This window comes from Manis javanica, chromosome 6 (assembly GCF_040802235.1).
Source record: "Manis javanica isolate MJ-LG chromosome 6, MJ_LKY, whole genome shotgun sequence".
Taxonomy (NCBI): Eukaryota; Metazoa; Chordata; class Mammalia; order Pholidota; family Manidae; genus Manis; species Manis javanica.
This window is the reverse complement of record NC_133161.1, coordinates 127,561,179-127,705,357: the sequence shown is the minus strand read 5'-3', so window position 1 is coordinate 127,705,357 and position 144,179 is coordinate 127,561,179. Positions and strand designations below refer to the sequence as shown.

General features: G+C 38.2%; 6 protein-coding genes and 2 pseudogenes across 6 annotated transcripts in view; 4 read left to right on the top strand and 4 right to left on the bottom strand.

Annotated features, from left to right (window-relative positions):
- The window catches only part of LOC140850169 (olfactory receptor 4C46-like), a 7,522-nt gene extending 6,682 nt beyond the window's left edge, over positions 1-840 (bottom strand). Inside the window, exon 1 of the mRNA XM_073239941.1 lies at positions 834-840. Coding sequence (XP_073096042.1) covers positions 834-840 — 7 coding nt within the window. The remainder of the gene's footprint in view (positions 1-833) is intronic.
- A 37,375-nt stretch (positions 841-38,215) lies between these two features.
- LOC140850280 (olfactory receptor 4P4) lies at positions 38,216-39,139 on the top strand. The gene has a single exon (XM_073240017.1). The coding sequence runs from the start codon at positions 38,216-38,218 to the stop codon at positions 39,137-39,139; it is 924 nt and encodes a 307-aa protein (XP_073096118.1).
- Positions 39,140-64,959: 25,820 nt separating this feature from the next.
- On the top strand, positions 64,960-65,880 carry LOC140850168 (olfactory receptor 4P4-like). The gene has a single exon (XM_073239940.1). The coding sequence runs from the start codon at positions 65,083-65,085 to the stop codon at positions 65,878-65,880; it is 798 nt and encodes a 265-aa protein (XP_073096041.1). The 5' UTR covers positions 64,960-65,082.
- Positions 65,881-82,303: 16,423 nt separating this feature from the next.
- Positions 82,304-83,222, top strand: LOC140850167 (olfactory receptor 4P4-like). The gene has a single exon (XM_073239939.1). The coding sequence runs from the start codon at positions 82,425-82,427 to the stop codon at positions 83,220-83,222; it is 798 nt and encodes a 265-aa protein (XP_073096040.1). The 5' UTR covers positions 82,304-82,424.
- Positions 83,223-88,347: 5,125 nt separating this feature from the next.
- On the top strand, positions 88,348-89,286 carry LOC140850279 (olfactory receptor 4P4-like). Its single transcript, XM_073240016.1, has one exon. It carries the CDS (start codon positions 88,348-88,350, stop codon positions 89,284-89,286), a length of 939 nt encoding a protein of 312 aa, XP_073096117.1.
- Positions 89,287-94,220: 4,934 nt separating this feature from the next.
- On the bottom strand, positions 94,221-95,181 carry LOC140850166 (olfactory receptor 4P4-like; annotated as a pseudogene).
- Positions 95,182-120,981: 25,800 nt separating this feature from the next.
- Positions 120,982-121,899, bottom strand: LOC140850165 (olfactory receptor 4P4-like). Its single transcript, XM_073239937.1, has one exon. It carries the CDS (start codon positions 121,897-121,899, stop codon positions 120,982-120,984), a length of 918 nt encoding a protein of 305 aa, XP_073096038.1.
- Positions 121,900-135,598: 13,699 nt separating this feature from the next.
- On the bottom strand, positions 135,599-136,509 carry LOC140850164 (olfactory receptor 4P4-like; annotated as a pseudogene).
- Positions 136,510-144,179: the final 7,670 nt, after the last annotated feature.

Sequence of the window (144,179 nt, the reverse complement as noted above, 5' to 3'; positions counted from 1 at the left end):
TTGATGGTGGGGCCTCACACAGGGATCCCCATAGTGGTTGGTGTGGATTCACCTGGGGACTCCCCAGGGGGTATCTGGTCCGGAGTAAAGTGCCTCATGGGCCCTCCCCAAACCTGGGGAGGGGTAAGGACACCAGAGGCAGCAGAGTTGACCCTCCACAACATAGGGGGGCTCAGGGGAACTGAGCGGTCACGGGGCTGCAGGAGTATGTGGAGTGGCTGTTTCTTGTGGCCTTGGAAAGGGTTACCGACCAGAGGGACTCAGCTCAGAACTGACTGGAAGAACAGGAAGACGAGTTGTGGGATGCTCCGAAAAGGGAAGGAAAGGTGCGAAAAACTGATGCTGTGCTGCTGAGACACACACTAGAGGCACAGGAGCAGGTGGCAGACAAACGCGAGCTGCAAAGGAAGGAAAGACTGGTGGCTTCACCCTGGAGACGGTAGAGAGCTGGGGCCGGGGAGTGGGCTGCTGTGAGGCCACCGCCTGAGACAGCAACCCCTCCTGTACTGAAAGCCCACCTGGTCGTAGCTCAGAAAATAAAGACGCAACAACTGTGGTTTTCTCGGTGGGTGGGAGGGAGGAGCCGCCCCCTCCCCAGACTGTAGAGCCTCCGTGTCCCACCCCCACACCCAGGCGAGCTCGTGGATTCCAGCACCTGCTTTTGACAGAAGGATATTGGTATGCTTTGACTTGTGTGGACACAGCTAGTGGACTCTTGGTTGGTTTTCCTGCACATCATGCAGATAACAAACCACCAGGATGGGCCTAGTGCATCTTGTTGCAGTCTATGGGCAGCCGCAGGTGATTGAGAGCAATCAAGTCGCCCACTTTACTGGGCATGTGTTACAAGAATGGGTGCAGCAGTTAGGAATAAATTGTATGTACCATATAGCCCTACTGGCGCAAGCATGATAGAGAGGTACAATGAATGGTTTGTTGAAATCTGGCCTGAAGTCAGACACTGACAGCCCATGTGGCCAGTTAGTTCACTAACCAACAGTGCTATGGCATTTGAATGAGAAACCCTGAAAAGGAGCCTTGAGCCCTGTGGACATGCTAACACACATTGCTGCCTCTCCTATACAACTATATATGCAAACCAAAGAGGAGTTATTGAAGCCAGGATGTGGCATCAGAGCAACTGCGCTGAAGCTGGAGACTCTGTCAAGTGGACTTGGCCCTGGACATTTCAACACATGGACCAGCATTGGCTGGTCCTTAGTGAAAAGGCCTGGAAGCTGGCTTCCTATTTGTTTCTGTAGTAACAGCAGAGTGGACCCTAAAGATCACAGGAGTGCACCCAAAACATCCAGGAAGTAAGAGCATCTTACAGAGAAGTTTTAGTTTAACTTTATGGCCAGTGCATGTACCTCCTGTAGCCCTATATATTGACCCATCTGTAACTTCCACAAGGAGGGGGGTGAAAGTCATGTACTAGACTGGGATGAGATCCCATTCCTGCCACTGTTCTATCACAGGACCTTTCTCTTGTGTGCATCCTACCTGATGGGCAAGATTTGCCTCTGCTGGTGTCATTAAAACATGTATGTCATCGCCCTTAAGGTTATTTTCTTCTACAGTCCCTGTGACCTGGATCTGTCCCCCGGCTGCCACTGCTGCATGATGATTGCTCTGAACCCTTGGCTAGTGACCACCTGTGGAATGGGTGAGCTATGAACAGAATCTGCATCGGACTTTGAACCTAGCTGAATCCTCTGGCTTGAGAATTACCATGATTTTATTGCTGTTGTTATTGTATGTATTAGTCTGGTTACAATGATACAGTTTTCTCACACTGGGACCATTGCGGAAGATGGGGAGTGTGTAGACTGTGAGGTGAGATTTCTGGAGAGGTGGGCTGTGGGTAAAATTGCAACATTTCTGGAATCTCTTGCCTGGTATTAGTGCATCTCCATATCAATACATGTTTCCAAGGGGTGGAGAGAAATAATCCATCTACATACCAATAGGTGATTACAAGAGGGTGTGATGGCATATATGGATGGGAGAGATTGGGTGAGGCCACTTTTTCTGCAATGGGCCATGAAAGACACGGGCAATTAAAAGTGGATGACTGCTTCCAAGCAATAAATGGCTTTCTCCTGTTTTATTTGTCCCTTTTATTTCAGTTTCAGAAGTATTTTGCCCTGGGATTTTCCCCCGCAGAGTTATATTTTCTGAAGTGTGTTTGGACAATTTTTTCAAGTATTGATATGTACTAAGTATATTTCTGTGTGTGTGTGTGTGTGTGTGTGTGTATGTGTGTGTGTGTGTGTGATGATTTTGTCTGTGTGTATGGTATGGTGTACTTTGGATGTTGAATATGGATCTGAGGAAATACTTAGCCCATTAAAAGAATGTTATGAAACAAAACCACCCAAATGCTTATATTATCATGTGTTTTCTCAAGTATCCAAACTACTTTTTTTTTTTTTTTTGAGAGGGCATCTCTCATATTTATTGATCAAATGGTTGTTAACAACAATAAAATTCAGTATAGGGGGGTCAACGCTCAATGTACAATCATTAATCCATCTCAAGCCTAATTCTCGTCAGTCTCCAATCTTCTGAAGCATAACGAACAAGTTCTTACATGGTGAACGAATTCTTACATAGTGAATAAATTCTTACATGGTGAACAGTACAAGGGCATTCAGCACAGAAACTTTCGGTTTTGATCATGCAATATGACCTATAAACAATCAGGTCAAATATGAATATTCGTTTGATTTTTGTACTTGATTTATATGTTGATCCCACATTTCTCCTATTATTATTATTATTTTTATTTTTAATAAAATGCTGAAGTGGTAGGTAGATGCAAGATAAAGGTAGAAAACATAGTTTAGTGCTGTAAGAGGGCAAATGTAGATGATCAGATGATCAGGTGTGTGCCTATGGACTAAGTATTAATCCAGGCTAGACAAGGGCAGCAAAACATACACGGATGCAGAAGATTTCTCTCAAAGCAGGGTGGGTGAGGTTCTGGGCCTCACCTCGGTTGATCCCCAAATTCTCACCTGATGGCCCCCCTGCGACTGTGCCTATCTTAAGTTGTTCCTCCCTTGAGGAATCTTACCCGTCTCTGGCTAACCCGTCATCTTCCGGGGCCATACAGGGAAATGTAAAGTTGGTAAGTGAGAGAGAAGCCATATTGTTTGCAAAGGTTAGCTTTTTACTTCTTTGCAGATTTATGCCCTGTGGCTTCTATGCCCAGCATTTGTCTTGAGGTATCTTTACCACCTGGAGGAATTATGATACTCGGTAAATTCGATATGAGGCACGAATTCTATTTAAGGGTTGTAATTAGAAAGGAAGAAGAAAAGCTATAGATGTAGCATATGAAGGAAACATGGGAGGATTGATTATTTCTTTGACATATCTTCTTGTATAGTACCTTAAGTATGTATAGGTTTTAAACTACTAACTAATTTGCACACACATATTAACGTAATAGGAATACGGTGACATAAACAAAGCAAATCTATAATTACCATCCATTTCCAGTGAAGCCAAGAAAACCATTTAGGCACCCTAGGCATTTGTGAAAATTTATCTATGATATGATGGATATTGTCCAACTGTACTTGAACCATCAGACAAATTAAAGCAGCCCATTTCTGGGATCTGTTCACATCCCATATGTTCTTTTAACCATAGATAGTCTATAGTCATGAGATTTTGGAGTGCTACAACTTGCACCCCTCCCAACTCCTGGTTGAGTTCCAACAGTACAGATCCGGTCAAATTCGTTGTCTCACTGTATGCACATGCCAGCCTAGACATCTCCCTCCTCATTCCTATGGCAAGTCCAGGAGACAGTGGGCTGGATGCAGCCCCAACCGCAGCATCGTCCGGATCCCTGTGGAGGCTTTTTGATGATCATCACCCGGCACAAATCCTCCAGAAAGTGCTGATGCCGGAAGCTCCTCCTCATATCGTATCTTAGTTCATTTTCTGGGTATCCAAGCTAGGCCTTGATCTTCTGCATAGAAACAAACAGACCCTTTGCCCACACTTTGACATGCCCTCTATACCACTGTGCAGAACTCATTGGAGGTCAGCACACAGGAACTGCTTTTTTTTTTTTTTAATTAAGAGAAAGAAATATTATCAGAAAAGAGTACCTCCATAGCTTATCATCTGACACCCTTTAAGTGATCATCATTAAGGATATTTAAAGCATGTGTTGATCTTTGATTTACCAATAGTTTTATCCAGTTAAGGAGTAATCCCCCTTTTCTTTCTTTCTCTTTTTTTTTTTTTTAATTTTTAATCTACACTTACATGAAGAACACTATGTTTACTATGCTCTCCCCTATATCAGGTCCCCCCTAACAACCACATTACGGTTACTGTCCATCAGCTTAGCAAAATGTTGTAGAGTCACTACTTGTCCTCTCTGTGTTGTGCAGCCCACCCTCCCCTTTCTCCCTCCCCCCATGCATGCTAATCTTAATACCCCCCTTCTTCTTCCCCCCCTTATCCCTCCCTGCCCACCCATCCTCCCCAGTTCCTTTCCCTTTGGTACCTGTTAGTCCATTTTTGGGTTCTGTAATTCTGCTGCTGTTTTGTTCCTTCAGTTTTTCCTTTGTTCCTATACTCCTCAGATGAGTGAAATCATTTGGTATTTCTCTTTCTCTGCTTGGCTTATTTCACTGAGCATAATACTCTCCAGCTCCATCCATGTTGCTGCAAATGGTTGGATTTTTCCACTTCTTATGGCTGAGTAGTATTCCATTGTGTATATGTACCACATCTTCTTTATCCATTCATCTACCGATGGACATTTAGGTTGCTTCCAATTCTAGGCTATTGTAAATAGTGCTGCGATAAACATAGGAGTGCATCTGTCTTTCTCAAACTTGATTGCTGCGTTCTTAGGGTAAATTCCTAGGAGTGGAATTCCTGGGTCAAATGGTAGGTCTGTTTTGAGCATTTTGATGCACCTCCATACTGCTTTCCACAATGGTTGAACTAATTTACATTCCCACAAGCAATGTACGAGGGTTCCCCTTTCTCCACAGCCTCGCCAACATTTGTTGTTGTTTGTCTTTTGGATGGCAGCTATCCTTACTAGTGTGAGGTGATACCTCATTGTAGTTTTAATTTGCATTTCTCTGATAATTAGTGATGTGGAGCATCTTTTCATGTGTCTCTTGGCCATCTGTATTTCTTTTTTGGAGAACTGTCTGTTCAGTTCCTCTGCCCATTTTTTAATTGGGTTATTTGTTTTTTGTTTGTTGAGGTGTGGGAGCTCTTTATATATTCTGGACGTCAAGCCTTTATCGGATCTGTCATTTTCAAATATATTCTCCCATACTGTAAGGTTCCTTTTTGTTCTATTGATGGTGTCTTTCGCTGTACAGAAACTTTTCAGCTTAATGTAGTCCCACTAGCTCATTTTTGCTGTTGTTTTCCTTGACAGGGGAGATATGTTCAAGAAGAGGTCACTCATGTTTATGTCTAAGAGGTTTTTGCCTATGTTTTTTTCCAAGAGTTTAATGGTTTCATGACTTACATTCAGGTCTTTGATCCATTTTGAGTTTACCTTTGTATATGGGGTTAGACAATGGTCCAGTTTCATTCTCCTACATGTAGCTGTCCAGTTTTGCCAGAACCATCTGTTGAAGAGACTGTCATTTTGCCATTGTATGTCCATGGCTTCTTTATCAAATATTAATTGACCATATATGTTTGGGTTAATTTCTGGGGTCTCTAATCTGTTCCACTGGTCTGTGGCCCTGTTCTTGTGCCAGTACCAAATTGTCTTGATTACTATGGCTTTGTAGTAGAGCTTGAAGTTGGGGAGTGAGATCCCCCATACTTTCGTCTTCTTTTTCAGGATTGCTTTGGCTATTCGGGGTCTTTGGTGTTTCCATATGAATTTTTGAATTATTTGTTCCAATTCATTGAAGAATGTTGCTGGTAATTTGAGAGGGATTGCATCAAATCTGTATATTGCTTTGGGCAGGTTGGCCATTTTGACGATATTAGTTCTTCTTAGCCATGAGCATGGGATGAGTTTCCATTTATTAGTGTCCCCTTTAATTTCTCTTAAGAGTGACTTGTAGTTTTCAGAGTATAAGTCTTTCACTTCTTTGGTTAGGTTTATTTCTAGGTATTTTATTCTTTTTGATGCAATGGTGAATGGAATTGTTTTCCTGATTTCTCTTTCTATTGATTCGTTGTTAGTGTATAGGAAAGCTACAGATTTCTGTGTGTTAATTTTGTATCCTGCAACTTTGCTGTATTCCGATATCAGTTCTAGTAGTTTTGGAGTGGTGTCTTTAGGGTTTTTTATGTACAGTATCATATCATCTGCAAATAGTGACAGTTTCACTTCTTCTTTACCAATCTGGATTTCTTGTATTTCTTTGTTTTGTCTGATTGCCGTGGCTAGGAACTCCAGTACTATGTTAAATAACAGTGGGGAGAGTGGGCATCCCTGTCTGGTTCCCGATCTCAGTGGAAATGCTTTCAGCCTCTCGCTGTTCAGCACAATGCTCGCTGTGGGTTTACAATATATGGCCTCTATTATGTTGAGGTACTTGCCCTCTATTCCCATTTTGCTGAGAGTTTTTATCATGAATGGATGTTGAATTTTGTCAAATGATTTTTCAGCATCTATGGAGATGATCATGTGGTTTTTGTCTTTCTTTTTGTTGATGTGGTGGATGATGTTGATGGATTTTCGAATGTTGTACCATCCTTGCATCCCTGGGATGAACCCCACTTGGTCATGTTGTATGATCCTTTTGATATACTGTTGAATTCTGTTTGCTAATATTTTATTGAGTATTTTTGCATCTACATTCATCAGGAATATTGGTCTGTAATTTTCTTTTTTAGTGGGGTCTTTGCCTGGTTTTGGTATTAGGGTGATGTTGGCCTCATAGAATGAGTTTGGGAGTATTCCCTCTTCTTCTATTTTGTGGAACACTTTAAGGAGAATGGGTATTATGTGTTCTCTGTGTGTCTGATAAAATTCCGAGGTAAATTCGTCCGGCCCCGAGGTTTTGTTCTTGGGTAGTTTTTTGATTACTGTTTCAATTTCTTTGCTTGTAATTGGTTTGTTTAACTTTTGTGTTTCTTCCTTGGTCAATCTTGGGAGGTTGTATTTTTCTAGGAAGTTGTCCATTTCTTCTAGGTTTTCCAGCTTGTTGGCATATATGTTTTCATAGTAGTCTTTAATAATTCTTTGTATTTCTGTGGAGTCTGTCGTGATTTTTCCATTTTCATTTCTGATTATGTTGATTTGTGTTGACTCTCTTTTTCTCTTAATAAGTTGTGCTAGAGGCTTATCTATTTGTTTATTTTCTCAAAGAACCAGCTCTTGGTTTCGTTGATTTTTGCTATTGTTTTATTCTTCTCAATTTTGTTTATTTCTTCTCTGTTCATTATTATGTCCCTCCTTCTGCTGACTTTAGGCCTCCTTTGTTCTTCTTTTTCCAGTTTTAATAATTGTGATGTTAGACTATTCATTTTGGATTGTTCTTCCTTCTTCAAGTGTGCCTGGATTGCTATATACTTTCCTCTTAAGACTGCTTTCGCTGCATCCCACAGAAGTTGGGGCTTAGTGTTGTTGTTGTCATTTGTTTCTATATATTCCTTGATCTCTATTTTGATTTGTTCATTGATCCATTGATTATTTAGTAGCATGTTGTTAAGCCTCCATGTGTTTGTGAGCCTTTTTGTTTTCTTTGTAGAATTTATTTCTACTTTCATACCTTTGTGGTCTGAAAAATTGTTTGGTAGAATTTCAATATTTTGGAATTTACTGAGGCTCTTTTTGTGAGCTAGTATGTGGTCTATTCTGAAGAATGTTCCATGTGTACTTGAGAAGAATGTATATCCTGTTTCTTTTGGATGTAGAGTTCTATAGATGTCTATTAGGTCCATCTGTTCTAGGGTGTTGTTCAGTGCCTGTGTGTCTTTACTTATTTTCTTCCCGGTGGATCTATCCTTTGGGGTGAGTGGTGTGTTGAAGTCTCCTACAATTTATGCATTGCAGTCTATTTCCCTCTTTAGTTCTGTTAGTATTTGCTTCACATATGCTGGTGCACCTGTATTGGGTGCATATATATTTAGAATGGTTATATCCTCTTGTTGGACTGAGCCCTTTATCATTATGTAGTGGCCTTCTTTATCTCTTGTTACTTTCTTTGTTTTGAAGTCTATTTTGTCTGATATTAGTACTGCAACCCCTGCTTCCTTCTCACTGTTGTTTGCCTGAAATATGTTTTTCCATCCCTTGACTTTTAGTCTATGCTTATCTTTGGGTTTAAGGTGAGTTTCTTGTAAGCAGCATTTAGATGGGTCTTGCTTTTTTATCCATTCTATTACTCTATGTCTTTTGATTGGTGCATTAAGTCCATTTACATTTAGGGTGACTATTGAGAGATATGTACTTATTGCCATTTAAGGCTTTAGATTCGTGGTTACCAAAGGTTCAAGGTTAGCTTCTTTAGTATCTTACTGTCTAACTTAGCTCGCTTATTGAGCTGTTATATACACTGTCTGAAGATTCTTTTCTTCTCTCCCTTCTTATTCCTCCTCCTCCATTCTTCATATGTTGTGTGTTTTGTTCTGTGCTCTTTTTAGGGTTGCTCCCATCTAGAGCAGTCCCTGTAGGATTCCCTGTAGAGGTGGTTTGTGGGAAGCAAATTCCCTCAGCTTTTGCTTGTCTAGGAATTGTTTAATCCCACCATCATATTTAAATGATAGTCGTGCTAGATACAGTATCCTTGGTTCAAGGCCCTTCTGTTTCATTGCATTAAGTATATCATGCCATTCTCTTCTGGCCTGTAGGGTTTCTGTTGAGAAGTCTGATGTTAGCCTGATTGGTTTTCCTTTATAGGTGACCTTTTTCTCTCTAGCTTCCTTTAAAACTCTTTCCTTGTCCTTGATCCTTGCCATTTTAATTACTATGTGTCTTGGTGTTGTCCTCCTTGGATCCTTTCTGTTGGGGATTCTGTGTAATTCCATGGTCTGTTCGATTATTTCTTCTCCCAGTTTGGGGAAGTTTTCAGCAATTATTTCTTCAAAGACACTTTCTATCCCTTTTCCTCTTTCTTCCTCTTCTGGTATCCCTATAATACGAATGTTATTCCTTTTGGCTTGGTCACATATTTCTCTTAGTGTTGTTTCATTCCTGGAGATCCTTTTATCTCTCTGTATGTCAGCTTCTATACGTTCCTGTTCTCTGGCTTCTATTCCTTCAATGGCCTCTTGCATCTTATCCATTCTGCTTATAAATCCTTCCAGGGATTGTTTCACTTCTGTGATCTCTTTCCTGACATCTGTGATCTCCTTCCGGACTTCATCCCACTGCTCTTGCATTTTCCTCTGCATCTCATCCCACTGCTCTTGCATTTTTCTCTGCATCTCATCCCATTGCTCTTGCATTTTTCTCTGCATCTCTGTCAGCATGTTCATGATTTTTATTTTGAATTCTTTTTCAGGAGGACTAGTTAGGTCTGTCTCCTTCTCAGGTGTTGTCTCTGTGATCTTTGTCTGCCTGTAGTTTTGCCTTTTCATGGTGATAGAGATAGTTTGCAGAGCTGGTACAAGTGACCGCTGGAAGAGCTTCCCTTCTTGTTGGTTTGTAGCCTTTTCCTGGGAGAATAGCGACCTCTAGTTGCTTGTGCTGGGCAGCTGTGCGCAGACAGGGCTTCTGCTTCCTGCCCAGTTGCTTTGGGGTTTATCTCCGCTGTTGCTGTGGGCTTGGCCTGGCTGGGGCTGTTCCTCTAAAATGGTGGAGCCCCGTTGGAGTGGGAGTGGCTAGGAGGCTATTTATCTCCGTAAGGGGTCTCTGTGCTGCCAAGGGGATTAGAGTGCCCAGAGATCCCTAGATTCCCTGCCTCTGGTATAAGTGACCTGTCCTGCCCCTTTAAGACTTCCAAAAAGCACTCTCCAAACCAAAACAACAACAGCAACAATGAGAGAGGGAACAGAAAGAAAGAAGAAAAAAAAAAAGGAAAAAACAAGCGATTTTTTTTTTCTTTTTTTTGTCCTCATGTGCCGGTCCCAGGCACCCACTCACTGGTCCTGCTGCCCTGTCTCCCTAGCACCAGGGTCCCTGTCCTTTCAAGGCTTCCAAAAAGTACCCACTCACCGGTCCCGCAGGGAAGGAACGCTCGATATTCTTTGTCCTCAGACACTGGTCCCAGGCACCTGCTCACCAGTCCCTCCACCCTGCCTCCCTAGCACCGGGGTCCCTGTCCCTTTTAGGCTTCCAAAAAGCACTCGCAGAAAAGAGAAAAAAAAAAGGGGGAAAAACGCGCAATTTCCTCTGTCCTCAAGTGCCGTTCTCAGGCACCCGCCCACCGGTCCCGCAAGGAAAAACGTGGGATATTCTTCGTCCTCAGGCGCCGGTCCCAGGCACCCGCTCACCAGTCCCGCCACCCTGGCTCCCTAGCACTGGGATCCCTGTCCCTTTAAGGCTTCCAAAAAGCGCTCGCCAAAAAGAGAAAAATAAAAAGGGGAAAACGCGCGATTTCCTCTGTCCTCAGGCACCGGTCTCAGGCACCCACCCGCCGGTCCTGCAGGGAGAAACGCGGGATATTCTTTGTCCTCAGGCGCCAGTCCCAGGCACCTGCTCACCGGTCCCGCCACCCTGCCTCCCTAGCAACGGGGGCCCGTCCCTTTAAGGCTTCCAAAAAGCGCTCGCCAAAAAAAAAAAAACCGCTCCTTTTTCTTTCCACCCGCCGGGAGCCGGGGGGAGGGGCGCTCGGGTCCCGCCGGGCCAGGGCTTGTATCTTACCCCCTTCGCAAGGCGCTGGGTTCTTGCAGGTGTGGATGTGGTCTGGATGTTGTCCTGTGTCCTGTGGTCTCTATTTTAGGAAGATTTTTCTTTGTTATATTTTCATAGCTCTATGTGTTTTTGGGAGGAGATTTCCACTGCTCTACTCACCCCGCCATCCTGGCTCCGCCCTAATTCCAAAATACTTTTTTGGTAAAACATATAAATATATTATACAGTTAGCCCACCAAAAATATATAGAACTTAGATTAGTCACTTACTTATTAGCTATTCTTTAAAGGATTCATATTCCAGACTTTAGCATAATGCCTACTATCCTCAAAAATACTTGTCAAGTAAATGCATAGAACTTGATAAAATGTTTGGTGCACCATGTAAATTGAAACAGAATATTTAGTAAATATTGGTGGTTTAAATATATAAGTTAAGAAATTTTCTCCATTTATATAAGAATTTAATTTATAAATTCATCATTGCTAAATGTTGAAGGAATCCCTTAACTAGGTAATGAGCACTAATATTACAAAATCACACTGTAGGTAGAAAGAATTTTGTTCATGGAGTTAAATCATGAGACAACATTACTAAAATGTGTATTCTCCCTAACATAATCTGTAGATTCAAACTATCCCAAACAAAATATGTACAGGCATGTATTTGGAAGTTTCCAAAGTGATCTAAAACATGTGTGATGGAAAGCATCTCACTTAGTTCCCACCTTTAAGAAAGAACAAAGTTGGAGAACTTATATTATTTGATGTTATGATTTCACAATATGTTATAAAGCTGCTGTGATCACATGTTGTGTTTTTTCCATTAATATAGACAATCAGATCAATGGACCAGACTAGAGAGTTTCAGAAAGAGACCTGCATGTGTTGGTCAACTAATTCTTAACAAAGGTCTGTAGGCAACTCCATGGAGAAAAAGTTTTTGCAAGAAATACCAGTGATGCACATTTGTATGTCCCACCACTACTACCACCACCACCAGCATCTTCATCTATATATCAAAATTGTACAAATTCTATCAAATGTGTCTGAGAACTATATGTGAAATGTAAAGATATAAACGTTTAGAATAAAACATAGGAGATGATCTCTGTGACTCTGGATTAGAAAAAATATTTTCAAATATAGTACCAATAGTGTAGTCATTAAAATAATAATAAAATGCAGTTCATCAAAATTAAAAGTTTTGCAGCAGAGCACGTAATATGACCAGAGAATGTCAATGGAACACCAGCATCTGTCTCTAAGGGGTGCCCTAGTGCGTGTTTGTGCAGGGAGGAGAGTAGAGATATGACCAGCTATCATCTACTGTGGGCTGATACCAGCTAACCTGAGAAAAGTTTGGTCAACACTGGCATAATGCGGAGGTGGACAATCAACAAAACACTGGATTTTTGACATCCTTTTTGCTGAAGTGCAAGGATCCTTCATTACTCAGGGCTACTCAACTGTCAAAGCCTGGAAGCAGCCAATAAACTTACAATACCCATTTTCTTATTTTTGTTGCTTACTGGTCATTTGAGCTTGTAATTTAATCTCTAGACAGTTCTGTGATCTTATCTGTGTAACAGAAGTAATAATACTTCTGTCAAAATAAGCATTCTTATGAGTGAACTTAAGCTACCCAATAATAATGGTATTATTTTGCTAAATCGTTTGCTCTGAATCATATTAGATAGTATAAAACTGGAGCTCCTGACATTTGGAATGCATGAGAAAGCTTTAAAGGTGTGGATTTGTATGCGGTAGAGACAGAGATTAAGTGAACTTCAGTGTGTGCAGATGAGGCTGAGCCTAAGAAAATGTGATGGGAGAAAGCACCAAATAAACAAAATGGAAGCTTTACTAAACTTTGAGTGCCCTGTCCTCTGAGTTTTCCATCTCTTTTTAACTTAATGATGTATCCATTTCTTCCCTGCCAAGCTCATGGGGAGAGACTGTTTATTCCTTTATCTTTCCTTTCCTGTGTACCTGATTCCTCACCATCTCTGCCAGCCTCATTACTCCCTAACCAGTGACCTCATACCAGTTATGATACCGCAGGTCATTGATTTTATTGACCTGCTGTACACCTATGGTCCTGATAATGGTCCATACTTGAACGGTAAATGCTCACTTTCGGTTCTCTATGTCCTGTTTCATCTCAGATCTTCCAGAAAGCTAAGCCTCTATTATTGCAGGCTGTATGAGTTTCCCTCCGAGGCTTCAGAAAGAGTGAAGAGCACAAAGCAATCAGTGTTTCCTGATCTGCTGTGACTACAGCCTTTTTGGGCCTCCCAGCAGATAGTGCCTGAGCCAAGTTAATGCAAAGGTGGAAAGTAAACACCTCGGGGAACTGGCACATTATCATGAACAGTGGCCTGGCAACATTTGGCCAGGGTTTGTTTAGAAGTGCCATTGGGAATATAATATTTACAGCTCTCCAAAACCTATTAATTTCTCTGTTGTCAGTGAAAAGTTTGTACTGTACTTCAAAACCAAATTTTCATCAGGGCTAGGCTTAAAATAGATGATCCCAAGGACCCAAATACTTGTCTTAGATTTGTAGGAAAGTATTTAAAATACCTTTTGTTTATCCTTTAATTTGAACTATTAAATTAAATGGCATTCAACATTTCTAGACTGATTTCCTGAGGAATAAAGATGCACTTCTTGAGAAATAGCATGGCTGATAGTTTCAGTGAAGATTTGTAGTCCATATTTGTAGTCCACTTCTCTTGCAATCCAAAAGAAGGTGTAAGACAGGTTGAAATTTCCAAAATATTTTCAGAGTTTATCTGGTTGTGTCTGAATTACTGGTTTGTAATTCTCCATTTAAAGCAGTTTCTGATACTGGAAATGATTTGGCAGCGGGAGTCTCTGTAGTGGAATTTTTGCTGATGAAGCATAAAACTAACCTGCCTGCCTTTCAGGGCTGATGGTAGAGATTTACCCATGTCACTTTTGCTTGGATAATTATATGCTACTTACATTTATTCTACATAATATCATTCTAAGGGCTGTAACTGTTCTTACACCATCTGATAATTTGGTTACTATAAAAAGTTTAGCATGCTTCATTGTAATTATCCACTACTGATAAGCAGAATTCTGGCTAATAACAAGAGTTAAAGCAATTTCAAGTTACATCAGAATCAACTAAGATAAGTTTATAGCATGTAAGATTCTGATATGCTAAAAGAAAATTAGAATATGCAATGGAAACTTTAATTTAAATATATAGGTTTCTGTACTTATGGTGACAACATAACCTAAAGGTCATACAGAATTTCTATTCAATACTAAGAAACAAATGAAGTAAATTTTTACTGTAGTTTTGTAGTGGAAAAAATTCAGGCTAATAACTAATGTGAAGAAATGCCCAAAGTTAATCATTCTATCATCCAGCCAACTTAGATATTTTCACTAACATATATTTGAAAATGCAGCATACCTGAATACTCTTGTCAAAATCATGTTGTGAAATAATTTTTTCTTTTTTTTTCTATCGACTTGGTTGTATAGGTTGGCATGACAATTTCTTTAGTTGCTAAACTACTCAACATGAAGGAGTGCAAAAGGGAAATAACTCTGTGATAAGAACCACAGGTGTCACTGGGGTATTTCATGTTACCTCAGGAATTACTGGTCAGGAAGGTTCTGAATAATGTAGTGATATCTTAATTGAATGGATGAATAAATGAGTTTTAAAGAGATTAAGCAGTTAGCTCAAGAATCACGCTGCTCTGTTTCTTTAACATTCCTGAACATTTCTACCTCCTTCTCTGCTTCGCCTGTTCTAACCGTTTGCTCACTAGTTGCCTAAGAGTCTTTGTTCAACAACTGTGACCTGCATTTTTACAGAAGTTTTCCTTAATATTTCCAGAATCAAAATGCTGTTTTTAATGGCAACGATTCTCCTCTCCTGACTTTTCCCTTTTCTTTCTGCTAACAGCACTGTTCATATCGCGAGTGCCCTCAGAGTACAGGGTGGCTGTTAAATTACTGTAGATTAAACACCAATGATGGGCCAGAAAACAGGCCAGAATCTTCATTAAGGAATCACATTTTAGTAAGAGTGGAGGAAAATTCTTTCAAAATGATTTAGAATCAGAGCATTCTAGAATACATGTTTATATTCAATACTCCATATGTCTTAATACACCTAAATAAATACTCAGAAAGACAGGCTGGGTATCTGGTAACCCACCATCTTGCATATTCTTTTCTACTCAAATGAGGATTTAAAACAGTCTTTTCATTGCTGTCCTTCAAGACACCCTTCACCATGCCTCTCAGCTCTCACACATGAAATGTAGCCCTGAACTGAGGGAGAATCCCATTTTCTGATACTCATTTCCATTCAATGCAGTCCTCTTTCTCACCAACCAATGTACGATTTCCTCAGCCACTTGTCCTCCATGGACATCTGCTACCCCTCACGTGTGACACCCGAACTGATCAGTGACCTGCTTGTGAGAAGGAAATGCATTTCTTGTGGTGACTGTGCATTACAGGTCTTTTCCTTGCGTTTCGTTGGGAGCAGCGAGGTCTTCACGTCACCGTCATGGCCTTTGACCACTGCGTGGCCGACTGCCGCCCTCTCCACTGCATGCTCATCATGAGCAGGACAAGGTGCAAACCCTTAGTCACGGCTGCCTGGGCTGGTGGGGCTGTCCATTCCTTTCCGGGCTTGAGGAGCACTCACAGTAGAGCCCTTTCCTATCCTAGGGAATGCTGCAAATCAAAACTAGGAAGTCTGTTATCATATGGCATTTTTCCCCAAGTGCCACAAAATTTTATTAGCAGGAAATAGGACTGTGGTATAAATTAAATCCATCTCTGAAATCTATTAAGATTAATCAGGTACTTTCTAATCATTTTATTTTTATTTCTTTTCTATTGATATATTTTATGTATCTATTTTCTAGCCAGTGGTATAATACCCAATAACTACAACAATATCTGTCAAATAAATGTATAATGAATGTTATCAGTTGTTTTGCTCAATGTATGAGTGTATACATAGAATATTTAAGAAATATTGATGATTCTATATGTGTAAATTAAGAACCTTTGCCTATTACCATATGATTTTATTAGAAATTTAAAAGCCCACTGTTACTAAATTTTTATTAAATGAATACCATAAGCTGCTAATAAACACTCCTATTACACAGCCACAATGTTTCAGTGCCATGAATATCAGAAGTCATCAGGCTTGAAGAAGTTCAGAATCTTGGGTGGCGTCCAAAGGGAAGACTGGCTGCTAAAGTCACTGTCACCAGCAGCCACGACACAGCTCTGTGTGGCTCCCTGCTTGGTTGCACCCTCCCCGCTGCTCACCCTGTTGCCATTTCTAGGCACCTATTGAAAATGCTGACTTAGACACTTGCCGGATATTCCAGTGTTCTCTTCAACCTCTGAGAGAAGCCTATGAATATGGCTCCATATTCCAAATATCCTAGGTTTTCAAGCAGTCCTAACTTCAAATTGTTAATCCTTTTCTCTGTACATAAATCGTCAACTTTCCCAGAACATTCTGATTTTTCTAAATAAATATTAGACTAGCTTCTTCATCTGAAAGTGCACATAGTTTATTTTACTTCACATTCTGATATTTTATTATAAAATGAACTATGATCTGAATTGGGTTCATTTCAAGGAAAATTGGCAGCTGTTTACATAAACCCTCTTTTCTCAAAGCCCTGGGACCATATTACAGGGAGAAGCCAGGTTTTCCTTAGGCCTTAGGCTTCCACATTTCAGTCCAGATAGTGTCTTAGAGCCACAGTGATGACAGTTCATTCTCACAGGCACTGATGTTCAGGTGGTCCTGAGGGGATGGAATATGCCGGAGTGTGTTGCAGTGGCCAAGACTTTAAGCTCTGGGGTCAGAAAACCCACTGTGATAGTTCAGCTGTGTGACCTTGATTAATCCACAGAAAGTGCCAGCTCAAGTCTTGACATGAATAAAGTATTGTGTGTTTGGCTGTGTTGTTCCTCTTGGACTAGAGATGCATTTAGGATCCCAGCGAAATTAAATTGTGGTTGCTGGTAAGAATTGGACCAGGCTCCTCATCCTTGACATTCAAGTTTTTAACTATTGTGATTGCATTTTCTCTCCAGACCACCAAAAGCATTTCTACTCCTAAATGTAACTTAGTAGAAAAGTGCAGGTGTTTGGTCCCCTCAGCTCCCATGCCACCTTTTGATGAGGAGAAGGAAATCGGGATTTTTACTCTGGATGCAACTAGTGTAAGCTGGAGATTCCTTCCCAGGAGCAAGGGCATTTTTAGTAGCGTCAAATATATGAAATAATTGGGAATGTATCTCACAAAATAAGTGTATGAAGTATGAATGAAAACCATAGAACTTTGTTGAATGAAATCAAAGAAGACCTTTTTCAAGGACAGCAATTCCATGTTCTTTGATCACATGATAGACTTCATCAAGATTCTGTTCTACTCCCCCATAACTAATTTCAAAGAAATCCTCTGAAAAAATAATAAAAGCCATTCTTTTTCCCAGTTTAAAAGATCATTCTAACTTTTATATTAAACATGAAAGGATATAGATTGGCCCACACAACTTTATGAAAGAACAAACTTGAAGAGCTTACATTACCTGAACTGAAGGTACAGTATAATGCTACACAGTCACCACATTGTGACATTCTCATAAAGGTAGACAAGCAGATTAGCGGAACAGCCTAGAGAATCTATACTTGTACCTTTATGATCAGCTAATTCTCAACAAAGGTCTGGAGGCAACTCAATGAAGGAAAGATACTCTTTCCAACAAACGAACATCTGTTTGTGCATCTTTTTGCAGAAAATGTAAACATCCACTTACATATCTTTTGTAAAATTTAATTCAAAATGGATCCAAATCCAAATGTAAAATAGAAATTATAAAATCTTTACAAGGAAACAAATAAGTAAATCTTCATGATTTTGGACTGGGTGAAGGGTTCTCAGGTAGGATGCCAAAACTGTGAACCTAAAAAAGAAAAAGTGGCAAATTGCACTTGATAAAAATTAAAACTTTTGTTGCAAGAATAAGATTGTTGAAAGGATGAAAAATCAATTTTCACACTAGAGGAAAATATTTAAATGTATATAGTTACTAAACAACTACTATCCAGAACATATAGAAGTATTTCAAAACTCAGAAGAAATTGAACAACAAATAAAAAAAGGGTAAAATTTTTTAACACATGGCTCATCAAAGAATATATGCACATTGCAAATAGTAACACTAAGGGATACTAAACATTATTTATTGTAAGGTAAATATAAAAATCCACCATGATACTGCTACATACCCACTCAAGTGGCTAAAATAGACTGAACTTTTGAGTGTTTGGAAGGATGTGGAGCAATCATGACCCACAAAACCCAGAACTAGGGATGAAAAACGGTATAGTTACACTGGAAAACAATCTGGAAATTTCTTTGAAATATTGAATATACACTTCTTGTCTGATCAGACATTCTACTCCATACTTCTTCAAGAGAAAGAAATCAATTTTCCATAAAAAAGATTTGTCCAATAATTACTGTAGCAGACAATTAGTGAAAGCCAAGATCTGGACACAGTCAAAATGTCTGAAATTGTGGAAATGGGTAAGCAAATTGTGGGATTTTCATACAATGGGATGCCCTCTGACGTAAACAGGAATGTGCTATTGATATTCACAAAGACATGACTGAATCTCAGAATACATAAACTCGGTGAAATAATCCAGATCTTGCCTACAGAAAGCAGCTCACACCATGTGCTTCCATTCTTATAAAATCCTAGAAATTGCAAATGAATCTACTGTTCCAGAAATAGATCCGTGTTTTCATAGACAAGAAAGAGAAGTGGGAAGATAGATGGAGGGGCACAAGGAAACTTTGGGGATTGGTATGTTAATTATATCAATTTCTCTGGTGGTCTTATAGGTATATATGTAGGTCAGGCCCTTTGAATATTAATTATGTATTTGGCATTCCAATTACATTTTTATATAGATTTCAAAAATATAGTTGCTTGGAATTGATCCTGTTACTTCTTCTCTGGCCATCCTGGAACTTCTAGATTTAGAAGGAAATCCAATGACTATTCTCAAGTTATTTGTTCAAAAATACACCTTGTACATACTGTGCAAATTTGCTGCCTTTCATTATTTGGAAAATTGAAGAAAATGTAATTTCATAAATCAGTTCATGTAACTTATAAAACAAACTCTAATAAGGGAATTAGGAAAGGATGAATAGACCAAAATTAACTCTCACCAAAGTAAGGTAAGATGTCCTGAGACAAATTCAGGAATTGGGATTGTATATAAGGCTCTTGCATGTATCTCTGAGGAGTATCCCGATATGTGTGTGTCCAGTGCGTGTGTGGGATAGGCAGAGATATGACCAGCTATCTCCTTCTGTGTAATGACACAAGCTAGCTTAAATAAAGCATTCAGGCATTATGTTGAAATGCTCAATCAATAAAACACTGGGTTGTGATGGTCTTCATGCTGAAATGCTAGAATTTCTCATTTCTTCAAGGTTTCTTAACTTTCGAAACCTGGTAGTCCAGGTACTAAACATGTAAAAACCCATTCCTTTCACTCACAGAAAGCACAGAGTCGTTTTTCTGCAACTTAGTAGCTCTCTGAGCTGGTCTTCTAACCTCTAAAGGTTTGTGTTCTTATTGGCACCATAGAGCTAATATTGCTGATGTCAAAATACACACTATTGTGAAATGGAATTATAAAGAATCTAAACCACAAAATAATCTGTCAGTAAATTGAAATTATTATTATTATATTATACAAGATAACATCCTATAAAAGTTGATATCTGGAAGTTTCACAGGGCTGAAGAAAGTTACTAATATATGGATTTGCACATGATAGAGGGGAATTGGTGAGCTGAACTTCCATGTGTACATTGGCGCTGAGCCTAAATAACCTGCAGATATGAAGTCACACAAGAGAAAAGTGAATGATAAGCAGAATAAAAATTATTTGAGTGCAGATTTCCCATGACATTTTTATTATATTGTATTGCCTTGACAGTATATAAGTCACATGAAATTTCCAAGAAAAGCCCTGAAATATGAACAATTCAAATATCTTTTGGCAACTTCTATCTTCCTTTATTGTTTACTATCACAAACTTAGATTAATTTTAAACAATAATTTTGTCTAGTACCTCAAATGTAAATAGGAGAAATGAATCAATTTGTTGATGATTTTTCACAACTTCAATCAGTTAACATTTTCTCTTTACCTGCAGTGTTCAAGCATTCTTTCCTTTAATGTGCCTGAAACTATATTAGTTTTAAATGTCTGATAAATAGTGTTTGTTCACATGGTAAGGAAGATTATCTTTTAAGCCAGTTAAACATTTCAAGCTGATGTATTTTCAATAAATTTGCATTCTTGAGGATATAATCCCAAATAAAACAGAGTATTTGTTCTGATCAACCTGGAAGGAGAATGCATCTGACTCAATGGATAAACAATGCATTTAAAAAAATCTCAATCATAATATAAGCTGGTCACAGGGATGGAAGTGCAGCATGGAGAATATAAACAAGTGTTCTAGACCATCTTCCTATCTTGGCAAATAGTAACTGCACTAGTTGGGGTGAGGATTTAATCATGTGGGGGACTTTGAACCACTGTGTTTAGAATTAAAACCAAAATAATAACATGTTATCAACTATTCTTCAATATAAAAAAGTGCAAAATAATTGTTTTTTAAGAAACATGAATAAAACTTATCTCAATAACTAATTAACAATAAAATATTTTCTCTAGATCAAACTAATATTTTAATATTCTATAATCACTATGATAATATTGAAAAAGTATTGTTTTCCCCTTTATAGAATTATTTACAATAGATTTCAAGAACAAAAGAAATAAAAAGCATAAATCTATCAAGAATAAATAATATTAAATTAGTTGTGTCAATACAATTTTTGGTAAATTTCACATTATTTTATTATTTTTTGTACAGATTAATGTTTTATTTCTTTTCAGATATTTAATCCATCTGGTTATAATATATGGCAATTTGAAATATATGGAGAGACAGAGGAATATCTCAGAATTCATTCTTTTGGGACTTTCTTATGACCAGAACATACAAATATTTTGCTTTGTGCTCTTCTTATTCTGTTATGCTGCCCTGTTGGCAGGAAAACTTTTGATCCTTTTCTCCATTCAATGCAGCCCTCTTTTTAAACCAGTGATGTACCATTTCCTCAGCCATTTATCCTCCACGGACATCTGCTACACCTCTAGCTTTACACCCAAGTTAATTGCTGACCTTCCGTGGAAAGAAAAACCATCTCCTCCAGTAACTGCATGTTGCAGATCCTTACCATGCACGTCTTTGGAGGCACTGAGATCTTCATCCTTACTGCCATGGCCTTCGATCGCTATGTTGCCATCTGCAAACCTCTCCACTGCATGACCATTATGAACAGGACAGGCACAACTTGCTAATCTTAGCTGCTGGGGCTGCTGGGGCTGTCCATGCCTTTCCTCGGTTGTCCAGGACAACCTGATGCCATTTTGCAGCCTACCGAAATTGGTCACTATTTCTGTGGCATCTTCCCGTTGCTGAGAGTTGCCAGTGCTGACACCGACATAACTGCTGCCCTGGTGGTTGCCTTCTCAGGTATAGTCTCCTTAATCAACTTTGTTATCTTATGCGTTTCTCATAACATTTTATTATTTACTTTACAAAATCACTCAGCTGGGGAGACGCAAACCCCTCTCTGCCTGTGGGCTTCATGTCGCTGTGGCGTGTCATTGCTTGCACCTGTAAGCTTTGCCTGTCTTAGGCCTCCTGTCCTTACCCTTTGGACAAGACATTTGCTCTGTTTTACACCATCAGAGAGGGGTTGCCTCTCTGTTCAACCCCTTCATCTGTACTCTGAGGAATTCAGAGATGCCGAACGCCATGAGGAAAGTTTGGTGTCAAACATCATTTTCAAAGGAAGCACACAGTTAATTGAGAAAGCTTACAGCAAATCAACTTTAAAAGAGTAAGGCCTAGACATGAATGAAAAAGCCAGGAACTATCTCACAGAATTTATATTCCACCAACTATTGTGAGTGGAATGAATGAGATAAATAAGAATTAGAAATTTAAAGTGATAGCTAAACAAATATGAATTCTCACATACCAAAATTAATGGAAACTTTATTTTGTGGAATATTAAAGTTTCTGTAGAAAAAAACAATCTGGGCCAAAGCAAAGAAGGCATTGTTATATTGATCCGTGAATTATAAAAAAGAAATACTTTTTAATGATAATCCTATTAAGAACTCTGGGCTTATACACCAGGCCACATAGTGACACACATTCTGTAGTAGTGGAGAAGTTGAAAGCTAAAATTAAAATAATATCTTTAAATTAATGATAGAATATTGACTTACACATCCTCTAGTAACATTCAGAAATCAGTTGTGAAACAAAAATTCAGTATAGTGGAATCTGTGTTAAACTGGTTCCTGGAGGTCAAATATCTTTATTTCACATTAAAAAAAATCTTCTTAAAACAGAGGAAGAATCAATAATTCAGGTTGCTGGAAACATTATTGTTTCACCGATTGACCAAAATATAAAACATTTTCCATAAAGCATAAAGAACTGAATAATAACATATAAGTGCTGACAAACCCTACCTACCTAAAATTGATAAGTAAATGTCTAGTCATTGAATGCAGAACAAAACAACTTTCCTACTACAAGAAGAATAAAAATACTAGCAAAAGCCAATTAAGGCTCAGTGTAAAGACAAAGCAGAAAGCAAGTACATTTTGGCTGAACATGGATGTTTATAGCTGCTTTATTCATAATAGCCAACCTTGAAAGCAACCAAGATGCCTCCCATAGGTGAATAAATGCAGATGCCCTTGCATAGGTGGTCCATGTGGACAATGGAACATTATCGAGCGCTAAGAGGAATGGGCTATTAAGTCGCAAAGCCATGTGCAGGAAACTTAAATGCATATCACTAAGCAAAAGAAGCCAATCTGAAATGGCTCCATACTATATTATTTAAACTATATGACATTCTAGGAAAGCCAAACAGTGGAGACATCAGAAATGTCAGGTGTTTGCCCAGGGTTTGGGGGAGGAGGGCTTGATAGGAGGGGCAAAGAGGACTTCAGGGCAGTGAAACCCTCCTGCTGCTGCAATTGTGGCTATTTGTCATTATACATGTCAAAACCCGTAGGTCATACAACACCAAGAGTGAACCCTAATGTAAACTGTGAATTTTGGGTGATGATGTGTCCATATAGGTTCCTTTGATTGTAACAAATGTACTGCTCTGTTGCGGAAGGTTGGTGTGTCTGCGAGCAGGAGGCATATGGAAACTCTCTATACTTTCCCTTCAGTTTTTCTGTGAACATAAAACTGCTTTAAAATATTAAGCTTATTATTTAAAAATATACATTGTGGCACAATAAATAAATCACACTATCTTGTAACTGGAAATAAGAGACAACGGAAAAAAGATTTTCTAGAGAAACCAGAAGAAACTTTTATAAAAAGCCTTTTTTGCATATTCAGTACGATTTAAATAAAGATGCCTGAAGAAACACAACAAGTATCATTAGAAGATACCAGATAATAGGGTTTTTTTTAAAGGAAGGTAGTTAAAATACTGGCAATATTTTAGGATATGTAAATACAATGCAAAAATTATAATCATTCTGGAGGCACTGGAAAGAGAAGTATAAAAGCAGGAAAAATGATAGGGGAGGTAAAATAAGTAGAACTGTTAGAGGAATTGGACAAATTACTATCTCAATAGCTTTTTTTTTGTTTTTTTGTTTTTTTATTCAGCATTTTTTTGCTTTTTTCTGTTTTTTGTTTTTTGTTCTTTGTTTTTTGTTTTTTTTTTGAGACGGCATCGCTCATATTTATTGATCAAATGGTTGTTAACAATAAAATTCTGTATAGGGGGGTCAATGCTCAATGCACAATCATTAATCCATCTCAAGCCTAATTCTCGACAGTCTCCAATCTTCTGAAGCATAACGAACAAGTTCTTACATGATGAACGAATTCTTAAATAGTGAATAAATTCTTACATGGTGCACAGTACAAGGGCATTCATCACAGAAACTTTCGGTTTTGATCACGCATTATGACCTATAAACAATCAGGTCAAATATGAATATTCGTTTGATTTTTATACTTGATTTATATGAGCATCCCACATTTCTCCCTTTATTATTATTATTATTTTTATTTTTAATAAAATGCTGAAGTGGTAGGTAGATGCAAGATAAAGGAAGAAAACATAGTTTAGTGCTGTAAAAGGGCAAATGTAGATGATCAGATGATCAGGTGTGTGCCTATGGACTAAGTATTAATCCAGGCTAGACAAGGGCAGCAAAACATCCACGGATGCAGAAGATTTCTCTCAAAGCAGGGTGGGTGAGGTTCTGGGCCTCACCTCTGTTGATCCCCAAATTCTCACCTGATGGCCCCCCTGCGACTGTGCCTATCTTAGGTTGTTCCTCCCTTGAGGAATCTTACCCGTCTCTGGCTAACCCGTCATCTTCCGGGGCCATACAGGGAAATGTAAAGTTGGTAAGTGAGAGAGAAGCCATATTGTTTGAAAAAGTTAGCTTTTTACTTCATTGCAGATTTATGCCCTGTGGCTTCTATGCACACCCAGCACTTGTCTCGAGGTATCTTTACCACTTGGAGGAATTATGATACTCGGTAAATTCGATATGAGGCACAAATTCTATTTAAGGGATGTAATTAGGAAGGAAGAAGAAAAGCTATAGAGGTAGCAGATGGAAGAAAACATGGGAGGATTGATTCTTTCTTTGACATATCTTCTTGTAGAGTACCTTAAGCATGTATAGGTTTTAAACTACTAACTAAATTGCGCTCACATATTAACATAATAGGAATACGGTGACATAAACAAAGCAAATCTATAATTACTATCCATCTCCAGTGAAGCCAAGAAAACCAGTTAGGCACCCTAGGCATTTGTGAAAATTTGTCTATGATATCATGGATATTGTCCAACTGTACTTGAACAGTCTGAGAGAAATCAGACAAATTAAAGCAACCCATTTCTGGGATCTGTTCACATCCCATATGTTCTTTTAACCGTAGATAGTCTATAGTCATAAGATTTTGGAGTGCTACAACTTGCACCCCTCCCAACTCCTGCTTGAGTTCCAACAGTACAGATCCAGCCAAATTCGTTGTCTCACTGTCTACACATGCCAGCCTAGATATCTCCCTCCTCATTCCAATGGCAAGTCCATTGGAAAAGGAGGGGTGGGTGCAGCCACAACCGCAGCATCGTCCGGATCACTGTGGAGGCTTTTTGATGATCATCGCCTGGCACAAGTCCTCCAGAGAGTTCTGATGCCGGAAGCTCCTCCTCATATCGTATCTCAATTCATTTTCTGGGTAGCCAAGCTAGGCCTTGATTTTCTGCATAGAAACAAACAGACCCTTTGCCCACACTTTGACATGCCCTCTATACCACTGTGTAGAACTCATTGGAGGTTAGCCCACAGGATCTGCTTTTTTTTTTTTTATTAAGAGAAAGGAATATTATCAGAAAAGAGTACCTCCATAGCTGATCATCTGACACCCTTTAAGTGATCAACATTAAGGATATTCAAAGCATGCGTTGATCTTTGAATTACCAGTAGTTTTATACTATCAAGGAGTAATCCCCCTTTTCTTTCTTTCCTTCTTTCTTTTTTTTTTTTTACATTCAAAGAATGTTTTACTGCTTGATTACTTTTTTTTTTTTTTGAGAGGGCATCTCTCATATTTATTGATCAAATGGTTGTTAACAACAATAAAATTCAGTATAGGGGGGTCAATGCTCAATGTGCAATCATTAATCCATCTCAAGCCTAATTCTCGTCAGTCTCCAATCTTCTGAAGCATAACGAACAAGTTCTTACATGGTGAACGAATTCTTTCATAGTGAATAAATTCTTACATGGTGAACAGTACAAGGGCATTCAACACAGAAACTTTCGGTTTTGATCACGCATTATGACCCATAAACAATCAGGTCAAATATGAATATTCATTTGATTTTTGTACTTGATTTATATGTTGATCCCACATTTCTCCCTCTATTATTATTATTATTTTTATTTTTAATAAAATGCTGAAGTGGTAGGTAGATGCAAGATAAAGGTAGAAAACATAGTTTAGTGCTGTAAGAGGGCAAATGTAGATGATCAGATGATCAGGTGTGTGCCTATGGACTAAGTATTAATCCAGGCTAGACAAGGGCAGCAAGACATCCACGGATGCAGAAGATTTCTCTCAAAGCAGGGGAGGTGAGGTTCTGAGCCTCACGTCTGTTCATCCCCAAATTCTCACCTGATGGCCCCCATGCGACTGTACCTGTCTTAGGTTGTTTCTCCCTTGAGGAATCTTACCCGTCTCTGGCTAACCAGCCATCTTCCAGGGCCATACAGGGAGATGTAAAGTTGGTAAGTGAGAGAGAAGCCATATTGTTTGAAAAGGTTAGCTTTTTACTTCTTTGCAGATTTATGCCCTGTGGTTTCTATGCCCAGCACTTGTCTCGAGGTATCTTTACCACCTGGAGGAATTATGATACTCGGTAAATTCGATATGAGGCACGAATTCTATTTAAGGGATGTAATTAGGAAGGAAGAAGAAAAGCTATAGAGGTAGCAGATGGAAGAAAACATGGGAGGATTGATTATTTTTTTGACATATTTTCTTGTAGAGTACCTTTAGCATGTATAGGTTTTAAACTACTAACTAACTTGCACTCACATATTAACATAATAGGAATACGGTGACATAAACAAAGCAAATCTATAATTACTATCCATCTCCAGTGAAGCCAAGAAAACCAGTTAGGCACCCTAGGCATTTGTGAAAATTTGTCTATGATATCATGGATATTGTCCAACTGTACTTGAACAACCAGACAAATTAAAGCAGCCCATTTCTGGGATCTGTTCACATCCCATATGTTCTTTTAACCATAGATAGTCTATAGTCATGAGATTTTGGGGTGCTACAACTTGCACCCCTCCCAACTCCTGGTTGAGTTCCAACAGTACAGATCCGGTCAAATTCGTTGTCTCACTGTATGCACATGCCAGCCTAGACATCTCCCTCCTCATTCCTATGGCAAGTCCAGGAGATGGTGGGCTGGATGCAGCCACAACCGCAGCATCGTCCGGATCCCTGTGGAGGCTTTTTGATGATCATCCCCCTGGCACAAGTCCTGCAGAGAGTGCTGATGCCGGAAGTTCCTCCTCATATCGTATCTTAGTTCATTTTCTGGGTATCCAAGCTAGGCCTTGATCTTCTGCGTAGAAACAAACAGACCCTTTGCCTACACTTTGACATGCCCTCTATACCACTGTGCAGAACTCATTGGAGGTCAGCACACAGTAAATGCTTTTTTTTTTTTATTAAGAGAAAGGAATATTATCAGAAAAGAGTACCTCCATAGCTGATCATCTGACACCCTTTAAGTGATCAACATTAAGGATATTTAAAGCATGCGTTGATCTCTGATTTACCAATAGTTTTATCCTATCAAGGAGTAATCCCCCTTTTCTTTCTTTCTTTCTCTCTTTTTTTATTTTTTAATTTTTAATCTACACTTACATGAAGAACACTATGTTTACTATGCTCTCCCCTATATCAGGTCCCCCCTAACAACCACATTACGGTTACTGTCCATTAGCTTAGCAAAATGTTGTAGAGTCACTACTTGTCCTCTCTGTGTTGTGCAGCCCACCCTCCCCTTTCTACCTCCCCCCCCAATGCATGCTAATATTAATACCCACCTTCTTCTTCCCCCCCCTTATCCCTCCCTGCCCACCCATCCTCCCCAGTTCCTTTCCCTTTGGTACCTGTTAGTCCATTTTTGGGTTCTGTAATTCCGCTGCTGTTTTGTTCCTTCAGTTTTTCCTTTGTTCCTATACTCCTCAGATGAGTGAAATCATTTGGTATTTCTCTTTCTCCGCTTGGCTTATTTCACTGAGCATAATACTCTCCAGCTCCATCCATGTTGCTGCAAATGGTTGGATTTTTCCACTTCATATGGCTGAGTAGTATTCTATTGTGTATATGTACCATATCTTGTTTATCCATTCATCTACCGATGGACATTTAGGTTGTTTCCAATTCTTGGCTATTGTAAATAGTGCTGCGATAAACATAGGGGTGCATCTGTCTTTCTCAAACTTGATTGCTGCGTTCTTAGGTTAAATTCCTAGGAGTGGAATTCCTGGGTCAAATGTTAGGCCGGTTTTGAGCATTTTGATGATCCTCCATATTGCTTTCCACAATGGTTGAATTAATTTACATTCCCACCAGCAGTGTAGGAGGGTTCCCCTTTCTCCACAGCCTTGCCAACATTTGTTGTTGTTTGTCTTTTGGATGGCAGCAATCCTTACTGGTGTGAGATGATACCTCATTGTAGTTTTAATTTGCATTTCTCTGATAATTAGCGATGTGGAGCATCTTTTCATGTGTCTGTTGGCCATCTGCATTTCATTTTTGGAGAATTGTCTGTTCAGTGCCTCTGCCCATTTTTTAATTGGGTTATTTGCTTTTTGTTTGCTGAGGTGTGTGAGTTCTTTATATATTCTGGATGTCAAGCCTTTATCGGATCTGTCATTTTCAAATATATTCTCCCATACTGTAGGGTTCCTTTTTTTTCTATTGATGGTGTCTTTTGCTGTACAGAAGCTTTTCAGCTTAATATAGTCCCACTTGCTCATTTTTGCTGTTGTTTTCCTTGCCCGGGGAGATATGTTCAAGAAGAGGTCACTCATGTTTATGTCTAAGAGGTTTTTGCCTATGTTTTTTTCCAAGAGTTTAATGGTTTCATGACTTACATTCAGGTCTTTGATCCATTTTGAGTTTACCTTTGTATATGGGGTTAGACAATGGTCCAGTTTCATTCTCCTACATGTAGCTGTCCAGTTTTGCCAGCACCATCTGTTGAAGAGACTGTCATTTTGCCATTGTATATCCATAGCTCCTTTATCAAATATTAATTGACCATATATGTTTGCGTTAATTTCTGCAGTCTCTAATCTGTTCCACTGGTGTATGGCTCTGTTCTTGTGCCAGTACCAAATTGTCTTGATTACTATGGCTTTGTAGTAGAGCATGAAGTTGGGGAGTGAGATCCCCCCTACTATATTCTTCTTTTTCAGGATTGCTTTGGCTATTCGGGGTCTTTGGTGTTTCCATATGAATTTTTGAATTATTTGTTTCAATTCATTGAAGAATGTTGCTGGTAATTTGAGAGGGATTGCATCAAATCTGTATATTGCTTTGGGCAGGATGGCCATTTTGACCATATTAATTCTTCTAGCCATGAGCATGAGATGAGTTTTCATTTATTAGTGTCCCCATTATTTTCCCTTAAGAGTGACTTGTAGTTTTCAGAGTATAATTCTTTCACTTCTTTGGTTAGGTTTATTTCTAGGTATTTTATTCTTTTTGATGCAATGGTGAATGGAATTGTTTTCCCTGATTTCCCTTTCTATTGGTTCATTGTTAGTGGATAGGAAAGCTACAGATTTCTGTGTGTTAATTTTGTATCCTTCAGCTTTGCTATATTCCGAAATCAGTTCTAGTAGTTTTGGAGTGGAGCCTTTAGGGTTTTTTACGTACAATATGATATCGTCTGCAAATAGTGACAGTTTAACTTCTTCTTTACCAATCTGAATTCCTTGTATTTCTTTCTTTTGTCTAATTGCCATGACCAGGACCTTTAGTGCTATGTTGAATAACAGTGGGGATAGTGGGCATCCCTGTCCTGTTCCCGATAGCAGAGGAAAAGCTTTCAGCTTTTCGCTGTTCAGTATGATGTTGGCTGTGGGTTTGTTATATATGGCCTTTATTATATTGAGGTACTTGCCCTCTATTCACATTTTGCTGAGAGTTTTTATCATGAATGGATGTTGAATTTTGTCAAATGCTTTTTCAGCCTGTATGGAGATTATCATGTTGTTTTTGTCTTTCTTTTTGTTGATGTGGTGGATGATGTTGATGGATTTTCGAATGTTGTACCATCCTTGCATCCCTGGGATGAATCCCACTTGGTCATGGTGTATGACCCTTTTGATATACTATTGAATTCTGTTTGCTAATATTTTATTGAGTATTTTTGCATCTACTTTCATCACGAATATTGGTCTGTAATTTTCTTTTTTGGTGGGGTCTTTGCCTGATTTTGGCATTAGGGTGATGTTGGCTTCATAGAATGAGTTTGGGAGTATTCCCTCCTCTTCTATTTTTTGGAGCACTTTAAGGAGAATGGGTATTATGTCTTCTCTGTGTGTCTGATAAAATTCTGAGGTAAATCCGTCCGGCCCCGGGGTTTTGTTCTTGGGTAGTATTTTGATTACTGTTTCAATTTCTTTGCTCGTAATTGGTTTGTTTAACTTTTGTGTTTCATCCTTGGTCTGTCTTGGGAGGTTGTATTTTTCTAGGAAGTTGTCCATTTCTTCTAGGTTTTCCAGCTTGTTGGCATATAGGTTTTCATAGTAGTCTTTAATAATTCTTTGTATTTCTGTGGAGTCTTTCGTGATTTTTCCTTTGACATTTCTGATTATGTTGATTTGTGTTGATTCTCTTTTTCTCTTAATAAGTTGGGCTAGAGGCTTATCTATTTTGTTTATTTTCTCAAAGAACCAGCTCTTGGTTTCATTGATTTTTGCTATTGTTTTATTCCTCTCAATTTTGTTTATTTCTTCTCTGATCTTTATTATGTCCCTCCTTCTGCTGACTTTAGGCCTCATTTGTTCTTCTTTTTCCAGTTTCATTAATTGTGATGTTATACTATTCATTTGGGATTGTTCTTCCTTCTTCAAGTGTGCCTGGATTGTATATACTTTCCTCTTAAGACTGCTTTCGCTGCGTCCCACAGAAGTTGAGGCTTTGTGTTGTTGTTGTTGTCATTTGTTTCTATAAATTCCTTGATCTCTATTTTGATTTGTTCATTGATCCATTGATTATTTAGTATCATGTTGTTAAGCCTCCATGTGTTTGTGAGTCTTTTTTGTTTTCTTTGTAGAATTTATTTCTAGTTTTATACCTTTAAGGTCTGAAAAGTTGGTTGGTAGAATTTCAATATTTTGTATTTTACTGAGGCTCTTTTTGCGAGGTAGTATGTGGTCTGTTCTGGAGAATGTTCCATGTGCACTTGAGAAGAATGTATATCCTGTTGCTTTTGGATGCAGAGTTCTATAGATGTCTATTAGGTCCATCTGTTCTAGTGTGTTGTTCAGTGCCTGTGTGTCCTTTCTTATTTTCTGCCCGGTGGATCTATCCTTTGGAGTGAGTGGTGTGTTGAAGTCTCCTAAAATGAATGCACTGCAGTCTATTTCCCTCTTCACTTCTGTTAGTATTTGCTTCACATATGCTGGTGCACCTGTATTGGGTGCACATATATTTAGAATGGTTATATCCTCTTGTTGGACTGAGCCCTTTATCATTATGTAGTGTCCTTCTTTACCTCTTGTTACTTTCTTTGTTTTGAAGGCAATTTTGTCTGATATTAGTATTGCAACCCCTGCTTTCTTCTCACTGTTGTTTGCCTGAAATATGTTTTTCCATCTTTTGACTTTTAGTCTGTGCTTGTCTTTGGGTTTGAGGTGAGTTTCTTGTAAGCAGCATATAGATGGGTCTTGCTTTTTTGCCCATTCTACTACTCTGTGTCTTTTGATTGGTGCATTAAGTCCATTTATATTTAGGGTGACTATTGAGAGATATGTACTTACTGCCATTGCAGGCTTTAGATTCGTGGTTACCAAAGGTTCAAGGTTATCTTGTTTAGTATCTTACTTTCTAACTTAGCTCGCTTATTGAGCTGTTATATACACTGTCTGGAGATTCTTTTCTTCTCTCCCTTCTTATTCCTCCTCCTCCATTCTTCATATGTTGTGTGTTTTGTTCTGTGCTCTTTTTAGGGTTGCTCCCATCTAGAGCAGTCCCTGTAGGATGCCCTGTAGAGGTGGTTTGTGGGAAGCAAATTCCCTCAGCTTTTGCTTGTCTGGGAATTGTTTAATCCCACTATCCTATTTAAATAAATGTCATGCTGGATACAGTATCCTTGGTCCAAGGCCCCCCTGTTTCATTACACTAAATATATCACGCCATTCTCTTATGGCCTGCAGGGCGTCTGTCGAGAAGACTGATGTTAGCCTGATGGGTTTTCCTTTATAGGTGACCTTTTCCTCTCTAGCTGCCTTTAAAACTCTTTCTTTGTCCTTGATCCTTGCCATTTTAATTACTATGTGTCTTGGTGTTGTCCTCCTTGTATCCTTTCTGTTGGGGGTTCTGTGTAATTCCGTCGTCTGTTCGATTATTTCCTCCCCCAGTTTCGGGAAGTTTTCAGCAATTATTTCTTCAAAGGGACTTTCTATCCCTTTTCCTCTTTCTTCTTCCTCTGGTACCCCTATAATATGGATATTGTTCCTTTTGAATTGGTCACATAGTTCTTAGTGTTGTTTCATTCCTGGAGATCCTTTTATCTCTCTCTATGTCAGCCTCTATACGTTCCTGTTCTCTGTTTTCTATTCCTTCAATGGCCTCTTGCATCTTATCCATTCTGCTTATAAATCCTTCCAGGGTTTGTTTCACTTCTGTTATATCCTTTCTGACATCTGTGATCTCCCTCCAGACTTCATCCCATTGCTCTTGCATTTTTCTCTGCATCTCATCCCATTGCTCTTGCATTTTTCTCTGAATCTCTGTCAGCATGTTCATGATTTTTATTATGAATTCTCTTTCAGAAGGCCTGGTTATGTCTGTCTCCTTCTCAGGTGTTGTCTCTGTGATCTTTGTCTGCCTGTAGTTTTGCCTTTTCATGGTTGTAGGGAGTGTTTGCAGAGCTGGTACAAGTGACCGCTGGAAGAGCTTCCCTTCTTGTTGGTTTGTGGCCTTCCTCTCCTGGGAGAATAGCGACCTCTAGTGGCTTATGCTTGTCAGCTGTGTACAGACAGGGCTTCTGCTACCTGCCCGTTTGCTATGGAATTTGTCTCCACTGTTGCTGTGGGCGTGGCCTGGGTAGGGCTGCTGCTCCAAAATGGTGGAGCCCCTTTGGAGGGGGAGCGGCCAGGAGGCTATTTATCTCCATAAGGGGCCTCTGTGCTCCCTGTTGCCCAGGGGGTTAGAGTGCCCAGAGATCTCCAGATTCCCTGCCTCTGGTCTAAGTGTCCTATCCTGCCCCTTTAAGACTTCCAAAAAGCACTCTCCAAACCAAAACAACAACAGCAACAATGAAAGTGGAAAAAGAAAGAAAAAAAAAAAAAAGGAGAAAACGCGTGATTTTCTTTGTCCTCAGGCACTCGTCCCAGGCACCCACTCACTGTTCCTGCTGCCCTGCCTCCCTAGCACTGGGGTCCCTGTCCCTTCAAGGCTTCCAAAAAGCTCCTGCCAGGAAAAAAAAAAAAAGGAAAAACACGCGATATTGTTTTTTCCTCAGGCGCCGGTCCCAGGCACCCGCCCACTGGTCCTGCTGCCCTGCCTCCCTAGCACTGGGGTCCCTGTCCCTCCAAGGCCTCCAAAGAACACTCACCAAAAAAAAACGCACCACCCTCTCCGTCCCCAGGCGCCGGTCCCACGCACCTGCTCACCGGCCCTACCGCCGTGCCTCCCTGGCACTGAAGTCCCTGTCCCCCTAAGGCCTCCAAAAAGCACTCACCAAAAAGAAAAAAAAAGGGAGAAATGCGCGATTTTCTTTGTCTTCAGGCACCGGTCTCAGGTACACGCCCATCGGTCTTGCTGCCCTGCCTCCCTGGTATTGGGGTCCCCGTCCCTCCAAGGCTTCCAAAAAGCACTCGCCAAAAATAAAAAGGGAAAAACATGCGATTTTCTTTGTCCTCAGGCGCCGGCCCCAGGCCCCTGCCCACCGGTCCCGCTACCCTGCCTCCCTAGTATTGGGAAAAATGCACGATTTTCTCTGTCCCCAGGCACCGGTCTCAGGCACCCACTCACCAGTCTTGCTGCCCTCTTTCACTGGTATTGGGGTCCCTGTCCCTTTTAGGCTTCCAAAAAGCACTCGCCAAAAAGAAAAAAAAAAGAGGAAAAGCACGCAATTTTCTGTCCTCAGGCGCCGGTCTCAGGGCCCCGCCCACTGGTCCCGCCACCCTGCCTCCCTGGCATCCGGGTTCCAGTCCCTTTAAGGCTTCCAAAAAGCACTCGCCAAATAAAAAACCACTCCGGTTTCTTTCCACCTGCCGGGAGCCGGGGGGAGGGGAGCTTGGGTTCCGCCGGGCCGGGGCTTGTATCTTACCCCCTTCGCAAGGCGCTGGGTTCTTGCAGGTGTGGATGTGGTCTGGATGTTGTCCTGTGTCCTCTGGTCTCTATTTTAGGAAGAGTTTTCTTTGTTATATTTTCGTAGATCTATGTGTTTTTGGGAGGAGATTTCCACTGCTCTACTCATGCTGCCATTTTGGCTCAGCCCTCAATAGTTCTTAATAATGAAAAAATATTTCTTGGGTTAAATTTTTTTGCAGATGTTCTATGATGTTTATTTTCTTATCTGGAGCAAATGAAACTGTCACTAAAAGGGAAATAGAAGTTCAGATAATTAAACAATAGTTTCGTTTTCAAGGACGTAAAAGGCAATTATTGTTTTCATTATCATTTTTTATTAATAGTGAAATTTCTTGCCTAGTATTATTGGTGATTAGAATTTGTATTTGAAAACAATATTGACCTAGTACTAATGGTGTTTTCTCATACAGATATAAGCACAAATTCCATTTTAATGAGACTTTAGCATTCTATAACACCAACAGCATTCACAGAAATGATTTCTTATAGTAGCTGTCATGTCTGAATGGGGGAGATGTAAAAACACTAATGAAATTGAGACTAAGGAAGACAACTGACAGGCAAAGAGAAAAAGGTTGAAAAATGTTTAACTGGATTATGGGAATTAGACTGATCATAAGGAAATCTCCCAGAACCCTTTGGTAATTTGTACTTAGAGGCAAGTGAACTTTCAGTTTATGTTAATTTCAGTACCTTGGGTTATGATCCTTAGTAATTCTTATACCTTTATTATTTTAGCCTTTTAGCTGTTAAAGAGACACCCAAAGAAACATTAACATACAGAATGATGAATAATTATAAAGTAAACTCCCATTAATGCCCACTCAGGGTAGAAAAATAACATCTCTATCCTTTCACAAATACATTCTTTTCTCCCTGTAAATGTAACCTCTATCTGATAAAAATTAATGCTTTGCACTGTAACTTTACATGACCCAGTTTCTTCATCTGTGAAATAGGGTTGATAATACCATCTTCTGCATAGTGTTGTTCTAAAGATAAATAAGATAGTCCCCCATTCATTTAATGTTTGACATGGAGTAAATATTTCCTAGGTATTTGCTATTATTAATAGAGCTTGCAGAGTAAAAGAAGCAAGAACTAGCCCTGAATAGAGATGCAAAGAGGAAGGCTATGGAAAAATGACATAAGACTAGAGCAACATTACAGAATATTCAACGTCACTGTGAACAAATTATTTCGATGAGTGCTTTGTAAATCTAAAAAGACATGAAAGTTCTGTCTGTAATTTTACAGAGTATTTACCTTAAATGGGGCACATTAAATAACACACACATTCTTTCTCCCCAGAGAACATAGTAAAAACACTCCATGGCAATGGATGGAGATCATTTCCCAACAAAAGGACCAGATCTATAGCTTTTTCCCCCAGATTATGGCAAAGGGAAAAGGAAACTCAAATTGCACAAACAGGAGATCTCAGTCATCAAGAACTTTTTAATGAATGGATTCTAACAACATGCTGCAGTTATCTTTTTTGCAGGCTTTTTATAAGCCAGCAGTAGAGTTGTTCTGCTAACCTGGATCTAAAAGGACACTGACTGGTGAACTGATTACTTGGGCATGTAAAATAATGAACTGGAACTGAAGAAGCAACACCTTGGGAGGAAACAAATGTACCTTTAGGATATAAATTTTATCTAAAATTTTACTTAGCATTTGAGCCTTAAAACCCTCAAGAATAATGTGGTGGTTCAAACACAGAATCTATATAAACTTTGATTTGACTGGCTTTGGGAAACAAAATAATATTCTTCCTGCTTTCTAGCTTTTTTCTGTGGAGTGAATTCCCATTATTTTTTGGTTTGAGGGTGTGACAGGTGACAGTAGTTCCTAAAATGGCATGAATTTCATAACTTTTTATGTATAAACTAAAAGAAATTAGAAACTAAAACTCATCTGCAGCATTCACTGTACTGAGAAAAATTTCAAATCAGCAACTTGAAAGGAAATCATGTAAATGGTAACAGAATGCCTGCAGTTCAATGAAGAGAGAACAGAAAAGACTATAAAGGAAAAATAGATTCAAAATAAGTGTAGAGGAACATATGTAAGTCAATCATTTCTTTCTCTTTTATTACTATTATCCTGCCTAGATATGTGATATTTGCAGAAAACTGTATTTAACTACTAGTTCAATAAAACATACTTTTATTTATCTTAATATAATTTTAAGATAGGCTTTACTGGAAGTTGTATAGTCTGACATTTTTTGGATTAAGAGAGCACTAAATTCAAGGAGGACCTGGGTGTCCACTGAGGTGGGATGACATATTCTAGAAAAACAGGATCAAAGTCTTATAATAATATTACCCTATTTTATTGGCTGACTGCACATTAAAAGTAATGAATACACAACTCTAGGGAGAAAGTCAGTAACACACTGATCAAGAAGAAAGTAATTTGAATTCTAATTCTGAGACTTTGACCTAACTTGTAGCTCTGTTTACACATTTTCCATTTAAATTTGAGTGGTTAAAATAGGACAACGATCAGTTGGCTGGTAGATTCAGAATGTGTTTGCAAACTTCAGGGTTGGGGCAGCCATGGTTAATATTAAATTTATCTTATCACTTTGGTATTAGCCTTTTGAAAGAAAGTACTGTGTAATGGCTGTAAATGCAGGCACTGGAGTCAGAAAACTCAGGTTATAAACCCTAGTTTGCTGTACAGTAATTATGTTAGTAAGTACAAGTTCCTTAACCCTGTAAACTTAAGTAATTTCAAATTATTTTTCCTTCTGTACATTATTTTTAATACAGTAATACTGTCATGCATACATCATTTTATTATTTTTGAAGATTTAAAAGATTTTTCTCATTCATGGTCAAAGTTCAGTTTCAGAAGCAGTTTGAATTATATAGAGCTGAATATATTTTCCTAGGTTATAAATGCAGAAAAAACCTTTTAAAAGAAATTAACTGACTCACAAAGATCACACCTAAAGTTAATGACTGAATTAAGACATGTAAACAGGCATTGTCCAAAAAATTATATATCATATTTATACTCATAATTTTTTCAAGATATTAAAATATGTGGCAGTTAATTATAGTATTCCTATGTCTGTGGGGAAGTTGAATCAAGGATGATTGTCAGATAGGAATTAAGCATAACTGTAGCCTTCTGAATCAAGACAAGTAAAGAGTCAAGTAATATTTTTTGCAAAATCCTAATAAATGCAGACAGATTGGTGAAATGACTTTGCCTGAGAATATTCACAGTGTACCTTTACTCAGAGACTTAAAATTATTTATTTAATAACCTTGAGGTGGGGGGATGAGGAACATATTTCAGGTATGCTTAATGAATAATTCATAACCAGAAGTGTAGTTAGCATTATTTTTTATTCAAATTAAAATAAAATCTTTCTTACTTGCTGGTTAATATTACTATAGTCTGATTGTGGGGGTGTATTTCTCCCCCCAGAAGCTATTTCTTCATAATTTGTCCTGAAACTACTTCAAGTTCCTAAAGTTCCCCTATGGAAGTGAATATCTTTGTTTTAAAATTCCATCTCTATCACAGTTTGATGATTCATTGTGTGAATACAAGGTTAACTTAATCAGTAATAGAGAAAGTTAAAGAGGAAATTTAAATAGGAATTGTTTCATACCTGAAAAGCCAGGTATGAGGTTAGGGCTGAAAACACATACTTTGTGAGCAGACATCACGAAGACACTTGGTAAAGATTGATGCTAAAGTTTTAATTTAAAACTATAGATGTATTTGATGGAGCACATTTAGTCAATCAGTATCAACTTTTCAGCAGCATGCAAGCCTCTATTGTGGATTCATCTAAGGCATTCATGTTGACTGTGGCAGACACTGTGATCAAATTTTGCTGGAAGATTTAATGGAAATCAGCTAATGTATGTTCACATAGTGTTTTATTAGAGAGTCATTTTGATTGAATATCTGATATGTATTCTTTGGGACAGTGAATGAGACCTATTTAAACCTAGTTAGTTCCATGAGTATAAGATGACCATCACTCTTCTCAAAAAACATTTCTAAATATGGACTCAGGAATTATATCATTTCAGGTGATTGATGTATTCTAACTTTGCTGCACTATGGAAAAAGGCAATAATGTCACTGTGTTTATTCTCTTGGGACTTTCTAAAAACAAAAACATTGAAATCCTCTGCTTTACTTTATTTTTATTTTGCTACATTGCTATTTGCATAGGAAACTTGCTCATAATAATTTCTATCACAAGCAGTCAGCTAATTGAGCAACCCATGTATTTCTTCCTTAATTACCTCTCACTCTCTGACCTTTGTTACACATCAACAGTGACACCCAAACTAATAATTGACTTATTAGCAGAAAGGAAGACCATTTCCTATAGCAACTGCATGATACAGCTCTTTGCTACTCATTTCTTTGGAGGCATTGAGATCTTGATCCTCACAGGGATGGCCTATGACCGCTACGTGGCCATCTGCAAGCCCCTGCACTACACGGTCATCATGAGCAGGCAGAGGTGTAACACAGTCATCCTGGCCTGTTGTACTGGAGGATTCATACACTCTGCCAGTCAGTTTCTGCTCACCATCTTCTTACCCTTCTGTGGCCCCAATGAGATTGATCACTATTTCTGTGATGTGTATCCTTTGCTGAAACTGGCTTGCTCTAATACACACATCATAGGCTTCTTAGTCATTGCTAATTCAGGCCTAATTGCTTTGCTGACCTTTGTTGTCTTGATGTTGTCTTATTTTTTTATACTGTACAACGTCAGGGTGCTTTCTGCAGAGAGCTGCAGCAAAGCTCTTTCCACTTGCGGTTCTCACGTAACAGTTGTAGTCCTGTTTTTCGCACCTGCTTTATTCATTTATATTAGACCTGGCACAACTTTCCCAGAAGATAAAGTGTTTGCTCTTTTTTACACCATCATTACCCCCATGTTTAACCCTCTGATCTACACATTGAGAAACACGGAGATGAAGAACGCCATGAGGAAGGTGTGGTGCCAGCACACACTATTAGAATGAAAGTGACTTTCCGGAGCCTGTCTGCTTTTCAAGCCATAGTTTCACGAGACCATGACTGTGAATAACATCCATTGTCATCATCTCCTGGCCTTTCTTCTTGGACCGATAAGTGGGCAAGCAGGAAGCACATCCTCTCTGTGCTTTTATGCTGCTACACTGATGCCTCGCCAACACATTGGGTATAATTCTTGTTCATGCTCTCCTCCAGGTGACATCCTCAGTAAGAATTGTGCTCATGTGATATGAATGAAACAGATGACAGCTGAAAAAAGGGATTATATCACCTATGTGTCATTGTACTGAAAAAAAATAAAGCAGACCATGCGTTTTTCACACTTTAAAATACTAAAAACAATAAAATAATAACTTCAATCTTTAAACATTTTAAACATCAACTCTGAAATATAAAAATTGCACCTATCATGCATGTACAATTCATGAATTATTACAAACTGAGCAATATCATTTAATCAATAACCAGATTTGAGTTAGAAATTACCAACATACCTGGAACAGAAATGCTCTTCATTGCTCCTTATAATCACTACTTCTCAAAGGTAATCATTATTTTCATGTCTAAGTCGATTAGTTTTACGTAGATTTATACTCTGTAGAAAAATAATGATATATATTGTACTCTGTAGTGTCTATCTACTCATTATTCTATTTGTGACAGTCATTCCTCATATTTTGTGTATTTTCTGAGTGTTTTCATGATCTGTATATAGTATCTCATTGAATGAATATGTAACAATTCATCCATTCTCTTACTGTTAGATCCTCCAGTAATCTCCCATTCAAGGCTGTTATGAGTATCATTGCTTTGAACATTTAATCATGTTTGGGTGAATACATGCCTTCTATTGTTTCTTTAACATGCTTTATATTGTAATTAAGAATTAAAATTTTAAGATAGTGGTTGTACACCTGTGTTAATACTCTTTTCTAATACAATATTGACATAAACTAATATTTATTAAATAAAAAACAATTTTCAATTGAAAAACACTAGGGTAAGTGCAATTAATGGTTTAGGAATATGTGAAACTTCTGTCACTTCCAATCCATGCAGTTGGGTATGTGACATGATGATTAATGCAAATCAACCTATCACAGACAAAAGGAAGAAAGCTCTTAGAAAGATAGTTTATGCAATGGTGCTCAAAAAAATTCCAGCAATACATCATTTGGTTCTGCTATCAAGATTAATTCATAGGTTTTCACATTTGGGAAGTTTTAATAAATAGGATATTCACTAGAGCATATAAAGTTGCCTGCATAATAAGTAAAACTAGGAAAACTATTTATTTCTTAAAAAGTAAAAAATAAAGGATTCAGAGCCAAGATGGCGGCATGAGTAGAGCAGCAGAAATCTACCCCCAAAACCACATAAATTTATGAAAATATAACAAAGACAACTCTTCCTAGAATAGAGACCAGAGGACACAGGACAACATCCAGACCACATCTACACCTGTGAGAACCCAGCGCCTCGCAAAGGGGGTAAGATACAAGCCCCAGCCCGGCAGGACCTGAGCGCTCCTCCACCCAGCTCCCAGCAGGAAGATAGGAGTTGGAGCAGGGAGGGAGAGGGAGCACAGGACTGCTGAACACCCAGCCCCAGCCATCCAGACTAGAGCACAGACACAGTGCCTGCGTGGGGTCCTAGATACAAGGGAACAGGGCAGCAAGACGGTGAGCGGGCTCCTGAGGACGGCACCTGAGGACAAAGAAAAGCAAGCGGCTATTTTTTTTTAATTATTTACTTATTTTATTTATTTATTTTTTTGTTTTGCTTTGGCAAGTGCTTTTTGGAAGTCTTAAAGGGACAGGGTGGGACACTTAGTGCAGAGGCAGGGAATCTGGGGATCTCTGGGCACTCTAACCTCCTGGGAAGCAGGGAGCATGGAGGCCCCTCATAGAGATAAATAGCCTCCTGGATGCTCCCCTTCCAACGTGGCTCCACCATTTTGGAGCAGCGGCAAGAGCCAGACCACACCCAAAGCTACAGCGGAGATGAACTCCATAGCAGCCGGGCAGGAATCTGAAGCCCTGTCTGCACACAGCTGCCCAGCACAAACCACTAGAAGTCGCTGTTCTCCCAGGAGAGGAAGGCCACAAACCAACAAGAAGGGATGTTCTTCCAGCCTTCACTCGTCCCAGCTCTGCAAACTATTTCTACACCATGAAAAGTCAAAATTACAGGCAAACAAATATCACAGAGACAACATCAGAGAAGGAGACAGACCTATACAATCTTCCTGAAAAAGAATTCAAAATAAAAATCATAAAAATGCTAATGGAGATGCAGAGAAATATGCAAGAGCAATGGGATGTAGTCCGAAGGGAGATCACAGATGCCAGGAAGGAGATTAAAGAAGTGAAACAAACTCTGGAAGGATTTATAAGCAGAATGGATAAGATGCAAGAGGCCATTGATGGAATAGAAATCAGAGAACAAGAACGCATAGAAGCTGACATAAAGAGAGATAAAAGGATCTCCAGGAATAAAACAGTATTAAGAGAACTGTGTGACCAATCCTAAAGGAACAATATATGTATTATAGGGGTACCAGAAGAAGAAGAAAGAGGTAAAAGGATAGAAAGTCTCTTTGAAGAAATAATTGCTGAAAACTTCCCCAAACTGGCGGAGGAAATAATAGAACAAACCACAGACATAAACAGAACTCCAAACAGAAAGGACCCAAGGAGGACAAAACCAAGACACATCATAATTAAAATGGCAAAGATCAAGGACAAGGAAAGAGTTTTAAAGGCAGCTAGAGAGAAAAAGGTCACCTATAAAGGAAAACCCATCAGGCTATCATCAGAATTCTCAACAGAAACCTTACAGGCCAGAAGAGAAAGGCATAATATATTTAATGCAATGACACAGTAGGGCCTTGAACAGAGGATACTGTATCCAGCACGATTATCATTTAAATATGATGGTGGGATTAAACAATTCCCAGACAAGGAAAAGCTGAGGGAATTTGCCTCCCACAAACCACCTCTACAGGGCATCTTACAAGGACTGCACTAGATGGGAGCACTCCTAAAGAGAGCACAGAACAAAACACACAACATATGAGGAATGGAGGAGGAGGATTAAGAAAGGAGAGAAGAAAAGAATCTCTGGACAGTGTATATAACAGCTTAATAAGTGAGCTAAGTTAGGCAGTAAGATACTAAAGAGGCTAATCTTGAACCTCTGGTAACCACGAATTTAAAGTCTGCAATGGCAATAAGTACATATCTCCCAAAAGTCACCCTAAATGTAAATGGACTGAATGCACCAATCAAAAGACACAGAGTAATAGAATGGATAAAAAAGCAAGACCCATCTATATGCTGCTTACAAGAAACTCACCTCAAACCCAAAGACATGCACAGACTAAAAGTCAAGGAATGGAAAAACATATTTCAGGCAAACAACAGTGAGAAGAAAGCAGGGGTTGCAGTACTAATATCAGACAAAATAGACTTCAAAACAAAGAAAGTAACAAGAGATAAAGAAGGACAATACATAATGATAATGGGCTCAGTCCAACAGGAGGATATAACCATTCTAAATATATATGAACCCAACACAGGAGCACCAGCATTTGTGAAACAAATACGAACAGAACTAAAGAGGTAAATAGACTGCAATGCATTCATTTTAGGAGACTTCAACACACCACTCACCCCAAAGGATATATCCACCAGGCAGAAAATAAGTAAGGACACACAGGCACTGAACAACACACTAGAACAGATGGACCTAATAGACATCTATTGAACTCTACATCAAAAAGCAACATTATATACATTCTTCTCAAGTGCACATGAGACATACTCCAGAATAGGCCACATACTAGATTACAAAAAGAGCCTCAGTAAATTCCAAAATATTGAAATTCTACAAACCAATTTCTCAGACCACAAAGGTATAAAACTAGAAATAAATCCTACAAAGAAAACAAAAAGGCTCACAAACACATGGAGGCTTACCAACATGTTCCTAAGTAATCAATCGATCAAAGAACAAAACAAATTGAGATCAAGGAATATGTGGAAACAAATGACAACAATAACACAAAGCCCCAACTTCTGTGGGATGCAGCAAAAGCAATCTTAAGAGGAATGTATATAGCGATCCAGGCACACTTGAAGAAGGAAGAGCAATCCCAAATGAATAGTCTAACATCACAATTATCAAAACTGGAAAATGAAGAACAAATGAGGCCTAAAGTCAGCAGAAGGAGGGACGTAATAAAGATCAGAGAAGAAATAAACAAATTGAGAAGAATAAAACCATAGCAAAAATCAATGAAACCAAGAGCTGGTTCTTTGGGAAAATAAACAAAATAGATAAGCCTCTAGCCAAACTTATTAAGAGAAAAAGAGAATCAACACAAATCAACAGAATCAGAAATGAGAACGGAAAAATTATGACAGACTCCTCAGAAATACAAAGAATTATTAAAGACTACAATGAAAATCTGTATGCAAACAAGCTGGAAAACCTAGAAGAAATGGACAACTTCCTAGAAAAATACAACCTTCCAAGACTGACCAAGGAGCAAAAACAAAAGTTAAACAAACCAATTACGAGCAAAGAAGTTGAAACGGTAATCAAAATACTACCCAAGAACAAAACCCTGGAGCCGGACGGATTTACCTCAGAATTTTATTAGACACACAGATAAGACATAATACCCATTCTCCCTAATGTTTTCCAAAAAATAGAAGGGAGGGAATACTCCCAAAATCATTCTATGAGGCCAAAATCACCCTAATACCAAACCCAGGCAAAGACCCCACCATAATACAGACTAAAATCCCTGACGAATGTAGATGCAAAAATACTCAATAAACTATTAGCAAACCGCATTCAAAAATATACCAAAAGGATCGTACAACATGACCAAGTGGGATTCATCCCAGGGATACAAGGATGGTACAACATTCGAAAATCCATCAACATCATCCACCACATCAACAAAAAGAAAGACAAAAACCACATGATCTTCTCCATAGATGCCAAAAAATTATTCAACAAAATTCAACATCCATTCATGAAAAAACTCTCAACAAAATGGGTATAGAGGGCAAGTACCACAACATAATAAAGTCCATATATGATAAACCCACAGCCAACATTATACTGAACAGCGAGAAGCTGAAAGCTTTTCCTCTGAGATCGGGAACAAGACAGGGATGCTCACTCTCCCCACAGTTATTTATTTTTTTTGTGTGTCGGCATCTCTCATATTTATTGATCAAATGGTTGTTAACAACAACAAAATTCTGTATAGGGGAGTCAATGCTCAATGCACAATCATTAATCCATCTCAAGCCTAATTCTCGTCAGTCTCCAATCTTCTGAAGCATAACGAACAAGTTCTTACATGGTGAACAAATTCTTACATAGTGAGTAAATTCGTACATGGTGAACAGTACAAGGGCATTCATCACAGAAACTTTCGGTTTTGATCACGCATTATGAACTATAAACAATCACGTCAAATATGAATATTTGTTTGACTTTTATACTTGATTTATATGTGGATCCCACATTTCTCCCTTTATTATTATTATTATTTTTATTTTTAATAAAATGCTGAAGTGGTAGGTAGAAGCAAGATAACGGTAGAAAACATAGTTTAGTGTTGTAAGAGAGCAATTGTAGATGATCAGGTGTGTGCCTGTAGACTATGTGTTAATCCAAGCTAGACAAGGGCATTAAAACATCCACGGATGCAGAAGATTTCTCTCAAAACAGGGCGGGTGAGGTTCTAAGCTTCACCACTGTTGTTCCCTAATTTCTCACCTGATGGACCCCCTGCAACTGTGCCTGTCTTAGGTTGTTCCTCCCTTGAGGAATCTTACCCATCTGTGCCTAACCAGTCATCTTCTGGGGCCATACAGGGAGATGTAAAGTTGGTAAGTGAGAGAGAAGCCATATTGTTTGAAAAAGTTAGCTTTTTACTTCTTTGCAGATTTATGGCCTGTGGCTTCTATGCCCAGCATTTCTCTTGAGGTATCTTTACCACTTGGAGGAATTATGATACTCGGTAAATTCGGTATGAGGCACGAATTCTATTTAAGTGTTGTAATTAGGAAGGAAAAAGAAAAGCTATAGAGGTAGCATATGGAAGAAAACATGGGAGGATTGATTATTTCTATGACATATCTTTTTGTAGAGTAACTTAAGCATGTATAGGTTTTAAACTACTAACTAAATTGCGCACACACATTAACATAATAGGAATACAGTTACATAACCAAAGCAGATCTATAGTTACCAGCCATCTCCAGTGAAGCCAAGAAAACCACATAGGCACCCTAGACATTTGTGAAAATTTGTCTATGATATGATGGATATTGTCCAACTGTATTTGAACAGTCTGAGAGAAATCAGACAAATTAAAACAACCCATTCCTGGGTACTGTTCATATCCCATATGTTCTTTTAACCGTAGATAGTCTGTAATCGTAAGATTTTGGAGTGCTACAACTTGCATTTCTCCAATTTCTTGGTTGAGTTCCAACAGCATAGATCCAGTCAAATTTGTTGTTTTACTGTATGCACAGGCCAGCTTAGATATCTCCTTCTTCATTCCAATGGCAAGTCCAGGAAACGGTGGGATGGATGCGGCTACAACTGCAGCATCGCCTGGATCTTTGTGGACGTTTTTTGATGATGATCTTCTGGTATGAGTGTTCCAGAGAGTGCAGATGTTGCAAGTTCTTCTTCATATCATATCTTAGTTCATTTTCTGGGTAGCCAAATTAGGCTTTGATCTTCTGTATAAACACAAACAGACCCTTTGCCCACACTTTGATATGCCCTTTATACCATTGTATAGAACTCATTGGAGGTCACCACACAGGAACTGCATTTTTTTTTAAGAGAAAGGAATATTATCAGAAAAGTGTACCTCCATAGCCGATCATCTGACACCCTTTAATTGATCAAAATTAAGGAAATTTAAAGCATGTGTTAATCGTTGATTTATGATTAGTTTTATCCTATCAAGGAGTAATCCCCCTTTTCTTTCTTTTTTTTCTTTTTTTTAATCTTTAATCTACACTTACATGAAGAATATTGTTTACTAGGCTCTCCCCAATACCAGGTCCCCCCTATAAGCCACTTTACAGTCACTGTCCACCAGCATAGCAAAATGTTGTAGAATCACTACTTGTCTTCTCTAGGTTGTACAGCCGTCCCCTTTCTCCCTCCTCCGTATGCATGCTAATCTTAATACCTCATTTCTTCTCCTCCCCCCCTTATCCCTCCCTACCCACCCATCCTCCCCAGTACCTTTCCCTTTGGTACCTGTTAGTCCATTTTTGGGTTCTGTATTTCCACTGCTGTTTTGTTCCTTCAGTTTTTCCTTTGTTCTTATACTCCACAGATGAGTGAAATCATTTGGTATTTCTCTTTCTCCACTTGGCTTATTTCACTGAGCATAATACCCTCCAGCTCCATCTATGTTGCTGCAAATGGTAGGATTTTCCCTCTTCTTATGGCTGAGTAGTATTCCATTGTTTATATGTACCATATCTTCTTTATCCATTCATCTACCAATACCGATGAACATTTAGGTTGCTTCCAGTTCTTGACTATTGTAAACAGTGCTGAAATAAACATAGGGGTGCATCTGTCTTTCTCAAACTTGATTTCTGCGTTCTTAGGGTAAATTCCTAGGAGTGGAATTCCTGGGTCAAATGGTAGGTCTGTTTTGAGCATTTTGATGAACCTCCATACTGCTTTCCACAATGGTTGAACTAATTTACATTCCCACCAGCAGTGTAGGAGGGTTCCCCTTTCTCCAAAGCCTCGCCAACATTTGCTGTTGTTTGTCTTTTGGATGGCAGCCATCCTTACTGGTGTGAGGTGATACCTCATTGTAGTTTTAATTTGCATTTCTCTGATAATTAACGATGTGGAGAGTCTTTTCATGTGTCTGTTGGCCATCTGCATTTCTTGTTTGAAGAACTGTCTGTTCAGTTCCTCTGCCCATTTTTTTATTGGATTATTTGTTTTTTGTTTGTTGAGGCATGTGAGCTCTTTATATATTTTTGACATCAAGCCTTTATCGAATGTGTCATTTTCGAATATATTCTCCCATACTGTAGGGTTCCTTTTTGTTCTATTGATGGTGTCTTTTGCTGTACAGAAGCTTTTCAGCTTAATATAGTCCCACTTGTTCATTTTTGCTGCTGTTTTCCTTACCCGGGGAGATATATTCAAGAAGAGGTCACTCATGTTTATGTCTAAAAGGTTTTTTCCTATGTTTTTTTCTAAGAGTTTAATGGTTTCTTGACTTACATTCAGGTCTTTGATCCATTTTGAGTTTACTTTTGTGTATGGGGTTAGACAATGTTCCAGTTTCATTCTCCTACATGTAGCTGTCCAGTTTTGCCAGCACCATCTGTTGAAGAGACTGTCATTTCCCCATTGTATGTCCATGGCTTCTTTATCAAATATTAATTGACCATACATGTTTGGGTTAATTTCTGGAGTCTCTAATCTGTTCCACTGGTCTGTGGCTCTGTTCTTGTGCCAGTACCAAATAATCTTGATTACTATGGCTTTATAGTAGAGCTTGAAGTTGGGAAGTGAGGTCCCCCCTACTTTATTCTTCTTTTTCAGGATTGCTTTGGTTATTCGTGGTCTTTGGTGTTTCCTTATGAACTTTTTAATTATTTGTTCCAGTTCATTGAAGAATGTTGCTGGTAATTTGAGAGGGATCGCATCAAATCTGTATATTGTTTTGGGCAGGATAGATATTTTGACAATATTAATTCTTCCTAGCTATGAGCATCAGATGAGTTTCCATTTGTTAGTGTCCCCTTTAATTTCTCTTAAATGTGACTTGTAGTTTTAAGGGTATAGGTCTTTCACATCCTTGGTTAGGTCCATCCCTAGGTATTTTATTCTTATTGATGTAATTGTGAATGGAATTGTTTTCCTGATTTCTCTTTCTATTGGTTCATTGTTAGTGTACAGGAAAGCTACAGATTTCTGTGTGTTAATTTTGCATCCTGCAACTTTGTTGTATTCCGACATCAGTTCTAGTATTCTTGGAGTGGAGTCTTTAGGGTTTTTTATGTACAATATGATATCATCTGCAAATAGTGTCAGTTTAACTTCTTCTTTACCAATCTGGATTCCTTGTCTTTCTTTGTTTTGTCTGATTGCCTTGGCTAGGACCTCCAGTACTACGTTAAATAACAGTGGGGAGAGTGGGCATCCCTGTCTGGTTCCCAATCTCAGCAGAAATGCTTTCAGCTTCTCACTGTTCAGTATAATGTTGGCTGTGGGTTTATCATATATGACCTTTACTATGTTGAGGTACTTGCCATCTATTCCCATCTTGCTGAAAGTTTTTATCATGAATGGATGTTAAATTTTGTTGAATGCTTCTTCAGCATCTATGGAGATGATCATGTGGTTTTTGTCTTTTTTTTTGTTGATGTGGTGGATGATGTTGATGGATTTTTTAATGTTTTACCATCCTTGCTTCCCTGGGATGAATCCCACTTGGCCATGGTGTATGATCCTCTTGAGGTGCTTTTGAATTCTGTTTGCCAATACTTTATTGAGTATCCCCGCATCTAAATTCATCAGGGATATTGGTCTGCAATTTTCTCTTTTGGTGTGGTCTTTGCCCGGTTCTGGCACTAGGGTGATTGATGTTGGCTTCACAGAATGTGTTTGGGAGTACTCCCCCCTCCCCTTCCACCTGGAAAACTCCAAGGAGAATGGGCACCATGTCCTCCCTGGGTGTCTGATAAAATTCCAAGGTAAATCCGTCCAGCCCCGGGGTTCCGTTCCTGGGCAGTTCTTTGATCACCACTTCAATTTCTTTGCTCGTAATTGTTTTGTCTATCTTTTGTGATTCTTCCTTGGCCACTCTTGGGAGGTTGTATTTTTCTATGAAGTTGTCCATTTCTTCTAGGTTTTCCAGCTTGTTGGCATATAGATTTTCATAGTAGTCTTTAATAATTCTTTGTATTTCTGTGGAGTCTGTCGTGATTTTTCCATTCTCATTTCTGATTCTGTTGATTTGTGTTGATTCTCTTTTTCTCTTAATAAGTTTGGCTAGAGGCTTATCTAATTTGTTAATTTTCTCAAAGAACCAGTTGTTGGTTTCGTTGATTTTTGCTATTGTTTTATTCTTCTCAATTTTGTTTGTTTCTTCACTGATCTTTATTATGTCCCTCCTTCTGCTGACTTTAGGCCTCATTTCTTCTTCTTTTTCCAGTTTCAATAATTGTGATGTTAGACTATTCATTTGGGATTGTTCTTCGTTCTTCAAGTGTGCCTGGATTGCTATATACTTACCTCTTAAGACTGCTTTTGCTGTGTCCCACAGAAGCTGGGACTTTGTGTTGTTGTTGTCATTTGTTTCTATATATTCCTTGATCTCTATTTTGATTTGTTCATTGATCCATTGATTGTTTAGAAGCATGTTGTTAAGCCTCCATGTGTTTGTGAGTCTTTTTGTTTTCTTTGTAGAATTTATTTCTAGTTTTCTACCTTTGTGGTCTGAAAAATTGGTTGGTAGTATTTCAATATTTTTGAATTTACTGAGGCTCCTTTTGTGAGGTAGTATGTGGTCTATTCTGGAGAATGTTCCATGTGCACTTGAGAATAATGTATATCCTGCTATTTTGAGTTCCACAGATGTCCATGAGGTCCATCTGTTCTAATGTGTTGTTCAGTGCCTGTGTGTCACTACCTATTTTCTGCCTGGTGGATCCATCCTTTGGGGTGAGTGGTTTGTTGAAGTCTCCTAAAATGAATGCATTGCAGTCTATTTCCCTCTTTAGTTCCGTCAGTATTTGTTTCACATATGCTGGTGCTCCTGTGTTGGGTGCATATATATTTAGAATGGTTAAATCCTCTTGTTGGACTGAGCCCTTTATCATTATGTAGTGTCCTTCTTTATCTCTTGTTACTTTCCTTGTTTTGAAGTCTATTCTATCTGATATTAGTACTGCAACCCCTGCTTTCTTCTCACTGTTGTTTGCCTGAAATATGTTTTTCCATCCCTTGACTTTTAGTCTGTGCATGTCTTTGGGTTTGAGGTGACTTTCTTGTAAGCAGTATATAGATGGGTCTTGCTTTTTCATCCATTCTATTACTCTGCGTCTTTTGATTGGTGCATAAAGTCCATTTACATTTAAGGTGACTATTGAGAGATATGTACTTATTGCTATTGCAGGCTTTAGATTCGTGGTTACCAAAGGTTCAAGGTTAGCCTTTTTAGTATCTTACTGCCTAACTTAGCTCACTTATTGAGCTGTTATATACACTGTCTGGAGATTCTTTTCTTCTCTCCCTTCTTATTCCTCCTCCTCCTTTCTTCATACATTGTGTGTTTTGTTGTGTGCTCTTTTTAGGAGTGCTCCCTTCTAGAGCATTCCCTGTAAGATGCCCTGTAGAGGTGGTTTGTGGGAACCAAATTCCCTCAGCTTTTGCTTGTCTGGGAATTGTTTAATCCCACTATCCTATTTGAATAATTGTCATGCTGGATACAGTATCCTTGGTCCAAGGCCCCCCTGTTTCATTACACTAAATATATCGTGCCATTCTCTTCTGGCCTGCAGGGCTTCCGTCGAGAAGTCTGATGTTAGCCTAATGGGTTTTCCTTTATAGGTGACCTTTTTCTCTCTAGCTGCCTTTAAAACTCTTTCCTTGTCCTTGATCCTTGCCATTTTTATTATTATGTGTCTTGGTGTTGTCTCCTTGGATCCCCTCTGTTGGGGGTTCTCTGTATTTCCATGGTCTGTTCAATTATTTCCTTCCCCAGTTTGGGGAATTTTTCAGCAATTATTTCTTCAAGAGACTTTCTATCCCTTTTCCTCTCTCTTCTTCTTCTGGTATTATATTACGGCCTATATTATGGATATTGTTCCTTTTGGATTGTTCACATTTTTCTCTTAGTATTGTTTCATTCCTGGAGATCCTTTTATCTCTCTCTATGTCAGCTTCTATACGTTCCTGTTCTCTGGCTTCTATTACTTCAATGGCCTCTTGCATCTTATCCATTCTGCTTATATATCCTTCCAGGGTTTGTTTCACTTCTGTGACCTCCTTCCTGACATCTGTGATCTCCCTCTGGACTTCATCCCATTGCTCTTGCATTTTTCTCTGCATCTCATCCCATTGCTCTTGCATTTTTCTCTGCATCTCCGTCAGCATGTTCATGATTTTTATTTTGAATTCTTTTTCAGTAAGGCTGGTTAGGCCTGTCTTCTTCTCAGGTGTTGTCTCTGTGATCTTTTTTCTGCCTGTAGTTTTGCCTTTTCATGGTGATAGAGATTGCAGAGCTGGTATGAGTGACGGCTGGAAGAGCTTTCCTTCTTGTTTGTTTGGGCCTTCCTCTCCTGGGAGAATAGCGACTACTGGTTGCTTGTGCTGGGCAGCTGTGTGCAGACAGGGCTTCTGCTTCCTGCCCGTATGCAATGGAGTTTATTTCAGCTGTTGCTGTGGGCGTGGCTTGGCTCAGGCTGCTGATCCAAAATGGTGGAGCCCCCTTGGTGGGGCAGCAGCCGGGAGGCTATTTATCTCCGTAAGGGGCCTCTGTGCTCCCTGCTGCTCAGGGGGTTAGAGTGCCCAGAGATCCCCAGATTCCCTGCCTCTGGACTAAGTGTCCTGCCCTGCCCCTTTAAGACTTCTAAAATGCACTCTCCAAACCAAAACAACAGCACCAGCAGAAGAAAAAAAAAGAAAAAAAATTAAATAAATAACTAAAAAAAGAAAAGTAAAGAAATATGCACGATTTCTTTGTCCTAAGGCTCCGGTCTCATGCACCCGGTCATTGTCTTGCTGCCCTGTTTCCCTAGTATTAGGGTCCTTGTCCCTTCAAGACTTCCAAAAAGCACTCGCCAAAGAAAAAAAAAAAGGCCATTCCCATTCTTTGTTCTCTGGCGTCGGCCTCAGGCACCTGCACACCAGTCCCACTGCTCTCCCTCCCCAGCTTCCAGGACCCCACTGTATCTGCGCTCTAGTACGGATGGCCGGTGCTGGGTGTCCAGCAGTCCTGGGCTCCCTCTCCCCCCTGCCGACCCCTCTCCACCCACTGGTATTCAGGGGGAGGGGCACCGGGTCCCCCCGGGCCGGGGCCTGCATACCACCCCCCTGCGAAGCGCTGGGACCCACAGGTGTGGACGTGGTCTGGATGCTGTCCTGCGTCCTCTAGTCTCTATTTCAGGAAAAGTTGTCTTTGTTATATTTTCATAGATAAATGTGGTTTTGGGAGGAGATTTCCACTGCTCTACTCATGTCGCCATCCTGGCTCCGCCTCTCCCCATAGTTATTTAACGTAGTACTGGAGGTCCTAGCCATGGCAATCAGACAAAACAAAGAAATAAAAGGAATCCAGACTGGTAAAGAAGAAGTTAAACTGTCACTATTTGCAGATGACATGATATTTTACATTAAAAATCCTAAAGACTCAACTCCAAAACTACTAGAACTGATATTGGAATACAGCAAAGTTGCAGGATACAAAATTAACAATCAGAAATCTGTGGCTTTCCTATATACTAACAATGAATCAATAGAAAGACAAATCAGGAGAACACTTCCATTCACAATTGCATCAAAAAGAATAAAATACCTAGGAATAAACCTAACCAAGGAAGTGAAAGACCTATACCCTGAAAACTATGAGTCACTCTTAAGAGAAATTAAAGGGGACACTAACAAATGGAAACTCATCCCATGCTCATGGCTAGGAAGAATTAATATCGTCAAAATGGCCATACTGCACAAAGCAATATAAAGGTTTGGTGCAATCCCTATCAAATTACCAACAGCTTTCTTCAATGAACTGAAACAAATAATTCAAAAATTCATATGGAAACACCAAAGACCCCAATAGCCAAAGCAATCCTGAGAAAGAAGAATAAAGTAGGGGGGATCTCACTCCCCAACTTTAAGCTCTACTACAAGCTATAGCAATGAAGACAATTTGGTACTGGCACATGAACAGAGCCACAGACCAGTGGAACAGATTAGAGACTCTAGACATTAACCCAAACATGTATGGTCAATTAGTATTTGATAAAGGAGCCATGGACATACAATGGGGAAATGACAGTCTCTTCAACAGATGGTGCTGGCAAAACTGGACAGCTACATGTAGGAGAATGAAACTGGAACATTTTCTAACCCCATACACAAAAGTAAATTCAAAATGGATCAAAGACCTGAATGTAAGTCATAAAACCATAAAACTCTTAGAAAAAAACATAGGCAAAAACCTTAGACATAAACATGAGTGACTTCTTCTTGAACATATCTCCCCGCACAAGGAAAACAGCAGCAAAAATGAACAAGTGGGACTATATTAAGCTGAAAAGCTTCTGTTCAGCAAAGGACACCATCAATAGAACAAAAAGGAACCCTACAGTATGGGAGAATATATTTGAATATGACAGATCCGATGAAGGCTTGAAGTCCAAAATACATAAAGAGCTCACACACCTCAACAAACAAAAAACAAATAACCCAATTAAAAAATGGGCAGAGGAACTGAACAGACAGTTCTCCAAAAATGAAATGCAGATGGCCAACAGACCCATGAAAAGATGCTCCACGTTGCTAATTATCAGAGAAATGCAAATTAAAACCACAATGAGGTATCACCTCACACCAGTAAGGATGGCTACCATACAAAAGACAAACAACAACAAATGTTGGCGAGGTTGTGGAGAAAGTGGAACCCCCCTCCACTATTGGTGGGAATGTAAATTAGTTCAACCATTTTGGAAAGCAGTATGGAGGTTCCTCAAAATTCTCAAAATAGACTTACCATTTGACCCAGGAATTCCACTCCTAGGAATTTACCCTTAGAACGCAGCACTCAAGTTTGAAAAAGACAGATGCACCCCTATGTTTATCGCAGCACTATTTACAATACGCAAGAATTGGAAGCAACCTAAGTGTCCATCAATGGATGAATGGATAAAGAATGTATGGTACATACACAATGGAATATTACTCCGCCATAAGAATAAAACAATTCCTACCATATACAACACCATGGGTGGTGCTAGAGGATATTATGCTCAGTGAAATAAGTCAAGCAGAGAAAGAGAAATATCAAATAATTTCACTTATCTGTGTAGTATAAGAACAAAGGAAAAACTGGAGGAACAAAACAGCAGCAGAATCACAGAACCCAAGAATGGACTAACAGGTACCAAAGGGAAAGGGACTGGGGAGGATGGGTGGGTAGGGAGGCATAGGGGGGGAAGAAGAAAGTGGCTATTATGATTAGCATGCATAATGGGTTGGGTGGGAGAAAGGGGAGGGCTGTACAACACAGAGAAGTCAAGTAGTGATTCTACAACATTTTGCTATGCTGATGGACTGTGACTGTAAAGGGGTTTGTGGGGGAACCTGGTATAAGGGAGAAGCTAGTAAACATAATATTCTTCATGTAATTGTAGATTAATGATAACAAAAAAAAAGGAAAGAAAAGGGGGATTACTCCATGATAGGATAAAACTAACTGTATATCAACTATTAAAGTATGCCTTAAAGATCCTTAATTTTGATCATTTAAAGGATGTCAGGTGATCAGCTATGGAAGTACAATTTTCTGATAATATTCCTTTCTCTTAAAAAAAAAAGCAGTTCCTGTGTGATCTTCAATAAGTTCTTCACAATGATATAAAGGGCATATCAAAGGGTGGGCAAAGGGTTTGTTTGTGTTTATACAGAGGATCAAAGCCTAATGTGACTACCCAGAAAATGAATTAAGACACAATATGAAGGACTTCCAACAACAACATTCTCTTTAAGAGTCATTCCAGAAGATGGACATCAAAAAACTTCAACAAAGATCCTGGCGCTGTAGCAGTTGTAGCTGCATTCATCCCATCAGTTCCAGAACTTGCCATGGGAATGAATAAGGAGATATCTAAGCTGGCCTGTGCATACAGTAAAACAACAAATTTGACTGGATCTATACTGTCGGAACTCAACCAAGAATTAGGAGAAGTGCAAGTTGCAGTGCTCCAAACTCTTGCGACTACAGACTATCTACTGTTAAAAGAACATATGGGATGTGAACAGTTCCCAGGAATGGGTTGTTTTAATTTGTCTGATTTTTCTCAAACTATTCAAGTTCAGTTTGACAATATCCATCATATCATTGATAAGTTTTCACAGATGCCTAGGGTGCCTAACTGGTTTTCTTGGTTTCACTGGAGATGGCTGGATATTATAGTTCTGCTTTGGTTATATAACTGTATTCCTATTATGTTAAGATGTGTACGCAATTTAATTAGTAGTTTAAAAGCTATACATGCTTACGTTACTCTACAAGAAGATATGTCAACAAAATAATCAGTCTTCCCATGTTTTCTTCCATCTCCTACTTCTATTGATTTTCATCTTTTTTCCTAATTACAACCCTTAAGTAGAATTCGTGCCTCCTATCGAATTTACCGAGTATCATAATTCTTCCAAGAGGTAAAGATACCTCAAGACAAATGCTGGGCATAAAAGCAACAGGGCATAAATATTCAAAGAAGTTAAAAGCTAACCTTTTCAAACAATATGGATTCTCTCTCACTTACCAACTTTACATTTCCCTGTATGGCCCCGGAAGATGACTGTTTAGCCAGAGACGGGTAAGATTCCTCAAGGGAGGAACAACCTAAGACAGGCACAGTCGCAGGGGGGCCATCAGGTGAGAAATTGGGGATCAACAAAGGTGAGGTTTAGAACCCCACTCCCCCTGTTTTGAGAGAAATCTTCTGCGTCCATGGATGTTTTGTTGCCCTTGTCCAGCTTGGATTAATACCTGGTCTATAGGCACACACCTGATCATCCACATTTGCCCTCTTACAGCACTAAACTATGTTTTCTACCTTTATCTTGCATCTACCTACCAATTCACCATTTTATTAAATAAAATAATAATAATAATAACAATAATAATAAGGGAGAAATGTGGGATTCACATATAAATCAAGCATAAAAATCAAATGAATATTCATATTTGACCTGATTGTTTATAGTTCATAATGCGTGATCAAAACCAAAAGTTTCTGTGATGACTGCCCTTGCACTGTTCAATATGTAAGAACTTATTCACTATGTAAGAATTTGTTCACCATGTAAGAACTTGTTCTTTATGCTTCAGAAGATTGGAGACTGTTGAGAACTAGGCTTGGGGTTGATTAATGATTGTGCATTGAGTCCCCTATACAGAATTTTATTGTTGTTAACAACCATTTGATCAATAAATATGAGAGATGCCCTCTCAAAAAAAAAAAATACATGTATATGATCACCCAGCAAAAAGTACTGACATAAGAGGAAATTATGTGGAAACAGTTACTGCAGCATATATCATACAATGATTGCCTTTATCAGGCATAAATGTAATATGAATATATGTGTTATGTAAACAGTAAAAATAATTTTAAGAGTATGATATAGGAACAGTAGTCTCAGAATAGCCCAGTATGTTAAAAAGAAAAATAATAATTTAATATAAAAGAATGTTTTGATTAGAAAGTCAATGGATAAAACAGGACAGTTGAATCTTCAGAAAGTTTCAGTGAATGGAATTTTAGCTGTTAATAAATTACCAGAACACAGAATTTTCAAGAAGATGGAAAATATTAAAGAGATATTAGACATTATGAATGAAGTAAAAGGGAGCAACGTATGTTTACCAGACTCGAGTTTGGGTAATAGTGAGAAAAAATATTGAAAGAGATAGTTAGTGGTAATTTTTCTGAATTGATGGAATAATCTTTAGAAAATACAGAATAAAAAGAGTGCTCTTTAAAGGCATAGAAAACAATAATAACAATTGGTAATAATTTAAATCAAAGAAAGAGTAAAAGACAGAATAAAATGAAATGACATACTGAAAGCACTAAGAGAAAAATGTCATTTTTTCAAAAACAAGAGAAAAATGAGGAGTTTTTCAGTACAACAATAAAAACAATCAAAAGTTTACTACAAATCCATTTTCACTAAAAGAAACTGTCAGGAAGATTTTCATAAAAGTGGAAAATATCTAAAAAGGATTTTCCAGGAGGAAAGGGGAGAGTGGAAAATGGTAGTCCTATACGTAAACCTAGAAATTATGTTATAAATGACAATCTTGTACAATAAGTGAGATAAAACATAGGAGAACAAAAATCCTGGTGCAGATCATCATGCAAGTTGGAAGAAATGATCAGAAAAAACGTGTTCTAAGTACCATGTGCTATTCAGTAGAAGGAAAAATGCTGATCAAATGTAGACTGGTTAACATTAATGTACAGACACGATTTCTTACATCATGTCCTACTACATTACATTAGAGTAGTAGTAGAGACTGGTAGGAAGACGATAGTTAAGCAGATAGATGATAGATATAGACAACTATGGATAGATAGATGATAATAGAGAAAATGTACTGAAGGGATGAGAGAAAGCCAGTCCAATCAAAAAACAAGAAAAGAGGGAGGAAATAGACAAATTTGGAAAAATGAAAAGCAAAAAAAAATCATGGAAGTTAATTCAAATATATAAATAAAATAAAATCAACACAGACTAAATTCTCCAGTGAAAAAACAAAGAACATGATCATGGATTAAAATATAGAAATGTGTTTTTACTGAAAGATGCTTCTAAACCCTGGGGTATCGAAGAGCAGCAAAAGCGTCATCATAGCTAGTGCGTTTGCAACAGGGACACACACACAATAACAAGATAGGCCTTGAGGCACGAGTCATTGTCACTTTTTAAAATCACTAAATATTGATAGAAGTTGCAGCATAGAAACATTTATAAATTCTAACTTGCTATGGAAATAGAAGAATAGGGAGTATTTGATCTAAGGCAATAGGCAGCATTAATGGACATACCTAGAATACTATACTCATCAACTGATGAGAACATATGGATTATTTAAAACAATTTATCATATTTCATGTCACATATTGATTCTCAACATGTGTCAAAGAAACTGCACTTTGCATCTTATGTAATGAAAATTTACAGTGAAATTTATCATAAGATAACTCAACCACAAATATATGGTAATTTTAGAAAAATTCTTATAAAAGTACTAAGTCAAGGAAGAAATATAATAGAAAGCAGAGAATATTTAAAAATCAAATGAAAAAATAGTACTTACCAAAACTATACAATACAAAGAGGTAAATTTCTAGTTTCAAATTTTCAGTTTGTTAAAGGAGAAAAGTCCTCTATTATCTCAATAGATTATTCATTACAACTTCATTGGAAACCTAATCCAAAAAATATTACCTGTAAAAATTTTATAGTATATGCTGTGTTGAATGATGAAATACTACAAGTCATTCCTTTGAAATCTATGACAATAAGTGAAGCTTATTATTACCAGTTCAAATTAATAGCTTTTAATATTTTACTAAAGGCACTTGCCAGTATAACAAAACAAACAAAAATATAGTTGTAAGTATTGAATCAAAAATTTCTTCTATAAGACAAGTAGTGACTCTATGGCATCTTACTACACTGATGGACTGTGAGTGCAATGGAATGTTTGGGAAGACTTGATAACATGGATGAATGTTACTGCTATCATCAGTACTGTACAAAAAATCAGGATCTCTATGAAAAAACAGACCTTCATAAGCGGGCGGACAACAGTATAATATCAAGGGAATTATTTGAAAAACATGAAAAATATTTGAAAAAATGCAATACCCTTTTTCATGTATATAATTCAGCAATAACAAAATGGAGGGGAAGGAAAGGGAGAGAAAATAATATGGGGGGCAAGTTGTAGGAGATTTAAGTTAGGGAGGAAATGTACAAATCATGATTCAGACAAGTTAATAAAGAGTGTTGTACTGGATTCTACCACTTCTCTGAAACCAAGTAAAACGACAATGTAGCAATGTCTACAAGTTTCAAGAGCAAAAAGTTGAGAATAATAAACATTATTCTTAGTCCTATTGTCTTTCGTTTGTTTTATATATACTATCATTTTGTAATATATATACTACCCATATGTTTTTGATCAAACGTTTTGCTTTCCTGATAAATTTCACAGCACTGTAAGTGATGAATCAATATAAAAAACATAAGGGGAAGTCAGGATATCTTCTCTTCATCCTCAAAGGCCACACCTAAAAACTTGGGGAAAAGAAAGAGCATGAAGCCAGGAGTCTTAGAGTCCGCCTTGCATGCCAGCCTACCAGTTTTTAATGACCTGACTCTGGCCAACTCAGTAAACATCTCTGCATCTTATATGTTTCATTTACAATATGAAACTGAGAAGTAAAGTTATGAATGCCACTTAAATGCGAAATGATAAATGGAGATTGCATGTGAAAAACAGACTAGTGTTTAAAATGCATGGAATGAATATTATTTAAGACAGTAAACATTTACAATAGAAATAACACTATTCCCATACATTTTGCTGGATGGTGCTGTGCTGATGACGTTTCTTTCTTCACCATCTTCTAAGAAAGGAATCCACTGAGAAGAAGACACTGTATTTAGAGAAACATAATCCCTAATAATTTCTGCCCAACTCCTAAAACTGAAGTTTAGTCGTGTAAGATAGGCAGCTGAGCAGGAGCATGTTTAATAAGCGTTCAGAGGGTCCCAGATTCTGCCTAAATTCCACCTATCCAAAATATATTTTGTGAGTAAACTCAACTAAGCTTTTCTTTTTCAAATTATTGTTTGGAAATTTTCTAAATCTATACAAAATTATACTAAAATCTATTCACATAATTTTTCATTAACCATACCTAATACTTGGAAATAAACTAGAACTCATTCTAATTCTCTCTCAGAATACAACAAAAAAACTTTTTGAGGAGAGATAAAGAACGTTAGCTACCATTAGAGCCAGGACTGTCCTTTTCTACTCAATTTATAGAGATTATGGACAGGATAAGGCCTGCAAAGCAAAAGCCCCACGAATTTATTTTGTATCACAAAGCTCTTTGAGTAAAGTGCAGGGGAATTATGGGGGCCCAGGAGGAATGTCTAATGATGGATATTTTTAAAACACACACAAAGTTAATTGGAAGTTAAATACTATTTATAAATTATTCTGGATTCTATCCTAGCCATAATGGGTCTGATAACTTAGATCTCAGGGAAATCCACCCAGTGAGCTTATGATCTGGGAAGGTAAGTCCAAACAACTTGCAGGGAATAGTCAATGCTCTAGAATAGAAGAAATCAGTGTCAGAGTGTGTACTCGATTGAGTATTAGTTAATCATGCGTGCACATGTCTAGAAATAATTTCAGTGCTGAAAAAATAGATTGTGATTTAATTCATTTGGCTATTAAAATTATTCAGCAAGTCTTCAAACTGTTACTCAGAGCCTAAAACCTCTCATTGCTTATGTGAACTTTGGTTGAGTGACAAGTGTCAGTTGTCTCTAAAATAATCCAAGGGTTTTTTTTCTATAAATGGTTAATGAACTAAGCTGAGTGAGATGTGAATTCAAAAAGCTGAAGTGAAATACTCTGAACAAAAGGTGAATGATGAAAAGTTCAACGAAGGAAGAGAGAAAACCCTGAAAGGAAGAAATAGGAATGGATCCACAGCATCTGAAGTGGAAGAATGTGCGGTGAATTATTTCTCCTCTCTTTGCATTATCCTGCCTGAATGTATATTATCTGTTGAATGCATTTTTGCCTCCATTGTATAGATAACAGATTGACTTCCAGTTAAAGTTAAATGCAGGCATGTGTTCTGAATTTTATAGACTAACGTGTTCTGAGATGAGGGCAGTGATCAATTCAAGGAGTTGCCCATTGAGGGTGTGATACGACAACCTCATGGAACAGAGAGATGGAGAAGGGAACTCCATGCTTAGCTGGATAGCAAATTTCAAATAGGAAGAAAACAGTTTTATAACTTTTGCTTGAAAGTTAATGAAGTATTAATGAAGAACAAACGTGATTCACAGGTTACCAAGAAAATGAGAAAACCCAAATTCAGAGGAGCCCCCTGCAGGAAACACTCCTACAGTCACTGTACCTGTGCTGCTCCACAAAACAAAAAATCTTTCCAATAATTAACAAATACCCTAAGCATGTCACTAAAAATTGAATGGAAGTATCACAGAATGTGATTCTTTGTTTACCTTATCTCTAGGCACTCTGTTGCCTGCACTTCTTGCTAGAAAAAATTGTGGTGGTAATGATTACAATTATTGAATAAGTTATATATTATGTTAAAGAATTTACTTCTTTGAATTACTCAGCAAACTTCTACTAATTATTGGTTAAATAAATGGTAGGCTATTTTTGACAAGAGATAAAGATAAAATAATTGTAAACTGATGAAACCCCTACCACATACTGGATGACTCAGACCCTTTAGTTAGATGTACTCATCATCAGTGAACTCAAGAAATGCAACTTGATAATCTGAGAAAAACACAGTACTTGCCCAAAGTTGCACAGATCAGGGAGTAGTGACTAGGATTCAAAATGAAATTTGTGCAGGAAGTTCTTACTATTTCAAGGCAGAATTTCAGATTGCTTTTCTCTCCTTGAGGAACTTAAGATTGTGCAAATTAAGAATGTATAGAGTTTACTTTGCACAGATTAAAAATGGAAATATTAAGAGCAGTTGAGAACCTCTTTTAAGTATAAATAGTCCTAAATATTTACTGAGTGTACACTATGTATCAGGAACTGTGGTGTGTAAGTGTATTGCCTAAGTGTATTGCAAAGTGAGATAAATTTTATTTTAGATCTTGACTTTACTAGTTGTTAAGTTTATAATCTTGGGTTATTTAATTTCTCTATGACTCAATTTCCCCTTTTTCAAAATAAGTTTTATTAGTTTTACTTCTCAGAGTTATTATTAGTGTAACTGCACAGGTAGCCCCCTCTTGAAGAAGCCCTTCAGACTTCTCATTAATAAAGAGAACCCAAGTCCCTCAATTATGACCCAGAGTGTGGGAATTAAAATGAATAATTAGAAATGAAAGGAAATGGGAGTTTGCAAACCAAAGTAGAGCAAACTAAACAGACAGAGGACTCTCAATTCCCCTTCAAGGCCAGAGACAAACTCTTGATTCACATAGCCTTGAGATATTTTGCAAGAATTTAGATCCCCACCAGATTGGGCCACCTCCTGACAAACAGGCATGGAGACCCCAGATTGGGTGGGCCAAAACACTGATAAATGATAAGGTTCCTGGAACAATCCCATCATACTACTGACCAATCAGAAAAATGGGCACAAGTTGATCACATGCCCTGCAACCCTTCCCCATAATTTTGCCTTTAAAACCCTTGCTTGTAGCCAATGGAGAGCTTGGGACCTACCTGGTCGTGCATGGCACCCTGCAATAACACCCTCTTTCTTTCACTATATCACCGTGTAAGTGCTTGGCTTTCTTATGCACCAGGAGAGTGGATCCAGGTTTGTTTGGTTCAGTAACATGAGGATTAAAGAGGTTTATGCCTATACAGCATTCAGAAGAATGTTATGTGGGAATGCTCTAATTGTAAGCTGAGAATTATTAGATCTACTGATTGTTCTTGTAGTTGAGTAATGATATTCTAACAAATTTTTAGTTTCTTCAGAAGAATAATTACATATATGAACCAAAATTTTCTTTTGTAGTTTTAGGGGAGAGGGAAAATAATTTATTTAGGTGGTTGCTTATTTCTATGCACATTATTAAAAGAATGGTTTTGTTTATGTCCATTCAAATGAATAAGAAATTACTTTTAAAAACTGACAAGATCAGTATTTTAAATGTTATTTTTTTGTCTTTAATTATTTATAGATGAGGAAAATTTTAAATGGCGTAAGTGCAGACAAGTAACCTTACTTTACCATGGCTTCTCTCTAAGCTAATTCTAAATCTTAAAGCTGTACCATAGAAATAAATTGTTTTAAAGTTTCATTGTGAAGGAATTTTGTATTTGGAAGGCAACCTAGTTAACTTAATCTGTAAAAAAGAGAGACGAAAGAATTTAAAGATTGATGAGAAATTGTAGCTACAAGAATAGGGCAGAAGATAAGATCACAAATTTTAATGAAAGATGTTAAATATTGATGAGGCATTTGGGAGTCAAAATTCATAGAAAAGACAATTGGATTGTGTGGTTACCAATTTTTCCTATTTTTTCATTAGCCTGATAGTCAAAGGTAGCAGAAGCTATGTTCAATCCCAACTTAATTGCCTGTGTTTTCACATATCATATTCTGTTGGTTTAATAAAATTGCTGAATGACAAAGAAATTAAAACTACCTTTATTCATTCTATGTATTTTCTATATTTTTAAATTAAAATCCCTTTTATTATAACTAGGACACAGCTGGTGAATCTTGAGGTTAGTTTCCCATGCAAAATAATTTTATAATATTAAATTTCATTTTCTGTATGGGAGTCATAAATACTAGGCGTTATTATTGACAACTTTAATTTCCCTTGTTCTTTTTTTATTAGCATGTAGTTGATATACAATATTAAATTGGTTTCATATGTACAACATAGTGACTGGATAAATTTATACATTACTAAATGCTCACTGCAGTAAGTGCAGCTACTCCCTGTCACCATACCAAAATATTATTGGTTATATTTTTATTGACAACTGTGGATTACTGATTTGGTAACTATAATCTAAGATAATGAACTCAGCAAATAATATTTCTATGATTAATAGAGCAGTGGCCATTTATTGATTTGAGTTTCTCAACCATTTTGTGACCAAGTTCAGTCAGATTTCCTTATTTTACAAATGGGATAATTTAAATTCAAATAAATAAAGTGTTTCATACCCAAATGCACACACTGGTGTAATAGAATTGGAGCCTGGCACACAAATGTTTTTCTTCACATAAAACTTTTCCCATTAAGCCAAAAAAATTTTTTTCTCTGAATTATGCAGTGTCAAGATTCTTTAGGAGTTTGGGCAAAAAGAATACATTGTACAAATATAGAACAGAAATTCATACTCTAATTCAAGCTACTGTGAAGAAATAGACTTACAAAATATGATATATGGAGTCAAGAGCAATATCATAAAAGTAAAAGTGCCTTCTGCTCCTCATTTTTTTGTTTTTATGATTCCATTATTCTGTGGCTCATTTATATATATGATTCTTAATGATGTGCCTATAAAAATAAACATACTCCTATAAAATGTCAGTGTTTTAGTGCCAAAAATCACTAAAAAAAAGATAAGCAATCAGAATATATTCAAACCGATTGTATGGGCCTTTTGCAGAGATTCTTTTTTATCTTCAATTTTATAAATATACATATATATATATCATTATATAAATCTTTAATTGTATTTCCCACACCATTCTAAAAGTATTTTGAGGTAGTTTATATTCTACAGGTGACCACTGATAAGTTCACATATGCCTCTATATTATTAAACAAAAACGTTAATGCCTTATACTTGCATCTTTAACATATTTGAGTTTGGAAGTATCCAGAGAAATATCCTTTCCAAGGACTTAGTTGTATATTCCTTTAGAATTTGAAACTATTTGGCAACTAATGATAATTTTTAAACATTTATTAAATTTTGATTGAATACATCATTTTTATTAATGTCAATTTTTCTTAATGTCAAGATTGAACACAACATCCTGAAAGACTAATTTATGAAAACCATTATGAGACTAATCAGTAAAAAAGTATTAAATATCAGACTTTCATTTTCTAGGATCATACCCCATAAACACAGCTTCATAATATGAAGTGTTGTCATCAATATTCTCTATTGACATTTCTGACTTTGACTTATGCATTATGTCTTTTCAGGGGATGACCATAATTTTCACTGCACTGGACTGTGGAAAATAGAAATAATGTCACTGTGTTTATTCTCTTGGGACTATCTCAAAACAAGAACATTGAAATCCTCGGCTTTACTTAATTTTTATTTTGCTACATTGCTGTATGGATAGGAAACTTGCTCATAATGATTTCTATCACATGCAGTCATCTAATTGAGCAACCCATGTATTTCTTCCTTACTTATCTCTCAATCTCTGACCTTTGCTATACGTCAACAGTGACACCCAAACTAATGATTGATCTACTGGCAGAAAGGAAGACAATTTCTTATAATCACTGCATGACACAGCTTTTTATTCTTAACTTCCTTGGAGGCATTGAGATATTCATCCTCACGCGGATGGCCTATGACCGCTACGTGGCCATCTGCAAGCCCCTGCACTACACGGTCATCATGAGAAGGCAGCGGTGCAACACAATGATCCTGGCCTGTTGTGCTGGAGGACTCATACACTCCTCCAGTCAGTTTCTGCTCACCATCTTTTTGCCCTTCTGTGGCGACAATGAGATAGACCACTATTTCTGTGATGTGTATCCTTTACTGAAATTGGCTTGCACTGATACATACAGAATTGGTCTCTCGGTTATCGTTAATTCAGGTCTGATTCCTTTGGTGACTTTTGTGGTTCTGATGGTGTCTTACTTTCTGATACTGTACACCATCAGATCCCACCCTGCCGGGAGCCGCACCAAAGCTCTTTCCACCTACGGCTCCCACATCACGGTTGTGGTTCTCTTCTCTCTGTCTGTTCTCTTCACTTACATCAGACCAGCCACCACTTTTCCAGAAGACAACGTGTTTGCTCTTTTTTACACCATCATTGCTCCCATGCTCAACCCTCTGATCTACACACCCAGGAACATGGAGATGAAAAAAAGCATGAAGAAAATGTCTCATCAGTTGTTTTTGGAAGGGAAGTAACTTATATAAAAAGCATTTCAGAATTTCACTTTAGGGTTCAACCCTGAGCCCTGGAGGGAGTCACTATGAAATGGTATATGAAGAGTCTACAGTGGTGTAAAGGGCAGATACAGGCTGAAGCTCATCATTGTTTTCCATGTTGAAAGCACACCCACTGTAAGTAACTCCTATAAACTGGATAAGCTGAAAAATACTGGGACAGGAAGCAAAAATTGTATGGATGTATTTTGGTATAATAATAAAAGGAGGTACATGCATATATATCCTTTGATTTCTGTAAGTGTTTATATCATGGCTATGATATAGCATAATATATTGGTCCATACATCCTTAAAGATAGAACTCCACCTTTGCAGGGTGTTGTTTCTGAATTGGCACTTTGAATGTTCAATAAGCCATTCCTCCATTGTATGTAATCAGTTACTTGAGAGAAATGGGGTATGAATTAGTTTGCTAGGGCTACTGAAGCAAAATGCTATGGGCTGGGTGGCTTTGTAACCGGGTCTGAGGGAGTTAAAAGCTGGTCTCTAGCCCCTTGCAGGCCACCAGGAGCAAGATAAGGATAACCGGATGGACAGGCCACCACTGTCTACTTTGTACCTGGAGTTCAGGGATGGAAAGAAAAACCAATGAGAGAAACTAAAAGTTACCATTAGATGGTTAATCAACACCCCCTTGTATATTTACAAAAATAACTACAGCTCTGCACATAGGCTTGTTAATAATTTTACTTACAGCTTGAGAAATAAGACAATAATTGTCAAGAGTATGCCAGAAGGTAGTGAACAGGTCTGTGCTGATGGGAGAGGATGGAGAGTTCCACACACCTTCTCAGACCCTCATCATGTCCAGATTCCAGTTACCTGTCACCTCCTGCACCCCTGTACTCACTCCTCTTTTCCCTTGCACAAAAGGGTTTGAAATCATCCCTTAGGACAACAATCCTCCCACCTTCCAAACTGCCAGCTTGTTGAACAGAGTTCTTTCTCTATTCAACACTCTGTCCCTCATTGTATTAGCTGAATTGGGAGGCAGAGGAATCGAACATTCACAATAACAGCTTTAACAACAGAAATTTATTTTCTGTCAGTTCTGGGGTCTGGAGGGCCAAGTTCAAAATGCCGGCAGTTTCAGTTTCTCCAAAGGGCTTATAGGAGGTTGCTTTCTCACTGTATCCTCAAATGGTCTTTTCTCTGTGTGTACACATTCCTGGTGTATTTTCTGTGGGTCCAAATCTTCTCTTCTTATAAAGACACCAATCAGATTGGATGAGGGCCCACCCTAACACTCTCATTGCAACATCATTGCCTCTCCAAAGGTCTTACCACTAAACACAGTCACATTCTGCACTACTTGGAGCTGGAGATTCAGCATGTGAATTTTCACCATTCAGTCCAAACCAGAGTACATGGTAGGATCAGTGAATTCCTTGTGTATATGTCCATTACCATGCTTCCTTTACTGTGAAATAAATTATTTGATCAGAATCAATGCCATGTAACATAAGTTGATTGTGCATGAGACATTCCATAAATTATGGGTTGTGCTGATGATACAAGCATTATGAGCAGGAAAGGCAAATCTATATCCAGAATAAGTGTCCGTTTCTGAGAGGACAATTTCTGTTCCCTCCGTGATGAGAGGTTTTCAGTGTAATCGACTTGCCACCACAGTACTGAGCACTGCCTCTGAAGAATGGAACCTGTCGGGCACTCAGTGTTGACTTGACGAGAGTAGCTTCCAAAGATGGCCGTAACAATACTTCCCATTCCACTTGCTCTTCTTACAGTATGGCACTGACACTACTCCTATAAACTACTGGAGTCTCTGGTTCCTCCCGTTAAACTTGGTGGAACTTGTGACTGCGTGAAATAATATAAAGAGCAGGAGTGAGTTTGTATGACTTCTAAGGCCAGGTATTAAAAACACGCACTTTTACCTTGTTCTCCTGGGGTCTTTGTTCTTGGAACCCAGCCTCCATATTGAAAAATAAGCCCAAACTATTCCACACAGTGAGGCCATGTGTAGAGGCCAGATTTTATGGCCTGCAGCTCAATGGGGTCAAGCACACAGCCAGCATCAGCTGCAAGACATATAAATCAAGATGGCCCCAGATGATTTCAGCTGCGAGCTAGTGAGCATCGCCAGCCTCTGAGTTTTCTGAGAACTCGGACATTACAGAGCATAGACAAGCCATCCTCACTGTGTCCAAATTCCTGATCCACAGAGTCCATGTGCATAGTAAATTGGTTGTTTTATACCACCAGGTTTGGGGTTGTTTGTTACATAGCATAGTAACTGCAAACATTTGGTCTTCAGTAGTAGCAGAAGCAGATGAACCTCCATGAGGGCAATTCTATATTGTTCAGCTCTTGCAATAGCCTGCATCACTACCACTATGGCCACTTTAAGCCTAGACCAATGAGTAAGAACCCAGGCAGCTGGGAAAAGAGGATGACTGAGATCCACAAACCAGAATCCTGTCTGCCACCACTGAGGATTTCCTGTGCACTGGCCAATTGCTCTTTTGGGAAATGTTTCCTCCCATAGAAAAAGTGAGAGGGGGGTTTGGGGCTCTACTCTCCCAGGTAATCTTCAAATGCCACTTGTAAATTAAACAGAAAACTTATCTGTACATTTCCACCCTTGAAACCACAGTGGATATAAAACTTTTTGTTTAGAAAATAAACAACTGCCTTTTCAACATACATGCCAGTGATGATTTTACCTCCTTTCACTTTCAAAAGCCAGGAAGGAATGCTTCTCTCTACAAGGAAAACAGGAATAAAAAGTCGTAGAACCAGGACTGATCTGGGCTACCTGCACAGTGAATTTCATTAATCTTCAGCAGTAACGTTAAGCATTTTTTCTGACTGAGTTTAAAACACTGCACGTCACATTTTGTTCCAAGGTAAAGAAATTTATCTAGTGAAATAATCACCTGGTAAGTAAAAATCCAACCACCCTATAGTAAATAATTTCAAACAGAAGAAAATGTTTTCATATATGTATATAGCATTAATTTTTTTGTAAGTATGTTGCTTTTATATGTGCATTTTCCTCTTCAAGTTTAACAAATATTTTATATAGTAACTTTTCATTACTTCAGTACATTTCAGTGAAGGTTCAGTGAAGGATCAGTGTTATATCTCATATATGTGAGATATTCTGAAAAATATTTCTTAGGATGAACTATTTATGAAATTGTCATTTTTTCCAAAGGAAATAATTCAATTACCTTTTAAAAATAACAAGAGAGGGCGGATCCAGGATGGCGGCGTGAGTAGAGCAGTGGAAATCTCCTCCCAAAAACACATAGAGCTATGAAAATATAACAAAGAAAAATCTTCCTAAAATAGAGACCACAGGACACAGGACAACATCCAGACCACATCCACACCAGCAAGAACCCAGCGCCTTGCAAAGGGGGTAAGATACAAGCCCCGGCCCGGTGGGACCCGAGCCCCCCTCCCCCCAGCTCCCGGCGGGTGGAAAGAAACCAGAGCGGTTTTTTTTTGGCGAGTGCTTTTTGGAAGCCTAAAAGGGACAGGGACCCCGGTGCTGGGGAGGCAGGGCGGCGGGACTGGTGAGCGGGTGCCTGGGACCGGCGCCTGAGGACAAAGAATATCGCGCGTTCCTTCCCTGAGGGACCGGTGGGTGGGTGCTTTTTGGAAGCCTTGAAAGGACAGGGACCCTGGTGCTAGGGAGACAGGGCAGCAGGACCAGTGAGCGGGTGCCGGGGACCGGCACCTGAGGACAAAAAAAAAAAGAAAATCGAGTGTATTTTCTCTTTTTTTTCTTTCCGTTCCCTCTCTCATTGTTGCTGTTGTTGTTTTGGTTTGGAGAGTGCTTTTGGGAAGTCTTAAAGGGGCAGGACAGGTCACTTAGACCAGAGGCAGGGAATCTGGGGATCTCTGGGCACTCTAACCCCCTGGGCAGCAGGGAGCACAGAGACCCCTTATGAGATAAATAGCCTCCTGGCTGCTCCCCCTCTAACGGGGCTCCACCATTTTGGAGGAACAGCCCCAGCCAGGCCAAGCCCACAGCAACAGCGGAGATAAACCCCAAAGCAACTGGGCAGGAAGCAGAAGCCCTATCTGTGAACAGCTGCCCAGCACAAGCCACTAGAGGTCACTATTCTCCCAGGAAAAGGCCACAAACCAACAAGAAGGGAAGCTCTTCCAGCGGTCACTTGTACGAGCTCTGCAAACTATCTCTATCACCATGAAAAGGCAAAACTACAGGCAGACAAAGATCACAGAGACAACATCTGAGAGGGAGACAGACCTAACTAGTCCTCCTTTAAAATAATTCAAAATAAAAATCATGAACATGCTGACAGAGATGCAGAGAAAAATGCAAGAGCAGTGGGATGAAGACTGGAAGGAGATCACAGAGGTCAGGAAGGAGATCACAGAAGTGACACAATCCCTGGAAGGATTTATAAGCAGAATGGATAAGATGCAAGAGGCCATTGAAGGAATAGAAGCCAGAGAACAGGAAAGTATAGAAGCTGACATAGAGAGAGATAAAATGATCTCCAGGAATGAAACAACACTAAGAGAACTATGTGACCAAGCCAAAAGGAATAATATTCGTATTATAGGGGTACCAGAAGAAGAAGAAAGAGGAAAAGGGATAGAAAGTCTCTTTGAAGAAATAATTGCTGAAAACTTCCCAAAACTGGGGGAGGAAATAATCGAACAGACCATGGAATTACACAGAACTCCCAACACAAAGGATCCAAGGAGGACAACACCAAGACACATAGTAATTAAAATGGCAAGGATCAAGGACAAGGAAAGAGTTTTAAAGGCAGCTACAGAGAAAAAGGTCACCTATAAAGGAAAACCCATCAGGCTAACATCAGACTTCTCGACAGAAACCCTACAGGCCAGAAGAGAATGGCATGATATACTTAATGCAATGAAACAGAAGGGCCTTGAACCAAGGATACTGTATCCAGCACGACTATCATTTAAATATGATGGTGGGATTAAACAATTCCCAGACAAGCAAAAGCTGAGGGAATTTGCTTCCCACAAACCACCTCTACAGGGCATCCTACAGGGACTGCTCTAGATGGGAGCACCCCTAAAAAGAGCACAGAACAAAACACACAACATATGAAGAATGGAGGAGGAGGAATAAGAAGGGAGAGAAGAAAAGAATCTCCAGAGAGTGTATATAACAGCTCAATAAGCGAGCTAAGTTAGGCAGTAAGATACTAAAGAAGCTAACCTTGAACCTTTGGTAACCACGAATCTAAAGCCTGAAATGGCAATAAGTACATATCTCTCACTAGTCACCCTAAAGGTAAATGGACTTAATGCACCAATCAAAAGACATAGAGTAATAGAATGGATAAAAAAGCAAGACACATCTATATACTGCTTACAAGAAACTCACCTTTAACCCAAAGATAAGCATAGACTAAAACACAAGGGATGGAAAAACATGTTTCAGGCAAACAACAGTGAGAAGAAAGCAGGGGTTGCAGTACTAATATCAGACAAAATAGACTTCAAAACAAAGAAAGTAACAAGAGATAAAGAAGGATACTACATAATGATAAAGGGCTCAGTCCAACAAGAGGATATAACCATTCTAAATATATATGCAACCAATACAGGTGCACCAGCATATGTGAAGCAAATACTAACAGAAGTAAAGAGGGAAATAGAGTGCAATGCATTCATTGTAGGAGACTTCAACACACCACTCACCCCAAAGGATAGATCCACCGGGAAGAAAATAAGTAAAGACACACAGGCACTGAACAACACCCTAGAACAGATGGACCTAATAGACATCTATAGAACTCTACATCCAAAAGAAACAGGATATACATTCTTCTCAAGTGCACATGGAACATTCTCCAGAATAGACCACATACTAGCTCACAAAAAGAGCCTCAGTAAATTCCAAAATATTGAAGTTCTACCAACCAATTTTTCAGACCACAAAGGTATAAAAGTAGAAATAAATTCTACAAAGAAAACAAAAAGACTCACAAACACATGGAGGCTTAACAACATGCTACTAAATAATCAATGGATCAATGAACAAATCAAAATAGAGATCAAGGAATATATAGAAACAAATGACAACAACACTAAGCCCCAACTTCTGTGGGATGCAGCGAAATCAGTCTTAAGAGGAAAGTATATAGCAATCCAGGCACACTTGAAGAAGGAAGAACAAATCCCAAATGAATAGTCTAACATCACAATTATTAAAACTGGAAAAAAAAAGAACAAATGAGGCCTAAAGTCAGCAGATGGAGGGACATAATAAAGATCAGAGAAGAAATAAACAAAATTGAGAAGAATAAAACAATAGCAAAAATCAACGAAACCAAGAGCTGGTTCTTTGAGAAAATAAACAAATAGATAAGCCTCTAGCACAACTTATTAATAGAAAAAGAGAGTCAACACAAATCAACATAATCAGAAATGAAAATGGAAAAATCACGACAGACTCCACAGAAATACAAAGAAGTATTAAAGACTACTATGAAAACATATATGCCAACAAGCTGGAAAACCTAGAAGAAATGGACAACTTCCTAGAAAAATACAACCTCCCAAGATTGACCAAGGAAGAAACACAAAAGTTAAACAAACCAATTACAAGCAAAGAAATTGAAACAGTAATCAAAAAACTACCCAAGAACAAAACCTCGGGGCCGGACGGATTTACCTCGGAATTTTATCAGACACACAGAGAAGACATAATACCCATTCTCCTTAAAGTGTTCCACAAAATAGAAGAAGAGGGAATACTCCCAAACTCATTCTATGAGGCCAACATCACCCTAATACCAAAACCAGGCAAAGACCCCACCAAAAAAGAAAATTACAGACCAATATCCCTGATGAATGTAGATGCAAAAATACTCAATAAAATATTAGCAAACAGAATTCAACAGTATATCAAAAGGATCATACAACATGACCAAGTGGGGTTCATCCCAGGGATGCAAGGATGGTACAACATTCGAAAATCCATCAACATCATCCACCACATCAACAAAAAGAAAGACAAAAACCACATGATCATCTCCATAGATGCTGAGAAAGCATTTGACAAAATTCAACATCCATTCATGATAAAAACTCTCAGCAAAATGGGAATAGAGGGCAAGTACCTCAACATAATAAAGGCCACATATGATAAACACACAGCCAGCATTATACTGAACAGCGAGAAGCTGAAAGCATTTCCTCTGAGATCGGGAACCAGACAGGGATGCCCACTCTCCCCACTGTTATTTAACTTAGTACTGGAGGTCCTTGCCACGGCAATCAGACAAAACAAAGAAATACAAGGAATCCAGATTGGTAAAGAAGAAGTGAAACTGTCACAATTTGCAGATGATATGATACTGTACATAAAAAACCCTAAAGACTCCACTCCAAAACTACTAGAACTGATATCGAAATACAGCAAAGTAGCAGGATACAAAATTAACACACAGAAATCTGTAGCTTTCCTATACACTAACAACGAATCAATAGAAAGAGAAATCAGGAAAACAATTCCATTCACCATTGCATCAAAAAGAATAAAATACCTAGGAATAAACCTAACCAAAGAAGTGAAAGACTTATAATCTGAAAACTACAAGTCACTCTTAAGAGAAATTAAAGGGGACACTAATAAATGGAAACTCATCCCATGCTCATGGCTAGGAAGAATTAATATCGTCAAAATGGCCATCCTGCCCAAAGCAATATACAGATTTGATGCAATCCCTCTCAAATTACCAGCAACATTCTTCAATGAATTGGAACAAATAATTCAAAAATTCATATGGAAACACCAAAGACCCTGAATAGCCAAAGCAATCCTGAAAAAGAAGAATAAAGTAGTGGGGATCTCACTCCCCAACTTCAAGCTCTACTACAAAGCTGTAGTAATCAAGACAATTTGTTACTGGCACAAGAACAGAGCCACAGACCAGTGGAACAGATTAGAGACCCCAGAAATTAACCCAAACATATATGGTCAATTAATATTTGATAAAGGAGCCGTGGACATACAACGGGGAAATGACAGTCTCTTCAACAGATGGTGCTGGAAAAACTGGACAGCTACATGTAGGAGAATGAAACTGGACCATTGTCTAACCCCATATACAAAGGTAAACTCAAAATGGATCAAAGACCTGAATGTAAGTCAAGAAACCATTAAACTCTTGGAAAAAAACATAGGCAAAAACCTCTTAGACATAAACATGAGTGATCTCTTCTTGAACATATCTCCCCGGGCAAGGAAAACAACAGCAAAAATGAGCAAGTGGGACTACATTAAGCTGAAAAGCTTCTGTACAGCGAAAGACACCATCAATAGAACAAAAAGGAACCCTACAGTATGGGAGAATATATTTGAAAATGACAGATACGATAAAGGCTTGACGTCCAGAATATATAAAGAACTCCCACACCTCAACAAACAAAAAACAAATAACCCAATTAAAAAATGGGCAGAGGAACTGAACAGACAGTTCTCCAAAAAAGAAATACAGATGGCCAAGAGACACATGAAAAGATGCTCCACATCGCTAATTATCAGAGAAATGCAAATTAAAACTACAATGAGGTATCACCTCACACCAGTAAGGATAGCTGCCATCCAAAAGACAAACAACAACAAATGTTGGCGAGGCTGTGGAGAAAGGGGAACCCTCCTACACTGCTGGTGGGAATGTAAATTAGTTCAACCATTGTGGAAAGCAGTATGGAGGTGCATCAAAATGCTCAAAACAGACCTACCATTTGACCCAGGAATTCCACTCCTAGGAATTTACCCTAAGAACGCAGCAATCAAGTTTGAGAAAGACAGATGCACTCCTATGTTTATCGCAGCACTATTTACAATAGCCAAGAATTGGAAGCAACCTAAATGTCCATCTGTAGATGAATGGATAAAGAAGATGTGGTACATATACACAATGGAATACTACTCAGCCATAAGAAGTGGAAAAATCCAACCATTTGCAGCAACATGGATGGAGCTGGAGAGTATTATGCTCAGTGAAATAAGCCAAGCGGAGAAAGAGAAATACCAAATGATTTCACTCATCTGAGGAGTATAGGAACAAAGGAAAAACTGAAGGAACAAAACAGCAGCAGAATTACAGAACCCAAAAATGGACTAACAGGTACCAAAGGGAAAGGAACTGGGGAGGATGGGTGGGCAGGGAGGGATAAGGGGGGGGAAGAAGAAGGGGGGTATTAAGATTAGCATGCATGGGGGGGGGGGAGAAAGGGGAGGGTGGGCTGCACAACACAGAGAGGACAAGTAGTGACTCTACCACATTTTGCTAAGCTGATGGACAGTAACCGTAATGTGGTTGTTAGGGGGGACCTGATATAGGGGAGAGCATAGTAAACATAGTATTCTTCAGGTAAGTGTAGATTAAAAATTTAAAAAAAAAAGAAAGAAAGAAAGAAAAGGGGGATTACTCCTTAACAGGATAAAACTATTGGTAAATCAAAGATCAACGCATGCTTTAAATATCCTTAATGTTGATCACTTAAAGGGTGTCAGATGATCAGCTATGGAGGTACTCTTTTCTGATAATATTCCTTTCTCTTAATTAAAAAAAAAAAAAAAAAAAAGCAGTTACTGTGTGCTGACCTCCAATGAGTTCTGCACAGTGGTATAGAGGGCATGTCAAAGTGTGGGCAAAGGGTCTGTTTGTTTCTACGCAGAAGATCAAGGCCTAGCTTGGATACCCAGAAAATGAACTAAGATACGATATGAGGAGGAGCTTCCGGCATCAGCACTCTCTGGAGGACTCGTGCCGGGGGATGATCATCAAAAAGCCTCCACAGGGATCCGGACGATGCTGCGGTTGTGGCTGCATCCAGCCCACCGTCTCCTGGACTTGCCATAAGAAGGAGGAGGGAGATGTCTAGGCTGGCATGTGCATACAGTGAGACAACGAATTTGACTGGATCTGTACTGTTGGAACTCAACCAGGAGTTGGGAGGGGTGCAAGTTGTAGCACCCCAAAATCTCATGACTATAGACTATCTATGGTTAAAAGAACATATGGGATGTGAACAGATCCCAGAAATGGGCTGCTTTAATTTGTCTGATGGTTCAAGTACAGTTGGACAATATCCATCATATCATAGATAAATTTTCACAAATGCCTAGGGTGCCTAAATGGTTTTCTTGCCTTCACTGGAGATGGCTGGTAATTATAGATTTGCTTTGTTTATGTCACCGTATTCCTATTATGTTAATATGTGTGTGCAAATTAGTTAGTAGTTTAAAACCTATACATAATTAAGGTACTATACAAGAAGATATGTCAAAGAAATAATCAATCCTCCCAAGTTTCCGTCATATGCTACATCTATAGCTTTTCTTCTTCCTTCCTAATTACAAACCTTAAATAGAATTCGTGCCTCATATCGAATTTACCGAGTATCATAATTCCTCCAGGTGGTAAAGATACCTCGAGACAAGTGCTGAGCATAGAAGCCACAGGGCATAAATCTGCAAAGAAGTAAAAAGCTAACCTTTGCAAACAATATGGCTTCTCTCTCACTTACCAACTTTACATTTCCCTGTATGGCCCCGGAAGATGACTGGTTAGCCAGAGACGGGTAAGATTCCTCAAGGGAGGAACAACCTAAGACAGGCACAGTCGCAGGGGGGCCATCAGGTGAGAATTTGGGGATCAACAGAGGTGAGGCTCAGAACCTCACCCCCCCTGCTTTGAGAGAAATCTTCTGCATCCGTGGATGTCTTGCTGCCCTTGTCTAGCCTGGATTAATACTTAGTCCATAGGCACACACCTGATCATCTGATCATCTATATTTGCCTTCTTACAGCACTAAACTATGTTTTCTACCTTTATCTTGCATCTACCTACCACTTCAGCATTTTATTAAAAATAAAAATAATAATAATAATAGGAGAAATGTGGAATCAACATATAAATCAAGTACAAAAATCAAATGAATATTCATATTTGACCTGATGGTTTATAGGTCATATTGCATGATCAAAACCGAAAGTTTCTGTGATGAATGCCCTTGTACTGTTCACCATGTAAGAATTTATTCACTCTGTAAGAATTCGTTCACCATGTAAGAACTTGTTCGTTATGCTTCAGAAGATTGGAGACTGACGATAATTAGGCTTGAGATGGATTAATGATTGTACATTGAGCATTGACCCCCCTATACTGAATTTTATTGTTGTTAACAACCATTTGATCAATAAATATGAGAGATGCCCTCTCAAAAAAAAAAAAAAAAAAAAAAAGAACATATGAGATGTGAACAGATCCCAGAAATGGGCTGCTTTAATTTGTCTGATGGTTCAAGTACAGTTGGACAATGTCCATCATATCATAGATAAATTTTCACAAATGCCTAGGGTGCCTAAATGGTTTTCTTGGCTTCACTGGAGATGGATGGTAATTATAGATTTGCTTTGTTTATGTCACCGTATTCCTATTATGTTAATATGTGTGTGCAAATTAGTTAGTAGTTTAAAACCTATACATACTTAAGGTACTATACAAGAAGATATGTCAAAGAAATAATCAATCCTCCCATGTTTCCTTCATATGCTACATCTATAGCTTTTCTTCTGCCTTCCTAATTACAACCCTTAAATAGAATTTGTGCCTCATATCGTATTTACCGAGTATCATAATTCCTCCAAGTGGTAAAGATACCTCGAGACAAGTGCTGGGCATAGAAGCCACAGGGCATAAAAGAAGTAAAATGCTAACCTTTTCAAACAATATGGCTTCTCTCTCACTTCCCAACTTTACATTTCCCTGTATGGCCCCAGAAGATGACTGGTTAGCCAGATATGGGTAAGATTCCTCAAGGGAGGAACAACCTAAGCCAGGCACAGTCGCAGGGGGGCTATCAGGTGAAAATTTGGGGATCAACAGAGGTGAGGCTCAGAACCTTACCACCCCTGCTTTGAGAGAAATCTTCTGCATCCGTGGATGTCTTGCTGCCCTTGTCTAGCCTGGATTAATACTTAGTCCATAGGCACACACCTGATCATCTGATCATCTACATTTGCCTTCTTCCAGCACTAAACTATGTTTTCTACCTTTATCTTGCATCTACCTACCACTTCAGCATTTTATTAAAAATAAAAATAATAATAATAATAGGAGAAATGTGGGATCCACATATAAATCAAGTACAAAAATCAAACGAATATTCATATTTGACCTGATTGTTTATAGGTCATAAGGCATGATCAAAACCGAAAGTTTCTGTGATGAATGCCCTTGTACTGTTCACCATGTAAGAATTTATTCACTATGTAAGAATTCGTTCACCATGTAAGAACTTGTTCGTTATGCTTCAGAAGATTGGATACTGACAAGAATTAGGCTTGAGATGGATTAATGATTGTACATTGAGCATTGACCCCCCTATACTGAATTTTATTGTTGTTAACAACAATTTGATCAATAAATATGAGAGATGCCCTCTCAAAAAAAAAATAAATAACTAGAGAAAATGGTGAAATCATAATTTATCAATTCATGCAATCTTTCGTTTATTTTTTAAAAAAAGGGAGGGTGGAGCCAGGATGGTGGCACAAGTAGATCAGCCGAAATCTCCTCGCAAAAGCACATATATCTATGAAAATATAACAAAGACAACTCTTCCTAAATTAGAGACCAGAAGACACAGGACAACATCCAGACCACATCCACACCTGTGAGAACCCAGCGCCTCACAGAGCGCCCCTCCAACCAGCTCCCGGCGGGAGGAGAGGAGTCAGCAGGGAGGGAGAGGGAGGCCAGGACTGCTGAACACACAGCCCCAGCCATCCAGACCTGAGTTCAGACACAGTGCATGCATTGGGTCCTGGATACTAGGGAAACAGGGCAGAGGACAGGTGAGTGGGTGCCTGAGGCCAATGCAGGAGAACAAAGAAATGGGAGTGGCCTGAAAACAAGGAAAATTGTGCTTTTTTCTTTCTTTTTTTTTTTTTTGGTTGCTGCTGTTGTTTTGGTTTGGAGAGTGCTTTTTGGAAGTCTTAAAGGGGCATGGCAGGACACTTAGTCCAGAGGCAGGGATTTGTGGGATCTCTGGGCACTCTAACCCCTGGGCAGCAAGGAGCACGGAGGCCCCTTATGGAGATAAATAGCCTCCCGGCCACTCCCCCTCCAATGGGGCTCTACCATTTTGAAGCAGCAGCTGGAGCCAGGTCACACCCACAGCAACAGCAGAGATAAGCTCCATAGCAGCCGGGCAGGAAGCAGAAGCCCTCTCTGTGCAGAGCTGTCCAACAAAAGCCACAGAGGTCACTGTTCTACCAGGAGAGGAAGGCCACAAACCAACAACGAGGAAAGCTCTTCCAGCCATCACTCATACTAGCTCTGCAAACTCTCTCTATCACCATGAAAAGGCAAAACTACAGGCAGACAAAGATCACAGAGTAAACACCTGAGAAGGAGACAGACCTAACTAGTCTTCCTGACACAGAATTCAAAATAAAAATCATGAACATGCTGACAGAGATGCAGAGAAAAATGCAAGAGCAATGGGATGAAGTCTAGAGGGAGATCACAGATGTCAGAAACAAGATCACAGAAGTGAAACAAACCCTGGAAGGATTTATAAGCAGAATGGATAAGATGCAAGAGGCCATTGAAGGAATAGAAACCAGAGAACAGGAACGTATAGAAGCTGACATAGAGAGAGATATAAGGATCTCCAGGAACGAAACAATACTAAGAGAACTATGTGACCAATCCAAAAAAACAATATCCATATTATAGGGGTACCAGAAGAAGAAGAGAGAAGAAAAGGGATAGAAAGTGTCTTTGAAGAAATAATTGCTGAAAACTTCCCCAAATAGGGGAAGGAAATAATTGAACAGACCAGAGAAATACACAGAACTCCCAACAGAAGAGATCCAAGGAGGACAACACCAAGACACATAATAATTGAAATGGCAAGGATCAAGGACAAGGAAATAGATTTAAAGGCAGCTTGAGAGAAAAAGGTCACCTATAAAGGAAAACCAATCAGGCTATCATCAGACTTCTCGACAGAAACCCTACAGGCCAGAAGAGAATGGCATGATATATTTAATACAATGAAATAGAAGGGCCTTGAACCAAGGACACTGTATCCAGCACGACTATCATTTAAATATGATGGCAGGATTAAATAATTCCCAGACAAGCTAAAGCTGAGGGAATTTGTTTCCCACAAACCACCTCTACAGGGCATCTTACATGGACTGCTCTAGATGGGAGCTCTCCTAAAAACAGCACAGAACAAAACACACAACATATGAAGAAGGTAAGAGGAGGAATAAGAAGGGAGAGAAGAAAAGAATCTCCAGACAGTGTATATAACAGCTCCATAAGCGAGCTAAGTTAGGCAGTAAGATACTAAAGAGGCAAAACTTGAACCTTTGGTAACCACAAATTTAAAGTCTGCAATGGCAATACGTACATATCTCTCAATAGTCACCCTAAATGTAAATGGACTGAATGCACCAATCAAAAGACACAGAGTAATAGAATGGATAAAAAAGCAAGACCCATCTATATGTTTCTTACATGAAACTCACCTCAAACCCAAAGACATGCACAGACTTAAAGTCAAGGGATGGAAAAAGATATTTCATACAAACAACAGAGAGAAAAAAGGTGGTTACCAAAAGTTCAGGGTTACCTTCTATACTATCTTACTGTCTAAATTAACTCGCTTGTTGAGCTGTTATAAACATGGTTTGGGGAAAAACTTCCTTCGGGGAAGTTTTTGGCAATTATTTCTTCAAAGACACTTTCTATCCCTTTTTCTCTTTCTTCTTCTTCTGGTACCCCTATAATGTGGATATTGTTCTGTTTCGATTGGTCACTCAGCTTTCTTAGAATTCTTCCATTCCTGGAGATCCTTTTATCTCTCTCTGCATCAGCTTCTCTGCATTCCTGTTCTCTGGTTTCTAGTCCATTAATGGTCTCTTGCATCTCGTCCATTCTGTTTTGAAGTCCTTCCAGAGCTTGTTTTATTTCTGTATTCTCCTTCCTTAGTTTTTGCATATTTCTCTGCAAGTCCATCAGCATGGTTATGCCCTTTGTTTTAAATTCTTTTTCAGGAAGACTGGTTAAATCTATCTTCCCAGCTTCCTTCTCAGGGGAAGATGTAGCAGATGCAGAAGCTGTCTGGGTTAGTCTTGTCTGGATCATATTTTTTTGCCTTTTCATGTTGATAAGTGCTATTGACTGTCAGCTGGGAAGGCTAAACTTTTCACTTGCTACTGGCCTTTCTTTACTAGGACAACTGCAACCCCTAGTGGCTTTTGTTGGGTAATTGTGTGTAGACTGGGTCTTTGTGTCTTGCCTGGCCAGTATGGAGGAAGCGCCCTGGAGGGGTGGTGGACGGGGGCGCTGTTTGGCTGTTTACCTCCATGAGAGATCTCAGAGCTGTTGCCCAGGGGGTTAGTGTGCCTGGTTTTCCCTGTAATTTCCAGCAACTGGACTGAGACCTATGTTCTTTCCGTCCAGTTGTTACATCCCTGTCCCTTTAAGACTTTCAAAAAGCACTAGCTTTTCTTTGTCACAGGGTCATCAGCTTCAGAACCCGCTCAGAGGTCTTGCTGCCCTGTTTCCCTAGTTTCCAGACCTCCACACATGCACTGTGTCTGCACTCTGGTGCAAGTGGTTGGGGCTGGGTGTTTAGCAGTCCTGGGCTTCCTCTCCCTCCCTGCGCTCCGATACCTCTCCTCCCACCGGGAGCTGGTGGGAGGTGTTCGGGTCCCACCGGGCCAGGGGTTGTATCTTACCCCTTTCACTAGGTGCTGGGCTCTCACATGTGTGGATGTAGTCTGGCTGTTGTCCTGTGTTTTCTGTCTCTCTTTTAGGATTAGGTGTATTTGTTGTATTTTCAAAAATATATATGTTTTTGGGAAGAGATTCCCACTGTTCTATTCACGCTGCCATGTTGGTTCTGCCCTCACTTCTACATTATTAAACAAAAACTTTAATAACTTATACTTGCATCTTTAACTTATTTGTGTTTGGAAGTATCCAGGGAAATATCCTTTCCAAAGACTTAGTTGTAAATTCCTTTAGAATTTGAAACTATTTGGCAACTAATGATAATTTTTAAACATTTTTTAAATGTTGATTGAATACATCATTTTTATTAATGTCAAATTTTATTAAAGTCAAAATTGAACATAACATCCTGAAAGACTAATTTATGGAAACCATTCTGAGACTAATCAGAAAAAAAATATTAAATATCAGACTTTCATTTTCTAGGATCATACCCATCAACACAGCATCATAATATGAAGTGTTGTCATCAATACTCTCTATTGACATTTCTGACATTGACCTATGCATTATGTCTATTCAGGTGATGATCATGAATTTTCACTGCATTGGACTGTGGAAAATAGGAATAATGTAACCGTTTATTCTCTTGGGAATATCTCAAAACAAGAACATTGAAATCCTCTGCTTTACTTTATTTTTATTTTGCTACATTGCTATACGGATAGGAAACTTGCTCATAATGATTTCTGTCACATGCAGTCAGCTAATTGAGCAACCCATGTATTTCTTCCTTAATTATCTCTCAATCTCTGACCTTTGCTATATGTCAACAGTGACACCCAAACTAATGACTAATCTACTGGCAGAAAGGAAGACCATTTCTTATAATCACTGCATGACACAGCTTTTTATTCTTCACTTCTTTGGAGGCATTGAGATCTTCATCCTCACAGGGATGGCCTATGACCACTACATGGCCATCGGCAAGCCCCTGCACTACACGGTCATCATGAGCAGGCAGAGGTGCAACACAGTCACCCTGGCCTGTTGTACTGGAGGATTCATAAACTCTGCCAGTCAGTTTCTGCTCACCATCTTTTTGCCCTTCTGTGGCCCTAATGAGATAGACCACTATTTCTGTGATGTGTATCCTTTACTGAAATTGGCTTGCACTGATACATACAGAATTGGTCTCTTGGTAATTGTTTATTCAGGTCTGATTGCTTTGGTGACTTTTGTGATTCTGATGGTTTCTTACTTTCTGATACTGTACACCACCAGGTCCCACCCTGTGGGGAGCCGCACCAAAGCTCTTTCCACCTGCAGCTCCCACGACATGGTTGTTGTTCTCTTCTTTGTGCCTGTTCTCTTCACTTATATCAGACCAGCCACCACTTTTCCAGAAGACAACGTGTTGGCTCTTTTCTACACCATCATTGCTCCCATGCTCAACCCTCTGATCTACACACTCAGGAACATGGAGATGAAGAAAACCATGAAGAAAATGTATCATCAGTTGTTTTTGGAAGGGAAGTAACTTATATAAAAAGCATTTCAGAATTTCACTTTAGGGTTCAACCCTGAGCCCTGGAGGGAGTCACTATGAAATGGTATATGAAGAGTCTACAGTGGTGTAAAGGGCAGATACAGGTTGAAGCTCAGAATCTTATCATTTTCTCATACTTGTCCTGGTTAGGCAATTTTTATTTATTTTCTCACATTCATTCTTCCTCTATCCTCCTCACATACCTGTATCAAGTCCTCCTGAATTTAACATTTTATTTTGAGTGTTTAATGAAGTCTTTTCTCTCCTCTTGACTTCCAGTGTTATGTGAGTTTGCTTCTATTGACAGAAGCTAAGAGGAAGCCACCTGGTAGAGGAGAAAAATAGGAAGATTTTACTCTTAACATCTGAGAAAAGAGCATATAAAGGATTTTTGAGCCGAGGTTAATAGGTAAATGAATGGAATATTTAACCTCTCTAGTTATTCTGCATTCATAAACAGTCTTGTATATTATACTTGAAACTTATTATAAAAGGAGGTTATCTTTATGCTTACACTGAGCAAAATGCTTCTACAAAGGGAGTCTCACTTTTTTTGTCCCAAAAAGGAAACAATATCTTATACATTATGGGCAAAGTTAATCACAATGTTAGTTTCTCTTCTAGCTCAGGGTACAATCCTTCCTGAATAATCTGTAACACTAAGAATAGACTGCAATATTAGCTGTTCAAAACATAAAGTAAGAAAGAAGGAAAAATTAGTGTGTGTATATATAAACATGCGTGTGTGTGTGTAAAATATAAGAAAAATATGCATTGATATAATGGTCCTTGAGATTTTAGCTAATATGTTTACCTTGTTTCTTACACTACTTCCTCTCTGATCTCAGGCTAAACCTTCATTTGTTTGGAGTTATTTGTCTACTGTGAAGCAAATCTTCATTCCAGAATTCATGAATCCTTAATGGCCCTGACATTTTTTTGTTGCTCAATTTTTTATTAACTTTTATTTTTACTTATGGAAATTATAAGAGATACTGTGGGTTCCAGGTATTGGTCATCCATGCCCCATTGGGTCACAACAGTCAAATTTTCTCTGGTCATCAATACCAATCATTCTGGCCCTCTTCTGGTCTTTTGGCTTAGTAGAGGCATGAAGAATCCAAAATGTCTAGGGGACAATGTCAGTGTTCCATTAAAAAACCAATTTCATCATTGTTTTCCATGTTGAAAGCACACCAACTGTAAGTTCATCCTATAAACTGGTTAAGCTGAAAAATACTGGGACACTAAGCAAAAATTCTATGAATGAATTTTGGTATAATAATAAAAGGAGGTACATGCATATATATCCTTTGATTTCTGTAAGTGTTTATATTATGGCTATGATATAGCATAATATACTGGTCCATACATCCTTAAAGATAGAACTCCATCTTTGCAGGGTGTTGTTTCTGAATTGGCACTTTGAATGTTCAATAAGCCATTCCTCCATTGTATGTAATCAGTTACTTGAGAGAAATGGGGTATGAATTAGTTTGCTAGGGCTACAGTAACAAAATGCTATGGGCTCGGTGGCTTTGTAACCGGGCCTGAAGGAGTTAAAAGCTGGTCTCTAGCCCCTTGCAGGCCACCAGGAGCAAGATAAGGATAATCAGATGGACAGGCCACCACTGTCTAGTTTGTACCTGGATTCAGAGATGGAAATAGTCCAAAGAAAAACCAACGAGAGGAACTGTAAGTTACCGTAAATGCTTAATCAATACTCCCATGTATATTTACAAAAATAACTGAAGCTCTGCACATAGGCTTGTTAATTATTTTACTTACAGCTTGAGAAATAAGACAATAATTGTGAAGAGAATGCCGGAAGTTAGTGAACAGATCTGTGTGGATGGGAGAGGATGGAGAGTTCCACACACCTTCTCAGACCCTCATCATGTACAGATTCCACAGTTACCTGTCCACTCCTGCACCCCTGTACTCACTCCTCTTTTCCCTTGCACAAAAGGGTTTGAAATCATCCCTTAGGAAATTAATCCTCCCACCTTCCAAACTGCCGGCTTTTTGAACAGAGTTCTTTCTCTATTCAACACTCTGTCCCTCATATTAGCTGAATTGGGAGGCAGAGGAACCGAACATTCACAATTACAGCTTTAACAACAGAAATTTATTTTCTCTCAGTTCTGCGGTCTGGAGGTTCAAGATCAAAGTGCCAGCAGTTCCAGTTTCTCCAACGGGCTTATAGGGGGTTGCTTTCTCACTGTATTCTCAAATGGTCTTTTCTCTGTGTGTACACATTCCTGGTGTATTTTCTGTGGGTCCAAATTTTCTCTTCTTATATAGACACCAATCAGATTGGATGAGGGCCCACCCTAACAGTCTCATTGTAACGTCATTGCCTCTCCAAAAGCCTTACCACTAAACACAGTCACATTCTGCACTACTTGGAGCTGGAGATTCAGCATGTGAATTTTCACCATTCAGTCCAAACCAGAGTACATGGTAGGATCAGTGAATTCCTTGTGTATATGTCCATTACCATGCTTCCTTTACTGTGAAATAAATTATTTGATCAGAATCAATGCCATGTAACATAAGTTGATTGTGCATGAGACATTCCATAAATTATGGGTTGTGCTGATGATACAAGCATTATGAGCAGGAAAGGCAAATCTATATCCAGAATAAGTGTCCGTTTCCGAGAGGACAATTTCTGTTCCCTCCATGATGAGAGGTTTTCAGTGTAATCAACTTGCCACCACAGTACTGAGCACTGCCTCTGAAGAATGGAACCTGTCGGGCACTCAGTGTTGACTTGACGAGAGTAGCTTCCAAAGATGGCCGTAATAATACTTCCCATCCCACTTGCTCTTCTTACAGTATGGCACTGACACTACTCCTGTAAACTACTGGAGTCTTTGGCTCCTCCCCTTAAACTTAGTAGACCCTTGTGACTGCATCAAATAATATAAAGAGCAGGAGCGAGTTTATATGACTTCCAAGGCCAGGTACTAAAAACACACACTTTTACCTTGTTCTCTTGGGGTCTTTGTTCTTGGAACACAGCTTTCATATTGAAAAAGAAGCCCAAACTATTCCATACAGAGTGGCCATGTGTAGAGGCCAGATTTTATGGCCTGCAGCTCAATGTGGGTCAAGAACACAACCAGCATCAGCTGCAAGACATATAAATCAAGATGGCCCCAGATGATTTCAGCTGCGAGCTAGTGAGCATCGCCAGCCTCTGAGTTTTCTGAGAACTCAGACATTACAGAGCATAGACAGGCCATCCTCACTGTGTCCAAATTCCTGATCCACAGAGTCCATGTGCATAGCAAATTGGTTGTTTTACACCACCAGGTTTGGGGTTGTTTGTTACATGGCATAATAACTGCAAACATTTTGTCCTCACTAGTAGCAGAAGCAGATGAACCTCCATGAGGGCAATTCCATATTGTTCAGCTCTTGCAATAGCCTGCATCGCTACCACTATGGCCACTTTAAGCCTAGACCAATGAGTAAGAACCCAGGCAGCTGGGAAAAGAGGATGACTGAGATCCACAAACCAGAATCCTGTCTGCCGCCACTGAGGATTTCCTGTGCACTGGCCAATTGCTCTTTTGGGAAATATTTCCTCCCATGGAAAAAGTGAGAGGGAGGTTTGGGGCTCTACTCTCCCAGGTAATCTTCAAATGCCACTTGGAAATTAAACAGAAAACTTATCTGTACATTTCCACCCTTGAAACCACAGTGGATATAAACATTTCTGGTTAGAAAATAAACAAATACCTTTTCAACATAAATGCCAGTGATGATTTTACCTCCTTTTGCTTTCAAAAGCCAGGAAGGAATGCTTCTCTCTACAAGGAAAACAGGAATAAAAAGTCGTAGAACCAGGACTGACCTGGGCTGACTGCACAGTGAAATTCATTAATCTTCAGCAGTAACGTTAAGCATTTATTCTGACTGAGTTTAAAACACTGCACGTCATTTTGTTCCAAGTAAAGGAATTTATCTAGTGAAATAATCACCTGGTAAGTAAAAATCCAACCACCCTATAGTAAATAATTTCAAACAAAAGAAAATGTTTTCATATATGTATATAGCATTAATTTTTTTGTAAGTATGTTCATTTTATATGTGCATTTTCCTCTTTGAGTTTTACAAACATTTTATATAGTAACTTTTCGTGACTTCAGTACATTTCAGTGAAGGATCAGTGTTACAGCTCTTATATGTGAGATATTCTGAAAAATATTTCTTGCAATGAACTATTTATGAAATTGTCATTTTTTCTAAAGGAAATCATTCAATTACCTTTAAAAATAACAAGAGAAAATGGTGAAATCATAATTTATCAATTCATGCAATCTTTCGTTTATTTAAAAAGAAAGATTGAAGTGCAATGTGTGTCAATCAAGCACCATTCACACTTGCACACGCTGTTTCAGCTCAGCCTCCGAGACACTCACTGGTTCTCTATTTCATATATTTAATTTTTTCCCCTCTATCTATTAAGCCAAAAGAAATATCCCAGCCACTGAGGCTTCGCTGGTATCATATTTCTTTATTGCTCCATATAATGTTGGTAAAGATTTAACGCTGTCAGCTCTGGATCAGGACTAGGGTGGGGCAAATGAGGTACTTGCCTTGGGGGCAAACTCAATAATTAAGATATTAAGTTTTGAAGACAATATTTTAAAATGCAAATTTCACAATAAAAATATCAAATAAGGACAGGGTTCTGACTTGTAATTGCACAACGCACTGTGTTTACTTCACTTCAAGCCTGGCTGCTTCAGCCTCTCAAGCAGGCAAGCTAGTCCAAGGAAAGAAATGCATCCGTCCCCGGAGCTCACCTTGCACATCATACAGCAGATGACTGTGCATCTTTGTTTATGACTTGAGCAAGTGTAACTATTACTCCCATTTCCTTTCACTCTAGAAAATAGGCTGATCTGAATAATTACATGGTAAGCCTATTACAAAGTTTAGAATTAATTACTTTAACATATACTAAAAGAAGCTGATTGAATAAATGAATTTGTTTCCACAACAGTCGTCACTCTGTTTCACACCATGCGTAGTCACTATTTCTCATATTGACTTGTCATTTTTTCCAGACAAATCTTTTGAGTCCTAACTGCATTAGACCATGGAAAACTACAACAACGTCACTGAATTTGCTCTGTTGGGACTGTCCCAAGACAAGAAAATTAAAAACTTGTGCTTTCTACTATTTTTATTTTGTTACATAGCTATTTGGGTGGGAAACTTGCTCATAATGATCTCTATCACATGCAGTCAGCTAATTGATCAACCCATGTATTTCTTCCTTAATTACCTCGCCTTCTCAGATTTGTGTTATACCTCTACAGTGACACCCAAACTACTCACAGACCTGTGGGCAAAATGTAACAAGATTTCTTATAGTAGCTGCATGGCTCAGCTCTTTGCCCTGCACTTCTTTGGGGGAATCGAGGTCTTTCTTCTTACAGTGATGGCCTATGACCGCAATGTCGCCATCTGCAAGCCCCTGTACTACACCATCCTCATGAACAGGCAGAGGTGTTATGCGATGGTCCTTGCTTGCTGTGCTGGGGCATTTCTGCATTCCTTTGTCCAGTGTATCCTCACCGTCAACTTACCTTTCTGTGGCCCCAATGAGATAGACCACTATTTCTGTGATGTGTATCCTTTGCTGAAACTGGCCTGCACGGACACCGTCAAGGTTGGGATCTTAGTGGTTGCCAATTCGGGCTCCATGGGCTTAGGCATCTTCGTGGTTCTGATGGTGTCTTACTTTCTGATACTGTACACCATCAGGTCCCACCCTGCTGGGAGCCGCACCAAAGCTCTTTCCACTTGCAGCTCCCACATCATGGTTGTTGTTCTCTTCTTTGTGCCTGTTCTCTTCACTTACATCAGACCAGCCACCACTTTTCCAGAAGATAAAGTGTTTGCTCTTTTCTACACCATCATTGCTCCCATGCTCAACCCTCTGATCTACACACTCAGGAATATGGAGATGAAAAATGCCTTGAGGAAAGTGTGGTGCCAAGAAGCACTTTGGATCAGGAGGCAAATCATCTGAAAGGCACTTTTCCCCTCGTTACATACACTATTCAAGTGATATTTGCTGTATCTTAATTAAGCCATGAACTTTGCTCTAATAAAAATAAGCATAGACACTGCTGTCAATTGATTAATATTATAATTTAATTGGAAGGTTTTTCTTCTTTCTTTATTGACTTGTATTTCTTTTTTTTTTTTTAACATCTTTCCCAGGTAACTTGACTCATCATTTCCTTGTTCAAAGTTCTGCTGCCCCTGCTTTGATATTTTTTGCCTTTGGATTTTATCCATTAGTTGCCTGCTGGAGGTCACCTTTCTAATCTCTCTATATTTTGGTTGCACAAATGAATCTCCAAATGCACCGAAGCTGCACTCATACTGATCGTCCCAAACTTAAAGAGCCCAGATGAATTGAATTCCTCCCTGTGTTCTCACCAGAAAGGAGCATCAGAAATGTAGAATTATATTTTCTATTCAGCTGATGATTTTCCATATTCATTGCAACTGTTTAAAAGTAAACATTATGTACACAGGATTTAAACAGAAAAATATTATCTATGTCAGAAATAATGGTTGTACAAAATTTAAAGTTTTTCTAAAATTATTTTAATTAGATCATTTTAAAAAATCACAAACTTTTAATAATTACAGGGATGTTCACTATTAAAATCCCCTTTATATAGTAATGAAAGCATGGTATTGGTAATAAACAGGGTAGCTATATAATTTTTTATTCAAACTGATCCCCATTTGAGTGTAGAAGAGTGGATCTACCAATAATTATGCTGAGACAGTAGATATAAAAGTGGGATTGTGTCAGGAGATGAGGTGGGTTGTCTACTTTTGAATGTCTGGGAAGTATGGACACCCTAGTGAAAAGGCTGGAGGCACTGACATTGTGGAATCTCCAGCTAATATTACTCAGAACCAATCGACTTGTAAAAACAAATATAAATACTGGTAGTAAAACTACCTAAAGTAGAGATTGCTTAAATATATATTTTTTCGATTGCGATCAAAATTAAAACTACAAAATTCCAGTTACTATAGAACTTCTATATATATGGATATTTATAATCTATAGAATTGAATGTTTTCAAATAATCATTTTTCTTGATTATTTAATAAAATAGGACTCATTGGACATTATGAAAATAATATGATGGAGTGAAGTAAAGCATTATGTTGCACAGGTTAGGGAGGAAGTAACATAGACTGAATGTATAAATGAATACATACATAGTAAGGCAAAATAATGCCATAGCACAGTGTATGATGAAAATTTAGAGAAGCGAAAATGGAGAAATATGATTTAGAGACTTGTCCTTAAAAGGGACATGTTTGTATAGGCATTAAAAATTCAAGAGAATTGTTGTTGTCAGAGCAGTTGATCCAGAAATGTAACTGAATCTTTGCTGAAATGATTATGCAGTCTACATCATGACAAATGCCCATTACGTTAGTTCATTAAAGGTAACTCTAACACTCTAGTGTTGAAATAGTGATCTAACATTTTATTTTACAGATGAGTAAACTGAAACTGAGAGGATTAAAATTATTCTAAACATGAAACTGCAACCTAGACAGGCATTTAAATGTTCACGTAAAGAAAAAATCATGTATAAATTGATGGCAACTGTCAAAGTTTTATTTCAAGTTTGACTGCAAGGGAGAAATCATAAAAGTGAGATTAGAGATTTCATTTTTGAAAGTGACATGTTTAGGAGAGAAAAGTAGAAGTAGAGTTCAATGAGATTTTTAGAGTAGACACAATGGAGGAATGCATGGTTAAAGTTTTTAAGTAAACTACAGTTTGAGGAATGAATCCAGCATCCCCTGAAGATGTTCTTATCACATTAAATTCCATTAGAAAATTACTCAAATGCTTTTCTCCCAAGGAGGGTCTCTGAAGTGTGTCAAAATGTCTTTCCCCAATTATGAGGAGCTTTTTTCCTTCTTAGGATTCTTCTTTGAGGAAATCCTTAAAGATGTTTCATCAGGAAAATTATTTTCTCATATTGTGATTTTGTGCTACATCATTATTTGAATATGTTACTTAAACTTTTTTCATGTGGAATTGGATTTTTACATTGCACTTGGGCTTGATATATATTTCAAATGCAATATTTGGCAATAATACCACTTTTCCATTCATCCTCTCTTTCTCTGTCTCTGTGTCTCACTCCTCTCTCTCTCTCTCTCTGTATATATATATATTCACATATATATGTATTATTCACTCTCTAAATATATATATTCACACACAAACACTCATGTATGTGTGTGTGTGTATATATATATATATACACATATGAATTCTTTATATATAATACATATATACATTCCAAAGTGCTTTGGGGGATCTCACCAGTGGAATGTGGGAATAGCTGTGGGACACTGGCTGTCAGTCACATGGACTGGTATGCTATAGTTGGACACAAAATTTAATGTTATTACACTGTGTCAGGGTAAGAGAGAAAACACCATTACATATGATTGTAATCCCTTCACAGCAAAATCCTGAGATCCTCCAGGAAGCCTAAAAGAAAAAGCTTTTATCACCATAAAACAAGTAAAAAAAAAACAAGTTGAGGGAGAAGGGGTTTCCTACACTCAGAAATGGAATAGACGATTGGTTGGCAAGGGAATAAACTGGTTTTGAAAGTGAAAAATAAGAAGAGAAAAAAGCTAAAGGAAGATAAAACTTTTGTGATCATGAAAGAAGCTACTCATCAAAGCCTGTAGCAAATATAGAAGAAAGATTTCTAAGAGTAACTCCATCTTTCTTAGCGACCAATTCTTAAAAATGTACAGAGTGCAGCTATATATTTAACTTGAAAATATGCAAAAGGTATAAATATTCAAAAAGTAATTTCATTAATTTCATTAATTTCATTGGCAAAAAATGATAAATTTGGAATTTATGGATGAAAGTGATGATCATCAATGTTGATAAAAATTGAAATATATGTGATTATCATAGCCCCTTTTGTAAAAAAAAATTATTCTTTCTCAGTAACTAAGTCTTCTCAATTTACTCTCCATGAGAAAGTAACTCAGAGACCCCATCACTAAATCTGGTCTGTATTTCCCGTGAAATATTATTTTAGGATTATGTTTAAGTTGAATTTAAATAGTAAATGAAAAAATTTTACTTTGAAAATAATCATTTATTTTGAGGTATTTACATGTTTTTCCTTTTTGTATCAAATCCAGTTGTGGTTTATTTCTTGATAGTATATATTCAATGGCAAACTAGTTAAAATAGCATGAGTTCATCCTCTGTGACTTATTAAACAGGATGGTTGAGTAATCTCTGAGGCACATTGAACTTGTTAAGAATATATATATATCATGGAGAAAATAATGGATAGAGAAAATAAAAGGAAAACAAATAGTATGGGGCCTGTCTTCCCCTGCATCCCCTCCAATGCTGGAGTGTGACTAAGATGCGAGGCATTTTGCTGCTCCCTGCTTCGTGGGTTTTAGCTATTAAGACTCCTCATACAGTGTATGTGTCTTACAGGGAGGGATGATGGAATTCCATCTTTACTATGTGCTAGGTGGGTCATGTTGGATAATTTTAACCACACTCAGTACTCATCTCATATATTGAGTTAAGAACCCAATGCATATAAGATGTGACTTTAATATCTTTTATTAATGCCAAGAATGACTAAATATATGAAAGATATGTACACATATGTAAAGATAATTATCTTAAAATTATTGGTTTTTCTGTATGCTAACCACAAATAGTGAGGAAACAGTAAAAATATTGTTATTCCTCTAGCAACAAAAGAAATGAAATACCTAGAGAAAAAAACAAGAAATACAACACATTTATTTGAATAAATGACAAGATTTTACAATAAGCTATTAAAGAAGAAGACTTCAATAGACTAGCATGCTCTTGGAGGGGAGGACGGAATATTATAAATATGTCATTCCCCACCAAATTAATTTATTAGTTATACCTCCAATCAAAACCCCAAGAGAAAAATCCTGAGACTTAAAAAAATGAATCACTGGCTCATAACTTGGAAGAATTGACTTCATTTCTTTCTAGTATCAACTATTCAATAGTTGAAGTTACACTTGTTTCATAGAAAATCATGTAGAGGTTTATGCAATGGAAAAATTATAGAGTGGGCTGAGATAGGAAGTTTTCAAACAAATATCTAAAAGTACAAAGGCACACACACTGTCAGTGTCTTTTGCCACCTTACAGCTTTTTTCAGCACCACCAAAAGAAACAACGGGAAAAAAGTATTTCAGTAAGACATCTTCATTTGGAGTATGTGTGAGTGTGAGTGACTCTCTTTATGCATTGGCTTTTTTATTGTAAAACTAGACTTTATGAATAAGAAATATTACATATTCAAACTCTTGGGAAATTGGAAAAGGAATATGTGCAAAAACCTAAGAGAATCAACCCATTACTATGTACTATGCTGCCTGATTCCTGGATGTCTTGTCTGGCTGCTTAGATCCAGGGTGGAACACTTTCTCATCCGTAGTCATGGCTGTATGAAGCCAAAATAAACTGAAGTAGAGAAATAATTGAAGAGCACATATCAGCCAAGTGGTGACGCTCAATGTTCAAGTGCTCATTCAACCATGAAGGTGATTACTCTAAGGGAAGAAAAGCAGAGCTATGTGACAAAATATTTATATATTCATTCAATAAATATTTATTGAGCTCCTAATAATGTGCTATATACTTGGTCTATCAGAAGGAAATTCACAATGAAATAAGTATGACATGACGTCAACTTTCATGGAGTAAAACTTAGTGAAGAATGAAAACAAGGGAAGCACATCAGGACAGGAACATGGAGGAGAACCACTGAGGACAAGTGATGGTTGAAGGCTTGGCTTTTGCACATTGTGCCTGATTTCCCATTGTTAGCAGGGAATCAAAGAGGGCAGGAGTGATGAGAAGACAGCCATTCACATCACAAGATGAACAGCCTTCTGGTCACTGGCTTCCTTTCCCAAAAGCTTTTACTGCACCAGGTTCTCTTTACAACCTGTTTCATCTCCGTGTTTCTAAGTGTGTAAATAAGAGGGTTGAGCATGGGGACAATAACTGTGTAGAAGAGTGTCAACACTTTGTCTTCCGGTAAAGTTGTGGCAGGTCTAATGTAAACAAAGATGACAGGTACAAAAAACAGGATTACAGCTGTGATGTGGGAACTGAAGGTGGAAAGAGACTTGTGGCAGCTTTCTACAGAATATGCTCTCTTGTTACATAATATCACAAAGTAGGAGGCCATCAAAACCACGAGGATCACCAGTCCCATCATGCCAGAATTGGCAATGGCTACGAAACCAATTTTGTGTGTATCACTGCAGGCTAGTTTCAACAAAGCATATACGTCACAGAAATAGTGATCTGTTTCATTGGGGCCACAGAAAGGTAAAAATATAGTAAGAAGAAACAGGCCAAGGGAATGCAGAAACCCCCTGTACATGAGGACCTTAGAATTGAGTTACACCTTTGCCTATTCATGATGATGACATAGTGAGGTGGCTTGCAGATGGCCACATAGCGGTCACAGGCCATTCCTGTGAGGATGAAGACCTCAATCCCCCCAATGAAGTGTGTGGTAAAAAGCTGTATCATGCAGTTTTTATAGGAAATGACCTTCCTGTCTGTCAGTAAGTCAGTCATTAGTTTGGGTGTCACAGTGGAGATGTAGATGAGGTCTGAAAGGGCAAGGTAATTAAGGAAGAAGTACATGGGCTGGTTAATTAGCTGACTGCGCATGATAGAGACCATGATAGTCAAATTCCCCAACCAAATAGTCAAGTAACAGAGTAAGAAAAATAAAAAGCAGAGGATCCGAACTTTCTTATTCTTAGAAAGTCCCAACTGAATAAATTCAGTAACATTATTCCTATTTTCCATGGTCTGATTCTGAAGGAAGTTATCTGAAATGACAAAAGTAATGTAACAAATCATTGATGAGAAAACAGAAATCTCATATCTAATTAAAATGGCACGAATGCAATTGTTGAGGGCTAAGCCATTTTAAGATCCATTGAAGTCATTGATTTCACAAAATGCTTTGAGTATCCAGTGGCAATACTTTCCTAAGAAATGAGGACACAGTGATGAAGACCCAGCTTTTGTGTAATTTAAATTCTTTTGTGAAGAAGCAGGAAATTATACTTGTCAAAAATATAAATAATAAATAAATAAATGTGTTAATTCAAATAGTGGTAAGTAGGGTGAAACATAATTTGCCACCTCAAGATGTGAACTGCAGGTAACCACAGAACTTACCTGAGGAGATGGTTCCCAATCAGATCACAAAAACAGTGGTTTATACAGAGTTTGGCATATAGTCAATGTTAAATAAATATTAAGTAAAGAAGAAAACTGAGAAATAAACAATATGCTATAATCCTGGAGGTATAATATAATATTAAAGATAAACAACCAGCTATTAGGTAATTCATGACAGAACTGAAGTCCCATCACCAGTCCCATCTGAATTGATTTGTAATCATTTTGGATTTATAAGCAGGAATAACTAGAATTTACTCCATGAAAGGTCTATATTTCTTAAGTTATTTGTAGCTTCTATTGGGTAATGTATCTACAGCACTGCTTTTCTTGTTTCTCACAGGATTACAGTAAAAACAACCTTAGTTTAAAACTTAATTATTGGAGGCGGAGCCAGGATGGCAGCGTGAGTAGAGCAGCGGACCTCTCCTCCCAAAACCACATAAAATTATGAAAATATAACAAAGAAAACTCTTCCTAAAATAGAGACCAGAGGACACAGGACAACATCCAGACCACATACACACCTGCGAGAACCCAGTGCCTCATGAAGGGGGTAAGATACAAGCCCGGGCCCGGCGGGACCCGAGCACCCCTCCTCCCGGCTCCTGGTGGGTGGAAAGAAACTGGAGTGGGTTTTTTTTTTTGACGAGTGCTTTTTGAAAGCCTTAAAGGGACAGGGAACCCAATACCAGGGAAACAGTGCAGCAAGACCAGTGAGTGGGTGCCTGAGACCGGTGCCTGAGGACAAAGAAAATTGTGCGTTTTTTCCTTTTTTTTTTTTTCTCTTTCATTTTTGCTGTTGTTGTTTTGGTTTGGAGAGTGCTTTTTGGAAGTCTTAAAGGGACAGGAGAGGACACTTAGCCCAGAGGCAGGGAATCTGGGGATCTCTGGGCACTCTAACCCCTGGGCAATAGGGAGGACAGAGGCCCATTACAGAGATAAATAGCCTCACGGTCACTCCCCATCCAACAGGGCTCCACCATTTTGGAGGAGCAGCCCCAGCCAGGACACACCCACAGCAACAGCGGAGATAAACTCCATAGCAAACGGGCAGGTGGCAAAAGCCCTGTCTGCGCACAGCTGCCAAGCATGAGCCACCAGAGGTCGCTATTCTCCCAGGAGAGGAAAGACACAAACCAACAAGAAGGGAAGCTCTTCCAGCTGTCACTCATACCAGCTCTGCAAACTATCTCTATCACCATGAAAAGGCAAAACTACAGGCAGACAAAGATCACAGAGACAACACCTGAGAAGGAGACAGGCCTAACCAGTCTTCCTGAAAAAGAATTCAAAATAAAAATCATGAACATGCTGACGGAGATGCAGAGAAAAATGCAAGAGCATTGGGATAAGATGCAGAGAAAAATGCAAGAGCAATGGGATGAAGTCCAGAGGGAGATCACACATGTCAGGAAGGAGATCACAGAACTGAAACAAACCCTGGAAGGATTTATAAACACAATGGATAATATGCAAGAGGCCATTGAAGGAATAGAAACCAGAGAACAGTAATGTATAGAAGCTGACATATAGAGATATAAATGGAACTCCAGGAATGAAACAACACTAAGAGAATTATGTGACCAATCCAAAATGAATAATATTCGTATTATATGGGTACCAGAAGAAGAAGAAAGAGGAAAAGGGATAGACAGTCTCTTTGAAGAAATAATTGCTGAAAACTTCCCCAAACTGGGGGAGGAAATAATCGAACAGACCACGGAATTAAACAGAACCCCCAACAGAAAGGATACAAGGAGGACAACACCAAGACACATAATAATTAAAATGGCAAGGATCAAGGACAAGGAAAGAGTTTTAAAGGCAGCTAGAGAGAAAAAGGTCACCTATAAAGGAAAACCCATCAGCCTAACATCAGACTTATCAACAGAAACCGTACAGACCAGAAGAGAATGGCATGATATATTTAATGCAATAAAACAGAAGGGCCTTGAAACAAGGATAATGTATCCAGCATGACTATCATTTAAATATGATGGCTGGATTAAGCAATTCCCAGAGAAGCAAAAGCTGAGGGAATTTGCTTCCCGCAAACCACCTCTACAGGGCATCCTACAGGGAATGCTCTAGATGGGAGCACTCCTAAAAAGAGCACAGAACAAAACACACAACAGACGAAAAATGGAGGAGGAGGAATGAGAAGGGAGAGAAGAAAAGAATCTCCAGACAGTGTATATAACACCTCAATAAGCGAGCTAAGTTAGGCAGTAAGATACTAAAGAAGCTAACCTTGAACCTTTCATAAGTACGAATCTAAAGCCTGCAATGGGAATTAGTACATATCACTCAATAGTCATCCTAAATGTAAATGGACTTTATGCACCAACCAAAAGACACAGAGTAATAGAATGGATAAAAAAGCAAGACCCATCTATATACTGCTTACAAGAAACTCATCTCAAAGCCAAAGACAAGCACAGACTAAAAGTCAAAGGATGGAAAAACATATTTCAGGCAAACAACAGTGAGAAGAAAGCAGGGATTGCAGTACTAATATCAGATAAAATAGACTTCAAACAAAAGAAAGTAACAAGAGATAAAGAAGGACACTACATAGTGATAAAGGGCCCAGTCCAACAAGAGGATATAACCATTCTAAATATATGTGCACCCAACACAGGAACACCAGCGTTTGTGAAACAAATACTAACAGAACTAACGAGGGAAATAGACTGCAATGCATTCATCTTAGGAGACTTCAAACACCATTCACCCCAAAGGATAGATCCACCAGGCAGAAAATAAGTAAGGACACACAGGCATTGAACAACACACTGGAACAGATGGACCTAACAGACATCTATAGAACTCTACATCCAAAAACAACAGGATATACATTCTTCTCAAGTGCACGTGGAACATTCTCCAGAATAGACCACATACTAGCTCACAAAAAGAGCCTCAGTAAATTCCAAAATATTGAAATTCTACCAACCAATTCTTCAGACCACAAAGGTATAAAAGCAGAAATAAATTCTACAAAGAAAACAAACAGGCTCACAAACACATGGAGGCTTAACAACATGCTTCTAAACAATCAATGGATCAATGAACAAATCAAAATAGACATCAAGAAATATATAGAAACAAATGACAACAACAACATAAAGCCCCAACTTCTGTGGAATGCAGCGAAAGCAGTCTTAAGAGGAAAGTATATAGCGATCCAGGCACACTTGAAGAAGGAAGAACAAATCCCAGATGAATAGTCTAACATTACAATTATTAAAACTGGAAAAAAAAGAACAAATGAGGCCTAAAGTCAGCAGAAGGAGGGACATAATAAAGATCAGAGAAGAAATAAACAAAATTGAGAAGAATAAAACAATAGCAAAAATCAACGAAACCAAGAGCTGGTTCTTTGAGAAAATAAACAAAATAGATAAGCCTCTAGCCCAACTTATTAAGAGAAAAAGAGAGTCAACACAAATCAACAGAATCAGAAATGAGAATGGAAAAATCACGACAGACTCCCAGAAATACAAAGAATTATTAAAGACTACTATGAAAACCTATATGCCAACAAGCTGGAAAACCTAGAAGAAATGGACAACTTCCTAGAAAAATACAACCTCCCAAGACTGACCAAGGAAGAAACACAAAAGTTAAACAAACCAATTACAAGCAAAGAAATTGAAACGGTAATCAAAAAACTACCCAAGAACAAAACCCCGGGGCCGGACGGATTTACCTCGGAATTTTATCAGACACACAGAGAAGACATAATACCCATTCTCCTTAAAGTGTTCCACAAAATAGAAGAAGAGGGAATACTCCCAAACTCATTCTATGAGGCCAACATCACCCTAATACCAAAACCAGGCAAAGACCCCACCAAAAAAGAAAATTACAGACCAATATCCCTGATGAATGTAGATGCAAAAATACTCAATAAAATATTAGCAAACAGAATTCAACAGTATATCAAAAGGATCATACACCATGACCAAGTGGGGTTCATCCCAGGGATGCAAGGATGGTACAACATTTGAAAATCCATCAACATCATCCACCACATCAACAAAAAGAAAGACAAAAACCACATGATCATCTCCATAGATGCTGAAAAAGCATTTGACAAAATTCAACTTCCATTCATGTTAAAAACTCTCAGAAAAATGGGACAGGAGGGAAAGTACCTCAGCATAATAAAGGCCATATATGATAAAACCACAGCCAGCATTATAGTGAACAGTGAGAAGCTGAAAGCATTTCCTGTGAGATCGGGAACCAGACAGGGATGACCACTCTCCCCACTGTTATTTAACATAGTACTAGAGGTCCTACGCACGGCAATCAGACAAAACAAAGAAATACAAGGAATTCAGATTGGTAAAGAAGAAGTGAAACTGTCACTATTTGCAGATGATATGATATTGTACATAAAAAACCCTAAAGACTCCACTCCAAAACTACTAGAACTGATATCAGAATACAGCAAAGTTGCAGGATACAAAATTAATACACAGAAATCTGTAGCTTTCCTATACACTAATAATGAACCAATAGAAAGAGAAATCAGGAAAACAATTCCCTTCACCATTGCATCAAAAAGAATAAAATACCTAGGAATAAACCTAACAAAAGAAGTGAAAGATTTATACTCTGAAAACTACAAGTAACTCTTAAGAGAAATTAAAGGGGACACTAACAAATGGAAACTCATCCCATGCTCATGGCTAGGAAGAATTAATATCGTCAAAATGGCCATCCTGCCTAAAGCAATATACAGATTTGATGCAATCCCTCTCAAATTACCAGCAACATTCTTCAATGAATTGGAACAAATAATTCAAAAATTCATATGGAAACACCAAAGACCCCAAATAACCAAAGCAATAATGAAAAAGAAGAATAAAGTAGGGGGGATCTAAGTCCCCAACTTCAAGCTCTACTACAAAGCCATAGTAATCAAGACAATCTCGTTCTGGCACAAGAACAGAGCCACAGACCAATGGAACAGATTAGAGACTCCAGAAATTAACCCAAACATATATGGTCAATTAATATTTGATAAAGGAGCCATGGACATACAATGGCAAAATGACAGTCTCTTCAACAGATGGTGCTGGCAAAACTGGACAGCTACATGTAGGAGAATGAAACTGGACCATTGTCTAACCCCATATACAAAGGTAAACTCAAAATGGATCAAAGACCTGAATGTAAGTCATGAAACCATTAAACTCTTGGAAAAAAACATAGGCAAAAACCTCTTAGACATAAACATGAGTGACCTCTTCTTGAACATATCTCCCCGGGCAAGGAAAACAACAGCAAAAATGAGCATGTGGGACTACATAAAGCTGAAAAGCTTCCGTACAGCGAAAGACACCATCAATAGAACAAAAAGGAACCCTACAGTATGGGAGAATATATTTGAAAATGACAGATCCGATAAAGGCTTGACGTCCAGAATATATAAAGAGCTCCCACACCTCAACAAACAAAAAACAAGTAATCCAATTAAAAAATAGGCAGAGGAACTGAACAGACAGTTCTCTAAAAAAGAAATACAGGTGGCCAAGAGACACCTGAAAAGATGCTCCACATCGCTAATTATCAGAGAAATGCAAATTAAAACTACAATGAGGTATCACCTCACACCAGTAAGGATAGCTGCCATCCAAAAGACAAACAACAACAAATGTTGGCGAGGCTGTGGAGAAAGGGGAACCCTCCTACACTGCTGGTGGGAATGTAAATTAGTTCAACCATTGTGGAAAGCAGTATGGAGGTTCATCAAAATGCTCAAAACAGACCTACCATTTGACCCAGGAATTCCACTCCTAGGAATTTACCCTAAGAACTCAGCAATCAAGTTTGAGAAAGACAGATGCACCCCTATGTTTATCGCAGCACTATTTACAATAGGCAAGGATTAGAAGCAACCTAAATGTCCATCGGTAGATGAATGGATAAAGAAGATGTGGTACATATACACAATGGAATACTACTCAGCCATAAGAAGAGGGAACATCCTACCATTTGCAGCAACATGGATGGTGCTGGAGACTATTATGCTCAGTCAAATAAGCCACCAAGCGGAGAAAGAGAAATACCAAATGATTTCACTCATCTGTGGAGTATAAGAACAAAGGAAAAACTGAAGGAACAAAACAGCCGCAGAATTACAGAACCCTAAAATGGACTAACAGGTACCAAAGGGAAAGGAACTGGGGTGGATGATTGGGCAGGGAGGGATAAGGATGGGGGAAGAAGAAAGTGGCTATTAAGATTAGCATACATGGGGGGGAGGGAGAAAGGTGAGGGTGGACTGTACAACACAGAGAGGACAAGTAGTGATTCTACAACATTTTGCTATGCTGATGGACAGTGACTGTAATGTGGTTTCTAGGGGGGACCTGGTATAGGGGAGAGCATAGTAAACATAATATTCTTCATGTAAGAGTAGATTAAAGATTTAAAAAAAAGAAAGAAAGAAAAGGGGAATTACTACTTTATAGGATAAAACTATTGGTAAATCAGAGATTAACACATGCTTTAAATATACTTAATTTTGATCACTTAAAGGGTGTCAGATGATCAGCTATGGAGGTACTCTTTTCTGATAATATGCCTTTCTCTTAATAAAAAAAAAAAAAGCAGCTCCTGTGTGATGACCTCCAATGTGTTCTACACAGTGGTATAGAGGGCATGTCAAAGTGTGGCCAAAGGGTCTGTTTGTTTTTATATGCAGAAGATCAAGACCTAGCCTGGCTACCCAGAAAATGAACTAAGATACGATATGAGGAGGAGCTTCCGGCACCAGCACTCTCTGGAGGACTTGTGCCTGGGGATGATCATCAAAAAGCTTCCACAGGGATCTGGGCGATGCTGCGGTTGTGGCTGTGTCCATCCCACCATTTCTGGACTTGCCATTGGAATGAGGAGGGAGATGTCTAGGCTGGCCTGTGCATACAGTGAGACAACGAATTTGACTGGATCTGTACTGTTGGAACTCAGTCAGGAGTTGGGAGGGGTGCAAGTTGTAGCGCTCCAAAATCTTACGACTACAGACTATCTACGGTTAAAAGAACATATGGGATGTGAACAGATCCCAGAAATGGGTTGCTTTAATTTGTCTCATTTCTCTCAGACTGTTCAAGTACAGTTGGACAATATCCATCATATCATAGACAAATTTTCACAAATGCCTAGGGTGCCTAACTGGTTTTCTTGGCTTCATTGGAGATGGCTGGTAATTATAGATTTGCTTATTTTATGTCACCATATTCCTATTATGTTAATATGTGTGCGCAAGTTAGTTAGTAGTTTAAAACCTATACATACTTAAGTTACTCTACAAGAAGATATGTCAAAGAAATAATCAATCCTCCCATGTTTTCTTCCATATGCTACCTCTATAGCTTTTCTTTTTCCTTTCGCATTACAACCCTTAATTAGAAGTCGTGCCTCATATCGAATTTACTGAGTATCATAATTCCTCCAGGTGGTAAAGAGAACCTCAAGACAAGTACTGGGCATAGAAACCACAGGGCATAAATCTGCAAAGAAGTAAAAAGCTAACCTTTTCAAACAATATGGCTTCTGTCTCACTTACCAACTTTACATCTCACTGTATGGCCCCAGAAGATGACTGGTTAGCCAGAGACGGGTAAGATTCCTCAAGGGAGGAACAACCTAAGACAGGCACAGTCGCAGGGGGGCCATTAGGTGAGAAATTGGGAAACAACAGTGGTGAAGTTTAGAACCTCAACCCCCTGTTTTGAGAGAAAGATTCTGCATCCAAGGATGTTTTATTGCCCTTGTCTAGCTCGGATTAGCACATAGTCTGCAGGCACACACCTGATCATCTTCAATTGCTCTCTTACAACACTAAACTATGTTTTCTACCTTTATCTTGCATCTACCTACCACTTTAGCAGTTTATTAAAAATAAAAATAATAAAATAATAAAGGGAGAAATGTGGGATCCACATATAAATAAAGTATAAAAATCAAATGAGTATTCATATTTGACCTGATTGTTTGTAGTTCTTAATGCGTGATCAAAACCGAAAGTTTCTGTGATGAATGCCCTTGTGCTGTTCACCATGTAAGAACTTATTCACTATGTAAGAATTCGTTCACCATGTAAGATCTTGTTCGATATGCTTCAGAAGATTGGAGACTGAAGGGAACTAGGCTTGAGATGGATTAATGATTGTGCATTGAGCATTGACCCCCCTATACAGAATTTTATTGTTGTTAACAACCATTTGATCAATAAATATGAGAGATGCCCTCTCAAGAAAAAAACAAACAAAAATAAAACAATTATTGGTTCAGTAATTTTTAAATAAATTGACACATGTTTATACATCATTGATGTCTTCTGTTTTTTATATTAAATTGGAGGTATTCTATAAGCAAAATTAAACTTAATGGTAATTAAGAGATATATAAGCTTTTTTCTGTCTTAGCTTTTGAATTATTATTTATTTAAGAGTTAGTATCATTTCTTTATAGGAAATATATATCTAAAACTCAAAAATTTTTGTTTATATTCAGCTATATTACATCCAAGTTACATACTTAAATTAATTTAAGATTTAAGTATATTTAACAATGGTTATTTCATGATGGTTAGACTATAGAGATTTTCATTTTCCAATTTATATTCTTCATTTTCTAAAAATTTTGCCTTGTACAAAGTTATTTTCAAGAAAAGGAAATACTTTGTAAATAAAAGTATATTTTACATTACTAATAATTATGATTTATATTTATTTGAAAATGTCTTTATAAATATGATTGCCCACCTATCCTTTAAATGTAGTTTAAAATATATTAGAATTATACCCACTACAACCAGGAAGCCTACTCTCATTTTTATAGGAAACTAAGACCAGGAATTCACACTAATAATCATTCACCCCTAAGTGAAAATTTATTGAAAGACAAAAGTGCACTGATCTTTATCACGTTTCTTTTTCTTGAATCATTGATCAGACCTGCAAATTTTGTTAGAATTTGCTAAGTAAATAGGAATATTTCAATTCTTGGTGTCAGTAATGCCAAAGGTCTTGCAATGTCAGATGAACGAGTAAAGACAGAAGATTTCAAAACATTACACAATTACGAATATTGTTTTCATAAGACTGTGATTCTGGGTCTGAGGAGAAGAAACAATATGAAGACGAACATAAATATTTCTCCATTTGTTTTCTACTCATCTACTTTTTCAAAATAGGTAAGTTTTTAGAAAAGTTATTTTAATTACATTTTAGCAGGCAATCAATTGTGTTTGCCAAGGTTGGAAATACACAGAAAATAGGCTTCCCCAATTTCACAAGGCAGTAAAAATGATGCTTTGCCACTTTGAGCAATCATTTTCTCCCTTACTTTCTTAAAAATCTGCCCACACAACTGGCATGATTCCTTAGAAGAATTTGTCTTCATATTGTGTTAAATAGAAGCACTTATACTTGCTTGCCAGGTAATCATCTGGTAAAGGCACTCTGTCGGTAGACAAAAGACCTAGCTTTTTCTCCAATTCTCTTGTTCAGTTGCTCATTCCTTAGGATTTCAGGCTCCCACCCATACAGTAAAGGAGTTGATTAGATAATCTCTGAAGGTCTCTCCAGATTCTGAGAGTGTGAGTATCTTAATTCTCCATCAATTTGGAGAAAGCACTGGTCTGCCTGCACCCTGCCTTGCTCACTGGATACACTGAGACTATGGACACTATGGTACCAGCAATTTCATTAGCATTTCTGTGCCTCAGTTTCCTTCTCTGTAAAACTGAAATAATCACAATACCTCCCAATAGGGTGATATTTTTAATTAAAAGTTAATAAATATGAATTTCTTAGAACAGCACCTGGATAGCATTACACATCCAGTAATTGTTAGCCAGCTTCTACAATTACTAAAAGATGAATGGTCTAGAGAAAATGCAGACACCAGGTCAGGAGTTATATCTTGTATTAGCCATCTCTTCACACTATTGGAAATATCTGAAACTTTGGACATAGACCCTAGTTCAAACATAGATACTTAATTGCAAGATTCTTCCCCTCCTTGAACACTTTTTCTCTACTTAGATGAAATGAACACTGTGGCGCCTAATCTACAGGATTACAGTGAAATTCAAATAAATTTACACATATAAACTCAATGCTCAAAAATATACTAGCTCCCCTGTGTCTTTGGAATCCCCCCAGTGTTTATAAACTTTGGAGGTACCAAAGATATTCAAGTAGTAGTAGATCCTAGGAATTAAGAAGACAAGTTCTGGAGCTACACAGAAGGAGATAGAATCCAGCTCCAGAATTAACTCTACAGCATAAATCTAGGGCAAAATAAATACACAATTCCTTCATTTATACAATGAGTAATAATATAATTAAGTCTGAGGTCTGTTGTTAACTATTTAATGGATCATTTATGTAGAAGTTTAAGACAGAACCTGGTATATTAAGATTAAAAATTTAATAAATATATTTCATCATCGATATTATACATTTATGTCCTATCAGTGGGCATAAATATAAATTTAAAATGCCATGTCATTTAATTACTCCTATTATAAAGAGATTATTAAAAATACATAATATTTCAATATGAATAAGTAAAGGCAGGTAAATAAAACACAGCATAATTTCCCTGCCATGAACCAGCTATTCTATTTTACCTACAAACTGGGGTTTCTCGCTTCCAGGAAACGTTCTCTCATTAAACAAAATCTTTCCCTCCTTGGCAGGGTTAAACTGACCTTCTCCCCACAAACCTGCAGGTAAACTTCTTGCTCATTCCAGTCATTTAATGCTTTTGTTTTCTTTCCTTTGGACCTTTGGATGAACCCTACCTAAATTAGATGGATGTTCATATCCCCCTTTCATTTAAGAAAAACAAATCATTTATTAAACTAAGAAAAAAGAAACATACTCCATAGATATTACATACTCTAGTAGGCCAATTAAAAATTTTGCATTACATGATTGCTTCTTCATCATTTTGAAATTGTACTGGTTTTTGCTTTATGATCATTTTTATATCTAGTTCCTTCACTGAAATTCTGTCCCTTGACCTGCTGGCCCAGGACATCCTTCTTCCTTTCCAACTTTTCTTCATCATAGAATATAGGGGCTAATGATATGATCAAATTTGTGAAATTTTATAATAAAGCAAAACAAATAAATCTAGTAATATTTTGATAGATATGGCACTGATAACTCAAATAGCTCTTGCACAATCTAAAGTCCATCCTACATAGTGGTTTATTATAGATGGAAGGCAACACAGAAGCTTTCCTGAAATAGTAAAAATATCATTTTTAAAGATTCTGGATTTTTTTATTAGATAGATTGGATAATTATTATAATTAGAATGATTCAAATATACTTTTTAAGGAAAATGGCTAGTACAATTATGAACTGGGTTTAACTTACCAGCTGCTTAACTCACCAGATTTTTTTGCAAGCTGAGGCTTCAAACCTAAGATAAAGTCAAAATTTTTAAAAATCACATTACTTTGCAATAATAACTCTCAAATTGCCCAAAGTCTCATGAGAGAACTCTTAAGGTATCCATCAATAAAAATGCATTTGGTAAATTGAACCAAGCTTGGTAAATTTTGTAAATTTGAGTTTTTTAGCAAATTAATTTTCTATTCTTAAAAAGAAAAAGGCATTGTCTCTCTGACATTTACCTTTGTCTGTAGAAAAACATTATATATATATATACATGTAGTTTAAATATGCTGGCATTTAAAATGAATGCTGAGAAACATGTTATATAGAATAGCTCTCAATGTCTCTGAGGGTTTAGAAATTTCCCATCAGTATACTTTGTTAAAGATGTAAACCATAGCTTAAATTTCTCCCTAATAGTTATACCAAATCCAATAATTGTATTTCCCTACTGCATCAGGATCCAAAGCATTGAGATTAGACTTGGGACATAGGGACTATAGGGAAATGTTGTACCTAACGTTCCTATGTCAGGACACGGCAGAAGCAGGCGGCTGAGGGAAGCTACGTAGATACTTGTAAGCACAGAATGTGGGCCAAGAATTTAATATTTAAATTTTCCCAGAAAAACAAGCATATTAGGGTATTGGAATTTCTAACTGATGCCTAGAAAACACTCCTTGTTAATACACTTGTTCTTCCAGGAAGTTCATCTGTTCCCAGATGTTTCCTTGCCAGGCGTGCAGGTAGCTTAGAAATTTATCTCTGATTCCAGACTCCTTTCTAAAAATATATAATTTTTTATGATATATATATATTATAGAAAATAGAGAAAACTATAACAATAAATAAAATAGTCTCATCAATTCATTCATTTCAAAAATATTTATTGTCACCTACATCTAAAAATTGTGAATTGGATGAAAGTAGTATAGCAAATTCACATGGTGGACAACACAGTCTCAGCCCTCAATGAGGAAAGAGACTACAGGAGGAGAAAATAATAAACATGAGAACAAACAAATGTAAAATCACAAATAGTATATTCAAAAGAAAATTTCAGAAATTCAAAAGAAATTCCAGGGCTGCTAGTCTTTTTCATTTTAACTTATGGAAGCTTGATTAAGTAGCATACCTTTGACTTTTATTATGTTATACAGATATTGTTACTTGGTGGTCTCTTGAATATGTTTAAATAATTCTATAAGACAATTGTATTTGTTCATCTTTTTTTTTAACCTTAAACAATATCATCTTTTTATTTGTTCTAAAGCTGGAATCATGTGACTCAATCATTTTTTTAAATTTAATTTATTATCTGCTTGGAAAATTGTCAGATCTTTTCATTTATCACTGAAATTGTTGTAAACAGCTGGTGTCTATGAATGGGTCTATTCTTACAGTTTTTTTTTAAATTTCAGCAACACATTAAGGCTTTTATCTGCATGGTAAGATTTTTAATTTTCATGTTTATTCCCATTTCAGAAAGCTACCTTTAATGGAAATTTATTATAATCTATTTGTTTCAGAATGGAATGATAGGAAAACTTATGATTCTTATAGTTATCTCAATTTCTTTACCTGAAATATTAATTATAATCTCCCTATGTGATTTTTAACTCTTTTTCGTTTTCTTCTCCATTTTCAGCTCCAAGAGAGCTTCTCAAGTTTTCAGCACTTGATTGTTAGCATTTAAAATTTTATTTTAATGCCATTTAAGATATTTTTAATTTTTCTATTTAATTTTGTTTTCCCCATAGTTTTTAATCAACCATTTCTGTTTTCACATCCATTTTCTTTTGAATATCAATTTGTTCTCCATAAAACTTTTTGTTTCATTTTTGTAGACATCCTTTTGCAACGTATTGAAAATAGAAAACTTTTCCTTCTTGTTCCTATAGGAAATAATTTTCAGAGTTCTAGGCTTTCTCTATGATAGAGATTATTTTGGATAATATTTTCTTTTTCTTCTGCAATATTGTTTCACTGTCTTTTATTTTTTTCTTATTCTTGTTGGAATTAATTAAATGATCTTCAGCTCCAGTGTTTGCCATCTGACAGGTATTGGCATTGTCCTTCACGACATCCCATATCCTCCCTGACCTATAGCAGTAATGTGTGATGCACAGCTCCTTGGCCATGTGACTCTGTCTACCTGGCTTTCATGATGGAGTTTTGACTGAGACATTTGTCTCCCTCTGGACTCCTGAGTCCAAGCATGCTCATATTCTAATTGTTTATTTCTCTTTGTTTCATGTCAGTTCAGATAAAGAATTTACTCAGCTTCTTTGGCTGTATCCAAAATCACCCACACAATGTGTCTGAAAATGTGTTCAGAGCTAATATTCCTTGAATGATTGCTGTGTGCCAGCCAGTACTCTAAATTGCTACTCATTTAATACTTGGGCTAGTTTCATGGTTCGGTACTATTATTATTCCATTTTTACAGTTGAGAGGATTGAAGCAGAGATGTTGAAAAACTTTCCCAGAGTTTCCTAGTCAGTGGAAAATTTTCCTGGTGAATTTTTATTTATGTTTATATTCTCCACAAGTATTTAATACATCTAATATAAAGACAATACTAAACTTTGAGCTTTACGGATAGGAAATATATCAGTTAATGTCACCCATAACTTTTTTTTGATTATTTGACTTTTTATTATTGAATTGTAAGAGTTTTTATACATTCTAGATACATATCCTTTTTTAGATTCGTGATTTGCAAATATATCCTTCCAGTCTCTGGATTGTCTTTACCATTTCTTCATGGTATCCACTGAAACACAAAAGTGCTTGTTATTGTTATTTGCTTTTTAACTTGTTCAGTCACTGTCTGGATCATTTCAGTGATGTCATTTTCTTTCCCGCAGGCTTGCTCAGGCCCACAGCCATCCTAGGATGGCAGTGATTTTGGTAAGACCTCTCTTCTCTTCTCTTAATTGCACTCAGATAGCTAGCATCACCAATCGCTGCCTGTTGCTGAGTTGATTTCAACAGTGTTCTGAAGCATAAACTGCTCTGTAAACCATTCCAGTCAAATCATGGGTTTTGAAAAGAATTGTATCTGAGGTCAGTGTTTGATGCTTGGTTTAATCCCAGGAGGATTCCTCTCAGCTGACTCACTTTCCAGTTCTGTCCTGTCAGCTCCTGGTTTACCATTTAACCTGCATCTCGAATCTCGTCCGAATTGCCTTTCACCACATTCTCCAGTGTTTCTGAGTGTGCCTCTAGGTTTGACTTCTTCCATGCTTTGTTGCAGATGACAGTGCCACCTTACTCTCTTACAGCTCCTGAAGCCCAGGTCAGTTTCACTGGGCCAAAACCTGGATTTTCTCAGGGCTGTGCTTTCTCTGGAGGCTCTGGAAGATAGTGTGTTTCCTGTTGTTCCAACCTTCAGAGCAGTATCTTCTGGCTCATGATCTCTTCTTCTCTTTTCAAATACATGGGTGTAGCATCTTCTCTCTCGTCTCTGCTTCCCTTTGCTTCACATGACTTTTCTCTGTGTCGAATCTTCAACTTCACTTTTGTCAGGCAGGAGAGTTGTGATTGCATTTAGGGCCCACCCAGACAATCTACCCCCATCTAAATATGGTTATTTTAATCATGTCTACAAAGTCACTTTTTGCCATATGAGTTAATTTTAACAGGTTCCAGAGATTAGGTCATAGATATATTTTGGAGAGACTGCTACTCAGCCTATCATAGTAAGTATCCTGCCATCCAGTCTCCAAGAAGACTAATTTTTAAAAAGGGAAGCAGAGAAAATGGTCTCTTGTGTTCTATAAGGGAGAAATCCTTATTTTTGCATTCTTTTTCAACAGAGTGAACCCACCACTTGTGTAGTTATCTTTTACATCTGGTTTTCATCACATTGCTCTGCTGGGGCTGCTGGTCATGGAGGATCAACAAGTTTTGGAACTAGGAAGTCCAAGATCAAGTTTTCAACAGAGACCATGTCTAATGAGGGCTCTGCTTCCTGGTTCAGGATGGCCATCTTCTTGCTGTGTCCTCACATGGTGGAAGGACAGCCATAACTTTTAAAAAATTGACCAATATCTACAGTGGTTTGGTGAAGCCATTATTTTAGAGGCTAATATTTTGCTAATAATTAAATGAGAAAGACATTGCTTCTTTGAGACAACTTTATCCATCTATGAAATGGGTTAGGTTGTGATCCTATAAAATCTTTAAAAAATGGTAAAATACCTAGAAATAATAAGAAAATTGGTAAGGTAGCTAGAACTAATATATGTATACATTTACAAATAAATTTGAATAAAAGAGAGTCAGGCCAAAAGGGACAAAACTATATGACCTTAATTAAAGTAATTAAGTAAACACTGACAGAATCATATACCAAGTTTTAGATGAGCAGATGTCATAAAAATAACAATTTCCTGAATTAACATGTAAATATAATTTAATTTTTAATAAAAATTGTAAGATATTTTCTTTTTTTCACTTTTAATAAAATGATCCTAATGTTTATGCAGAAGAATAAGTGCCCAGAGGAAAAAAAAAAACATGTGTGCATTAGTTGAGATTGCCCTCAATCATATTTAGTAGAAAATATTTAGGAACTTAAGCAAATAACTTTTTAATGTAATAATAAGTCCATAAAAGCAAAGTTTATGAGAGCATAGGTAGGATTTAAAACAATTATTAAATTGATTTTGTGTATAGATGCTAATACAGTTGTAGACCCATGATCCTTCTAGACCCTTGCTCTACCATGTTTTTCATGAAGCATTTGCCCTTAAGGTTACAAAACGGCTGCTATATTTATACTTGCATGTCCATGTTTCAGGAAAGAAGAAAGAAGAGGAAAAAGAAGAAAAATACTTAACAGGAAGCAAAACTTTTCCAGAATTACCCAGTGAATTCCCAGTTTGGTTTCATTGGTGACAGCTCTGATAGGTGCTAACCTAGAAATTGCCATTACAAATAATCTCAGGGTTCTGAGAATAATGAAAAGGAAAGAGATTTAGGTAGAATTCTGACAACATTTGAACATATGCAAAATTAGAATCCTGAAGGAGTTCTTTGCTTTCTCAGGTATTAGCTTAATAAGGAACTGATTTTGGAATGGGCAATTAATATTTTGGAAGAGGCAATTAATATTCTGAAACCTAGAAATATTTATGAATATATATATAAAGAATGTAATACTTTCTGAATATATAAAGACAGAATGTAATATATATATAAAGAATATGTAATCGTAATATATAAATGTTGTATATTTATTTATATAATACATACATAGTACTATCAATATGCCCTGCCCCCCTCTTTAGGTTATATTCTCTGTCATTAGGGATTTTTCTTAATACATTTATTCAGCATTTACTCACTCAACAAAAACTTATTGATTATTTATTATAGCCAGTCATTATTCTAAACAGTGAAAAAAACACAGATATCCCTGCCTAATTGAGACAGTCACTAAATAAGGTAAATACATCAGATGTGTAATAGGTTAGATACTATAAGTCTAAAGATAAAATAAAGCAATAATGAGGGATAAAAAGAATTGGGTGTGAATGTGAATATGTGCGGAAATTGTATCTAGGTTGACCAGGAAAGAATTCCCTGAGAATTAAATGAAAGAAGTAACAGTTTATTTTGTGTGGGGTAAATGGAGGTATCTGAGTATGACTCCCCCCTGGCCCTAATAGCACCCATTGGTAAGAGCCTGTTTGCACATCAGTGAGGTGTTTACTGGGGACAGAGCAGCTGGTCAGTCACTGGGAGTACCAGCTGAGGGGAGGGGAGGAGAGGAACCACCCATTCTCTCCTCCCCTCAGGTCCTGGCGTATGAGTGGTCAGGTGCCCATTAGTCACCAGAGACCTGCCCGTGGAGTCCCTCCTGGTGTGGGGGCAGGGGAAGTGGAGGGCCCCGGGGGTGCGTGGGAGCCTTGGAGTCTGAGCACGGGGGCACAGCACCTGGAGAATGAGAAGGGAGTCCTGCTGGGAGAACGAGGAGAGGACAGATGCTCGTGGAGGGGAGCCTGGGTGGACAAGAGAACTGAGACCTACTGCAGTGAGAACAAGACCCCTTTTAAGCCCCAACTCATTGCCTTTGCCTTTGTGTGGTTTCATCAGAATCATAAGGAACTTGCCCTGGGCAGGGAAACGCCTCCTCCCAGAGCAACATTTTGTTAAACAATAAATTTTAAAGGAAGATATAATTGTTATTTTCATACAAATAATGAACACATCAAAGATTTTATCTTACTTAGTATTTAATGCAGAAGTCAGACAAGAACAAAATGTCCCGCACACGTGCAGTGTGTTAAGGAGGGCTGAAGTGAATCAGTAAGCAGATGAAAACTAGCACGACATCCGCAGGCCTCAGGCCAGTAGATTCTTAGGGCACCGTTTGTATTCCTATGGGCAGGCGTTCTGCACATTGCGACGTGTTCTGTGAGTTAATTTCTGTATCCATAGCGTTGTAAAATATCCTGGTCAAAGACAATGAAAGGCAGTTAGCCTGAATGGAAGAACTAGTAAAGACACTCACCAAATTGCAAAGAATTTCATTATTTTTCACCACAGCTTTATACTGTTATCGATGGTCCAGCTGGAGAGAAAAAAATTGCTGATGCCTAGAAAGACAGGAGAATCAATAAAGTGATGTTAAGTGAAGTTCTAGAGAAGACAAGATAAGAAGTTTTATTTTTCAACAATACAAGTCTGGAGCTGGAGGATGAAGCTCTTTTAAGCAGAGGCAAACTCCATGGCGTTGCTGGTCTTCTTACCAAACGCTACCACTTGAGCGCATTGTGTTTCCTTGGTCCTTGTCTGTGTCTTCTTGAAGAAAGGAATTCAGTCAAGACACAGAACAATCTTGAGCGGCAGGAGTTTATTAAGTGAACCAAAAGTACACTCCTGAGAAGGGGTCAGACAGTTGTCTGGAAACCAGAAGCAGCCCTGCTGTTGGGATTAGGGTTAGGGTTGGTTTCTTAAATGGTGGGAAGTCCCTCCCTGCATGTTACATCATTTTATCGACATGTTGATTGACAGCTCTAGGTTATATAACCTTTCGATTGTGCAGGCGCTTACCCTTAAGTACCTAAGTGAAACCTACGGGGTGGAGAAGGAGCACAACCACAATGCAAATTTATTGTAATTATGGTAGAATGATAATGAACCCTGAGGTAGCTCCAATCATTTTCTAGGGCTTAGTGTGCCTGCAGTCAACCTGTGTTGGTGGTCCAGAAGCCCTACTGGGCTTTTTACACCCTGTTTGGCCCTGATAAGGCAGGAGACTGAACCACAAACAGGAGGGGTTTGGGTGTGTTCTGTCATCTGGTTACAAGGGAGTAGATGGACGGGGGAGGACCTCATCCAGGACAGGGTGGGGCCTGCTGCTGTCTGCCTAGCTACCTGACACAAGCCCCTGCTTATTGTACACCAGAGGGTGATCTTTCACCTTCCTGCTCTAATGTTGTTCTCTGACATGTACACTGTGCAACCCTTACTCAGCAGTCTTGGGATAACTATCAAGAATTACACAAAAAACTACAAGGAAGGTATGTTAGGATATTTTTTAAGAATTTCTAGCACATGATAGTTTCAGTTTTGTTTGGTGGGTATTTTAAACTGAGTCACAACACTATATTATTTTTCTATTTATATCTTTGTTTCAGGAAAACTTAATGATACTAACCCATCTTTATTGAATATATCTTTTATAGTTGCCTGAGAAAAATATATGCAATTATTTCATATCAGTAGAATTTTTATTTATTTATTTCTTTTATTTTGGTATCATTAATCTACAATTACATGAAGGACATTATGTTTACTAGGCTCTTCCCTTCATCAAGTCGCCCCCACATCCCTGTTCACAGTCACTGTCCATCAACATAGTAAGATGCTGTAATATCACTACTTGTCACCAAGTCACTGTCCTTCAACATAGTAAGATGCTGTAGAATCACTACTTGTCTTCTCTGTGTTGCACAGCCCTCCCCATGCCCCCCAACACTATACATGCTAATTGTAATGCCCCCTTTCTTTTCTTCCTGTCCTTATCCCTCCCTTCCCACCCATTCTCCCCAGTCCCTTTCCCTTTGGTAACTATTAGTCCATTCTTGGGTTCTGTGCTTCTGCTGCTGTTTTTTCCCTTCAGTTTTCTTTTGTTCTTATACTCCACATAGGAGTGGGATAATTTGGTACTTGTCTTTCTCCACCTGGCTTATTTCACTGAGCATAATACCCTCTAGCTCCATCCATGTTGTTGCTAAAGGTAGGATTTGTTTTTTTCTTAGGGCTGCATAATATTCCATTGTGTATATGTACCACCTCTTCTTTATCCAATCATCTACTGATGGACATTTAGGTTGCTTCCATATCTTGGCTATTGTAAATAGTGCAGCAATAAACATAGGGGTGCATCTGTCTTTTTCAAACTTGAGTGCTGCGTTCTTAGGGTAAATTCCTAGAAGTGGAATTCCTGGGTCAAATGGTAAGTCTATTTTGAGCATTATGAGGAAGCTCCCTACTGCATTCCATAATGGTTGAACTAATTTACATTCCTCCCAGCAGTGTAGGAGGGTTCCCCTTTCTTCACAACCTTGCCAACATTTGTTGTTGGCTGTCTTTTGGATGGTAGCCATCCTAACTGGTGTGAGGTGATATCTCATTGTGGTTTTAATTTTCATTTCTCTGATGACAAGAGATGTGGTGCATCCTTTCATGTGTCTGTTGGCCATCTGAATTTCTTCTTTAGAGAACTGTCTTTTCAGGTCCTCTGCCCATTTTTTAAAGGGATTATTTGCTTTTTGTTTCTTGAGGTGTGTGAGCTCTTCATATATTTTTGATGTCCACCCTTTATCAGATCTGTCATTTTTGAATATATTCTCCCATACTGTAGGATACTTTTTTGTTCTGTTGATGGTGTCCTTTGCTGTACAGAAGCTTTTCAGCTTGATACAGTCCCATTTGTTCATTTTTGCATTTGTTTCCTTGCCAGGGGAGATATGTTCAAGAAGAGGTCACTCATGTTTATGTCTAAGATATTTTTCTCTACGTTTTTTTCTAAGAGTTTTATGGTTTAATGACTTACATTCAAGTCTTTGATCCATTTTGAATTTACATTTGTGTATGGGGTTAGACAGTGATCCAGTTTCATTCTCTTACATGTAGTTGTGCAGTTTTTCCAGCACCATCTGTTGAAGAGACTGTCATTTCCCCATTGTATGTCCATGGCCCCTTTATTGAATATTAGTTGACGATATATGTTTGGGTTAATGTTTGGAGTCTCTATTCTATTCCATTGGTCTGTGGCTCTTTTCTTGTGCCAGTACCAAATTGTCTTGATTACTGTGGATTTGTAGTAGAGCTTGAAGTTGGGGAGTGAGATTCCCCCCACTTTACTCTTTCTTCTCAGGATTGCTTTAGCTATTCAGGGTCTTCGCTGTTTCCAAATAAATTTTTGAACTATTTGTTCCAGTTAATTGAAGAATACTGTTGGTAGTTTGATAGGGATTGCATCGAATCTGTATATTGCTTTGGGCAGGATGGCCATTTTGATGACATTAATTCTTCCTAGCCAAGAGCATGGAATGAGTTTCCATTTGTTAGTGACCTCTTTAATTTATCTTAAGAGTGTCTTTTAGTTTTCAGAGTATAGGTCTTTCACTTCCTTGGTTAGGTTTATTCTTAGGTATTTTATTCTTTTTGATGCTATTGTGAATGGAATTGTCTTCCTGATTTATCTTTCTATTAGTTTATTGTTAGTGTATAGGAAATCCACAGATTTCTATGTATTAATTTTGTATCCTGCAACTTTGCTGAATTCTGATATTAGCTCTAGTAGTTTTGGAGTGGAGTCTTTAGGGTTTTTTACGTGCAATATGATATCATCTGCAAATAGTGACAGTTTAACTTCTTCTTTACCAATTTGAATTCCTTGTATTTCTTTCTTTTGTCTAATTGCCATGACTAGGACCTCCAGTACTATGTTGAATAACAGTGGGGATAGTGGGCATCCCTGTCCTGTTCCCGATCGCAGAGGAAAAGCTTTCAGCTTTTCATTGTTCAGTATGATGTTGGCTGTGGGTTTATCATATATGGCCTTTATTATGTTGAGGTACTTGCCCTCTATACCCATTTTGTTGAGAGTTTTTATCATGAATGGATGTTGAATTTTATCAAATGCTTTTTCATGATCTATGTAGATGATCATGTGGTTTTTGTCCTTTTTGTTGATGTGGTGGATGATGTTGATGGATTTTCGAATGTTTTACCATCCTTGCATCCCTGGGATGAATCGCACTTGGTCATGGTGTATGATCCTCTTGATGTATTTTTGAATACGGTTTGCTAATATTTTATTGAGTATTTTTGCATCTAACCTCATCAGGAATATTGGTCTGGTTTTCTTTTTTGGTTGGGTTTTTGCCTGTTTTTGGTATTAGGATGATGTTGGCTTCATAGAATGAGTTTGGGAATATTCCCTTCTCTTCTACTTTTTGGAAAAATTTAAGGAGAATGGGTATTATGTCTTCCCTGTATGTCTGATAAAATTCCAAGGTAAATTTATCTGGCCCGGGTGTTTTGTTCTTTCGTAGTTTTTTGATTACCGCTTTGATTTCTTTGCTGGTAATTGGTCTGTTTTGATTTTCTGTTTCTTTCTGGGTCAGTCTTGGAAGGTTGTATTTTTCTAGGAAGTTATCCATTTCTCCTAGGTTTTCCAGCTTGTTAGCATATAGGTTTTCACAGTACTCTCTAATAATTCTTTGTATTTCTGTTGGGTCCATTGTGATTTTTCCTTTCTCATTTCTGATTCTGTTGATGTGTGTTGACTCTCTTTTCCTCTTAATAAGTCTGCCTAGAGGCTAATCTATTTTGTTTCTGTTCTCGAAGAACCAGCTCTTGGTTTTGTAGATTTTTGCCATTGTTTTATTCTTCTCAATTTTATTTATTTCTTCTTTGATCTTTATTATGTTCCTCCTTCTGCTGTCCTTAGGTCTCATTTGTTCTTTTTCCAATTTCCATAATTGTGACCTTAGACCATTCATTTGGGATTGTTCATCCTTCTTTAAATATGCCTGGATTGCTATATACTTTCCTCTTAAGACTGCTTTTGCTGTATCCCATAGTAGATGGGGCTTTGTGTTGTTGTTGTCGTTTTTTTCCATATATTGCTGGATCTCCATTTTGATTTGGTCATCGATCCATTGATTATTTAGGAGCATGTTGTTAAGCCTCCATGTGTTTGTGAGCCTTTTTGCCTTCTTTGTACAGTTTATTTCTAGTTTTATGCCTTTGTGGTCTGAAAAGTTGGTTGGTAGGATTTCAATCTCTGGAATTTACTGAGGCTCTTTTTGTGGCCTAGTATGTGGTCTATTCTGGAGAATGTTCCATGTGCACTTGAGAAGAATGTGTATCCTGTTGCTTTTGGATGTAGAGTTTTGTAGATATCTATTAGGTCCATCTGTTCTAGTGTGTTGTTCAGTGCCTCTGTGTCCTTATTTTCTGTCTGGTGGATCTGTCCTTTGGAGTGAGTGGTGTGTTGAAGTCTCCCAGAATGAATGCATTGCATTCTATTTCCTCCTCTATTTCTGTTAGTATTTGTTTCACATATGTTGGTGCTTCTGTATTGGGAGCATATATATTTATATTGGTTATATCCTCTTGTTGGACTAAGCCCTTTATCATTATGTAATGTTCTTCTTTATCTTTTGTTACTTTCTTTATTTTGAAGTCTGTTTTGTCTGATACTAGTATTGCAACACCTGCTTTTTTCTCTCTGTTGTTTGCATGAAATATCTTTTTCCATCTCTTGACTTTAAGTCTGTGCATGTCTTTGGGTTGGAGGTGAGTCTCTTGTAAGCAGCATATAGATGGATCTTGCTTTTTTATCCATTCTATTACTCTGTATCTTTTGATTGGTGCATTCAGTCCATTTACATTTAGGGTGATTATTGAAAGGTATGTACTTATTGCCATTGCAGGCTTTAAGTTTGTGGTTACCAAAGGTTCAGGGTTAGCTTCTTTACTATCTTAGTGTCTGACTTAACTCGCTTATTGAGCTATTATAAACACGGTCTGATGATTCTTTATTTCTCTCCCTTCTTATTCCTCCTCCTCCTCCCTTCTTCAAATGTTGGGTGTTTTGTTCTGTGCTGTTTTTAGGAGTGCTCCCATCTAGAGCAGTCCCTGTAAGATGCCCTGTAGAGATGGTTTGTGGGAGGCAAATTCCTTCAATTTTGCTTGTCTGAGAATTGTTTAATCCCTCCTTCATATTTAAATGATATTCGTGCTGGATACAGTAGTCTTGTTTTGAGGCCCTTCTGTTTCATTGCATTAAGTATATCATGCCATTCTCTTCTGGCCTGTAGGGTTTCTATTGAGAAGTCTGATGATAGTCTGATGGGTTTTCCTTTGTAGGTAACCTTTTTTTTCTCTCTGGCTGCCTTTAATACTTTGTCCTTGTCTTTGATCTTTGCCATTTTAATTATTATGTGTCTTGGTGTTGCCCTCCTTGGATCCCTTGTCATGGGAGTTCTCTGTACCTCTGTGATCTGAAAGGCCATTTCTTCCCCTAGTTTGGGGAAGTTTTCAGCAATTATTTCTTCAAAGACACTTTCTATCCCTTTTTCTCTCTTCTTCTTCTGGTTCCCCTATAATTTCGATATTGTTCGGTTCCAATTGGTCACTCAGCTCTCTTAGAATTCTTTCATTCCTGGAGATCCTTTTATCTCTCTCTGCATCAGCTTCTCTGCGTTCCTGTTCTCTGTTTTCTAATCCACTAATTGTCTCTTGCATATCGTCCATTTTGTTTTGAAGTCCTTCCAGAGCTTGTCTTATTTCTATATTCTCCTTCCTTAGTTCTTGCATATTTCTCTGCAAGTCCATCAGCATGGTTATGACTTTTGTTTAGAATTCTTTTTCAGGAAGACTGGTTAAATCTATCTCCCCAGGTTCTTTCTCAGGGGAAGATGTAGCAGATGCTGAAGCTGTCTGGGTTAGTCTTGTCTGGATCAAATTTTTTTGCCTTTTCATGTTGATAGGTGCAGTAGAGTGCTATTGACACATCTATCAGCTTTCCACTTGGCTCCTGGCCTTTCTTTACTGGGACAACTGCGACCCCTAGTGGCTAGACTGGGTCTTTGTATCTTGTCCGGCTGGTATGGAGGTAGCTCGCTTGCTGAAGACATGGGCAGCCTCAGGCTGCTTCTCTGCTTTGGCAGGGCCCCGGACGGGTAATGGATGGGGGGCTGTTTGGCTGTTTGCCACCATGAGGGGTCTCGGAGCTGCCTCCCAGGGGTTAGTGTGCCCAGATTTCCCTGGAATTTCCAGCTGCTGGACTATGACCCTGGATGTTTCCGTCCAGCTCTGGCATCCCTGTCCCTTTAAGACTTTCAAAAAGCACTCGCTTTTCTTTGTCAAAGAGCATCGGCTTCGGGACCCGCTCAGAGATCTTGCTGTCCTCTTTCCCTAGATTCTAGCCCTCCATGCATGCACTGTGTCTGCGCTCTAGTGCAGATGGCTAGGGCTGGGTGTTTAGCAGTCCTGGGTTCCCTCTCCCTCCCCTTTCTGACTAATCTCCTCCCTCTGGGAGCTGGGGTAAGGGGCGCTTGGGTCCCGCCTGGCCGGGGCTTGTATCTTACCCCTTTCACCAGGAGCTGGGTTCTCGCAGGTGTGGATGTAGTCTGGCTGTTGTCCTGTGTCTTCTGGTCTCTCTTTCAGGATTAGTTGTATTTGTTGTATTTTCAGAAATATATATGATTTTGGGAGGAGATTCCCACTGTCCTACTCACACCGCCATCTTGGCTCCGGCTCCACATCAGTAGAATTTCTATTGAACTTTGAGTTCCTCCTCTGTCTTAATTAGGTAGTTAGTGAGTCCTAATAGCTAGTTATAAGAGATAGAGCATTATACATTTTTAAAGTTTGGGATAGAAAAGTCATATATTCCACAAGCTCTGTAGTGAAAATCAGTGATGTCTTTCTGTTTATTTCCTTACTTTGGTACACGGCACCACAGTGTCTTCATGGCGTTCTTCATCTCCATGTTCCTGAGTGTGTAAATCAGAGGGTTGAGCATAGGAGCAATGATGGTGTAGAAAAGAGCAAACACTCTGTCTTCTGGGAGAGTAATGGCTGGCCTAATATAAATAAAGAGTAAAGGAGCAAAAAGAAGGACCACCACAGTGATGTGGGAACTGCACGTAGAAAGAGCTTTGCGGCGATTCTCTGCAGAGTAGGACCTGACTGTATGCAGGATCACAGCATAGGATACCAGCAAGAACACAAAAGTCACCAGACCCATCACACCCGAATTGGCAATGACCAGGAGACCGATTCTCCTTGTGTCCATGCAGGCTAGTTTCAGCAAAGGATACACATCGCAGAAGTAGTGGTCTATCACATTGGGGCCAAAGTAGGGTAAAAAGATGGCAAGAATAAACTGACCAAAGGAATGGAGGAATCCTCCAGCACAGGAAGCGGCAATCAGGATGTCACACCTCTGCCTGCTCATGATGACTGTGTAGTGCAGGGGCTTGCAGATGGCCACGTAGCGGTCATAGGCCATCCCTGTGAGGATGAAGACCTCTATGCCCCCAAAGAAGTGCATGGTAAAGAGCTGTGTCATGCAGCCATTGTAGGAAATGGTCTTCTTTTCTGCCAGCAAGTCAGTGATTAATTTTGGGGTCACAGTAGAAGTGTAGCAAAGGTCTGAGAGTGAGAGGTAAGTCAGGAAGTAATACATAGGCTGGTTAATAAGTTGACTGCACATGATTGAAATCATGACAACCAGGTTTCCAATGAAAATCGCTATGTAACAAAATAAGAACAGTAAAAAACAGAGAACTTCCATCTCCTTTTTCTGAGAAAGTCCTAAAAGAATAAATTCTGTGATGTTATTCTTATTTCCCATGATCCAGGGAAGTTTGTAGCTGCCTGAAATTAGAAACATTGTGAATTTTTGTTATATATATTTTTAAATATGGTGATGCTTATCATCCCTTGAGTGTGAGGCAGATTAGAGTGAAAAGGGTTCAAATATTATATAAAGTAGAAATTTAATTTTTATTTAGGAAGGCTTTCCTGCTTTTCTTTTTATCATTTTCCTGTAAACATTACTGGTAAACTGCTTAGGTACCTGAAATGAAGACTAACATTATAAAATACAGTATATTTATATAACCATTCTATCAGCATCTATTATTGAACATAAGTAGTAATTCACCTCTATGGAATTACAGAAATGGTAATTTTAGAGTAACAAAAAAACTATCAGATATATTTTTGCTTTTCTCACTGTTTATTATTGAGAAAGATAAACACAGAAATGAAACACTGAGTGAAAATACAAAAAGTGAAAATACATGAAGTATATTATGTGGATAATAATGTTATACGTGAGGAATTACCTGCCATGTGTTCTATATAGAAAGGTAGTAAATAGAAAAATCAAAGTATGTGTTTGAAACCATAAGGCATTTATAGTTGGCCATAATCAGTTATATTTATGTTCTACTTAATTTATCAGTATACTTAATTTAGAACTGGATTACATTTTATAGTCAACCAAAAGGATAATAAAAGAAATATGATTATCTGTATTTTTCAAAATATTATCATCTCAAATGTATGTGACACTCATCAAGACATCTGAGGATAATAATGTAGGTTTTGCTTGCATCTTAGAGTCTCACATAACACCTTACCCACTTGCATAAACCAGCTTTTTTCTAATCTATTTACACAGACTGTTCAACTCTTTTTAATCCGTCATACTTAAACGGATGCTCCTTTCAGTTTCCACATTACTGGCACTGTATCTTCATTTTTTTTCTCTCTTTCATTCCCATTATTTAACTCTCTTTCATTCTCTTTACTTTTACTTCCTCCTCTTTCTTAATGCAGAATTAACACTATTAATGTCTCTTTAGTAACAGCTATTAAACCTTTGACAAGTACATTTTTTATCAGTAGAATTTCAAGCATCATCGATAGGCTAAGGAAGAACTATTGAGAAACAAGCTGTTGACCATTCCACCATATCACACAATAAATTTTTTTAAATTAAAGTACTATTGATATACAATATTATGAAGGTTTCACATGAGCAACATTAATGTTTCAACATTCACCCATATTATCAAGTCCCCCCGACCCCGACCCCATTGCAGTCGCTGTCTATCAGCATAGTAAGATGCTATAGAGACATCACTTGTCTTCTCTGTGCTGTACTGCCTTCCCCATGATCTACCTATATTGTCATACCATAAATTCTTTATAAAACAATAAATCTTAGTATTTAAGACATTTTATGTCAATTACTCACAACATTGGCACCAATATATTTACAGTTTATTTTCAAAATTCTAACACTTCCCTTCCCCTTTTTCCTTTCAGTGCAGTTACCATTCAAATTTGTATACATAAAGCTCTTAAATTAAGTAGGGTTTTCTTTAAGAGAAAAAAATATAAATCTATTCAATGTATAAGAGTTAACATTAATCACTGCAAAATGACAGTTTGGTATCCTTACTACTGAAAAATGAAGAGGGGGTATTCATAGCAGTCAAATAAACCTTCTCATTCAATTAAAGACTGCATTTTAGGATTTTTAAATTATTTGCAATGATTTTAAAGAATTCAGTGCTCAAAACCTTTTGACCAGGTGGTTTCACTGCTGAATTTTATCAAACATTTAGTGAAGATGTGATACCCATCCTCCATAAAGTTTTCCAAAAATAGAAGAGTAGGGAAAACTCTCAAACACATTCTATGAGGCCAACATCACTCTAATACCAAAACAAGGCAAAGATACCACAATAAAATAAAATTACAGACCAATATCCCCAATGAACATAGATGCAAAAATGTGCAATATTAGCAAACCGAATACAAAAATACATAAAAAAATCATCCATCATGATCAAATGGGATTAATCCAGGGATACAACGATAGTACAACATTCAAAAATCCATCAACATCATCCACTACATCAACAAAAAGAAGGAAAAAAACCACATGATCATCTTCATAGATGCTTAAAAAGCATTTGACAAAATTCAACATCCATTCATGATAAAAACTCTCAACAAAATGGGTATAGAGGCCAAATACCTCAACTTCATAAAGGTCATATATGACAAACCCACAGCAAACATTATATTTAACAGTGAGAAGCTGAAAGCTTTTACTTTAAGATCAGGAACAAGACAAGGATGCCCACTCTCCTCACTTTTATTCAACATAGTTCTGGAGGTCCTAGCTATGGCAATCAGACAACACAAAGAAATAAAAGGCATCCAGACTGGCAAGGAAGAAGTCAAACTGTCACTGTTTGCAGATTACAGGATATTGTACAAAAAAAAAACCTAGAGAATCCACTCCAAGACCACTAGATATAATATCTGAATTCAACAAAGTTGCAGGACACAAAATTAATACACAGAAATCTGTTGCATTCCTATACACTAACAATGAACTCACAGAAAGAGAAATCAGGAAAACAATTCCATTCACAACTGCATCGAAAAGAATAAAATATCTAGGAATTAACGTAAACAAGGAAGTGAAAGACCTATACAAGACACTCAAGAGAAATTAAAGAGGACTCTAATAAATGGAAATTCATCCCATGCTCTTGGCTAGGAAGAATTAATATTGTCAAATGGCCATACTGCCTAAAACAATCTATAGATTCATTGCAATCCCTATCAAACTACCTACAGCATTCTACAATGAACTAGAGCAAATATTTCTAAAATTCATATGGAACCACAAAAGACCCCCAATAGCCAAAGCAATCCTGAGAAAGAAGAATAAAGCAGGGGGAATTATGCTCCCTGACTTCAAGCTGTACTACAAAGCCACAGTAATCAAGACAATTTGGTACTGGTGCAAGAACAGACCCACAGACCAGTGGAACAGAATAGAAAGCCCAGATACAAACTCAAGCACATATGGTCAATTAATACACGATAAAGGAGCTATGGATATGCATTGAGGAAATGACAGACTCTTCAATGGCTGGTGTTGGCAAAACTGGACAGCTACATGTAAGAAAATGAAATTGTATTATTGTCTTACCCCATACACAAAAGTAAATTCAAAATGGGTCAAAGGCCTGAATATAAATCATGAAACCATAAAACTCCTAGAAAAAAATATAGGCAAAAATCTCTTATACATAAACATGAGCAACCTCTTCACAAACATATCTCCCTGGACAAGTGAAACAAAAGCAAAACTGAACAAGTGAGACTATATCAAACTAAAAACCTTCTGCACAGCAAAGGACACCATCAGTAGAACAAAAAGACATCCTACAGTATGGGAGAATATATTTATAAATGACATATCTGATAAGGGGTTGACATCCAAATTATATAAAGAGCTCATGCACCTCAACAAACAGAAAGCAAATAAGCCAGTTAGAAAATGGGCAGATGATCTGAACAGACAATTCTCCAAAGAAGAAATTCAGATGACCAACAGGCACATGAAGAGATGCTCCACATTGCTAATCCACAGAGAAATGCAAATTAAAATCTTAATGAGATGTCACCTCACACCAGTTAGGATGGCCAACATCCAAAAGACAAACAACAAATGTTGGTGAGGATGTGAAGAAAGGGGAACCCTCTTACACTGTTGGTGGGAATGTAAACTAGGTCAACCATTGTGGAAAGCTATATGGAGGTTCTTCAAAAATCTCAAAATAGAAATACCATTTGACTCAGGAATTCCACTCCTACGAATTTACCTTAAGAATGCAGGAGCCCAGTTTGAAAAAGACATATGTACCCCTATGTTTATTGCAGCACTATTTACAACAGTCAAGAAATGGAAGCAACCTAAGTGTCCCTCAGTAGATGAATGGATAAAGAAGATGTAGTATATATATGCAATGGAATATTATTCAGCCATAAGAAGGAAACAAATCCTACCATTTGCAACAACATGGATGGAGCTAGAAGGTATTATACTCAGTGAAATAAGCGAGGCAGAGAAAGACAACTATCAAATGGTTTCACTCATCTGTGGAATATAAGAACAAAGAAAAAACTGAAGGAACAAAACAGCAGCAGACTCACAGAACCCAAGAATGGACTAACAGTTACCAAAGGGAAAGGGACAGGGGAGGATGGGTGGTAAGGAAGGAATAAAGGGGAAAAGGGGGCATTATGATTAGCATACATAATGTAGGGGGTGCATGGGGAGGGTTGTACAACACAGAGAAGAGAAGTAGTGATTCTATAGCATCTTACTACACTGATGGACAGTGACTGTAATGGGGTATGGTGGGGGGACTTGGTAATAGGGGCAGTCTAGTAACCGTAATGTTGTTCGAGTAATTGTACATAATGATATTAAAATTAAAAAAAAGAATTCAGTGCTCTAGCATACGCAAAATTAAATCCAGTGATTTATTGAAAAGAACTATAACTTAACATTTAAACTATAGTCTAGTCTTTACTTCATGTTTAAGTTGTTGCATGAGCTGATAGTAACTAATTTTTTCAACCTCTTTTCTATCACTGATAGTTTAAATTCTGCTTGATCTCATCCACAGGGCTTTGTGAGAATCTCTATCAGGTAGTAGATCAAATTGCATTTGAAAAATACATTGCAAATGTTATTTGTTAAGTGTGTTTTCAGTGCAAAAGTGGAAAATTGATGGTATAATTAGGAATTACCAGGAAAAGAAACATAGACATTTTTTAATGGAGATTATTTTGTTTTATAAATACTTGGGTATTTCAGACAAAACACAAAATTCTTTAAAAAAATAATAGACACATAAATATACCCAATCCAGTTTATTAGAAAAATGGGAAGAAAAGTTGTGAAAAAGACCTATCATTTCATTTACCTTTTAAAACAAAATCTACATTGTATCTGACTCAAAACTACAATCTATGTTTCTGAATCACTTAAAAGTATGATTTCCTCTATTTTCAAGTATTTCTGTAGAAAGCAAAGAAGGTATGGCTCCTATATATCTACAAGAATAATTTCATAATTCCATATTTTTAAAGATAATAATATCACCTTATCAATAGATACTCTGCAGAATACTAGCCAATTTATTTAAAAAATCTCCTTCATAAAGCACCTCTTAACTCAATGGCTTTTTAATGTGCTGCATCCCATTTATATTTCAATTAAACCAAAAGTAAACTGTGGGAGTTAAACCAGGTCCTTAAAGACCTCTTTTGGGCCTGACCTGGCCATGATTCTGACTTAAATTAAGAGGAATCAGCAGCTGGGTGTTGGTGGCTGGTTACCTTTCTCCCAAACTGTGGGTAAAATCGCATATTTTCATAATCTCTCGCCTGGCCTTAGTCCATCTCCGCATCAACAGGTGATTACACGGGGGAGCGAGGGCATATCTGGCCCAGAGAGGTTTGCTGAGGTTCCTTTTCTGCAGCCGGGTCACGAGAGACACAGGCGGGTGGAAGTGGATGACTGCTTGTAAACAATAAATGGGTTTCTCTCACTTCATTTCTCCTTTGACTATTTTGGCCTCAAAGGTAATTTGCCCCAGACTGGGAACATATTTTCCCCAGAGTCACACAAACATATTAGAATAAACTACAATTATTGTCCCTTATCTCCTTTAAGGTCAGCTGATCCAATTGCACAATCTCAGCAAAGTGGCCTTCCTCCCAGGACGAGGCAGACCCTCCAGGCTCCCTCTCCTCTTGCTTGTATCCCTCATAACCTACTATTTTAAACTCCCTAAACATCTTCCCTTTATGCAATCCAGGTACAAGGACATCTACAGAGTCTATAGTTTAAACCTAAGTATTCTTCCCTTGGTTGCTAAAGACTGTGCTGCCGGAGAACTGGACTTTGCCATTCCCAGTCAGCCCTTATTCAATCCTATCACTGTCCTTTCAACTCCTACTCTTTCCCGATAGCACGATTAGTAGAGCCCACCACACAATGTATACTACAACGTTCTCAGTTTTTGGTAATTAGAACTACTTGGTTTCATATGCTTATCTATTTTTGTCAGATTGTTAAATGCTTTAATGTCTCTCCAAGAAAATCTTGCTAAGTGTTAGGGCCAGTGCCTAGCTATCCTAAAGAAGCCAGTGACTACTGGGAAAAATGAAACAAAACAAAACAAAGCAAAATTTTATGCATTTCAGACTTACGCTGAATCTTGGGTGTCTGGTTTTTGGACAAATTACATCACCTTTCTGAACCTCACTTTATCTCTCGAATAAGGAAAATCAAACTTATTTCCTATTGATTTAAGAAAAGACTGATTAATTAATTACAATTTACTATGTGTCTGGTATTGTGCTAGAAGGGCAAAAGTCTGAAATCACCTAAGCTTCACTGAAATTCTTATTTTGTAAGAAAATTCTAATTTTTCTGGTTCTTCCATAGTAAGACTATGACTGGGTAAATAAATCATCAATAACTAGACAATAGATTCATAATTTTTTATCAATTTGATGGCATCTGGCCTCATCATGTATTAAAATATTAATTTCATTTATTTCCTCTTTATACACCCACATTATATTTTGATAATTTTAAGTAATCAGTATGTATTTGCCAAATAAATGCCTACATTCACTTTCAAGTTTTGAAAGAAGGAAAAGCAAGTTCATTTTAATTATATATCATTATTGTTTTATCATGTATTGGAGAGAGAGAAAAATACAGAAGGTTTACAATCAAATTTACTTAAGAATGACAGAGAGAGGGAGAGATCACCATTCAGAGCGGTCCTCCTGATTTCTACCAGTCTCCTGTTTGTCAGCGAGCATCATTTGGTGGCTTCATAAATCCCATCCCTGTAACCTTCCCCATTTCTTCATCTATTGGCTTATGATGGAGACTATATCCTTAAGTGTAGTCTTATACGTTAAAACTTGGGTCACTTTCCCTAAAACCCTGGTGGTTTCCTCCCTAGGTGGTCCACAAAATGTACAGAAAAAACCCTGAATTTTATTCTCCATCCTTCCACCCACATGTAGGAATATTCAAATAATCACCATTAATATCCAATTGTAACAGAATAGAATAGGTGATGTTTAAATAGAATAATAGAATAGATGATGTTTGAATACGTAAATCAGAAACACATACTACAAATTGACCCATTAAGACAAGTAACAGGAAGTAGGAATGGAGTCATTTGACACACTCTGTATTTCTTGAGTTTTCCTTTCCAGATTTTCTGTCCTTCACTGATACAAACCACTCCCTTTCTGTTTTCTTCCCCTGAACTTTTCTCAAATCATGAAAAAATTATTTATTACTGCCATGTTTTTGAATTATTTTATTTAATTTATGCAGAAAGTATAAATTATCATATATAGGTTATCATATATAGGTTATATAAAAATATGGAACTATATGAGTCATTCTATACCTGTTCATCAGGTATATGGAGCAAAAGTTTCAACTTTTTATTGTATATAAATTATGGCTAAAATTTTCCAGTAAGTATTAGTCAAGCACAAATAATCATTAAATTGACACTTTGTAAATATATTCTAAAACCATATTTTTTATTAATATAAGGACAGTGGTAAATTGTGGGTTGGTAAAATAAAATTTAATGTGACCAACTCACCAGATATTTGGCTTAAATCTAAGGTACATGCAATGATTCACAACTACCTTACTCACAATCAATGAATAAATTCAATGACTATGAATTAATAAATCTCACACTGCAAACAATTCTGAAGAATCCTGAAGATAAAATTCACCTGTTCTCTAAGGTAAGGTGTCCAGCTTTTTTCTAAAGCAAATTCAAGAGTCTTTTCCCAGTTTTATTTTGATATTCAAGAGAGGAAGTAACTGATATCTTCAGCATTTATGTTGGTAACTATTCTTTATCTCTCCTCAACAGAACATTTATTACATTCTCCAGGGAAATGAAAACAGAGACAATACATGGTTCCTGTATGATTTCCAAACAGCCTTACCTAGGAGATACTGTAATTTGCAGAACTGTATTGCAGTATCTCTCTGAGTTTGGAAATTCCCACTGGGATAATTCAAACAAGTGAACTTTTTTTTAGACTTTATTCCACAACCCCAGAATGATTCTACCATCAAATCATGTTTTTCTTATGTATCTATAGAAACTAAGATCTGATCAGATTCTGTATTAACATTGGGAATAGTTTTTGGGAGATTCTGGTGACCTGAGAAGTCGTGGTGCTCACGCCTCAGAAAGCAGAGGAGCAGAGAGGACACTCAGTTTCAGGTCAAAGGAACACACTAATATTGCCTCAGTTTAGCCTGTAGAGGATGCTGAATATTCCAGCTTGCATCTACTATTGTCTAGTAACAGCTTTAACAAGTTAACACACTCTGTTGTCCTTTCCTCTGAATGTCCTTGGCTGTTGATTTTTCTGCCAACAATTCTTCCAAGCCATCCCCCTTGCACACCTCATCCTTGTAATGGAAGATATTCCCAAGTCTTCTTTGTGATTATTTTTATTTTATAACTGAGTTCTCAGTAACCTTATCTTTTCTGACATTTTCTTCCAGATCCATAGACCACATTCCTCAATTTTGTTTATATAGAAAATTTGGCATTTTAATAACTTTGAGTGCATAAATCACTGGCACTAATTACCTTTACAATGTCATACAACTATTACCACTATTTCCAAGATGTTTTCATTATCCCAAACCATACCCATTACATGATAACTCCCCATCCTCCTTCTGTCTGCCACTGTATCTTCTTTTCTACTCTGTCTCTATGAATTTGCCTATTCTAGATGTTTCATACAAGTGGAATCATACAACGTTTGTTATTTTGCGTATAACTCATTTCGCTTAATGTGGCTCCTGAGGAAGGGGGTTCCCTATGAATCCCGTGGAACCGAGGACAGGCAGGGGTAGGGTCCGCTGGGGATTAAAGGTTGATTTCTCGTGGCTCAGTCTCTCTCCCACTCTGCCCTTCACTCCGACCCCCAGCCGCTCGGCTCCCTCTATCCCAGCACCCTTGGCCTCCTCTCGCTCAGCTCTGCTCCCCGGCTCTCTCTCCAAGCCACAGTGCAACCCACCTCCACACCCTCAACCACTCCTCTCCACGCACACCTTCCTCTAGGCGCAACTCCATGGGCAGGTCCCTGGTGACTAGCAAGCACCTGACCAATTACATAGCAGGAATGGAGGGGAGGAGAGAATGGCTGCTGCTCTCCACCCGGTACCCCAGAGTGGCAATCGCGTGAAGGACCAGTGGCTCTGCTATAGTGAACATCGCAGGATGTCCACTGCCAGCCTTCCCACATGAAGGCAAACTATTCCTGACTTTCCTTTTCTATGTCAATAAAAAGAAAACATTAACAAGGTCCACAACATAATGATACATTCCTAGTTCATGACTGAGGGCGTCTTTAAGGGCTCAGACAGCAGCATACAAAGGGGGTGTGACTTTATTCAATTCACCATATGTCAAGAGCTGTCTGGATTTTTCACTGGCCACACCAGAGAATAAAAGGACTATAAGTGGGCTTTATGATGCCTTCTCCAACTCCTGTAGAGTTTCTTCAATTTCTTTATATCCCCAGGCAATTTATACTGCTTAGTATTTATCACCAGCTGAGGTACAGAGTTACAGGTGGGTGCTAGGCATGTCCCCTCAGAACTGCCTTTACTACATGTACCCTCAGTCTCAACTCACCTGCCATGGTCTGTAACCACAGGCCCTGCAGGATATCTACCCCCAAAATATATTCATAGATATTGTAAATATACACAGTATACTCCTTTGTGGGTAAATGCACTGTCCCCAGTGGGATTTGGGCTTTCCTCACTCTAATTGCCTTACCCCCATAGCCATCTATCATAGCAGAGGGCCCAGGAAACCACTCAGGGTTGCCATAAATCAGAGATCATTCAGCTCCTGTGTCCACCAGCACCAGGAAACATTGTACTTTTATAGGGGACCAATGAATTGCTCATTCTACATGTGTTCTCCAGTCACCACCACATTCCCCAAGGTGGAGGCCTTGACCCCCACCTCAGTCTAACTCCAACTCTCAATTGTCCTCCTGTGGGGGTGAGAGCCCATGCACATCCTGAGTCCTGTACCACAGGATGTCTTGCAGGGACACAGGACACACATGGGGCTTTGCCTCTGGCATCCATGTCCTGGACCTCAGTGGCTTGAACTGCTGCTCTGGCTTTAATTGGTGCCACAGTTCTAACGAGGTCCTATTGGGCTTTGCATTAATTTTTTTTCTTTCACTGCCCCTATCTTTATCAAATCAACCCACATCTGGGACCTCGAGACCTTCATGGGGCCCTTTGCATCTCTCCTGTCTCAGCCTGTATTTCCTTCTGTGCACTTAATATGCCAACCTCCCCAAGATCTGCTAAAGTATGAGGAACCTCATTTGTGGGTTGCCCCATGTGGGGAGCAAGAATAGACACTAGGGACCCAAAGAGACATGGAGGAGCTGGATAGAGTATCAGATTTCTCATTCCCACACTGAACAACTCCTTATTGGGGTTCTAGGGGCCCATATTATAGATGCTATTTTTTCATGCCCAACTTCTGTAACCCCTGCTGGAGCTCTACATATGTTTTCCAGCTAGTAGGTAAATAATGACAAATCACCTGATTAGGCCAAACTGCCCTGATGGCTACTGTCAGCTAATCCAGAAGCACCTGGTACCCTGGGGTGTGACAGGCACTTTACAACTGCTGCCAGAGGGGAGGGTGAATTGTCAGGGAAGCCAATCTACCCATTTTGGAACCTATCGTAACAGCTTTCCACCCCCATATCCCAGAGATGCAAAAGCCATGTAGCAGAGGTTCTGATGGCTTCTGCTGAAACTGGATGCTCATGTGCACCAGCTCATCCTGGGTATATGGATGGAGCATGGAGTGCTCCACAATGTGGGGAGGGGGAAGCTCCTCCCCCTGAGGGGCCCACAGTTGTTGCATTTTACTTTCTTAATTACAACCAGGCGTACCTTTAATACAGGAGAGGCTCGGGCCTTGAGCAGTGGTGTCAGGAAAACAGATTGGCCCCCAGCCCCACCCCATGGTCCTCTCCCAACATCTCCTCTGCCATCTCTCGGGCTGAAGGCACCACTCTTTCCTTCCCCTCCCTCACAACTTTCTGTAAAGTGTATTCTCCTGCTGCCTCCTCCTTCACTGCTAACATATCTTCTAGGAGCACAACCTGCTTCTCAGTAACAGTCTCTCTCACTTAAGGGTATCCCATAGGCCATCTCAGCTCTTCAAGGTGATGCTGAAGTGTGTCTTTCTCCTTGATAACCCTTTCCATAATCTCGGGTAACAGACATCCCACAATCCTAGCTGCTACATGGCCACTCAGGGCCTCTAAGCAGTATTCTATGTCACAGGGGACTTATTCAACAGCTTCTGGTGCCTCCACCATTCCTCAATTCTGGGGAAGGCCCCACATTTCTAGTAGGTGCTTTACCCTAGACCAATTGCCCACTAGGGGCTTCCCAGTTGGAAGCCCCATGGTTAGGGGGCTCCTAGGTGCAGCTGCACCCTCCACTACTGCAGCCACTAGGACCTCCCCACCATCCACAGGGGGAATTCTGGGTATCTCCCCACTATCTCTAGGGGCAGCCTGCCCAAGGGTCCAACCCATGAAGACAGATTTTGCAGTCAGGTGTCTTGCCAACTACTGCCAGATGTAACTCCAGGGGCAAAATACTGGGGCAAAATAGCCTTGAAACTAGAATCAGTCAAAGGGAGAAAGAAGTGGGAGAAACCTGTTTACTGCCTACAAGAAGTTGTCTAGTTCTGCTCTCCCATGTCACTCATGACCTGACTGTAGAAAAAAAGGGCCCCATCCAACCTCTTTTGACCAGATATTCCCTTGCTCTCCCTTGTAATTACCTATTGATATGGAGATGCACTAAACCAGGTGAGAGATTCTGGAAATGTTGCAATTTTACCCACAAAAAATTATTATGTTAAACTAGATCAAATAGGACTATTAACAGACTAATTTACTGTGTAACAGAATGTTTTCCAATGATATTGCAAAGGTTTCCATGGTTCCAGGAAGAAAAAAAGTTATTAGTTAGGTCTATGGAAGGTCCTAACCCTCAGAAGAGGGTTCACTTGTCTTCACTTGTTTCTGTGGGATTTTGCGTTGGCTGTAAGGCAGGAGTAACTCAGGCAAGTAAAGTGTATAGAAGCAATGCAGTCATTCTGAGAAGAGAAAAGTCTAAACAGAGAGAAATGTCTAGCTTAATGGAAACCAAGACACAGAGCTGAGGCTGGATTATAGGGTTCAAAAGACAACAGGATAATCAATAATTAAAATGGTAGTACTTCCTTAATGCAGAAAATACACAAGCAAAAAGACATTCTGAGGACTGTCTACTGGATTTCATTCCCTCCCAGATAGTTACATGGGGTTTATGTTAAACTTTCAGCCTTCCTGACATTACTTATTTTATTATTAATGTATGATTGTTCAACACAGAAGGGGACGTTTCAGATATGTGAGAACAATGTGTACACTCAAATGAAAACAGAAGATAGTGTCTTTGAACTTAATTTAGTAACTTTTTTTTACATCTTAGTTTGTGCCATATTTTAGATGGAAAATAGGAAGATACAATAAAGTAAAAATATAGCACATATTCTGTGTCAAACTGGAAAAACAGCTCTTAAACACAAGTATAAGACATAAGATCACTTGAAATGGAGGAAATGTACAGATGAATAGCAACAAAACAGTGAAGAAATCAAGTCCTCCTGGTTTGTTGATGGATCTTCCAAGTCTTTTTGAATAAGAAAATATCAGGATGAGAGCTATATGTAAGCAGTCCCTAAAGCATCAGGGAGGGGCATGATAAGCAAAGGAGACAGGAGAAATGAAGTCACAGAAGAGAGATTTTAGAGTATTTCTGGAGAATGTAGAAAGGACCTGGGTAGCTGGATGAAAACATCCAAGCAAATGAACACATAGAAATAAAGGCGGGGAAAGAGAAAAAAATACTTAACATGAATTTCTGATACATCATGTGCCTGTGCTAAAAATTCACAAGTGTTAGCCAAACATCTTTATGATTACAGTGTTACTCATTTCATAGATATTTGAAAAGTGAGAAAGCATATATTAAAAGCAAATTGCCAAGATACACTGATAAAATCTTAGAGACAGTATGCCAGCCAGGTCTCCATAACCCGAAAGCCTATCATTGTAACACAACGCCTTCTTCCAAGATAGTGACTTCTGAGATTAGCAAGTTCAACAAGGATAAATTTGGGGAAATATCTGATAAACAACTGAGAAAGTTAAATTTTATTCCAAGGAAAATAGGGTTCCCAATTAAATTTTGTAGTGAGCAGTGGTATGATCAGAGCTGTTCTTTAGAAGGGCACTTCTTGAATTCCTCAAATCTATGTGGTCACACCTGGACCTAGTTTGACCCTTTAAAGTGTATACTGCAACGTGAATCACAATGACTTGTTTTTTGGCTCATATATTGTCAGAGGTCATTCAGTCGAACTCCCTAGAGAAACCTTCTGTCTTTTCTAAACATATGAAATGATACATGTCCTAGGGACACGGGATCAAAAGCACAATGAACGTCACCTTTACTTGAATTCTGAGTGTGCCATTTATGACCATATGTTCATCATAGTAATATTCATCTCCACATTTCTGAGGGCGTAGATGAGGGGATTCAGCATGGGGGCAGTCACAGTGTAGAAAGAACACTGAGAGTTCCTTATCCTGTTCTCACTCCCTGCAGGTAGTGCATAATTATAGATACAGGGCACAAAGAACAAGACTACAACCACTACATGAGAGCTACAGGTTGGTTGGGAGAGCTTTGCATCATCCTGCAGAGGAGCGTATCCTGAGATTATATAATATGATATGTAAGAAGCCACTAGGACAAGAAAAACGACAACCACCACCATCCCTGAATTTGCAATCATTAAGGTATTAACAACACAGTTATCTTTGCACACTAACTTCAAAAGAGGCTTCACATTGCATAGATAGTGGCCTATCTGATTAGGACCACAGAAAGGTAACCTGAGTACCACAAGCAGCAGAGCAACAGAGTGCCAAACCCCTATGCCCCAGGCCATGGTAATCAGCATGTGACACCTGAGCTGGCTCATGATGACCATGTAGTGCAGGGGCCTGACAATGGCGACATAGAGGTCAGAAGCCATGGACTCCAAGATGAACATTTCCACAGCAGCCAGTGATGGGCTGAAAAGAGCTGGGTCATACAGTTGTTATAGGAAATATCTTTTCCTGTTGACCCTAAGTCTCTGATCAGCCAGGGGATCACAGTGGAGGTGTAGCAGCAGTCCATGAGGGAAAGGTGTCAGAGATAGTAGTACATTGGCTGTTGGATTAGATAGCTGCAGGTGACCGTGACAAAGATGGTGAAGTTTCCCGTTAAGATAGCCAGGAAGCAGAGCAGGAAAAAGAAAAAGAACAGTAGCTCTATTCAGTTATTTCCCCACAGTCCCATGAAAACAAATTCAGTGACATTGTTCTGATTTTCCATGAGGCTGAGGTCAGTCCTGTGTACATTTCAGAAACTTACTCATCTGCAATAATACAGAACATAATACATTCAGTTGCACTGTTTAGTATTTTTACACTGCAAGTATTTATACACTGACACAAAAGGTCATTAAGGATTTATTACAGACCTTCTTTTAAATACTTTTTATGTTAAGAGCTTTATTGTATATCAAATGATACTTAATGAGAGCACATTTTATGCCTGGAACTTTTATCAACCTTTGGCATGAATGTATTTAACTCACAGCCTAATAGTTACAATTCTGATACTCATCTTATAAGGGGAGAAAAGACAAATGGGACAGTTCAATTCATTCTGCCAAGTCATTAAGATTCTTAACTAGTTCCTCAAGATAAGATGACACTTGCCATTTTTTTAACAACTATGTCACAATATACACTGACTACATGGACTTTCAGCTATTTTCCACCTCTATAAAATATATGGGGTCTTACACTGTCACTGTCATTAACTGCCTGTTAAACAAGTCACTCCCCATCTCTCTTTTTTCTTGTTTTAGGAATATTTTTTGATATATTTCTTATTGAAGTATAGTTGATATTTGATATTATGTTGATTTCATGTATACAATGTAATTATATACAATATTAAATGCTTACCTCAACTACTATGGATAGTAACTGTCAACATAGAAAGATATTACAGAACTATTAACTGTATTCTCTATGGTGTACTTTCCTCCCCATGACTAATTTACATTATGATTGAGATTTTGTGCCTTTTATCCCCTTCATCTATTTAAACCACCCTCCCTAACCCCTCCCCAATGGGAACCACCTGACCCTTCTCAGTGTCTATGAGTCTACTGCTGTTTTGTCCATTTTGTTTTCTTCTGCTTTTAGATTACTCATAAAAGTGAAATCATATGGTATTTGACTTTCTATGCCTGGCTTATTTCAACCAACATGGACCCTCTAAGTCCATGTATATTCTTGAAAATGGCAGACTATCTCTCTTTCTTATGGCTGAATAACATTCCACTGTATACATGCACCATATCTCCTGTATCCATGTGTCTATTGATGGAAACTTTGGTCAATTCCATATCTTGGTTATTGTAAATAATATTGTAACAAATATAGGATGTATATACCTTTTTGAATCAGAGATTTCTGTTTTCTTTAAGGCAAATTCCCAGAAGTGGAGTTACTGGGTCATATATTATCTCTCTTTTTAATTTTTTTATAGAACCACCACACTGACTTCCACACTGGTTTACCAATCTACATTTCCACCGACAGTTTAGGAATCTTCCCCTTTCTCTGCATCCTTGCCGACACTTGCTAGTTCTTGTCTTTTGTATAGTGGCCATTCTGACTGTGTGAGGTGATATCTTCTTGTGGTTTTGATTTGCATTTCCCTGATGATCAGCAAAGTGGGGCATCTTTTCACATGCCTGTTGGCTATCTATATGCCTTCTTTGGAAAATGTCTGTTCGGGTCCTCTGCCCAGATAATGGTTGGATTATTTGCATTTTTGGTGTTGAGGCATATGAATTCTTTATATATTTTGGATGCTAACACCTTATCAAATATATCATCTATGGATATATCCTTCCATACTGCAGGTTCCCTTTTTGTTTGGTTGATGGTTTCCTTTGCTGTACAGAAGCTTTTTAGTTTGAGAAAATAAAACAATACATGGAAACAAATTAAAACAGAAACACAGTGGTTCAAAATATGTGGGATGCAACAAAAGCAGTTCTTACAAGGAAATACACAGCAATACAGGCTTACCTCACGAAAGAAGAACAATCCCGAATAAACAATCTAACCCCACAACTAAAGAAACTAGAAAAAGAAGAACAAACAAAGCCCAAAGTTTGTAGAAGGAGGATGTAATAAAGATTAGAGAAGAAATAAATAAAATGAAGAATAAAAACATAGAAAAATCAATGAAATGAAGAGCTGGTTCTTTGAGAAAATAAAGAAAATAGACAAAACCCAGCCAGATTTATCAAGAAAAGAATAGAAAGGACACAACTAAACAAAATCAGAAACAAAAGAAAATTACAACTGACACCACAAAAATTTAAAAATTATAAAGAAATACTAATACTATGAAAAACTATATGTTGATGAATTAGACAAACTAGAAGGAATGGACAAACTCCTAGAAAAAAAAGAACAATCATCTCAAACTGACCCAGTAATAAACAGAAATCCTTAAGAGATCAATTATCAGTGAGGAAATTGAATTGGTAATCAAAATATTCCCAACAAACTAAAGCCCAGACAAGATGTCTTCACAGGTGAATTCTACCAAACATTTAAAGAAGAGCTAATATATATATCCTTCTTAAATTATTCAAAAAATATGAGGAGCAAATAATTACAAATTCATTTTATGAGGCTAGCATCACTCTAATACCAAAACCGTATAAAGACAATATAAATAACAAAATCATAGACCAATATCCCTGATGAACACAGGTTCAAAAATCCTCAACAAAATATCAGCAAACTGAATAGAAAAATACATCAAAAGGATCATCCATGATGATCCAGTGGGTTTTCTTTCAGGGATAGTATAATATTTGTACATTAATCAATGTAATATACCAAATGAACAAAAGCATAAAAACCATATGATTATCTCAATAGAATCTTACACATCTTTTGAAAACATCCAAATCCATTCATGATAAAAAGTCATGAACAAAACGTGTGCATAGGGAACATATCTCAACATAATATAGGCCATATGTGACAAACCCACAGCTAACATCATACTCAATGGTGAACAGCTGAACATTTTTCCTCTAAGATCAAGAAGAAATCAAGGATGCCCACTCTCACTACTTTTATTTAATATAGTACTGGAAGTCCTAGACACAGAAAATAGACACTAATAAGAGATAAGAGGCATCCAAATTGGTAAGGAATCAGCAAAACCGTCACTACTTGCAGATGACATGATTTTATACATAGAGAATCCTAAAGACTCAACCAAAAAAATCTATTAGAACTAATCACTGAATTCAATGAAGTTGCAGGATACAAAAATCTATATACAGAAAAATGCTGTATTCCTATAAACTAACAACAAACTAGGAAAAGGAGAAATCAGAAGAACAATTCTATTTAGAATTGCATCAGAAAGAATAAAAAACTTAGGAATAAACCAAGGAGATGAAGGACCTTGACTCAGATCTATAAGATACTGATGAGAGAAATTAAAGAAGACACAAATGGAAATATATCCCATGCTCATGCATACAAAGAATTAATATTGTCAAAATGGCCATCCTGCCCAAAGCAATTCACAGATTCAATGCAATCCCTATCAAAATACCAATAGCATCTTTTCAACGAACTAGAGTAAATAATGCTAAAATTCATATGGAACCACAAAACACCCCAAATAGCCAAAATAGTCTTCAGAAAGAAGAACAAAGCTGGAGATAGTATGTTCCCTGAATTCAAGCTATACTACAAAGGCACAATAAACAAAACAGTATGGTATTGGCACAAGAACAGACTCAAAGATCAATGGAACAGAATAGAGAGCCTGGAAATAAATCCACACATAGATGGTCAATTAATGTAATACAAAGTAGGCAAGAATATACAATGGGGAAAAGAGAGTGTCTTCAGTAAATGGTGCTGGGAAAACTGGAGAGCTGTGTGGATTATTGTATAACTCCATGCACAAAAGTAACTCAAAATGGGTTAAAGCTCTAAATAAAAGACATGAAACCATAAAACTCTTAGAAGAAAACATAGGCAAAAGTCTTTTGAACATAGCAGGAGCAATTTTTTTCTGGACATATATCCCTGGAAAAGGCAAACAAAAAAAGACTAAACAAATGGTACTACCTTTCCTGCTCTATGCTGTATATAATTTCTATATAAAGTCTCAATCACATGTGGACATTCCACTCATTCAGTAGAAATCAATATTTATTCTTGAAATAAAAACAAAATTAAGGCTCCTAATCCTAGCAGATAAATAACCTTGATTAGATGATTATAGATCCAGTTACCTCCTTGACAGGTTTGGTTGAGATTCAGACATAGAGAGGCAGCAAATACGAAAGAAGAGGCACAATTCTTGGATCTTAATGTAAGTGCACAGGTTATAGTTATATAAAAGCCTCAACTTTTTCCTAATTATTCTACAGACACATTTTAAATGTCACTGTTGAGACATTAGAAACACTTTAGAGAGCTATTGTCATCAACATATTGAAGATCCCAATGTGATGAAAGAATGACTTGTTTATCTGAAATCCATTCATAACATTGCAGCCGCTCTGATGTATTATCCCTCGGGGCAGAGTGAATATGCCAACCTTCTACCCATAACCAAATGACCTATACTGTAAGATCGTCGTTTGCCTAAAACACTGTTAATTTCAATAAATTGTTTTAATGCACCTGGGAGAGAAAAATATGACATAGTGGACAGATCCCTTGTCTAATAATTATAAAGATGAGCATCCAGTCTCACTTGTCCTGTTCATTTATTGTGGTCATTGAGCAGTTCATTCTCTCTGCACCTCCTTCTTCAAGGTGAGTGGAACTGAAAATGCTGGATCTATTTGACTAATGTGAAGATCAAAATGAGTGAAGTTCATGCAAAGAAATATAATATAAAGGGTTTATCTTGCCAAGTCCACAGAACAGTATTCCCAAGAACTTTTGGAGAGAATTTAGCTGTTATTTAAGAAGATGGATACCAGCATTTTCATTAGCAAATTGTTTTAATCTGTGGATTTTATGCTCTGCCAAAAGAAGATGGGTTGAAGAACTCACATTAGACATACTGAAGAATAAAGAAAAAAACGTGAGTGTTCTGAGTTCAAAATAGGGATTGACAAGGAAGATGCTTATGTGTGAATTGAGAATACATACGTGGAAGAATCTGATCAGTTCAAGGACACAAAGGAACCTGATGATAGCTTTTCACTAAAACTGGATTACAAAAGTTGTAGACAAACTAGTGCTTCAAAACTGTAGGATGTGCAATTCTTGGTTTAGAATGATTCGTAGACATCTGTAGAAGCCTCTGCATGTCAACATTTGGACCAGGGCTGCTCAGCGTACAACAATTGAACATCAGTGGGGGAAATATGATACCAGATAAAAAAACATCCTTCAAAGCAGTGCCCATAGACTCCACTGGAAAACTACCTCATGCAGAAATATCCCCTGGTCCCATCTGCAAATCATTTTCCTCCTGGTCTTAAATTTATAAAACCCCTGAGCCTCTTTATGTTCTTTTCCTCTCCCTGTCCTGTTCCTCTCTTTATTTGTCTCTATATCTCTTACAAACACACACACACACACACACACACACACACACACACACACATACACATGCATACGCACATATACATATATATGCTTAGATACACAGGGTTTACAGAGTAAGAAATTTTGAGTTCATCTTTTTAACTTACATTTCAGTTAAGGGGTTTCCCCCACAGATCTCTCCTTTAAATTTTAAATTCCTTAAGGCAAAAAAAAAAGATCTCTGTGAGGAATTGTTGGTCAAAACATGTCAATGACTGTTTGAAAGGAAAAAAAAACTAAATAAGATTTTTGGGAAGTGGGATTTGTGACTTTGGTCATGAGAGTATATGGGAAGTGTAAAAATCCATCAGAGGCAAATGATATGACTTTTCTGTTTATTACCTCTCTGGTAAAGAAAAAATGTATTTTTTGGCTTAATGTTATGAATATTATGGGCTTAATGATTTGATGTAATTAGAGTAAAATCTTTAGGTTCTACATACTAAGCAATAATATGCACTAGACACTTTACTATGTACTTCTGATTGATCATCCATTTCATCTTCACTAATGAGATATATGTATTTTGTTATTTTCCCTATTTTTCAAATAAGAAAACTAGAACTGAAGGTTACACAAGCACTAAACAGAAGGTCTGTACCTAAACCATTTCTGTATGACTTGGAATCTCACCCTATTGCCATTATGCTTAAATGTCTTTCACAAATACAAATGGAGAGTTAAAACCCTCAAATTATCCAGATTTTCATGAACCCTGTCTCTTGAAAATAACCACTGAGAAAATCATTCTAGAAAATTCTTTTAAAAATTTATATTTACTAAGTTCAAACTTGTACATAAAATAAAATGCTATAAAATCCTCATTTCCTCCCAATTTAAATATCTGTGTGTATGTATATGTAAATATATAGATAGATATACACACACACACATATATATATATATAGTGCTTACCTCCGCAAGAGTTTACATTTCTTTGGAATGTCAAGGTGATCTCTCAGACTGGTTCCTTTTATTTTCTCTGCTTGTGCTTTGAAACAGCGAATAGAAGGGGAACACTTCTGACTCTACCATGAATCTCCCATCCAAAAGAACCCTTTAGGAAACTATTGCTGGGAATTTCTTGCATTGAAAAGTACAAGGACCAGTGCGAAAAACTCCCACAGGTATTTTATGGCACCTAATGTGTGTTTGTTTCTAACTGTAGAAATAAAATCAGTACAGTCACAGCAGGGGTATAGGTGGGATTGGGGTTCATTTATCTCTTGAGACCCATCACATGAATGAGTCAATACATCTGTAATGTGTCATGACTGATGTAATGTTATGGATATTTCCTTTTTTTCTTTCTCCTCCCCTATAATAATTTCCTCAGACTCAAGTCTCTGTTGTTTATCATGTTACATAATCTATATGTTTAATAAATGTTGATTTCTTTGTCATCCAAACATACATTTGTAAATGTCTTCTTTTAGCTGCAAAACTCTGAACTCATAACATTACTGAGTACTAAAGCCACAAAATGCATAAAACAAAGTTAGATGGAGGATGGCGGCATGAGTAGAGCAGTGGAAATCTCCTCCCAGAAACACATAGAGCTATGAAAATATAACAAAGAAAAATCTTCCTAAAATAGAGACTACAGGACACAGGACAACATCCAGACCACATCCACACCTGCAAGAACCCAGCACCTTGCGAAGGGGGTAAGATACAAACCCCGGCCCGATGGGACCCGAGCGCCCCTCCTCCCGGCTCCTGCGGGTGGAAAGAAACCAGAGCGGTTTTTTTTTGGCGAGCGCTTTTTGGAAGCCTTAAAGGGATGGGCCCCCGTTGCTAGGGAGGCAGGGTGGCGGGACCGGTAAGCAGGTTCCTGGGACCAGCGCCTGAGGACAAAGAATATCCCGCATTTCTCCCTGTGGGACCGGCAGGCAGGTGACTGAGACCGGCGCCTGAGGACGGAGGAAATCGCGCGTTTTTCCCCTTTTTTTTTCTCTTTTTGGCGAGCGCTTTTTGGAAGCCTTAAAGGGACAGGGACCCCGGTGCTAGGGAGGCAGGGTGGCAGGACTGGTGAGCAGGTGCCTGGGACCGGAGCCTGAGGACAAAGAATATCCCACGTTTTTTCTTGTGGGACCGGTGGGCGGGTGCGTGAGACTGGCACCTGAGGACGGAGGAAATCGCGCGTTTTTCCCCTTTCTTTTTTCCTCTTTTTTGCAAGTGCTTTTTGGAAGCCTAAAAGGGACAGGGACCCCAGTGCTAGGGAGGCAGGGCGGCAGGACTGGTGAGCAGGTGCCTGGGACCGGCACCTGAGGACAAAGAATATCCCGCATTTTTCCCTGTGGGACTGGTGGGAGGGTGCCTGAGACCGGC

Bases quoted from the DNA above. Each gene is read 5' to 3' on its own strand.
- LOC140850280 (XM_073240017.1), top strand. From the start codon at position 38,216: ATGGAAAAAGGCAATAATGTCACTGTGTTTATTCTCTTGGGACTTTCT.
- LOC140850168 (XM_073239940.1), top strand. From the start codon at position 65,083: ATGATTTCTATCACATGCAGTCATCTAATTGAGCAACCCATGTATTTC.
- LOC140850167 (XM_073239939.1), top strand. From the start codon at position 82,425: ATGATTTCTGTCACATGCAGTCAGCTAATTGAGCAACCCATGTATTTC.
- LOC140850279 (XM_073240016.1), top strand. From the start codon at position 88,348: ATGGAAAACTACAACAACGTCACTGAATTTGCTCTGTTGGGACTGTCC.
- LOC140850165 (XM_073239937.1), bottom strand. From the start codon at position 121,899: ATGGGAAATAAGAATAACATCACAGAATTTATTCTTTTAGGACTTTCT.